The sequence below is a fragment of the Bufo gargarizans genome, chromosome 8, assembly GCF_014858855.1.
Source record: "Bufo gargarizans isolate SCDJY-AF-19 chromosome 8, ASM1485885v1, whole genome shotgun sequence".
NCBI lineage: Eukaryota > Metazoa > Chordata > Amphibia > Anura > Bufonidae > Bufo > Bufo gargarizans.
The window spans coordinates 132,166,853-132,311,031 of record NC_058087.1 but is presented as its reverse complement, the minus strand read 5'-3'; the positions used below and the strand labels follow the sequence as shown (position 1 = coordinate 132,311,031).

Genomic DNA, 144,179 nt, shown 5'->3' with positions numbered 1-144,179 from the left:
TTTTATATACAAAGTGTTTGCCAAAGCATATGAACAGGCAGCAACGCAATAAATTTATTAACATTAACTTTATATAACATTTGAAACAGAACATTAACTTTTATAAACTTTATTGAACTTTTGGAACATTAACTTTTTTGCTTACCTGTGATTTTTTATTTATTTTTACCTTTAGAGGACAAACCTCTCCTTCCCCATGGGACAATGTGCAAAGCTCAAATCGCCCAGAGATGTGGCGAAGTACATTATGCACTTTGTCCCAGGAGGTGAAAGTAGAGGTTTGCAGCAACTCTGTGTGAAAGGGCCCTAAGACCCCTGTGTGCCTGTCCTCTGTCACGCAATCCCTATACTAAGTGTACCAGTGTGCTACTTCCGGAAACACTCCCCTAAGCATAGGGCAGGGTGGTCAGGGCAGTCAGGACAGTAATAGCATGTGTCACACCTTATTCCACTCCTGCTACAGACACAACATCTTTTTCGGGGTGATGCTTGGTTTGAGGTACCAGCAACGACATTGGGGAAATGTCGCTCGTGTAGACTAGGGATGAGCGAACCCGAACTGTATAGTTCGGGTTCGTACCGAATTTTGGGGTGTCCGCGACACGAACCCGAACATTTTCGTAAAAGTCTGGGTTCGGGTTCGGTGTTTGGCGCTTTCTTGGCGCTTTTTGAAAGGCTGCAAAGCAGCCAATCAACAAGCGTCATACTACTTGCCCCAAGAGGCCATCACAGCCATGCCTACTATTGTCATGGCTGTGATTGGCCAGTGCAGCATGTGACCCAGCCTCTATTTAAGCTGGAGTCACGTAGCGCCGCACGTCACTCTGCTCTGATCAGTGTAGGGAGAGGATGCAGCTGCTGCTGTTAGGGCGAGATTAGGCAGGGATTTACTCAGCAAAAACACTTAATGAAGTGATCGATCTACAGCTGTGAATCATTCAACTTCTGCTATTTAATTGCTCACTGTTTTTAGGCTGCCCAGAGCGTTTTTCTGTCATTTTTTTCTGGGGTGATCGGCGGCCATTTTGTGTCTTGTGGTGCGCCAGCACAAGCTGCCACCAAATACAATTAACCATCAATAGTGTGTTGTTTTTTTTGCTATATCCTACATCAGGTGCTTGGCTGTGCTTGCTATTTTATTGAGGGGTGAAATACAATTGCCAAAATAGCAGTACCCTAAATCTGATGTTTCAGCTGTGGCTAGCCAATTGTAATACTGTCTGCTGTCTGGCAAAGGATATATTTTTGTTCTGGGTTGAAATACAATTCCCAACTTAGCAATTCCCTAAATCAGTGGTTTCTGCTGTATCAGGCCAAGTTTAAATCTATCCATAAAAGGATATATTACATTGAAGGTGCTGATAGGGTCATCCTCAATAACTTCACACGCTACCGTGCATTTCCAAGTCTAATTCTGTCCGTAAACGTATACCTGTCATCCAGCGCCTAAATAATAGGCCTACAATTTATATTCAGCTAAATCTGTTGTTACTGCTGTGGCTGGTCAATTTATTTAGTGTCCGCCAAAGCACAGTTTTTGTTCTGGGTTGAAATACAATTCCCAACTTAGCAATTCCCTAAATCAGTGGTTTCTGCTGTATCAGGCCAAGTTTAAATCTATCCATAAAAGGGTATATTAGATTGAAGGTGCTGATAGGGTCATCCTCAATAACTTCACACGCTACCGTGCATTTCCGAGTCTAATTCTGTCCGTAAATGTATACATGTCATCCAGCGCCTAAATACTAGGCCACAAGCGGCTCTTTAGACACTTCTATGCGGCTCTTTGGTGCGCAATAATCGAATTGCGAAAAATCTAATTGCAAAAAAACGAATTGCAAAAAATCGATAAACGTGATTTTGCGGAGCCGAAAATTATATATGAAGGGGCACATAACTGGCTTTGTGTGTGAAGTTTACTACTGTCTGAACTCTGAAACAACCTCTCTCCTATTGATAATATGGCCAGCCTCTGTACTCACTGTCACTATGAATGCACTGCAGCAAGCGGCTTCCGGTGCAGCTACATCACTTCCGGGTATAGACTTTTGTCTGGGTATAGAAAAGTGGCAGAACACCGGCCCTTTACACACAAAGAACACACTTTACACACAAAGCCATTATGTGCGCAGTTTAGGACACATGAGGGGACACATAGGGCCATGAGGGGGACCAGCATAAGATGCTATATATGTGTCTTATGCTGGCCCCCCTCATGGCCCTATGTGTCATAGCACACATCCCTGGCCCTGCCTATAACAGTGCCATCCACAGATCCACCCCATAACAGTGCCATCCACAGATCCACCCCATAACAGTGCCATACACAGATCCACCCCATAACAGTGCCATCCACAGATCCACCCCATAACAGTGCCATCCACAGATCCACCCCATAACATTGCGATCTACAGATCCCCCACATAACAGCGTCCTCCACAGATCCCCCACATAACAGCGTCCTCCACAGATCCTTCACATAACAGCGTCCTCCACAGATCCTTCACATAACAGCGTCATCCACAGATCCTTCACATAACAGCGTCCTCCACAGATCCTTCACATAACAGCGTCCTCCACAGATCCTTCACATAACAGCGTCCTCCACAGATCATTCACATAACAGCGTCCTCCACAGATCCTTCACATAACAGCGTCATCCACAGATCCTTCACATAACAGCGTCATCCACAGATCCTTCACATAACAGCGTCATCCACAGATCCTTCACATAACAGCGTCCTCCACAGATCCTTCACATAACAGCGTCATCCACAGATCCTTCACATAACAGCGTCCTCCACAGATCCTTCACATAACAGCGTCATACACAGATCCTTCACATAACAGCGTCATCCACAGATCCTTCACATAACAGCGTCATCCACAGATCCTTCACATAACAGCGTCATCCACAGATCCTTCACATAACAGCGTCCTCCACAGATCCTTCACATAACAGCGTCATCCACAGATCCTTCACATAACAGCGTCCTACACAGATCCTTCACATAACAGCGCCATCCACAGATCCTTCACATAACAGCGCCATCCACAGATCCTTCACATAACAGCGCCATCCACAGATCCCCCATAACAGTGGGTCATCCACAGATGCTTAACAGTGCATCATCCACAAAAGCTGAACAGTGCTCCATCCACAGATTCATAACAGTGCGTTATCCACAGAAGCTTAACAGTGCGTCATCCACAGATGCTTAACAGTGCGTCATCCACAGATGCTTAACAGTGCGTCATCCACAGATGCTTAACAGTGCGTCATCCACAGATGCTTAACAGTGCGTCATCCACAGATGCTTAACAGTGCGTCATCCACAGATGCTTAACCGTGCGTCATCCACAGATGCTTAACAGTGCGTCATCCACAGATGCTTAACAGTGCGTCATCCACAGATGCTTAACAGTGCGTCATCCACAGATGCTTAACAGTGCGTCATCCACAGATGCTTAACAGTGCATCATCCACAAAAGCTGAACAGTGCTCCATCCACAGATTCATAACAGTGCGTTATCCACAGATGCTTAACAGTGCGTCATCCACAGATGCTTAACAGTGCGTCATCCACAGATGCTTAACAGTGCGTCATCCACAGATGCTTAACCGTGCGTCATCCACAGATGCTTAACAGTGCGTCATCCACAGATGCTTAACAGTGCGTCATCCACAGATGCTTAACAGTGCGTCATCCACAGATGCTTAACAGTGCGTCATCCACAGATGCTTAACAGTGCATCATCCACAGATACATAACAGTGCGTCATCCACAGATGCTAAACAGTGCATCATCCACAGAAGCTGAACAGTGCTCCATCCACAGATACATAACAGTGGGTCATCCACAGATACATAACAGTGCATCATCCACAGAAGCTTATCAGTGCGTCATCCACAGAAGCTTAACAGTGCGTCATCCACAGATACATAACAGTGCGTCATCCACAAAAGAGTAACGGTGCGTCATCCACAGATACATAACAGTGCGTCATCCACAGAAGCTTAACAGTGCATCATCCACAGATACATAACAGTGCGTCATCCACAAAAGAGTAACAGTGCGTCATCCACAGATACATAACAGTGCATCATCCACAGAAGCTTAACAGTGCGTCATCCACAGAAGCTTAACAGTACATCATCCACAGAAGCTGAATAGTGCTCCATCCACAGATACATAACAGTGGGTCATCCAGAGAAGCTTAACAGTGAGTCATCCACAGAAGCTTAACAGTGGGTTATCCACAGATGCTTAACAGTGCGTCATCCACAGAAGCTTAACAGTGGGTCATCCACAGATGCTTAACAGTGCATCATCCACAGAAGCTTAACAGTGGGTCATCCACAGATGCTTAACAGTGCATCATCCACAGAAGCTAAACAGTGCTCCATCCACAGATACATAACAGTGGGTCATCCACAGAAGCTTAACAGTGGGTCATCCACAGATACATAACAGTGCGTCATCCAATATTATTGTTTTATGTGAGTAAGGGTGCTGGTGGCTTTTTTTTTTTTAATGAAACATTTTTATAGGTGCCCTGTTTGACATGGCTACAAAGAAAAAACAACGAAAAACGGAAGATGAAAACCATGAATTTAAAGCGGAATGGACTGAGACTTTCGTGTTTATTCAAAACGTAAATGGCCTTCCGATCTGTCTTATTTGTAAGGAAAAATTGGCGCATAACAAGAAATCAAATTTGGAGAGAAACTTTACAACTAAACACTTGTCATTTAGTAATAAATATCCTGTCGGTGATGCAAGGAAGAAAGCAGTTGAGGAACTTCTGAAGAGTCAAGAAAAATCAAGTTCTGTGTTTAATCACTGGGTGCAATCTTCCAACTATGTTAATTTAGCAAGTTTTGCGGTTAGTCAAGAGATTGCTAAGAGAGGCAAACCATATACAGATGGCGAATACATAAAATGTTGTTTTATAAATGCATCGGAAGAGTTATTTAGGGATTTTAAGAACAAAGAAGAAATTCAAAAAAAAATTAAAGAGTTGCCATTGTCTGCTAAAACTGTGAAAGATAGAACAGCCAAAATGTCTTCCAATATAACCAACCAACAAGTGTCACTACCAGAGCTTTGAGACTTTCTCACAGCTCTGTTTCTCCGCCCCTGTGATGAGGTCTTTATTTTCTGTTTCCTTCCTCCCAGCTGTCCCTCCTGTGTTTGATTTCGCTGCCTTTAAATCACCCCTCCTCCTTTGTAGAGGTGCGGATTATACTTTTCATTTGAGCTGTATCTCTCGCTTGAGTATCTTCACCTGTGTGATATCTTTTCACTGGATCTGTGCTCTGCTGAAGCAAGTACTTCGGATATTGCCTGCTGACTTTGGATCTGTTTTCACTGAAGCTGCAGCTCCTTCAGTTAAGTGTTCAGACATTTGTACATTCATTTGTGTGTCTAGTGTAGGGAGCCGGTGGTCGCGTCCCCTCACTATTATAGGGTGTTCAGGTGTTATACAGTCGAGGTACGAGGATATGCGATCATCTACCATTGGGATTTTCACATAGGCTGAGCAGCTTAGGGAGAGCTTTTAGGGTCTGACAGGGGTCACCCTTTATCCTCCCTAGTTTGGGTCCAGTCAGTTGCTATTCACTGTGTAGGCTCTTGTTGCTCACTTACAGCCGTGACATTATAATCCGCCAAACCATCCTTTTTTTTACATGGATCCGCTTTCTGACCTGGTTGACCGCATGCAGGGTCTTTCTTTGGATGTAGCGGATCTCCGTCAATCTGTGACTCAGCTTCAAGCATTGGGCTCTGCTCCGGCCCATGGAGTCTGTTGCGAGCCAAAGGTCTCACTTCCGGAAATGTTCTCCGGGGGCAGTGAGAATTTTGTTCGTTTCAGAGAGGCATGCAAACTCCATTTTTGCTTGTGTCCCCATTCCTCTGGTAATGAGGAACAGAGGGTGAGGATTGTCATCTCCCTGCTCAGGGGTAATGCTCAGACTTGGGCTTTTTCGTTGCCATCGGGGGATCCCTCCCTTCGATCCGTGGAATGATTTTTTGTGGCCCTAGGGCAGATATATGATGACCCGGATCGTGTTGCTCTGGCCGAATCTAACTTACGTTTTTTATGCCAGAACAAACTGTCTGCGGAGCTTTATTGTTCTGAATTTCGGAGATGGGCAGCTGATTCAGGTTGGAATGATGCTGCACTCCGGAGTCAGTTCTCTCATGGTCTCTCAGAGAGATTGAAAGATGCGTTTGCTTTCCATGAGAGACCAACGTCCTTAGAGTCTGCCATGTCACTGGCGGTACGCCTTGACAGGCGTCTAAGAGAAAGAAACGAGACCTTTCTGTCCAGCCATTGTTAGTCTAGGGGCAGTGGTGCAGACTCATTCAGGGTGCAGGGGCCTCATCCTCTCTCGGTTCCCTCTGTGGAGGAGCCCATGCAGCTAGGTCGACTTGCCCCTGATAAAAGAGGATTTAGTCCTCAGAGAATGGTGTGTTTTTGTTGTGTACTAAGTGTTATAATAAGAGAAAAACCTCAAAAGGTAAATCATCAAACTCTGCTTCATCTGCTACTGCTGATGTAGGAATTGATGCTTTTCCTCTGACCTGCAGTTCCCGTTTTCTCCTTTCTGCCAGGGTAGCGCTAGGGAGCAAAGTCATTTCTTGTGAAATTTTTGTCGATAGTGGAGCGGCCGTCAATCTTATTGGTTTTCAGGTTTGCACATTAGAAAAGGATATACCTGTTTTTGCTATTGACTCTGCTCCACTCTCACAGAGATCCCTGAAGGGCATTGTTCACAATATCCGGTTAGCGGTAGGTGACACTCATGTGGAGGATATATCTTGTTTTGTCCTTAACGGATTGCCTTCTCCTCTAGTTTTGGGGTTACCCTGGCTCACTAGACATAACCCCACTATTGATTGGCAAGGAAGGCAAATAAATGAGTGGAGTGAGTTTTGTAGAGAGAATTGTCTCACAGCGATTATTGCAGAGGTGTCTACTAAAACGGTGCCATCATTTCTCTCTGATTTCTCGGACGTGTTTTCCGAGAGCGGTGTTCAGGAGCTACCTCCTCACCGGGAGTTTGACTGTCCCATTAACCTCATTCCCGGCGCCAAGCTGCCAAAAGCACGCCTCTACAATCTCTCACAACCGGAAAGAATCGCAATGCGAACTTATATCTCTGAGAGTCTCGATAAGGGGCATATTCGTCCCTCAAAATCACCTGTTGCCAAGGTTGGGGCCAAGGTTTTTTCCAAATTGGATTTGAGAGGCGCGTACAACCTGGTCAGGGTCAGAGAGGGGGATGACTGGAAAAAAACGGCCTTTAATACCCCTAACGGGCATTTTGAGAATCTCGTTATGCCTTTCGGCCTGATGAATGCTCCGGACGTCTTTCAGCATTTTGTTATCAGTATTTTCTACCATTTAATGGGGAAATTTGTATTGGTGTATATTGATGATATTTTGATTTTTTCCCCTGATGTTCAGACCCATCAGGATCATCTTTTTCAGGTTCTGCGGATTCTGCAGGAGAATAAATTGTACGCCAAGCTGGAGAAATGTGTTTTTATGGTATCGGAGATTCAATTTCTGGGTTTTCTCCTCTCTGCTTCTGGTTTTCGAATGGATCCGGAGAAGGTCCGTGATGTGATGGAGTGGGAGCTTCCTGAGAATCAGAAGGCATTGATGTGCTTTCTGGGTTTTGCGAACTATTACAGAAAGTTCATTTTGAATTATTCCTCTGTTGTCAAACCCCTCACTGACATGACAAAAAAGGGGGCGGATTTTTCCTCTTGGTCGGAGGAGGCGCTTGCAGCTTTTTCTAAGATTAAAGAGAGTTTTGCGTCTGCTCCCGTCTTGGTGCATCCCGATGTTTCCTTACCTTTTATTGTTGAGGTGGATGCTTCCGAGGTGGGTGTGGGTGGGGTTTTGTACCAGGGCCCTTCTCCTGCCAAGTGGCGACCCTGTGCCCTTTTCTCTAAAAAACTCTCCCCGGCAGAGAGAAACTATGATGTGGGAGATAGGGAGTTGTTGGCCATCAAGTTGGCTTTCGAGGAATGGCGCCATTGGTTGGAGGGGGCCAGGCACCCTATCGCCGTTTTTACCGACCATAAGAATCTGGCATACTTGGAGTCGGCCAGGCGTATGAATCCGAGACAGGCCAGATGGTCTCTGTTCTTCTCCAGATTCAATTTTGTCGTTACATTCCGCCCTGGGATCAAAAATGTGAAGGCTGATGCTCTCTCTCGCTGTTTTCCGGGAGGAGGAAACTCCGAGGACCCGGGTCCCATTTTGGCGAAGGGGGTGGTTGTTTCTGCTCTGTATTCTGATTTGGAGGCCGAGGTCCAGGCTGCCCAGACTGAGGTACCTGCCCGTTGTCCTCCTGGGAAGTTGTTTGTGCCTCCTGAGTTACGTCACAAACTCTTCAAGGAGCATCATGATACTGTTCTTGCTGGTCACCCCGGGATTAGAGCCACGGTAGATCTCATTGCTCTGAGAATTTGGTGGCCAGCTCTTCATAAGTCGGTGGAGGGTTTTGTTGCTGCTTGTGAGACATGCGCTCGTGCTAAGGTCCCTCTTTCACGGCCTTCAGGTCCCCTTCTCCCGTTACCCATACCTTCCCTCCTTGGACACACCTCTCCATGGACTTTATCACAGATCTTCCTCGTTCCTCAGGGAAGTCGGTGATCCTGGTGGTGGTGGACCGTTTTAGCAAGATAGCTCATTTCGTACCCTTCCCTGGTTTACCCAGTGCTAAAACGTTGGCGCAAGCTCATTTCGTACCCTTCCCTGGTTTACCCAGTGCTAAAACGTTCCGGGAGGAGGAAACTCCGAGGACCCGGGTCCCATTTTGGCGAAGGGGGTGGTTGTTTCTGCTCTGTATTCTGATTTGGAGGCCGAGGTCCAGGCTGCCCAGACTGAGGTACCTGCCCGTTGTCCTCCTGGGAAGTTGTTTGTGCCTCCTGAGTTACGTCACAAACTCTTCAAGGAGCATCATGATACTGTTCTTGCTGGTCACCCCGGGATTAGAGCCACGGTAGATCTCATTGCTCTGAGAATTTGGTGGCCAGCTCTTCATAAGTCGGTGGAGGGTTTTGTTGCTGCTTGTGAGACATGCGCTCGTGCTAAGGTCCCTCTTTCACGGCCTTCAGGTCCCCTTCTCCCGTTACCCATACCTTCCCTCCTTGGACACACCTCTCCATGGACTTTATCACAGATCTTCCTCGTTCCTCAGGGAAGTCGGTGATCCTGGTGGTGGTGGACCGTTTTAGCAAGATAGCTCATTTTGTACCCTTCCCTGGTTTACCCAGTGCTAAAACGTTGGCGCAAGCTTTTGTCGACCATATTGTTAAATTGCATGGCATTCCCTCGGATATTGTTTTCGATAGAGGCACGCAGTTTGTCTCCAGATTCTGGAAGGCTTTCTGTTCTCACTGGGGGTTCGGCTGTCCTTCTCTTCTGCTTTTCACCCGCAGTCGAATGGTCAGACTGAACGCGTCAACCAGAATCTGGAGACATATTTGCGCTGTTTTGTGGCAGAGAACCAGGAGGATTGGTGTTCATTTCTCCCTCTTGCTGAGTTTGCTCTGAACAACCGTCGTCAGGAATCTTCTGATAAGTCACCATTCTTTGGTGCATATGGGTTCCATCCGCAGTTTGGGACATTCTCGGGAGGGGCTCCCTCTGGTTTGCCTGAGGAGGAGAGATTTTCCTCGTCTTTGTCTACCATTTGGCAAAAGATTCAGAGTAATCTTAGAAAGATGAGTGAGAAATATAAGCGTGTGGCTGATAAGAGACGTATGCCTGGTCCGGACCTGAATGTGGGTGATCTGGTGTGGTTGTCTACAAGAAATATTAAACTGAAGGTTCCCTCCTGGAAATTGGGTCCCAAGTTTATTGGGCCTTATAAAATCTTGTCAGTCGTCAATCCTGTTGCTTTCCGTCTTTATCTTCCACGGGTTTGGAAGATACATAATGTATTTCACAGGGCTCTTTTAAAACCATATGTCCAGCCCACGGTACCCTCCTCTTTGCCTCCTCCTCCGATTTTAGTTGATGGCAATCTGGAGTTTGAGGTTTCCAGAATTGTGGACTCTCGCATTGTCCGCGGTTCTCTTCAGTACCTCGTTCATTGGAAGGGTTATGGTCCTGAGGAAAGGATGTGGGTTCCGGTGTCGGACATTAAAGCCACTCGCCTCATCAGGGCATTTCATAGGGCTCATCCTGAGAAGGTGGGTCCTGGGTGTCCGGAGTCCACCCGTAGAGGGGGGGTACTGTCACTACCAGAGCTTTGAGACATTCTCACAGCTGTTTCTCCACCCCTGTGATGATGTCACTACTAGAGCTTGGAGGAGTTCCCTCTGCCCTGTTTCTCCGCCCCTGTGATGAGATCTTTGCTTTCTGTTTCCTTCCTCCCAGCTGTCGCTCCTGTGTTTGATTTCGCTGCCTTTAAATCACCCCTCCTCCTTTGTAGAGGTGCGGATTATACTTTTCATTTGAGCTGTATCTCTCGATTGAGTATCTTCACCTGTGTGATATCTTGTCACTGGATCTGTGCTCTGCTGAAGCAAGTACTTCGGATATTGTCTGCTGACTTTGGATCTGTTTTCACTGCAGCTGCAGCTCCTTCAGTTAAGTGTTCAGACATTTGTACATTCATTTGTGATATTTCTGTTTGCTGGATCCCAGGTGACCCTGACTCCCTCCGTGTCTAGTGTAGGGAGCCGGTGGTCGCGTCCCCTCACTATTATAGGGTGTTCAGATATTATACAGTCGAGGTACGAGGATATGCGATCATCTACCATTGGGATTTTTGCATAGGCTGAGCAGCTTAGGGAGAGCTTTTAGAGAGCTTTTAGGGTCTGACAGGGGTCACCCTTTATCCTCCCTAGTTTGGGTCCAGTCAGTTGCTATTCACTGTGTAGGCTTTTGTTGCTCACTTACAGCCGTGACAACAAGTTGATGATCTTAAAGGCGTTTCAGCTTTATCAATAGCAGTTGACGAGTCTTGTGACATAAATGATACAGCGCAAGTTTCACTTTTTGTAAGATTTATCTCAACTACAGGTCCTAAAGAAGAACCTTTAGGATTATTGCCACTGAAAGGTCAAACACGTGGAGAGGATATAGCAAATGCTGTAATTGATTGCGTTGAAAAACATCATATTCCACTTGATAAAATCGTCTCAATTGCAACAGATGGGGCAAAAAGTATGACCGGCGTAAGAAAAGGTTTTGTTGCTATTATAAAAGAAAAAATTAGTCACGAGATACTTACTGTCACAACCAGACATCTGAGAAGCTCTGACAGATGCCCTTTAGAACCTCCTCCTTGAGCTTTCTTTGTTTTGGTTTTCAGTTCCTTATCTCGTTAGCCTCTCTCAGCTGTCATGTAGTTGGACTGATTGCATCCCTTTAAATTCCTCCCCATAATGCATTAGTGTGCGGTTTATACAACTTCCTGGAGTGTGTGTGCATGCTGATCCTATTTCCCAGTCTTCTACAAGATAAGTGTTGTACATTCTTTTGTGATTTTCTGTTTGCTGGATCCCAGGTGACCCTGACTCCCTCCGTGTCTAGTGTAGGGAGCCGGTGGTAATGTCCCCTCACTATTGTAGGGTGTTCAGGAGTTATACAGTTGAGGTACAAGGATATGCGATCATCCACCATTGGGATGTTCACATAGGCTAAGCAGTCAGGGAGAGTGCCAGGTCTTATGCAGGGGTCTCCCTTTTGTTCCTTAGTTTTGGATCCAGTGAGTCATATATTCATTTTGTATTGTCTTGTTTCCTTTCCTTTGTATTTTCTTGTTTGTATTGTCTTGTTTCCCGCCAAAACCGTCTCAAGCATGGATCCGGTTTCACTTTTGACTGAACGCTTCCTGGGTCTTTCATTGGAGGTAGCTGATTTCCATAAGACTCTTTCTCAGTTTCTAGTGACCGGTTCAGCTTGCGTTCATGGAGTTTGTTCTGAGCCTAAGATCTCGCTCCCGGATACGTTCTCCGGGGGTAGTGAAAATTTTGTGCGTTTCAGAGAGGCTTGCAAACTCCATTTTTGCCTTCTTCCCCATTCCTCTGGTGATGAGGAATGGAGGGTGGGGATCATTATATCGCTGCTCAGGGGTAACGCTCAGTCATGGGCCTTTTCGCTGCCGGTGAGGGCACGGCCCCTCCGTTCAGTGGATGAATTCTTTTTAGCCCTGGGTCAGATATATGATGATCCGGATCGTGTTGCTTTGGCTGAGTCTAGACTACGTCTGTCAGAATTTCAGAGATGGGAAGCCGATACTGGTTGGAATGATGCTGCACTCCGAAGTCAATTTTGCCATGGTCTTTCAGAGGGATTGAAAGATGCATTTGCCTTTTATGAGAGGCCTATCTCCTTGGACTCTGCTATGTCTCAGGCCGTTCGTATTGACAGGCGTCTTAGAGAGAGAGGAGAGATCTCTCCTTCCTGTCATACTCAATGTCAGGACAATGCAGCGGTCTCATTCTGTGCGCAGGGGTCTCAGTCGCTGTCAGCCCCTTCTGAGCAGGAGCCCATGCAGCTGGGGTTGATTGCCTCTGACAATAGAAGATTCAGCCCGCATGGGAAGGTTTGTTTTTGTTGTGGAGGTATAAATCATTTGGCAAATGTTTGTCCCTCTAGGAGATTCAGGCAGTTTTTTGGGAGTAATAAAGAAACAAAAAGGAAAAAATCTTTTAAAAATGTTCCATCTGTTACTATTGGCAGGGTTGAGGCAGAAATTGAAGGTTTTCCGTTTGCTTGTAGTTCCCGTTTTGTCCTGCCTATCAGGGTGGAGCTAGAGAGCAAGAACATTTTTTGTGAGATTTTTGTAGATAGTGGAGCAGCTGTCAATCTCATTGATAATCAATTTGCGATAACTCATGGTTTCCAGGTATGCACTTTGGGAAAGGATATTCCTGTTTTTGCTATTGATTCCGCTCCACTTTCTCAGAAATCATTAAAGGGCATAGTTCACAATATCCATTTAATTGTGAGTGATGCTCATGTTGAGGATGTGTCATGTTTCTTCCTTAGCGGATTACCTACTCCTCTTGTGTTGGGGCTACCCTGGCTCACTAAACATAACCCCACCATTGATTGGCAAGCGAGGCAAATAAATGGTTGGAGTGACTTTTGCAGAGAGAATTGCCTCACGACATCTGTTTCTGAGGTTTCTACTAAGACTGTACCACCTTTTCTCTCAGAATTTTCGGATGTCTTCTCTGAGAGTGGAGTTCAGGATTTGCCCCCGCACAGGGAGTACGATTGCCCTATTAATCTCATCCCAGGCGCCAAGCTGCCTAAATCTCGTTTATACAACCTTTCCCAACCTGAAAGGGTCGCTATGCGTGCTTATATCTCTGAGAGTCTGAGAAAAGGACACATACAACCCTCAAAGTCACCTGTTGCCGCTGTTTTTTTCTTTGTTAAGAAGAAAGATGGTTCTTTAAGACCTTGTCTGGATTTCAGGGAGCTGAACAGTATCACTATTCGTGACCCGTATCCGCTTCCTCTGATCCCGGACCTGTTTAACCAGATTGTTGGGGCTAAAGTCTTTTCCAAATTAGATATAAGAGGGGCATACAACCTGGTAAGGGTCAGAGAAGGAGACGAATGGAAGACGGCCTTCAATACCCCTGAGGGCCATTTTGAGAATTTGGTTATGCCTTTTGGTTTGATGAATGCCCCAGCCGTTTTTCAGCATTTCGTGAACAGCATTTTTTATCATTTAATGGGAAAACTTGTATTAGTGTATTTGGATGACATTTTGATTTTTTCTCCTGATTTCAAAACTCATAAGGAACACTTACGTCAGGTCTTGCTCATCCTGCGGGAGAATAAATTATACGCAAAACTGGAAAAATGTGTGTTTGCGGTTCCAGAAATTCAATTTCTGGGGTTTCTTCTCTCCACTTCTGATTTTCGCATGGACCCCAAGAAGGTCAGCGCTGTGCTTGAGTGGGAGCTTCCTGAGAATCAGAAGGCGCTGATGCGTTTTTTGGGCTTTGCCAATTATTACAGGAAGTTTATTTTGAATTATTCATCTATTGTTAAAACCACTCACTGATATGACCAGAAAGGGGGTAGATTTTTCTTCTTGGTCGGTAGAGGCGCGTAAGGCTTTTTCTAATATCAAGGATAGTTTTGCTTTCGCTCCCATCTTGGTGCAACCTGATATTTCTTTACCCTTCATAGTTGAGGTTGATGCTTCTGAGGTGGGTGTGGGTGCGGTCTTGTCTTAGGGTTCCTCTCCTGCCAAATGGCGACCGTGTGCCTTTTTCTCGAAAAAACTCTCCTCCGCAGAGAGAAATTACGATGTGGGAGATAGGGAATTGTTGGCCATCAAGTTGGCTTTTGAGGAATGGCGCTATTGGCTAGAGGGAGCCAGACACCCTATTACCGTGTTTACTGACCATAAAAATCTGGCCTACTTGGAGTCAGCCAAGCGTCTGAACCCGAGACAGGCCAGATGGTCTTTGTTCTTTTCAAGATTTAATTTTGTTGTCACGTTCCGCCCTGGGGTTAAGAATGTGAAGGCAGATGCCCTGTCACGTTGTTTTCCGGGAGGCGGGAATTTTGAAGACCCGGGTCCCATTTTGGCCGAAGGTGTGGTGGTCTCTGCTCTTTTTTCTGAATTGGAGGCAGAGGTGCAGGCAGCCCAGTCAGAGGCTCCTGATCTTTGTCCTCCTGGGAGGTTGTTTGTGCCTCTCGCTTTAAGACACAAGATTTTTAAGGAACACCACGATACGGTCCTTGCTCGGCACCCGGGGGCAAGAGCCACACTGGATCTCATCGCTCTGAGATTCTGGTGGCCTGCGCTTCGTAAGTCGGTTGAGGGTTTTGTGGCAGCCTGCGAGACTTGCGCTCGTGCCAAAGTCCCTCATTCACGGCCATCAGGTCCTCTCCTTCCCTTACCCATTCCTTCCCGTCCTTGGACACATCTGTCCATGGACTTCATAACGGACCTGCCTCGTTCCTCGGGGAAGACTGTGATTCTGGTGGTGGTGGAACGTTTTAGCAAAATGGTGCATTTCATCCCTTTTCCTGGTTTGCCCAATGCTAAGATGCTGGCCCAGGCATTTATTGATCACATTGTCAAATTGCACGGTATTCCTTCAGACATAGTCTCTGATAGGGGCACGCAGTTTGTTTCCAGATTCTGGAAGGTTTTCTGTTCTCACTTGGGGGTTCGGTTGTCATTCTCTTCTGCTTTCCACCCGCAGTCGAATGGCCAGACGGAGCGCATCAATCAGAATCTGGAGACATATCTGCGCTGTTTTGTGGTGGAGAATCAGGAGGATTGGTGTTCTTTTTTGTCCCTTGCTGAGTTTGCTTTAAATAACCGTCATCAGGAGTCCTCTGATAAGTCACCATTTTTTGGTGCATATGGGTTTCATCCGCAGTTTGGGACTTTCTCGGGAGAGGGGTCTTCTGATTTACCTGATGAGGACAGATTCTCCTCGTCTTTGTCATCTATTTGGCAAAAGATTCAGGATAATCTAAAGAGCATGAGTGAGAGATATAAGCGTGTGGCAGATAAGAGACGTGTGCTTGGTCCGGACCTGAATGTTGGTGATCTGGTGTGGTTGTCTACCAAGAATATCAAATTGAAGGTTCCCTCCTGGAAGTTGGGTCCTAGGTTTATTGGGCCTTACAAAATCCTGTCTGTCATAAATCCTGTTGCCTACCGTCTTGATCTTCCTCAGACTTGGAAGATCCATAATGTTTTTCATAAGTCCTTATTGAAACCTTATGTTCAACCCATTGTACCCTCGCCTTTGCCTCCTCCTCCGATTATGGTTGATGGGGTATTATGTGGTGTGGTGATGTCTGGGGTTGTGGGTTGTCAAGGGGTGTGTGGTATTGGCAATGGTGATGGGTGATGTGAATGGTTGGGGTGGTGCATTCCGTGATGGGTGTTAGTTGGGGGGGGGCTTCAGTCTGATTTTGGTGGTGTGTGTGTAGGTGCTAGTGGAAGGGCTTCAGTCTGATTTTGGCGGTGTATGTGTTGTTCCCCCTTGGTTTCCTGCTCAATCTTGATCTTACTATTTTTGGGACCCGCACTTGGGTTCGGTTATTTGGTCCAGACCTTGGATCTAATTTTGGGATCCCATTTTGGGTGTTCTTCATTGTATGATTGTATCATGGTTTGGCATTTTGTATGAGTTCTCATTTGTGGTTTGGTTTTTTGGTTATTTGGGGTCTGGTGTGTCCTATTTGCTGTTTTGGTGGTGGTGTGGTGGCGGCCCCGTATCGAGTGGCGGTAGAGGTGCTGGTAAGCAGCCGGATGCCCACCGCGAGTCGAACGGGGGCAGCCACTCATGGGGGGGGGTTTATAGGAACCCGAATAGTTTGAAATCGGCGTTTAGGCCTCCCGGTATGATTGTATTGAACTCAAATATGAATTTTGATTCGATTCGGGACATCTTGGCTGTGTGGTTTCCTCCTCTCCAATCTGGTTTTACTTTTTCCAATGCTGCAAACGATAATCCTGATGGGTCTTGATTGTGGTGTGTTTTGAAGTGTTTGGATAGTGAGTGGGTTTCGAAACCTTTTTTGATATTGTTTATATGCTCTGATATTCGTTTTTTAGGGTTCTTTTTGTTCTGCCGATGTATTGTTTTTTACAGGGACAGGTGATGATGTAGATTAAGTTTGTGCTGCTGCAAGTGATGAATTCCTTTATTTCATGTTCTAGTGTTGTGGTGGTGGCCTGTACTTTCTCAGTTTTTTTCTTGAATGAAGTGATTTTGCAGTTGGGGCATTGGTTGCACCTATAGAATCCTTTGAGTTTTTGCCATGTGTTTATTGTGAAGTTTTGTTTTTTATGTTGTGTTTTGACAGAGGGCGCAATTTTTAGACCTAAATTTGGGGCTCTTGTGTATATGATGTGTGGTTTTATGGAGATGGAGGGGCCTATCATTTTATCTTTTTGAATGTGATGCCAATGGGTATTGATAATTTTTTCAATGTTTTTATGTTGTGTACTGAAAGGTAATATCAGTTTTGGGGTTTCGTTTGTTTGTGTTTTCATTATGTTAGCGGGGTTCTCGTTAAAGAAGGAGGTTCTATTTAGTTTTCTTACCTTTGTGAGTGATGTCTCAATGTTGGTTGGGGGGTATTCTTTTTCGATAAATTGTGCCTTTAGGGTCTGGGCCTCTTTCTCAAATGTCATCTTTACAGGACGGCCACTCCTAGGGAGAGTAGCAGCAGTGATTAACTTTTTCCATTTATAGACAATTTGTCTTACCGTGGACTGATGAACAGCAAGGCTTTTGGAGATACTTTTATAACCCATTCTAGCTTTATGCAAGTCAACAATTCTAAATCGTAGGTCTTCCGAAAGCCCTTTTGTGCGAGGCATCATTAACATCAGGCAATGCTTCTTGTGAAAAGCAAACCCAGAACTGGTGTGTGTTTTTTATAGGGCAGGGCATCTGTAACAAACACCTCCAACCTCATCTCATTGATTGGACTCCAGTCTGACACCTCACTCCAATTATCTCTTGGAGATGTCATTAGTCTAGGGGTTCACATACTTTTTCCACTTGCACCGTAAATGTTTACATGGTGTGTAAAATAAAAACATAGTAACATTTAATTATTTGTGTGTTATTAGTTTAAGCAGACTGTGATTGTCTATTGTTGTGACTTAGAAGATCAGATCACATTTTATGACCAATTTGTGCAGAAATCCAGATAATTCCAAAGGGTTCACATACTTTTTCTTGCAACTGTATATTTATTTATTTCAAATTTTTTATTAATTTTTTTAGGGGGGAGGGGTGGCAGTGGATCTTGGGTGCGTTCCCACACTTTTTTTCCCAGGACTTGACCCCTGATAGACTCTGTACTACAGACACTAGGGTGCAATGCTTTGCACATACCCCCATGTGTATAGCAATGTGCAAAGGCCTGGGACACTGTGGCAATGCAGCAGTAACAGTGGCAGCATGAGCCCTGAGCAGGGCACATTTTACAGCGGGCAATTGGCCTACCGACGGCAGGTGGGCTTAGCGTGGTACAGGTGAGGTCCTCCAGAGCAGGCTAAGGCTCTATAAACTTAAACACGACGTAGAATTACGCACGACGTAGCGCGTCAGGTGGAGTGGGGGGGCATTGAGGAGAGCAGCAGCGCCTGATTGGTGAGCGGAGGGTCAGAGGAGGGTGGGACTGAGAGTCAGGGGTCAGGTACTTAACCATAGGCGTGCGCAGCCTATTGCATTAGGGTGTGCACCCTAAAGCACAAACACACACGCCGTGCGCACATGTATGTATATATATATATATATAATATACTGTATAACACTATATACAAGATGATTATATAATGTATAACATCTTCTTGTATATAGTGATTGTGATGAATACCACCCCTCGTGCCCGCTGACGTCAACCACGTCAGGCTCACGAGACCTGGTATGATCACAGGGTTTACCAAAACGTGAAGTTACGCCCTCCAGAGGAGCACGTAAGGTCAGGCTGGTATAGTTTACACACACACCTCCTGTCCACACGGGCACAGAGAGGCCACAAGCTGGGAGAGCCTTTTCACTGCCGCAGTGAAAACAGCACGCCCTCAGCTCGGGTAACTGCCACCAGTTTCTCGTTTGATATAAGCCCGGTCCGCTAACGGGATTATATAGGGTCAGAAACCAACCCGCGGTAGCTTATAACTAGGCCAAAACACGGACGTGGGGATTCGTGATCGAGATACAAGATAGCACAAGATTAAATTATAGATTTAATCGCTGTAAGAGCACACTAGATATGACACAATATACACAGACAATATATACAGTGGTCTGAGGTTACAGATACAGATTATATGTGTACAACAGGGTGAAGCAGTGTAAAAGTAAGTTACCAAGTATGTAAAAGTCCAGCAATACAGATAGCGAGCTTATACTAAGACGGGGTATCAATGTGTATCAATAGTTAGTCCAGCAAGAGTACCCTGTTTATTCATTAAGTAACTAAATTTAATAGGTAATTTCAGAATTTACATATACACAGACAAAACAGTTCTATGCAAATGATCCATGTAGAGGCCAGAATATGAATACCTAAGATACAGGTATACACAGCGGGAGGCCGGGGAAGATTATCCCTAGCACTGATTCCCTGATCTGGTCCTCTGCCCAGGGACGTCTCCTGATGGTGGGGGCGCCCTGTCCCCGTACCTAAACTCCAACTCCTAACTATCCCTGGTGAGGTGAGTGGTGGAGTGGGACGATATACGTGGTGTCTAACATGGAAAACAAGCACAGATAGAAAGGATTAGTTACAAAGGTGTCCACTGTATACTGCCCTCGTGGCGTAAACAGGAGGTACAGGGCACACCTAGAAGATAAAATATACAAACAAAACGCACAATTAGGTATAGGTATATTAAGATAAGTATAGATGACCTACAAACCCCGACGTGTTTCACCCATACGGAGGGTTCATCAGGGGGTTACGTGTAGTAGGTATGCAAAGATACCGGGACCATTGCCAATGGTTATGGCCGCCCCAGTTCAGTGATGCGTGTGTGCATATATAACAGGAATAAACAATCCTTTATGACACTGCAGACCCACAGTAATGAAACGATTGCCAAATGGCAGTTTACATACGTTTTTGGCAGCGTGGTGAGTGAACTCGACTGCCAACATGCACACTGAGGTAGGCAATAAGATATTGCAAACAAGGTCGTTCCTGAGGAGGCTCATAGATAAGAGCATATATAACTGGCTGAAGTGCAGCACGAAAGGTATGCGTGCCCCAGTTTAGTCACCCAGGATGCCGGGCTAACCACCCAGAGGATACATGGTGTGGTCAGTGGTGTGGAATAATGGGTCTGAGGTGCCTCCGTATAGGTGAAACACGTCGGGGTTTGTAGGTCATCTATACTTATCTTAATATACCTATACCTAATTGTGCGTTTTGTTTGTATATTTTATCTTCTAGGTGTGCCCTGTACCTCCTGTTTACGCCACGAGGGCAGTATACAGTGGACACCTTTGTAACTAATCCTTTCTATCTGTGCTTGTTTTCCATGTTAGACACCACGTATATCGTCCCACTCCACCACTCACCTCACCAGGGATAGTTAGGAGTTGGAGTTTAGGTACGGGGACAGGGCGCCCCCACCATCAGGAGACGTCCCTGGGCAGAGGACCAGATCAGGGAATCAGTGCTAGGGATAATCTTCCCCGGCCTCCCGCTGTGTATACCTGTATCTTAGGTATTCATATTCTGGCCTCTACATGGATCATTTGCATAGAACTGTTTTGTCTGTGTATATGTAAATTCTGAAATTACCTATTAAATTTAGTTACTTAATGAATAAACAGGGTACTCTTGCTGGACTAACTAAGTTACCAAGTATGATGAAAGTTCCTTGTGATGTCCTGAGCTGGAGTCCACACGAAGGGCTGTGATCTCCTGCTATTTCCTGGGTCCCTCTAAACACATGTGTAGGATGTGACCCCTCTTCAGAGAAAGACCGCGCCTACTTGCTGGCACCAGGCTTTTAACCTGTAGCCGGCCCATCCCCTCCCTGCCTCAGGGAGGGGTCAACTCCCCCTCTTCTGGGCTGACGGTGAATGACCCACAAAACCCTTTAGGGTTCATAGCTTCAGACCAGAGGGTCACAGGGAGATGGTTCTGGGACTAATGGACCTGCCTGGGTTCCGGCTACAAGTAGAGCCCAAACTTGGTACCGGTAGGTGGTTTCTATGGGGAGATATGGGTATCTCCCTACCCCGACTGGGTACGAGTAAACAAAGACCATGGGACCGTACCTCGTGGCCACCTGGACACAAATTTGTATCCGGTTTGCGCCTGCGATGGCCGGGCGCTTCATAATTCCTTATGAGAGGTAGGTGCCAATATGTCTGGGAAGCCTCATTGATTCGGGCAAGAGCAGATACCCCCTGCTGAGAGTTTTCCTGCCGGATTCAGGTGGCTCCAAACCGGTGCCTGGAGGTGTGAACTTCTCCTTGAAGCTTGGACCCCCTGGGGCGTCTTCCTGGCCCACTGACACTCAGATGGCTGGGGGGGGGGGGTGGAAACTTATTTTGCATGTACACTGAATCATGCCAAGAGGTGCATCAAATTACAATCAGGGCTGGGGGCTTTGAAGCAGGGAAATCCTCTGGATTTCCCTACCTCTGCTGTCTGTCAGCAAATGGGGGGTGTGAGGACATGGCTGACAGTGATATAGTGGACCACGCTGATAATATAACCTGGGTATCGTCTGTATATAATTATATATGCACAGCTTGTACAAGTTATATATTTTGTATATAGTGATATGGACCATGCTGGTATAACCTGGGTATCTCCTGTATATAATTATATATGTATAGCTGGTATAAATTATACATCTTCTTATATATAGTGATATGGACCATGCTGGTATAACCTGGATATCTCCTGTATATAATTACATATGTACAGCTTGTATAAGTTATACATCTTGTATATAGTGATATGGACCATGCTGGTATAACCTGGGTATTTCCTGTATATAATTATATATGTACAGCTGGTATAAATTATACATCTTCTTATATATAGTGATATGGACCATGCAGGTATAACCTGTATATAATTATATATGTACAGCTTGTATAAGTTATACATCTTATAAATAGTAAAAGTAGATACTCGCGCTGCCGTCTGAATGGGGGAAGTGAGCCAACACAATATAGGACTATATGCTGGTCCGTCGCTGCAGGGTTCTAATGTAGGTTTAATTGCCAAAAAGACCCCACAAAGTAGGAAAATACCTAATATTAAAAGCAGAGGAAAAGAACCCGCGCTAACTTGTTTGCTACCTATAAAAAATTGGATATTGCCATAATGAGTAAGGCCTCTTTCACACTTGCGTTGTCCGGATCCGGCGTGTACTCCACTTGCCGGAATTACACGCCGGATCCGGAAAAACGCAAGTGTACTGAAAGCATTTGAAGACGGATCCGTCTTCAAAATGCTTTCAGTGTTACTATGGCACCCAGGACGCTATTAAAGTCCTGGTTGCCATAGTAGGAGCGGGGAGCGGGGGAGCGGTATACTTGCCATCCGTGCGGCTCCCGGGGCGCTCCAGAATGACGTCAGAGCGCCCCATGCGCATGGATGACGTGCCATGCGAGCACGTCATCCATGCGCCTGGGGCGCCCTGACGTCACTCTGGAGCGCCCCGGGAGCCGCACGGATGGTAAGTATGCTGCTTCCCGCTCCCCGCTACACTTTACCATGGCTGCCAGGAGTTTAGCGTCCCGGCAGCCATGGTAACCATTGAGAAAAAGCTAAACGTCGGATCCGGCAATGCGCCGAAACGACGTTTAGCTTAAGGCCGGATCCGGATCAATGCCTTTCAATGGGCATTCATTCCGGATCCGGCCTTGCGGCAAGTCTTCAGTTTTTTGGGCCGGAGCAGAATGCTGTGGTATTTTCTCCGGCCAAAAAACGTTCCGTTCCGGAACTGAAGACATCCTGATGCATCCTGAACGGATTTCACTCCATTCAGAATGCATTAGGATAATCCTGATCAGGATTCTTCCGGCATAGAGCCCTGACGACGGAACTCTATGCCGGAAGACAATAACGCAGGTGTGAAAGAGCCCTAAAGTGTATGTTCCTACTTAGTATTTGCTCCTTATATAATTACAAGCTCCTTTGTCTAAAAACTGTAGGATTTGTATCTAGATGGTCTGTGGCAAGCTGAAGTCTATTATTTTCAAGTGCAATCTATGCCTAGGAACAAGTACTAAACACTTACTAGTATGTGCATTGTCTGGCACATTTGGTGCTGTAGATCGATTCAAATGTCCACTGACAGCAGTTCTCCTATTGGTGTCTCGTCTGGTCCTGTCTTCTGCTTACCTCGTGGTACGCGCGTAGCTCCGGCCGGTAGTTATACATCTTGTATATAGTGATATGGACCATGCTGGCATAACCTGGGTATCTCCTGTATATAATTCTATATGTACAGCAGGTATAAATTATACAATCTTCTTATATATAGTGATATGGACCATGCTGGTATAACCTGGGTATCTCCGTATATGATTATATATGTACAACTGGTATAAGTTATACATCTTAATATACCAGAAGATGTATAACTTATACCAGGCCAGCTCACATATAATAATATACAGAACATACCAAGGCCAGATAGTAACTCTTACCTGAGCTGGCTCTGTCTGAAAGCTGCTGAATCGACCCGCTGAAAGTCAGTGGCAACTGGCAAGGCCAGTGGCGTAGCTGGGTTGCCAGCACCCAGAGCAAACAAAGTATTGCTCTGAGTACAGATAATGTAGTAGATGGGTGTGAGCCCCCAGAATTCAGAACACACAAGCGTGACCTGAAGTCTGGGGCTGGGCTGAGATAGTGTGGGCCAAATTCTATATACCCCCCCCCCCCCACCCTACCGTGAAACAGATATTTGGATGGACATAACATACATTGCTATAAAATATACAGGAGAATACCGCACTATACCTGTTACATCCAGTGATATCTCCTGTGATGTAGACTTTCCTCAGCGTCTTCATTCGGAGATAGGACCGTCATGACAGCGTCTCGTTTCTGCAAAGTTTCGCTGACTTTTTTTAGATTCCTCACTTTACTATCATCCTCAGATACCAGACCTCCCCTCCCCATGTAGTGCCCAAAGGTATAATGCCCTCTGTATAATTATAATATATAATGGCTCCCTGTTGTTTTATTATTATTATTATAATGACCACCTCTGTAATATTATTGTAATAAATATGGCCCCCTCTGTATTATAGTAATAATTATGGCCCCCTTCAGCATACAGTCCTGTGTAAGATAAATCACTCCCCTGCCTTCTGTTCCTCCAGCATACAGTCCCATGTAAGATACATCACTCTCCTGCCTTCAGCCCCTCCAGCATACAGTCCTATGCAAAATACATCACTCCCCCTGCCTTCATACCCTACAGCATACAGTCCCATGTAGGAGAAATCACTCCCCTGCCTTCAGCCCCTCCAGCATACAGTCCCATGTAAGATACAACCTTCCCCTGCCTTCAGCCCCTCCAGCATATAGTACCATGTAAGATACAACCCCCAGAGGATGCCATCTGCCCATCTCTGCTGTCCATATACCAGGCCTACCAGTATTACCGCTTCATATACCGTCTGGTCACCCCACATCTAACAGTCTGAGTTAGTTGTCTCCCTGAGTGTTAGGTGGGGTGACCATCCGGGCAGGCGGTATATCAAGGGGTAATGCTGGTAGGCCTGGCCTGGTATATGGACAGCAGAGATGGGCAGATGGCATCCTCTGGGCAGTACTGTCTCTCTGGTCATCCTTCACCAGCGCCCTTACTGCCACCTGTTTGACCTGGCTCTCATGGCACTTCACTGCCTGGTGCTTGGCTATTAGCACTGAGTGACTCAGTCACACTGTGACACTGACTGTCACTCAGTGCTGATAGCCAAGCACCAAGCAGGACCGTGGCAGTCAGGGTGCTGGTGAAGGATGACCAGAGACAGTACTGCCTCTGGGATGCCATCTGCCCATCTCTGCTGTCCATATACCAGGGTAGGCCTGGTATATGGACAGCAGAGATGGGCAGATGGCATCCCAAAGAGGCATACTGTCTCAGTGTCCCTGGTCTGGTCATCCTTTTTCCAGCACCCAGGCCTTGGCCTGGCACTCGTGGCACTGGCACTTCACTCATATATTACCCCTGCCCATGCCAACACACTCAGGGTGGGAGGGACACTGACTGTCACTCACTGTCAGTGTCGCTTTCAGGCTGCCTGTGTCTCTGGATAAATTCTCTGGACTAGTCCTGAAGCAACAGTGCGGCAGCCATCTTCTTCTTCTTGCTCCGGCTCCACACTGTCTTTCTCGCCTGGAAGGTGGGCAGAGACTATCAGTGTGAATTTCCGTCCTGCCGTGCGTGCCCAGCGAGCTCCTCACTCTGCTCTGCGGCTCTGTAAGTTGGGGGGAGGGGGGAACTGTGTCAGCGATTTAAGATTTTCTTGTGCCAGTGGCCAGCGCCCCCCTGCAGCGTGGCACCCGGGGAAACACCCCCCAGCTACGTCCCTGGGCAAGGCTGAATGCTGGAGACTGGCTGGGCTCAGTGTGGGCTGTGGCTGGCTGAATGAGTGCTTCTCGTGGGCCTGGCTCAGGCTGGCATAAATGTCTGGCAAAAAGAGAGAGAACGAGGTGGGGTGAGTGACTGTAGTATAAACTCAGACTACTGGGCAAGTGGCAGACTAGCAGTGGCTCCCATGCTCCTCTGTTCCCAACTTCCTGCCGGACCTGCAGCGCTGATAACTTTGTGACATCACGTAAGCGCGCAGTGTGATCCATACATGCTGCCAGGCCCTGCCCCCTGCCACTGGTACTTAAAGTGACCATGCCTGAGCCGAACCCACCGCCCAATCATCCATAACAACTAAAAAGGGGGACTTCTGGCCGTTCGTCGTGGCCTTGCGCCGGACCAGGAGTCAAACAACCGGATGTCTGGCCACCCTAAGAGCAGCAGTAGGAGAGAGACTGAGGCCAGCAGCAGCCATTTCAGTCAGATTAGAGCCAAAGCTGCAGAGTGGCTATAATCTGACTAAGGCCTCTTTCACACTACCGTTTTTTTTTTTTTTTTCGTTTTGCGCGTTCCGTATACGGTCCGTATAGGAAACCATTAATTTCAATGGTTCCGCAAAAAAAACTGAATGTGTTCTGTATGCATTCCGTTTCCGTATTTCCGTTCCGTTGAAAGATAGAACATGTCCTATATTTGGCCGCAAATCACGGTCTGTGGCTCCATTCAAGTCAATGGGTCCGCAAAAAAAACGGAACACATACGGAAATGCATCCGTATGTCTTCCGTTTCCGTTCCGTTTTTTCTGAACCATCTATTGAAAATGTTATGCCCAGCCCAATTTTTTTCTATGTAATTACTGTATACTGTATATGCCATACGGAAAAACGGAACGGAAAAACGGAACGGAACAACGGAACGGAAACGGAACCACAACGGAAGCAAAAAAAAACGGAACAACGGATCCGTGAAAAACGGACCGCAAAACACTGAAATGGACATACTGTAGTGTGAAAGAGGCCTAAAATGGTTGCTGCCGGCCTCAGTGAGTCTCTCTGCCACTGCAGATGCAGCGTCCCACTCAGGACACGTGGGAACTGCAAAATTGCTGTAAAACTGCATTACTGTGTTGCATGTCATTTTGCATTACATCACCTGTTGTATCCCTGTTCATAGGCTGGTTAGGTGTAATTTATACATCCCACCACTAGAGGGGGGTAGCACTTAGTTTATATAAATACTTTAGTTAGGCCTAGTGTGGGAGGTTGTTGAGAGGTTGTTGAGAGGAGTGGAGTCAGTTGTTAAAGGGAACCTGTCACCGGGATTTTGTGTATAGAGCTGAGGACATGGGTAGCTAGATGGCCACTAGCACATCCGCAATACCCAGTCCCCATAGCTCTGTGTGCTTTTATTGCTTTAAAAAAACGATTTGATACGTATGCAAATTAACCTGAGATGAGTCAGGGTCAGTCCTGTATGTGAGATGAGTCAGGGACAGGACTCATCTCAGGTTAATTTGCATATGTATCAAATAGTTTTTTTTTCCACAATAAAAGCACACAGAGCTATGGGAACTGGGTATTGCAGATGTGCTAGCGGCCATCTAGCAACCCATGTCCTCAGCTCTATACACAAAATCCTGGTGACAGGTTCTCTTTAAGCTAAGACTACACACCACGGAGTAGTGGGTGAAGTCAGAAGCAGCAATGAGGTAGTGCCAAGGTATGAGGGGCAGGAGAGCATTTTCCTCCAGTGATCCTCTTGGTTCTTTACATCTTACAACCAGAGGATAGTGTTGCGTCCCTGGAAGAAATCCAAGCAAAGAGAGACATCGGTGATAACAGCCACTACCTAAGGCTTAATGGGCAGCTTTGCACATGGTGGAGGACAATCTAGCTACAGGCAGCCTCACCATAAATAATAGAAGACAGATTAGCTACCTGTTCAAGGCCTTGGAAGATACAGAAATAATAGGATTAAGCATACCCAAAAAGAGTACTACAGAACCACAGCCTGAGTCAGAACCTAGCCAAACCTATTAACAGTGGATCAACAGAATTCTTCTAAAGATCAAAAGACTGTATTCTGTCTGGATGTATATGCCGCAACTAAAACCAGCTACAGTAAAAGTTGTGACTTGTATCCTACCACTGTCTACTTGATTCTTCAATATTACTACAACTGGTTGTACCACCATAAACGGTACTGGCATCACGACAAATACCAGCAAGGGACCCAGCCGCCACAAGCACCCTAAAAACACCACTGTCATCAAGGGTACCTCAACCTCCATCTAGGCTGGTGCTTCCCTACCACAGAGTGTTCCCCGGAGGATTTCGTGCTGTCTTCCTCATCACTGTGCTGCTGGCCTAGGGAGGCTTTCTGCTAACCGTGAATAAACCGATGAACTGTATTATTACTGGCCCCTCATCGGCCCACCGTGCACCTCACGTGTCGCCCCTGCGGTTCTGGCACACCACACAGAGAGATGTCATATCAGCCAACTCAGCCCTGATCAGACCTCAGATCAGCCCAAAGACCCCCATGACACCCCCAGTCAGCCATCAGACCTCAGATAAGCCGAAAGAGCCCCAATCAGCCCCCATCAGACCTCAGATAAGCCCAAAGACCCCAAAGCATCCCCATCAGACCTCAGATCAGCCCAAAGACCCCCACTCAGCCCCCATCAAACCTCAGATCAGCCCAAAGACCCCCATGATGAGACCCCCACTTAGCCCCCATCAGACCTCAGATCAGCCCAAAGACCCCCAGTCAGCCCCCATCAGACCTCAGATCAGCCCAAAGACCCCCAGTCAGCCCCCATCAGACCTCAAAACAGCCCAAAGACCCCCATGATGAGACCCCCCAGTAAGCCCCCATCAGACCTCAGACCCCCATGATGAGACCCCCACTCCCCATGATGAGCCCCGTTAAACCTCAGATCAGCCCAAAGACCCACATCGGACCCCCACTCAGCCCCCATCAGACCTCAGATCAGCCCAAAGACCCCCATGATGAGACCCCCACTCAGCACCCATCAGACCTCAGATCAGCCCAAAGACCCCCACTCAGCCCTCATCAGACTTCAGATCAGCCCAAAGACCCCCATGATAAGACCCCCACTTAGCCCCATCAGACCTCAGATCAGCCCAAAGACCCCCATGATGATACCCCCACTCCGCCCCATCAGACCTCAGATCAGCCCAAAGGCCCCCATCAGACCTCAGATCAGCACAAAGACCCCCACTCAGCCCGCATCAGACCTCAGATCAGCCCAAAGACCCCCATGATGAGACCCCCACTCAGCCCCCATCAGACCTCAGATCAGCTCAGACCCCCACTCAGCCCCCATCAGATCTCAGATCAGCCCAAAGACCCCCACTCAGCCCCCATCAGACCTCAGATCAGCCCAAAGACCCCCATGATGAGACCCACTGTGACGAATGCCACACCTCGTGCCCGCTTGACGTCGCCTACGTCGAGCTCACGAGACGTGGTATAGTCACGGGTTACTAAAAACATGACGTTACGCCCGCCAGAGGAGCAAGTAAGGTCAGGTTGGTACCGTTTACACATACACCTCCTGTCCACGCGGGCACAGAGAGGCAACAAGCTGAGAGATCCTTCTCACTGCCACAGTGAAAACAGCGCTGACTCAGCCCAGGTATCTGCCACCTGCTCTCGTTTGATATAAGCCCGGTCCGCTAATGGGATTATACAGGGTGAGAAACCAAACCGCAGTAGCTTATAGCTAGGCCAAAACACGGACGTGGGGATTCGTGATCGAGATACAAGACAGCACAAGATTAAATTATATATTTAATCGCCGTAGGGGCACACTAGATATAACACAATATACACAGAGAATATATACAGTGGTCTGAGGTTACAGATACGGGTTATATGGGTACAACAGGGTTAAGCAGAGTAAAAGTCAGCTATCGGGTAGATGAAAGTTCCTTTGGGTCATAAGGGTGGAATAGCCCTTGGCTGAAGTCACGTGGGGGCAGTGAGGTCATCTGGTTCCTGGTCTCTCCAAACACATTGGCACGATGTGACCCCCTTCAGAAAAGACACCGCCCGCTGGCTTGCATGGGCCGGCCGTGCCCCTCCCCGCCTATATGGGTAGGGTACACCCCTCCTTCTCTGGTGCTGGGAGCAAATGACCCATAAAACCCCTTAGGGCTCATAGCCCCAGACCAGAATGTCGCAGGAAGATGGTTCCGGGCCCAATTGATCCGCCCGGGTTCCAGCTAACACTAGAGTCCAAACATGGTACCGTTATTTGGTTTCTGTGGTGAGATATGGATATCTCCCTTCCCTGACATCGCTCCATCAAACAAAGACCATGGGCACGTACATCGTGGCCAACAGGACACAAATATGTATCCACTTTGCGCCTGCGGTGGCTGGGCGATTCATAATTGCTTATGAAATGTAGGTGCCAACATGTCTGGAAGGTATCCTTGATCCTGGCAAGGGCTGATACCTCCTGCTGAGGGGTTTTCCTGCAGGAATTAGCTTGCCTCCAAACTGGCTGATTGAGGTGTGACCTTCTCCACCTGGGGCCTCCTTGAAGCCTGGACCCCTTGGGCTTTCTTCCTTGCCAGCTGACACTCAGATGGCTGGGGGGTGGGAACTTATTTTGCATGTACACTGATGAACATGCCAAAAGGTGAATCAAATGACAATCAGGGCTGGAACTCACCATAAATCTGTGAGAAATCAAGACCTTTTTCCTTTTCTTCCGGCTTCTTTGCGCTCTCCGCTCCTCTCCGTCGCCTTCTCCCTAGTGGAAAGTTCCCTACCCCCCTCTCGGCGTCGTTGTGCCCCCTACCCTCCAGGGGGTAGGGTGGGCAGCGCGGAAACGGAACACTGGGCGGCGGGCCCCGGCCGACCGGGTTATACTACGCTACACAAACAGCACTACAGCAGGGCAGTGGTCCACAGGCTACCTGGCCCCCTGGGGAGCCGGCCCCGGTCTCAACTGCGACTCCTGCGACCCCCTGTATGTACGCCCTTGCTTCACATACACTTCTGAACAAAGCTTTCTCAGGGACTGAAGCACATGGCTCTCAGACGGCAGGCCTTATTTTTCAGGACAGAGATCTGCAATTGCGGATGACATACAGATGTCTTTCGTATGTCATCTGTATTTTGCGGACCTCTTGACTATAATGGGATCACGGACCGCAATTTCTAATGTTCCAGTATAAAAAGCCCCTATATAGCGCCACAGACGATGTCCCCATAGTACTTCTCCACTTCTCCTCCCCTTCCCCATAGTGCCCCCATAATGTGCCAGTATAAAATGCCCCTATACAGTGTCCCCAGTAGATGCTGTCATAGTGTCCCTCATAATGTGTGTCAGTGTAAAATTCCCTTATATAGTGCACACAGTAGATTCCCCCCATAGTGCTCCCCTTCCCTTCTTCCCCACAGTAACCCCTATAATGTGCTAGTATAAAAGGTCCCTATACAGTGCCCCCAGTAAATGCTCTCATAATGTCCCCCATGCCAAATAAATAAATAAACACTAATACTTACCTCCATGCTTCTAGCAGCAATGCGATGCAGGCCTCTTCCGGCCTGTGTCTCGCGTTATACTCTGCCCAGCTCAGGCGGCACAATCATGATGACATCATTGTACCACCCTCTAATAGGCTTCAGCAGGGTCGGCTAAAGGTTCATGTGGGCCCTTGGGCGCTAAAATCTCAGTGGGCCCCCTTGTGGCATTTTGCATGGCGCTTACAGCAATGAAACTGCATGTATTATAGTTGAAATACCTTACACAGTGCATGCTACAGAAAGGATATATGTGAATCAGTCCTTATGTGCCTACTTTTATTTTCTACCCAGTGGTTCAGTCCCTCAGGTCTACTCACATATATGTGCCCCATCACAGTAGATATGCCAACATATGTGCCCCCCTCACAGTAGATATTCCAAGATATATGCCCCCTTCACAGTAGATATCCCAAAATATGTGCCCCCTCACAGTTGATATGCCAAGATATGTGCCCCCTTCACAGTAGATATGTAAGAAACAGTCATGTAATGTGTCTAAGTTTTGTTATCCTGGTAAACTGTGTTAAAATTTAATGTATAATGCTATTCTAGTAATACAGATAAATGTAAATGCCTGCAGTATTCGTTTGGTCAGTAGATGGCAGCTTAGGACCAATTTGCATTGAAGTTTGCCATAGAGAAAGTGTATTAATGTGGTAGTGGCTCTTTAAAACAGCAGTTAAGTGTTGAAGTGACACGCCCCTTATGATGTCAGCCTGCCTCAGTGTGAGCAGGAAGAATGAGGAAGAGGGACTGAAACTATAACGGCTGCCATCTTGGCTAGATAGAAAGCAAGTTCTGTGCTGTGTAAGACGTGTGTGGAGATACTAAAGGACGTTCCTGTGCAGCCAAGCTGTGTGAACTTCAGTCTAGAGACGGATGGAGTATAAAGAGACCGTGCATTTAGTGAAGCCAAGTTAAAAAAGACTGTGTGCAGCAGCTAACCTGTGGAGCCGACATTGGGCTGAGTGGATTGCCCCAAACAGTAAAGAGACTCACAGTGCTGTCGAGGTACCGGACAGTCACTGTAAAATTCTGGATTATATCCATCTGGTTTTCCGGCCTGCTGAGGAGGACTTCTTTGTTGCGGATCCTGCGCTGATTATAAAGGAAAAGGACGACATCGGGCCCCACCGTGCACTTCCACAAACTGTAAGAGGTCCACTTGGACCACTGGGATAAGGGGGGTGCGCACCCGCTTGGAAGTTAGGGTCAGTTAGGGATAGTTCCTGGGACTGCTATTCCTTAGTGTCCGCACCGCGAACACGGACACAGCAAAGGTGGAAATTGTTGTAGTATTTGACTTGAATTGTTCATACTGTTTTATTGTTAACCTGCTTTTATTAATTGATAGTAAATGCAATTTTCTTAATCTTGACTTCTGCGTACGCACTCTTTTCTGGTTGCGGAGTCATACCACCTGCCTTGCTCTCGGTTCACAAATTGGCGTAGTCGGCAGGATCCGCCTACCAGAATGGACGGCGACGCACCCGTTAGGAGGGATGGTGCTGGAGGAAGAATGCCAGCAGGGGCTGTAATGAGTCAGTTAGCAAAGTTTGATGGCAATAATATGTCTGTGAGTGTGTGGGCAGAGCAGATACGAATGGTACAGCGCATGTACCAGACCGCCCCAGAAGTACTAGTAGAGCTAGCTATATTGACGTTACAAGGAGATGCTAAGACTACAGTGATATTGCGGCCATTTGAACAAAGACAGACATTTGAGCAAGTTGTCCAGATTCTAGAAACTATTTATGGAGAAACCGCATTGCTGGGGTCCCTGCAGGCACGGTTCTTCCAGAGGGTACAAAAGGAGAATGAAAGTCTCCCTCAGTATGCAAATGCCCTACAAGAACTGCTGCGAGATATTCAAGGGAAGGAAAGAGGGGGCTCACCAGCCTTCTGTAACCCTGATCGGACACTCCGTGACCAGTTTGTTCTGGGGATCCGTGATGGCAGCTTGACTGTTGCTATGCAGGACTTTATACGACGGGAGACTGATGCTAAATTTCATGACGTACAGGTGGAGGCCATCTCACGTGCCAATAGTATGGTTCAGAAGCCTCAGACCGCAGTTGGAGTTACATTGTCGCAGGGGGCTAGCTCTGGCCCAGAAACAGTGGAAAAAGGGACAGTTAAAGAGATACTTACAGTAATGCAGAAATTGCAAGAGCAAATGGAACACCTACAAACCAATTGTAATGAGAATTCTATGAGAATTGCAGGCCTCCAGAAAACTAGAGACGAAGGGGTGGGCCGTTCATACCAAGAAGGTCAGCATCACCCACAACCCTACTGGAGGGATGAGGATAGGACCTACCGAAGGGGTCCCAATAATGTAGTACAACTCTCAGGAGAGAACGATGGGGCTTACCGAAGGGGCCCAAACCGATGGCCAGAGCGACGGGAAATACGCTGCTGGGATTGTGGACGCGTGGGCCACATTGCTGCTAGATGTCCAGAGCAGCGACAAGCTTATGAGAGACCGCCGTTAAACTGAAATCCCCTGCTGCAGTAGGGCGGGCAGCAGGGGAAACTGAGGAGACTATGAGAAGAGAATGCCCTGAAGAGGATCTGATCGCTGCAAGTCCCATCATACAGATGGAATTGGAAGGTATTCCGGTTACCGGGATGATTGACACGGGTTCCCAAGTAACAACCCTGAGTAGAGACTGTTACGAACGGTATTTTCAGCGACATGTGAAATATGATCCCCGTACATTTATACGAGTGGTCGCAGCTAATCAGTTACCAGTACCGGTGGTGGGAGTGGCCTGGATGAATGTCAGATTATGTGGCCAAGATCTAGGCAAGAAAGGCATTGTGGTAGTACAGGAGTCACATGAAGTAAAGGTCCCTGTCATCTTGGGGATGAATGTGTTAAAATAATTGGATCAGATTCTCTTTGAAAAGAAAGGTCACGGTTATTGGAGAGAAACCACTAGCCATCGGCCTACTCAAACGGCCTTCCAGCGGCTGGTCCGAACATGTGGCTTACAGAAAAGTTCAGATGCACAGTGTCCTCTTGCTCGAATTTCGGTCCCTCTGCATACAAAAGTTACGTTGCCACCCAGACGGGAGATGATAGTGTCCATGCCTGTAGGCACCTGTAGGAAACTAGAGGGCATAGCTGTGTTGATAGAACCACTGCCGACAGCCGGAAGAAGTGTTGATCCGCTAGTAGCCCGTTCCTTGGCAGTAGTCCGCAATGGGAGAGTACCCCTCCGATGTGTGAACACTCAGGATCAGAGTGTAGACCTAGCCCCAGGAAGGCTGCTGGCTAACCTCTATGTGACTCCGGAGGAAGTGAGGAAAGCGACCCCGATGCAGTTGAGGCCGGCTGAACGAGGTGAATGGGCCGTAACCGTGTCTATGGGGGAAGGCGAGAACCTCACCCCTAAATGGAATGGCGGTGCAATTCGAGAACAGATGAAGATAGAGACTTCTTTGTGTTCTCTGGAACAGATCCGGAAGGTAGATGAACTGTTATGGGAAAACCGCACAACCTTTGCACGTCATGCTGAAGATTTTGGATGTACGACAGGGATCTACCATGAGATTCCCACAGGAGACACCCCTCCAATCAGAGAGCGCTACCTACAAATTCCTCCACAGATGTATCAGGAGGTGAAAGAACTGTTGACCCGGATGCTGCAGAATGGGATCATTCAAGAAAGCCAAAGTCCCTGGGCAGCTCCAGTGGTACTAGTAAGGAAGAAACATGGGTCCATTCGGTTTTGCGTAGACTATCGAAAGTTGAATACCTGCACCGTACGAGATTCCTACCCCTTACCTCGGATTGAGGAGTCCCTTTCAGCACTAGGAAGAGCCCGCTACTTCTCCTCACTAGACCTGGCTAGTGGGTATTGGCAGGTGCCAATGGCCGAGAAAGATAAGGAAAAGACAGCCTTTATCTTGCCCATGGGACTATACGAATTTAACCGGATGCCCTTTGGATTGACAAATGCACCTGGAACGTTTCAACGATTGATGGAGAAATGTCTTGGTGACTTCAACTTTGAATTCACTCTCATCTACTTGGATGACATTATAGTGTACTCTGCAACCTTTGAGGACCATCTCCGCCAGTTGGGACAAGTATTTCAACGATTGCGGGAACATGGGCTCAAACTGAAACCCAGTAAATGTCGGTTGTTTCAATCTGAAATTGATTACTTGGGTCATTGTGTATCAGGAGAAGGGGTGAGGCCGTCAAGGGACAAGATAGCGGCTGTTCAAGACTGGCCGACACCGACTACCCTGCGAGAAGTGAGGGCGTTCCTGGGAGTAGCCGGCTACTATCGACGGTTTATTAAGGACTTTGCTAGAGTAGCAGCGCCACTTAATGCTCTCCTACGAGGCACCGCCGGGGGTCCGAAGAACCGGTCCGTGAAATGGGGCCCTGAACAGGAACATGCCTTCCAGGCATTGAAGGATGCTCTTACAACGGCCCCAATCTTAGCGTATGCTGATTACCACTTGCCCTTCCAGCTATATACCGATGCAAGCCTGTATGGTCTCGGAGCGGTGCTATCTCAGTTCCAAGGATGGCCAAGAGCGTGTCATAGCGTATGCCAGCCGATCCTTGCGAGATTCTGAGAGAAACCCTGACAATTATAGTTCATTCAAGTTAGAACTGTTGGCACTGGTATGGGCCATGACTGAGAAATTCTCTGAGTATTTGACCGGAGCTGAAGTCTTAGTACTGACTGACAACAACCCATTGGCTCACCTGGAAAATGCCAAGCTCGGGGCTTTGGAGCAGAGGTGGATAGCCCGAATGTCTAAGTTCAATTACCGCATTAAGTATCGGTCCAAGACGGAGAACCAAAATGCCGATGGACTTTCTAGGGTAACTACCCAGGCCCCCAGCGGAGACGTGGATCATGAGTTGGAGCATGTGGAGATGCCTGACTTTAGCAGATTTTCACAAGCCTTGGTCACTGCTATGCAGTGTGCAGTGGAAGGGACCGAAACGGCTCCTTTCTTTGGCCCCTCACTACAGGAATGGGTGCAAATACAGCAGGCCCATGAGGGGCTGGCGAAAATGATCAAGTGTGTTGAGAAAGGCAAGAAGCCCTGTAAAGAGGAAAGAGAACGGCTGACCCGTGAAATGCTACTAGTCCTGAGTCAGTGGGAAAAGTTAGAGATGAAAAATGGAGTGCTATGCCGAAAGGTATATCTGCCTTCTGAAATCGACATTTGTTACCAAATCGTAGTGCCTAGTGAACTGGCTCAATCATTGGCTCTTGAGGCTCATAATAAGAATGGACATTTTGGTCATGAGAAGACCTTTCGTTGGCTACAGCGACTGATTTACTGTCCAGCTCTCCGTCAAATGGTCGAAGAAGTATGTCATAGATGTCGAACTTGTGAGATCCATAAGGCAATAGAACAAAGAGCTCCCCTGCAAACCATAGTGACCCAGGAACCTTTGGAGATCGTCATGATAGACTACCTAATGGTGGGCCCATCCAACAGTGGGCACCAGTACTGCCTCGTAATGGTGGACCACTTCACCAAATTTGCGGTGGTGACCGCCACCAAGGACCAGACCGCTGAGTCAGCAGCTCGGGCCCTATGCCAAGATTTCATCCGAGTGTACGGGTGTCCACAACGCATCCACTCTGACCAAGGGGCTTGCTTTGAGGGACATGTAATGAAAGAAGTTCAACGTATCTACGGGATAAAGAAGTCGCACACGACTCCATACCATCCCCAAGGAAACGGAGCCTGCGAACGATTTAATAGAACTCTGCTACAGATGGTGCGGACTTTGTAGGAGGACAAGAAGCTACAGTGGCCTCAGTTCTTGTCTGAGATGGTGTGGGCCTATAACAATCAGGTCCATTCTACAACGGGGTATTCTCCTTATACTCTCCTCTTTGGACGGTCTGGGCGAAGTGTCGGAGAGTTACAGTTAAATGATGTGGATGGGTTCCCTCCAAGGGATCCAGCCTCCTGGGTGCGAGCACACCGGCAGAGACTTGAGACAGTTCATCGATTGGTGCGACAGCGTCTGCAAGAAAATTCTCATCCTGATAAGACCCCGGTGCAAAGGGCACCATTACAACCAGGTGACCTGGTGCTGGTACGTGTCAAGAAGCCTCAAGGAAAATTGGAAAGCAGGTGGGAGGCTGTACCATATCGTGTAGTTGCCCGCAAGTATGCAAATGGGCCTGTGTACGAAGTTCAGAAGGAAGGAACTGATTGTGTCCGAGTACTTCACAGAAATATGTTGCGCCTGTGTCAATCTAAAGAAGCAAATTGTGATGGAACTGATAATGTCAACTAGCTCCCACAGTCCGAGACTGGTGGTGTGGAATGGGCTTACGATGATGAGGATGATTGTTGGCCAATCCCCGCTCCTGAGGATGTTCCACCTGTGACTAGTGTACCCCCAGCCTGTGCCCCCTCTGGTGCGGAGTCTGCTGGTCCTTCTCAGCCTATGGCTACAGTACCCCAGAGTATACCAGTGGTTCTCAGACGCACCACTAGACCAAATGCTGGCATTCCCCCTGTTCGGTATGCGCAGGACGAGTTTATTTGGCCTGCCATACAACGGTACATTACCACTCTACATATAAGAGTACAGCCCTCTGGATATTCAGTCATTGGCAGGGACTGCCAATCTTAAAGTGGGGGGGAATATGTAAGAAACAGTCATGTAATGTGTCTAAGTTTCGTTATCCTGGTAAACTGTGTTAAAATTTAATGTATAATGCTATTCTAGTAATACAGATAAATGTAAATGCCTGCAGTATTCGTTTGGTCAGTAGATGGCAGCATAGGACCAATTTGCATTGAAGTTTGCCATAGAGAAAGTGTATTAATGTGGTAGTGGCTCTTTAAAACAGCAGTTAAGTGTTGAAGTGACTCGCCCTTTATGATGTCAGCCTGCCTCAGTGTGAGCAGGAAGAATGAGGAAGAGGGACTGAAACTATAACGGCTGCCATCTTGGCTAGATAGAAAGCAAGTTCTGTGCTGTGTAAGACGTGTGTGGAGATACTAAAGGACGTTCCTGTGCAGCCAAGCTGTGTGAACTTCAGTCTAGAGACGGATGGAGTATAAAGAGACCGTGCATTTAGTGAAGCCAAGTTAAAAAGGACTGTGTGCAGCAGCTAACCTGTGGAGCCGACATTGGGCTGAGTGGATTGCCCCAAACAGTAAAGAGACTCACAGTGCTGTCGAGGTACCGGACAGTCACTGTAAAATTCTGGATTATATCCATCTGGTTTTCCGGCCTGCTGAGGAGGACTTCTTTGTTGCGGATCCTGCGCTGGTTATAAAGGAAAAGGACGACATCGGGCCCCACCGTGCACTTCCACAAACTGTAAGAGGTCCACTTGGACCACTGGGATAAGGGGGGTGCGCACCCGCTTGGAAGTTAGGGTCAGTTAGGGATAGTTCCTGGGACTGCTATTCCTTAGTGTCCGCACCGCGAACACGGACACAGCAAAGGTGGAAATTGTTGTAGTATTTGACTTGAATTGTTCATACTGTTTTATTGTTAACCTGCTTTTATTAATTGATAGTAAATGCAATTTTCTTAATCTTGACTTCTGCGTACGCACTCTTTTCTGGTTGCGGAGTCATACCACCTGCCTTGCTCTCGGTTCACAGATATATACAACTGAAATAGTTCCCTGCTTCAGTGGTGTGCCTACGGTGTTTGACACCCAGGGTGGTCCCCCCCTCCCCCCAAATCTTAAAAAATATATATATTGCACCACCTCACAGTAGCATTGCCCTCATTGTACAACCTTCACATTAGTTTTGTAGAGAAGTGTGCCCCCTCACAGTAGTTATGCCCACTTTGTGCCCTCCCACAATAGTTATGCTCTCTGTGCCCCTTTCACAATTGTAATCCCCATTGTGCCCTTTTCACAATTGTAATCCTCATTGTGCCCCCTTCACAGTAATAATCCCCATTGTGCCCCCTTCATTGTAGTAATGCCCTCTGGCTCTGTGCCCCATAATAGAAATGTATGAGAGAAGAAAAATAAAAAAGAGGTTAGGAAAAGTCAGGATATATATTAGGGGTAGGTGCACCCTAAGTATATCAGACAGACACCAAGAGGGTGGATATAGAGCACAAATGTAAGAATTGAGAAGCCTGTGTGGAAGAAGTGTGATAATGACACTTAAAAGAAAGGCAGCTGAATGGTCAATATATAGCCGATGCTAACCTACAGAAACTAAATAGACATTTCGGTCTGGAAATGCTCAATTGGAGCACACTAAGGGCTGTTTCACACGAGCGAGTCCATTGCGGGAATTGCGCTCCGTGTGGGAGTCTGATCCTCCGCTCTGGACTTGCAGGAGCGCACGGCATTATCATGATTTATAATGCTAGGAGTCTCTGCATTGCCTTTTTTCCACAGAATCATAGTGACATAAAGCTGTCAGTATGATTCTGTAGAAATAAGGTCAAGCAGAGGCACCTAGCATTATAAATCATGATAATGCCGTGCGCTCCTGCAAGTCCAGAGCGGAGGATCACACTCACACACGGAGCGTGATTCTCGCAATGAACTTGCTCGTGTGAAACAGCCCTAAGGAGCAAAAAGAGACCCTAAAATGACTCATTCAACGGCGCCACTCCTTAGTCAAAGTGGTAAATTCCTGAAAGGAGGGATGATGGGAGTAGGGGCTGTGTCAGCAGGGGTTGTGTACAGAAAAAATGCCTAAAGCTGCAAATAACCAATGGAGAATAGGTTATGTGTAGATGGTGGTTGTGAACAGGAGAATGCCTGAAGCGGCAATTGAAAACCAGTTATTAGGTGTGAGGTATAGCCAGTATAGGAACGGTCAATGGTAGATGATAGACAAATTAAAAGTGTATTAAAAACTTATAGTTGAAATTATAGCTGAAAAGGAAATTTTAATATGTCACTTTACCGGGGAGGATGTCTGTCAGATACAATTCAAGACACCTTCAGACATAGCCCCCCGGCCGGGTTCGCTTCCAAGATGGTAACAATGATGGCAGCCAGGGATCCAGCATGTGATCAATATTTGTTTATTAAATAACTCACAGCACTCAACGCGTTTCGGGGTTCTAGGTTCAGAATAGCCCCCTTCTTCAAGAGTAATATCAGTATAAAACATACATAAAATAGCTTTTTATACATAGGTTGGTGTGTTTCTAAAAATGCGGGACCGCTATACCGGAAGTGACGTATTCCGGTATTTTGCGTTTCACAGTGGAACGCATATTCTAAATATTTGAAAAATGGCTAACAAGTGTTTCAACAATGAGTATAAATGTATATCTCTCCCTTAGATCGATAACAGAAGTCAATAGGAGAAAACCTGGCTCTTGAATGAGGCAGCAGAGTGAGGTTTTTCGAGGAGAGGTGCGGAGGACTGGAAGTGACGTTGGTACGGATGTCACTTCCGGTTTGCGCTCCAAAGTGAAACGCACACCGGAGCTAGGAAGTTGGTTGCGATGGATGTGCGTTCCACGATGGAACGCAACAGATAGTGATTGCTGGGGACACGTGTAGCGTCGGCGGTGCGTTCCACTGTGGAACGCAGTCCTCTTCAGCGTAATCTAATATGTTATATTGGGGAGAAGAGGATACAATGCAGTATTAGGGATAAAAAATAATAATAATATAGAGAGAGTATTTTTTAAATGGAATTACATAATGGTTATTTGAAGAAGTACTATGTGATCTAATATAATTAATAAGGTATAAAAGGGACAATACTAAATAAAAAGGAGGATGCTGAATAAAAAGGATGATACTGAATAAAAATCTCCGCCAAGTCCTTAGATGTCAAGGAATAATCTGTCATATAAAAAAAACTTTTAAAAATACAGTGTGAGAGATATTCCTACATATATGAAATATATATTATTATTTTTTTATATATGCACATAGATGTATAAATATATATAACACAAAAAATATATAACACACAAAAATATAACAAATATATAAGACTGCAATGAGCAGTTAATACGTTGCACAGGGAATAAAGTCGTTTTTCACCTTTTATCTGGGAGTGCTGCCTCTTCTTTGGAAGCTGTATAAATATATAGATATATCAATTATAAGGGATAATTCTCCCTCAAGCCCACACCATTATTTGTCGTAGAGCCAAGACACTATAAAACCTGTTAGCCCCCTCCTGTCCTAAATTGAAGACTGACATCAAACACATCCCAAAACAGCAAGACATAGGGCCTACAAGTGCAAAATTAGGAGGTGCAAATGTTTCACCATTATCACACATAATGCCAAAGAGGTCTCAGTTCCACCTAATGAAGTGACCATAAACATCCGTCACAGGAGGGATTGCGGGACCACTAACGTTTATCTATTACAATACCCCTGTAAGCTATTTTATGTAGGATGTACCACTCAGACTTTAAGGGAGAGAATGAATGAACACCGTTCAAACATCACTAGGAAAGTAATGACCCATAGCGTTTCACGTCATTTTGCATTGTCCCACAATGGAGATCCTACCTCTCTACGAGTAACCCCGATTTAATGGACACTACAATCCTACCAATAGTTATTTTGCAAAGAGATGTTTTGGATTTTTCGCCTTAATACCCTAACACCGTTTGACCTAAGTGAGTCACTTGAATACACAAATGATTGATCCAGTTAGCCTATACTCGTACCACAAATACATATTTGGCTATATAAACAGTGGATATAAAACGTCTACACACCCCTGTTGAAATGTCAGGTTTCTGTGCTGTACAAAAAAGAGACAAAGATAAATCATTTCAGAACTTTTTCCACCTTTAATGTGACCTATAAACTGTACAACTCAGTTGAAAAACAAACTGACTTTTAGGCGGAGGGAAGAAAAAAAATAAAAATAATGTGGTTGCATAAATGTGCACACCCTCTTATAACTGGGGATGTAGCTGTGTTCAGAATTAAGCAATCACATTCAAAATCATGTTAAATAGGAGTCAGCATACACCTGATATCATTTAACCCCTTCAGGACCTTGGACGAGTATACCCGTCCTGGAGCAACGGTACTTAGCGCACTAGGATGAGTATACTCGTCCTGGCATTAAACTGTCACCATGTCTGCAGACATGGTGACAGCGCTGAGTGCCAGCTGTTACACACAGCCAGGCACCCAGCCTCAATGCCGAGGGGGGTCCTGTGACCCCCCCATATCGGCGATCGCTGCAATCCGCAGGTCAATTCAGACCTGCGGTTTGCAGCGCTTTATGTAGTTTCAGATCAGAAACGTAAAAATGGCCAGTGTCTAATTTTTTTAACCCCCCCTGCACCCCTGAATGCATTTATGTCGGCGGGGTGCAGGGGGGGCGGCTTGTGGGCAGTGCGGGCTGCGGCTGACAGTTGCGGGAGGCGGGTGGTGCGGATGGCGGGATCGCGATCCCCCGCCCGCCTCCCGCTATTTTTTCATTGGTGGTCAGTGGTACCAGAGTGTCAGCACATTGCTGACACTCTGGTATAAACGGCTGACATCACTGCGATGTCAGCCGTTTAGCCGTTTCACCCTTTCCATACTGCGGTCCGTACAGACCGCGGTATGGAAAGGGTTAAGTCAGGGAGCTCCCCCCCTCTGCCATCGGGGGGCTGCAGTGCCTTTGCAACCCCCAGATGGATGGGGGGACAGAGGGAGGGAGCTCCCCTCCTTCCCCTTCCCCGTCTGCTCAGTTGTGGCAGACGGGGAAGGTTCCCATGGCAACAGGACGCCTTCTCAGGCGTATATATTGTACTGTACTGTATTATACAGACATCAGACCCACTGGATCTTCAAGAACCAAGTGGGTCTGGGTCCAAAAAATGTAAAAAAAAAAGTGAAAAAAAAGATAATAAAAACACATTTATCACTGAATAAAAAAATAAAAATTAATACACTACACATATTAGGTATCGCCGCGTCCGTAACGACCTGATCTATAAAACGGTAATGTTACTTTCCCCGCACGGTGAACGCTATAAAAAAAAAAACTATCAGGAAAATGAAGTTTTGCCCACCTTACTTCCCAAAAAAAGTGATCAAAAGAGTCGCATGTACGCAGAAATAGTACCAATCAAACCGTCACCTCATCCCGCAAAAAATTAGCCCCTACATGAGACAATGGCCCAAAAAATAAAAAACTATGGGGACACTATAACATGATTTTTTTTTTGTTTCAAAAATGATATTATTGTGTAAAACGTACATAAATGAAATAAAGTATACATATTAGGTATCGCCGCATCCGTATCAACCAGCTCTATAATAATATCACATGAGCTAACCCCACAGATGAACACCATAAAAAATAAAAACTGTGCTAAATAAACAATTTTTTGTCACCTTACATCACAAAAAGTGTAATAGCAAGTGATCAAAAAGTCATATGAACCCCAAAATAGCGCCAATCAAACCGTCATCTCATCCCGCAAAAATCATACCCTACCCAAGATAATGGCCCAAAAACTGGAAAAAACTATGGCTCTTAGACTATGGAAACACTATAACATGATTTTTTTTTGTTTAAAAAATGAAATCATTGTGTAAAACTTACATAAATAAAAAAAAGTATACATATTAGGTATCGCCGCGTCCGTATTGACCGGCTCTATAAAAATATCACATGACCTAACCCCTCAGGTGAACAACGTAAAAAAATAAAAATAAAAACGGTGTAAAAAAAGCCATTTTTTGTCATCTTATGTCACAAAAAGTGTAATAGCAAGCGATCAAAAAGTCCCCAAAATAGTGCCAATAAAACCATCATCTCATCTCAGACTATGGAGACACTAAAACATATTTTTTGGGTTTAAAAAAAGCTATTTCTTGTTACCTTGCCTCACAAAAAGTGTAATATAGAGCAACCAAAAATCATATGTACCCTAAACTAGTACCAACAAAACTTCCACCCTATCCCGTAGTTTCTAAAATGGGGTCACTTTTTTTTAGGGGGGCATCAGGGGGGCTTCAAATGGGACATGGTGTCCAACAAAACTGGCTAGCAAAATCTGCCTTCCAAAAACCGTATGGCATTCCTCTCCTTCTGCGCCCTGCCGTGTGACCGTACAGCGGTTTACGACCACATATGGGGTGTTTCTGTAAACTACAGAATCAGGGCCATAAATAATGAGTTTTGTTTGGCTGTTAACCCTTGCTTTGTAACTGGAAAAAAAATTGTAAAATGGAAAATTTGCCCAAAAATTGAAATTCTGAAATGTCATCTCTATTTGCCAATAACTCTTGTGGAACACCTAAAGGGTTAACAACGTTTGTAAAATCAGTTTTGAATACCTTGAGGGGTGTAGTTTCTAGAATGGTGTCATTTTTGGGTGGTTTCTATTATATAAGCCTCACAAAGTGACTTCAGACCTGAACTGGTCCCTAAAAATTGGGTTTTTGAAAAGTTCAGAACAATTTCAAGATTTGCTTCCAAACTTCTAAGCCTTGTAACATCCCCAAAATATAAAATATTCCCCAAATGATGCAAACATGAAGTAGACATATGGGGAATGTAAAGTAATACATATGTTTGGAGGTATTACTATGTATTATAGAAGTAGAGAAATTGAAACTTGGAAATTTGCAATTTTTTACAAATTTTGGGTAAATTTGGTATGTTTTTATAAATAAAAATGTATTTTTTTAACTTAATTTTACCAGTGTCATGAAGTACAATATGTGCCGATAAAACAATCTCAGAATGGCCTGGATAAGCTAAAGCGTTTTAAAGTTATCACCACTTAAAGTGACACTGGTCAGTTTTGCAAAAAATGGCCTGGTCCTTAAGGTGAAAAGGTGAAAATGAGCCGGGTCCTTAAGGTGTTAAAGTGACTCTGATTAACCCCAAATAAAGTTCAGCTGCTCTAGTTGGTCTTTCCTGAAATTATCTTAGTCGCATCCCACAGCAAAAGCCATGGTCCACAGAAAGCTTCCAAAGCATCAGAGGGATCTCATTATTAAAAGGTATCAGTCAGGAGCAGGGCACAAAAGAATTCCCAAGGCATTAGATATACCATGGAACACAGTGAAGACAGTCATCATCAAGTGGAGAAAATATGACACAGCAGTGACATTACCAAGAACTGGACGTCCCACCAAAATTGATTAAAAGACGACAAGAAAACTGGTCTGGGAGGCTACCAAAAGGCCTACAGCAACATTAAAGGAGCTGCAGTAATATCTGGCAAGTACTGTCTGTGTGGTACATGTGACAACAATCTCCCGTATTCTTCATATGTCTGGGCTATGGGGTAGAGTGGGGTAGAGTGGCAAGACGAAAACCTTTTCTTACGAAGAAAAACATCCAAGCCAGGCTACATTTTGCAAAAACACATCTGAAGTCTCCCATAATGCCAAAAGACATGTTTGGTGCAAAAACAACACTGCACATCACCAAAAGAACACCATACCCACAGTGAAGCATGGTGGTGGCAGCATCATACTTTGCGGATGTTTTTCTTCAGCTGGAACTGGGGCCTTAGTTAAGCTAGAGGGAATTATGAACCGTTCAAAATGCCAGTCAATATTGGCACAAAACCTTCATGCTTCTGCTAGAAAGCTGAACATGAAGAGCATACATCCAAATCAACAAAGGAATGGCTTCACCAGAAAAAGATTAAAGTTTTGAAATGGCCCAGCCAGAGCCCAGACCTGAATCCGATAGAAAATCTGTGGGGTGATGTGAAGAGGGCTGTGCACAGGAGATGCCCTCGCAATCTGACAGATTTGGAGTGTTTTTGCAATGAAGAGTGGGCAAATCTTGCCAAGTCAAAATGTGCCATGCTGATGGACTCATACCCCAAAAGATTGAGTGCTGTAATAAAATCAAAAGCTGCTTCAACAAAATATTAGTTTAAGGGTGTGCACATGTATGCAACCATATTATTTTATTTTTATATTTTTTCATCCCTCTACCTAAAAGATTTCAGTTTGTTTTTCAATTGAGTGGTAGAGTTTATAGGTCACATTAAAGGCTGACATTTTAACAGGGGTGTGTAGACTTCTGGTATCCACTGTATGTGTGTGTGTGTATATAAATATATATATATATATATATATATATATATGTATCCCCAACAAAGAAAAACAGCTGCACTATATTGTGAATCCAGATGCAATTTCCTCAGACCACGGACAAAGCAGTCATCAGTGGTTATAGTTCTCCAAAAAAGAGGCAGCACTCTAGTATATTGAAAGTGAAAGACCCGCTTTATTGTCCCTCTGCAACGTTTCAACTGCTCATTACAGTCTTTATCAAGCATACAAAATAGTGCCAAAACATCCACATTTATACCCACAATACCTTGTAAAACATTGTTGAAACGTTGCAGAGGGACAATAAAGCGGGTCTTTCACCTTCAATATACTGGAGTGCTGCCTCTTTTTTGGAGAACTATAACCACTGATGACTGCTTTGTCCGCGGTCTGAGGAAATTGCACCTGGATTCACAATATAGTGCTGCTGTTTTTCTTTGTTGGATATAGTGGAACCTATACAGCTTTGCACTGCCTTTTTAACCACTTTGTCACCTGAACCATGGACCCCCCAGATGTGTTTACATATACCAGAGCCGATGAGGAGAGAATCTTACAGGGTTTAATGAGTGATCCCATTTTTTTAATCAACTCCTACCACTGACTTGAAAAAACAATATGAAGCTGATGTCCAAAAAATTGCATCTATGGACTTACACCTTATGACACTGGGACAGTATTATAAGGAACACAGAATCCCTAAAGGGATCCGTTCACAATTGAAACCCAATTTATTTCCAAGTGGCTCAGCGTTCACACATAAGTTTGTACAAATATCAAACAAATATGCTTTTGATATTATTTTACTTAATTTAGAATATCTACAACAGGAATTGGTGGAAGTCAAAGGAATTGGTGGAAGTCAAACTAAGACAGCACTCCTGTCAGTACTCAACACAGATGAATAGAATCAATATGACACTAATTGTACTGCGTTCCTTGACAAGTTTGTGAAAGAACAAGAGGCCACAAAAAGAAAGAAATGGCTCCGATGATTCTGATGATTACTGCAAAGGGAAAGTATACACCTGGCAAGATTACCGCAGAGGAAATAACAATACCAACCACAACATCAACAACAACAACTAGATGGTACTGCTTCTACGTCTAAAGCTGATACTTCTTCACCATCACTGCCTTTTTGCCCAAGGAAGGGCAATCAATAGGGGTGGGTGAGGCTTCTGTACAAAAGCCTACTGTAGTAAATATATCCTCTGTTTCTTTATCTGATGCACAAATGTGTTTGCTATCTAAGGGGTTGTCCTTTTGTCCATCTACAAAGATTGACTGGTTTCAGTTGGAGGTGGATATGCAGCGGTTCTTTAGGAATATTAAACTCCAGATCTGGTTTGCCGGAAAACCACCTCCTTCTGACCACTCGTCTATTACAGGGAAGTCTGAACTCACTCTTGAACAATTTGATCTGGTGTCCAGGAATGATTTCATACAACAAATTAGTTCCCACACCTCGGATACATTCACTAGATGTAGCTTTTGATGTTGACAGGCTTAAATCCAGGGTCTTGGACACACCATTAAAACACCCCAATATGACTGTTGCTGATATTGGGGCTTTGGAGGAGTTGTGCCATGACAACAGCCTCACCATTAAGCCGGACGATAAGGGCAGGGCTTTTGTTGTCATGGACACATCATGGTATACGGGTGAAATAATGTGCTGGACATGGCATGCGATCAGGGCATTATTGATGAAGGATTATATTCCTTTTTATTGATAGAATGTCCATGTACGCCAGTCATTTATGTGTTACCAAAAATACATACGTCCTTGATAAACCCTCCCGGTCGACCCATTGTGTCGGGTATTGATTCTGTTTGTTCACATATATCCATTTTTCTTGACCGCATACTCCGTACGTATACTATCAACACCAAATGATATATCAGCGACACAGAGGATTTTCTGCAAAAGATCTCTACTGTTAAACTGCCCGAAAAATGTCTGGTGGCATCTTTTGATGTCACCAGCCTCTATACATCAATTGATCATTCAAGGGGGGTAAATGCGGTCATGAGATGTTTGGAATATAGTGATTTCTCAACAGAATGTTGTGATTTTATTATTGAATTGTTGTATTTGGTCCTAAGACATAATTACTTTATGTTTGGGGATAAATTTTTCTTGCAGTTACGTGGGACCACCATGGGGTCGAATGTGGCACCCACATACGCAAATGTCTTCATGGCGGCTCTTGAGGAGGATCTTGTCTATGTGTCCCACCACTTCAGCAGAGTGCTGGGGTGGTGGCGATACATAGACAACGTCTTCCTCATTTGGCAAGGAGATTTGGAGTCTTTAGAGCAATTTCACGGTTTTCTGAATCAATTGGACAGTGAAATTGTCTTTACACTTACACATTCTGACAAACAGGTACAGTTCTTGAACACAATGGTGTCTATTGTCGGTGACAAATTGTCTACATTTTCACCAAGCCAACTGACTGCAATACATTGTTGCGCTACGAAAGCTGTCACCCCAGACCCACAATCGAATCATTACCCCGTAGCCAACGCGTAAAGAGGATTGTACAGGACCCTGAACGCTTACCTATATGATATGAACAAATGATTAATAAGTTCAGTTAGAGAGGATATCCACTTGGGAATATCAATAAACATTTGAGAAGGATACAAAACTCCCAGGGAATGCAGATTAGAGAGAGGAAACTTAAACTTAGGCAGATTCTATTTGTTTCACCATACTCTGAACAGAGCAAAGATGTAGCCATCATTTTAAAGAGCAATTTCCCATTGATTGAGGCCTTCTCTTCTCCCCCGCATTTGTCATACAGGCGTCCTACTAACCTGCGTGACAAGTTGGTGAGGGCTGACGTCCCTATTAAAAGAAAGGTGCAGACTTTTTTAGGTCCTAGGGAAACAACCCGGGTTGTTTCCCTTGTTTGACATGTGTGAATTGTCCCTATATTTTCAAGGGGAACTTTTTCACACACCCAGTGACAGGAATACAATGTGACAAACGCCATTTCCTGACATGTGACAGTACTTTTGTTATACACTCACCTAAAGAATTATTAGGAACACCATACCAATACGGTGTTGGACCCCCTTTTGCCTTCAGAACTGCCTTAATTCTACGTGGCATTGATTCAACAAGGTGCTGATAGCATTCTTTAGAAATGTTGGCCCATATTGATAGGATAGCATCTTGCAGTTGATTGAGATTTGAGGGATGCACATCCAGGGCACGAAGCTCCCATTCCACCACATCCCAAAGATGCTCTATTGGGTTGAGATCTGGTGACTGTGGGGGCCATTTTAGTACAGTGAACTCATTGACATGTTCAAGAAACCAATTTGAAATGATTCGAGCTTTGTGACATGGTGCATTATCCTTATGGAAGTAGCCATCAGAGGATGGGTACATCAGAAACAATGCTCAGGTAGCCTGTGGCATTTAAACGATGGCCAATTGGCACTAAGGGGCCTAAAGTGTGCCCAGAAAACATCCCCACACCATTAGACCACCACTACCTGCCTGCACAGTGGTAACAAGGCATGATGGATACATGTTCTCATTCTGTTTACGCCAAATTTGGACTCTACCATTTGAATGTCTCAACAGAAATCGAGACTCTTAAGACCAGGCAACATTTTTCCAGTCTTCAACAGTCCAATTTTGGTGATCCCCTGCAAATTGTAGCCTCTTTTTCCTATTTGTAGTGGAGATGAGTGGTACCCGGTGGGGTCTTCTGCTGTTGTAGCCCATCCGCCTCAAGGTTGTGCATGTTGTGGCTTCATAAATGCTTTGCTGCATACCTCGGTTGTAACGAGTGGTTATTTCAGTCAATGTTGCTCTTTTATCAGCTTGAATCAGTCGGCCCATTCCCCTCTGACCTCTAGCATGAACAAGGCATTTTCACCCACAGGACTGCTGCATACTGGATGTTTTTCCCTTTTCACACGATTCTTTGTAAACCTTAGAAATGATTGTGCGTGAAAATCCCAGTAACTGAGCAGATTGTGAAATACTCAGACCGGCCCGTTTGGCACCAACAACCATGCCACGCTCAAAATTGCTTAAATCACCTTTATTTACCATTCTGACATTCAGTTTGGAGTTCAGGAGATTGTTTTGACCAGGACCACAACCCTACATGCATTGAAGCAACTGCCATTTGATTGGTTGACTAGATAATCGCATTAATGAGAAATAGAACAGGTGTTCCTAATAATTCTTTAGGTGAGTGTATATGTACTCCAATGTCCATGTGGCCTCCTCTATGTGGGGGAGACTACATGTCACATGAAAACACGATTGAATAATCACTGTTTTACAATCAGGTGGAAAAGAACGGATTTGCCAGTCCCCAAACATTTTGTTGAATGTGGCCATACTGAAAGAGAGTTAAAATGTATGATTATTGATCAAGTCCCTAGGGCCAGATGGGGCGGTGACCGTACACTGACCCTCAAACAAAGGGAATTGCAATGGATACATCGTCTTCAGACCCTCAAACCCCAGGGTCTGAATGTTGAGTTAAAATGGAATATAATCTGATGTTAATGGAATCCTTTACCCTGTGGGATTGTCTCTCTTATTATGTGCTCTGATGTTGTGATCACCTATGGCAGTGATGGTGAACCTTTTAGAGACCGAGTGCCCAAACTGAAACCCAAAGCCCACTAATTTATCGCCAAGTGCCAAGCCAGTAATTTAACCTGAATAGCAATATAGTATATTTTCTATGTATCATTTAGCTATAATAGCCTACCTACATTCAATGCACTGCCTGTGCCATTCATAGTACGCACTTCACTAATGAAGGACAGGAAAAATCAAAGGCATATTAGTACACCAAAGACTTTTTCAAGGGTGCGGGTGCCCACAGAGAGGGCTCCGAGTGCCGCCTCTGGCACCAGTGCCATAGGTTCGCCAACACTGACCTATGGTGTCAAACAATTTATGTATATTTATTATGTTCTCTTTTATTTCAGATTTTATCAGATCTGATTGATCTTTTCAAGCTCATCACAGCAGTAGAAAAGGATGGCGGCCATATATAGTGTTTAATAGGTTCATACCTGGGAGCATGTTTGGAATTGTTTTTAATACATTCATGATTAAGATAATTGTACTGTGGATAAGTCGTGGTTGGAAGGTTTTTACTTATGGTCTAAAGATGAGGGGCAATGGGGTGGACTTTGGTCCTGATGGTGTTGACCGTACTTTATACCTTGGTGCCATAATTGGTGTGCGGCGATGATCATTGCAGTGATACAACCGCATAACCCCCCCCCTGATTAATATAGTCACAGTAGTGAGTGTTCCCTAATAGCTTCTCTTTTGGGAATGCATCACTTTATTTCTTCCTACATATACGGCTTGATATCCTTTCTTTAGTAGATTCACTATTTGGTATCTTTATACCAGACAATCTTCTCATGCCCCATAGGTGATTTTTCAAATCCCCCTCTGTGATTCTGTGACTTGGTGACGCGGGTGCTGTTTCTGGCGCGTCACGTGCACCAATAGTGTAGGCCGGTTACCTGTTCACGCCTTGCGATCCGCATCACTCATCACGGGTGGTCAGGTGATGGGTCTCGTGACTTAGTGTATACTGGTGTCCTGGTTACCGGACATGCGCATTGGCAGACATGGGACGCTGGGGTTGGCGCCATCCGATTACATTGCTGTGTAAGTGGTTTTTCTATAGTCTATGCGGCCGATTGGCTATTAACTGATTGATTTTACACACAGGTGATCACTTTGATCAATTTATGCACTGTAGCACTTTATTTGAATGCACAATGAAATATGCAATGTTTAACTATTTGCAATCATGGCCTTATAAGTTGCATAGAAGGTCTCTTGATCACTGGCGTGATTATGTACTTTATATTATATGTTTTTCTACTTTATTGTATAATTATCACTAATTGGCTCACAAGGTATTGTGGGTATAAATGTGGATGTTTTGGCACTATTTTGTATGCTTGATAAAGACTGCAATGAGCATTTGAAACGTTGCAGAGGGACAATAAAGCGGGTCTTTCACCTTCAATATACTGGAGTGCTGCCTCTTTTTTGGAGAACTATATATAATGTCTTTACGTGTTGTGGGGGGTTAGCTCTTCTCCGGGGGTCATTCTCACAGATACGACTTTAGGACACCAGGTTTCAGGTCCAAACAGTGCTTTTTTTTTACACTCCAACCAATACAGGTCACCATGAAGTCGCAGCTTCACCTAACACATGTGACATCCACATAAAATAATAAACACTTGCCTGGCTAGGCTCTAACTAACACAGAGTTTCCTGACTCACCTAGGTCACAGTTCACACCCTGTGAACTCGTGCAGCTTTGTCAGCCAATGTACCACAGCCTCCTGGCTGTACAGAGCACAGTACGCCCACTGTCTATAGTTCACTGTTTCTTGTGGTGGATTGGGGCTCAGTAGTCTGCCTGACTATGGCCCTGCGACCCTCCCAGGCGTCGCTGCGTCCCCCAACTCCAGGCTATCTCCCAGCCTCGTGGTCCCTCAGCCTTGCCCAGCTGAGACCACACAGGCAGAGCCTCCAGGCCTCTGTCTACAGGTAACACCCCCCCCCCCCCCCCCGCCCCTTGCTGACACCCTGTGAGGTGCTTTATGCCAGACTTATTACCTCCAGCTTGTCTCACCTGTGGTAGAACAGGGGCGTGGACTGCACTATCCACCCCTTTCTTGCCTCTAACCTGCATGAGACCTGTCACTGTCTCACAGTGTATATAGATACCTATTGTCTATATATGCCTATGCATATGTGCCTCCCCCCCACTCTATCTATCTATATATTATTATTACACTAATGGTGGCATTATTAATTCTAGGGGGCACTAATGGAGGCATTACTATTACTCAGGGCACTAATGGTGCATTGTTAATTCTGGGGGGCACTAATGGAGGCATTGCTATTACTGGGACATTATTAATTCTGGGGGCACTAATGGAGGCATTGCTATTACTGAGGGCACTAATGGGGACATTATTAATACTGGGGGGCACTAATGGAGGCATAACTATTAATGGTGGCATTATTAATTCTGGTGGGCACTAATGGAGGCATTACTATTACTCAGGGCACTAATGGGGCATTGTTAATTATGGAGGGCACTAATGGAGGCATTGCTATTACTGGGGGCATTATTAATTCTGGGGGGCACTCATAGAGGCATTGCTATTACTGAGGGCACTAATGGGGACATTATTACCATAATTCTGGTGGGCACTAATGGAGACATTACTATTACTCAGAGCACTAATGGGGGCATAATTAATTCTGGTGGCCACTAATGGAGGCATTACTATTACTGGGGGCATTATTATTATTTTTGCAACCTAAAATTTACAAATGGCGACAAGACTTTTTCGTTTTGTCGCCATTTGCGACTAGACCCGCCGCCGCAGCTCTGCCGTTGAACAGCGCCGGGGCACAGGAGCTGATAGTTCTCTGCCCCGCCGCCAATGTTCTTCTCAGCAGCGCAGTGGAGGAGTCTCTCCCTCCCCCCTGTGCTGCTGCCGCCGCCTCCGCCAATAAGAAGTGACGGGAGGAGGGGCTGTGGCCACTGCACCACCAAAGAAGAAAACTGACCTGTTAAGGGCTCTTTCACACCTGCGTTCTTTTCTTCCATTGAAAGGCATTAATCCGGATCCAGCCTTAAGCTAAACGTCGTTTTGGCGCATTGCCGGATCCGACGTTTAGCTTTTTCTGAATGGTTACCATGGCTGCCGGGACGCTAAAGTCCCCGTCTTCAAAATGCGTTCAGTGTTACTATGGCAGCCAGGACGCTATTAAAGTCCTGGTTGCCATAGTAGTAGTGGGGAGCGGGGGAGCAGTATACCTACCGTCTGTGCGGCTCCCGGGGCGCTCCAGAGTGACGTCAGGGCGCCCCACGCGCATGGATGACGTGATCACATGGCACGTCATCCATGCGCATGGGGCGCTCTGACATTATTCTGGAGCGCCCCGGGAGCCGCACGGACTGTAAGTATACCGCTCCCCCGCTCCCCACTACTACTATGGCAACCAGGACTTTAATAGCGTCCTGGCTGCCATAGTAACACTGAACGCATTTTGAAGACGGATCCGTCTTCAAATGCTTTCAGTTCACTTGCGTTTTTCCGGATCCGGCGTGTAATTCTGGCAAGTGGAGTACACGCCGGATCCGGACAACGCAAGTGTGAAAGAGGTCTAATACAAATACAGGAGGCGGGTGCCGGAATCAAATTGCCGGCACCCGACCTTTGTGACAGGGAGCTGCGATCAGCGGCAGTTGAGTTAACCCTTCAGGTGCGGTACCTGAGGGGTTAACTGCCGCTGATCGTAGATTCCTATCACAGAGGTCGGGTGGCGGCAATTTGATTCCGGCACCCGCATCCTGTTTTTGTATTAACAGGTCAGTTTTCTTCATTGGTGGTGCAGTGCACCCCCCCCCCCCCTCCCCCAGTATAAGAAACATTGGTGGCACAGTGCGCCCCCCCAGTATAAGAAACATTGGTGGCACAGTGCGCCCACCACAACACCCCAGTATAAGAAACATTGGTGGCTCAGTGGGAAGTGCCAATGAGGGTTAAAAAAAATTAAAAAAATTAACTCACCTCCTCCAGTTGATCGCGTAGCTGCCGGTCTCCTGTTCTTTCTTCAGGACCTGTGGTGACGTCACTGAGCTCATCACATGGTCCATTACCATGGTGATGTATCATGTGATGAGCACAGTGATGTCACCACAGGTCCTTTGACAGGTCCTGAAGAAAGAACAGGAGCCGTTCAATTGGAGGAGGTGAGTTAATAATTTTTTTATTTTTTAACCCTCATTGGCACTGCCCACTGCGCCACCAATGTTTATTATATGGGGGGGGGGGGCGCACTGCGCCACCAATGTTTATTATATTGGGGGGGGCGCACGGCGCCACCAATGTTTATTATACTGGGGTGTTGGGGGGGCGCACTGCGCCACCAATGTTTATTATATTGGGGGGGCACACTGCGCCACCAATGTTTATTATACTGAGGTGTTGGGGGGGCGCACTGCTCCACCAATGTTTATTATACTGGGGTGTTGGGGGTGCGCACTGCGCCACCAATGTTTATTATATTGACCTTCTACTATGCATTCTGTATTAAAGAATGCTATTATTTTCACTTATAACCATGTTATAAGGGAAAATAATACAGTGAATAGACTTTCATCCTAGCAACCATGTGTGAAAATCGCACCGCATCCGCACTTGCTTGCGGATGCTTGCGATTTTCACGCAGCCCCATTAACTTCTATGGGGCCTGCGTTGCGTGAAAAACGCACAACATAGAGCATGCTGCGATTTTCACGCAACGCACAAGTGATGTGTGAACATCACCGCTCATGTGCACAGCCCCATAGAAGTGAATGGGTCCGGATTTAGTGCGCGTGCATTCCGGTATTTTGAATGCCGGATCTGGCACTAATACATTCCTATGGGGAAAAATGCTGGATCCGGCATTCGGGCAAATCTTCAGTTTTTTATTCGCCGGAGATAAAACCGTAGCATGCTGCGGTTTTAGCTTTTGCCTGATCAGTCAAAATGACTGAACTGAAGACATCCTGAACGGATTGCTCTCCATTCAGAATGCATGGGGATATGCCTGATCAGTTCTTTTCTGGTATAGAGCCCCTGTGATGGAACTCTATGCCGGAAAAGAAAAACACTAATGTGAAAGTACCCTAAGGCCTCTTTCACACTTGCGTTGTCCGGATCCGGCGTGTACTCCACTTGCCGGAATTACACGCCGGATCCGGAAAAACGCAAGTGTACTGAAAGCATTTGAAGACGGATCCGTCTTCAAAATGCTTTCAGTGTTACTATGGCACCCAGTCCTGGTTGCCATAGTAGTAGTGGGGAGCGGGGGAGCAGCATACTTACCGTCCGTGCGGCTCCCGGGGCGCTCCAGAATGACGTCAGAGCGCCCCATGCGCATGGATCATGTGATCCATGCGATCACGTCATCCATGCGCCTGGGGCGCCCTGACGTCACTCTGGAGCGCCCCGGGAGCCGCACGGACGGTAAGTATGCTGCTCCCCGCTCCCCACTACAGTTTACCATGGCTGCCAGGACTTTAGCGTCCCGGCAGCCATGGTAACCATTGAGAAAAAGCTAAACGTCGCATCCGGCAATGCGCCGAAACGACGTTTAGCTTAAGGCCGGATCCGGATCAATGCCTTTCAATGGGCATTAATTCCGGATCCGGCCTTGTGGCAAGTGTTCCGGATTTTTGGCCGGAGCAAAAAGCGCAGCATGCTGCGCTATTTGCTGCGGCCAAAAAAAAAACGTTCCGTTCCGGAACGGAAGACATCCTGATGCATCCTGAAGGACGGACTGTCCATTCAGAATGCATTAGGAAAATCCTGATCAGTATTCTTCCGGCATAGAGCCCCGACGACGGAACTCTATGCCGGAAGACTATAACGCAGGTGTAAAAGAGCCCTTAAATATTACGTTTAAATCCCCCCTTTCCCAATTTTACATATAAAATATATAATAAATAAACATATTACATAGCGCTGTCCAAACTATTAAATTATAAAAAAATATCTCCTATGCGGTGAGCATTCGCCATTTTTATGGGCCGAACGTTTCATAAAATGCGAAATGCACGCGGCTTTTTTTGTTGGTGTTTTTTTTTTTTTTGCGCGGTATTGAGTATCGCAATACTTTTTTATGGTAACGAAAGCGAATCAAAATTTTGGTATCAAAACAACCCTATTGGTGTAGTGTCACGATACCAAAATGTTGATTTTTTTTTTTGTCTGGAGCACTGCATAAATGGGGCACTATTAATACTGGGAGCCACATTATGACCCTGTGTTAAGCCGCATCCCCACAACCACAACCCCTTTGGGTGTGGCTTAACTTAGCCAGTACTTTTTGTTGGGAAAGGTGGCAAACCTACTGTGAAACCAACAGCATTTTTACTGCAAGGTCAAAATCATTTTATGCAGCAACTTGAATGCCTAAAATGCGTAAAGATTTTAAAAAATTAAAAAAAAACTCTTTCAGTCCAGATTTAATGCCACACTTTTTACAGTCCTTCTACCGGGTATTGGAGCTAGTTACCTTATTACTACACCTCACATAACTCATGCAGCTCGTCCCTGTCGCTGCGCATGCGCAGAAGACTGGATTGTATAGGAAACGGCCCCACCCGGCTGCACGCGTGCGCAGTGCTTCTCTCCTGTCCTCCATTCCATTGCTTGGTTCGCGTTGACTGACCAGAGTCCGCGAATCGTTTTCGCCGGGGTAAGTGGCCCACTGGGCAGCCTTACATGGGGTGATGAGTCTTATGAGCTGAATACGTGAAATAAAGCCTTTATTTCTACAAGCTCACTGCAGCTGAGGAGGAAGGGCCGCGGCTGAGCCCATTTCCGGGTTCCTTAAAAATGGACCTGTCGCTTTGTAATACATTAGTCCATTCAGACGTAGTGTGACCGCACATAGGTGTGAACGAGGAGAGAAGTAACAGCGGTTTTATATATATATCACAGGCAGTGTCCATAGGTTGTCCTGTGTACATGGGGACAGTGCCTGTATTGTATGCACCATGTGAATGCCGCAGAAGCCCCCCCATATCGACATGTACACTATGGTGGTTTATGGCAGTCATTCATACTGTATAGTAAATTGATGATGGGCAGAATCCGCTCCTATAGGCGGGTCGCTGCCCCCGCTCCTCCTATAGGCAGGTCGCTGCCCCCGCGCACCCGCTCCTATAGGCGGGTCGCTGAGCCCGCGCACCCGCTCCTATAGGTGGGTCGCTGCCCCCGCGCACCCGCTCCTATAGGTGGGTCGCTGCCCCCGCGCACCCGCTCCTATAGGCGGGTCGCTGCCCCCGCGCACCCGCTCCTCCTATAGGCGGGTCGCTGCCCCCGCTGCTCCTATAGGTGGGTCGCTGCACCCCGCTCCTATAGGCGGGTCGCTGCCCCCGCGCACCCGCTCCTATAGGCGGGTCACTGCCCCCGCGCACCCGCTCCTCCTATAGGCGGGTCGCTGCCCCCGCTCCTCCTATAGGCGGGACGCTGCCCCCGCTCCTCCTATAGGCGGGACGCTGCCCCCGCTGCTCCTATAGGCGGGACGCTGCCCCCGCTGCTCCTATAGGCGGGACGCTGCCCCCGCTGCTCCTATAGGCGGGACGCTGCCCCCGCTGCTCCTATAGGCGGGACGCTGCCCCCGCTGCTCCTATAGGCGGGACGCTGCCCCCGCTGCTCCTATAGGCGGGACGCTGCCCCCGCTGCTCCTATAGGCGGGACGCTGCCCCCGCTGCTCCTATAGGCGGGACGCTGCCCCCGCTGCTCCTATAGGCGGGACGCTGCCCCCGCTGCTCCTATAGGCGGGACGCTGCCCCCGCTGCTCCTATAGGCGGGACGCTGCCCCCGCTGCTCCTATAGGCGGGACGCTGCCCCCGCTGCTCCTATAGGCGGGACGCTGCCCCCGCTGCTCCTATAGGCGGGACGCTGCCCCCGCTGCTCCTATAGGCGGGACGCTGCCCCCACGCCCCCGCTGCTCCTATAGGCGGGACGCTGCCCCCACGCCCCCGCTGCTCCTATAGGCGGGACGCTGCCCCCGCTCCTCCTGTAGGCGGGACGCTGCCCCCGCTCCTCCTGTAGGCGGGACGCTGCCCCCGCTCCTCCTGTAGGCGGGACGCTGCCCCCGCTCCTCCTGTAGGCGGGACGCTGCCCCCGCTCCTCCTGTAGGCGGGACGCTGCCCCCGCTCCTCCTGTAGGCGGGACGCTGCCCCCGCTCCTCCTGTAGGCGGGACGCTGCCCCCGCTCCTCCTGTAGGCGGGACGCTGCCCCCACGCTCCCGCTCCTCCTATAGGCAGGACGCTGCTCCCGTACACGGTTTTCACAGCTGGGCCAAAACGATTCCATTGTGTTTAATGCATCCATTCTGTTCACATGTGGTTATGTTAATGCAAAACAAAGGAAACCGGATCCTTCACTAAAAATATTATTTCGTGTCAGAAAAAAAACGATCTTGCACTATTGACTTAGGCTACTTTCACACTAGCGTTCTGCTGTCCGCTCGTGAGCTCCGTTTGAAGGAGCTCACGAGCGGAGCAGAACGCTTCCGTCCAGCCCTGATGCAGTCTGAATGGATGCGGATCCGCTCAGACTGCATCAGTCTGGCGGCGTTCAGCCTCCGCTCCGCACGGCCAGGCGGACAGCTGAACGCTGCTTGCAGCGTTCGGGTGTCCGCCTGGCCGTGCGAAGGCATGCGGATCCGTCCAGACTTACAATGTAAGTCAATGGGAACGGATCCGCTTGAAGATGTCACCATATGGCTCAATCTTCAAGCGGATCCGTCCCCCATTGACTTTACATTGAAAGTCTGAACGGATCCGCTCAGGCTACTCTCGCACTTAGAAATTTTTCTAAGTTATTAATGCAGACGGATCCGTACTGAACGGAGCCTCCGTCTGCATTAATATGATCGGATCCGTTCAGAACGGATCCGATCAAGCGCAAGTGTGAAAGTAGCCTAACGTTGTTAGTGATGAATCCTGTTTGTTCTGTTTCGATGACCGGACACCAAACCACGGCTTGCTGCTACTTTATGTCCGGTCGTGAAACGGAATGCTACTGGAACGGAAGGCATCCTGAAGAGCATACCCCATTCACAATACATTGGCCCTAAACAAAACTGTTTGGGCCCAATTTTGAGATCCTCTGCCGGATCTCAAAAGCAGAAACTCAAAACGGTAATGTGAAAGTACCCTTAAGCCTAATTCACATGTCAGTGTTCCATGGGTGTGCGCTGTACGTGTTCTCCACAGACAGCACTCGTGCCCGTTCATTTTAATGTGTGTAGCATAAGTGTTTTAGCACTGTCCGTTTTTTTGTTTTGTTTTTTTAAGCACGGATGCTTGCTCTATTTTATCTGTGTTCACTGATCCATCACTCCCATTGTAGTCTATGGGACCGTGAAAACCACGGATGCAACACGGATGCCACCTGTGCGGATCAATAGGAAGAGATGTTTTATAAATTATTTTTCAGCTGTTCAGTGTCAGTGAAACACGGATCCTTCACGGATGCATCACTGACCACCTTCTCACGGATTTGAGCACGGACATGTGAATGAGGCTTTTAGACAGTACAGGTGTATCCCAAGTCTGTGCATTTCTGTAACCCTGGAGGGAAATGTTACAAGGGCAGAACTGGATTAGCCATGACTCTGCAGGTGGGCCTACCACTTGGCTGCATGTAGAATGAATGTGCTCCATTTATTTAAAATAATGGTGCTCCACTTTTACTGTGATTTTGGAGAACCTTCTGAAAACTTCTTCTCGGCCACAACATGAGAACGCAGCCTGAATGTCCGGGAAATCCATTGCTTATTTTTTAGAGGGATTGTCCATTGTATTTTTGCATTGGCCCCTCCTACCACCAATATGGCTACAGCTGGTGGCTTTCTGACCCCTCCTACTTGTGTAGATCCTGCCTGATGCTAAATTAGACTCCCTTAACATGAGGCCACCTTTAGGTCTTTTTTCTAGGGCTACTTTAAATTCCCAGTTTGCCTCTGGGCAGAAGACTGGGCCAACAAAGGTATGAACACCCGCCCCCTAGAAGTCCTGTGTAAATGTGCCGCAGATCTCCCAAGAAACAACAGACCACGCTGAGTAAGTGACGTGCTGCTGACCAAGGGTGACAGCTGATCAATGGGGAGGCCGGGTGTCGGACCCCACCTATCTGATATTAAAGGGAATCTGTCACCTGCTTTTACCATTTTAAGCTGTCACCATTGCCATGTTCACTAAAGTACCTTATTTCCTGCAGTCTTCTTCTTCTTACTTTATTTGGTTTTGTCCTTTTTATGCTATGCTAATGAGGCTCCAAAGTGCCCAGAGGGGTGTTTTTTTCCTCTCTGGTGCCCAGTGACTCCCCCCTGCAGTGCCCAGCCAGCCTTAATTTGAAGCCCAAGAACACCTCCTGATCCTCAAATAACCTCCCACAGCCCCGGCAAACAATTCCGCCCCCTCCCCGCGTCATCGTCTACCTTCTAGAAATGCCCCGTCCTTCTTCTTCCTGTCGGCGGTCAGAAATCTAGCGCAGGCGCAGTGCGGCCTGCGCGATCATCAACCTCCTCAGGACAACAGCACTCAGATTACGTCACTGGGCTCGGCGCATGCCCAGTGAGACTGGAGGAGGTTGATGATCGCGCAGGCCGCAGGCGGTACTGCGCTTGCGTGAGATTTCTGACCGCCGACAGGAAGAAGGACGGGGCATTTCTAGAAGGTAGACGATGACGTTGGGAGGGGGCGGAACCATTTGCCGGGGCTGTGGGAGGTTATTTGAGGATCAGGAGGCGTTCTTGGGATTCAAATTCAGGTGGGCTGGGCACTGCATGGGGGGCGTCACTGGGCACACAAGCGGTGGCTGATATTTCTTATATTTTTCTGTCTTTTAGTTTTGTAGGTTTCACTACGGAAAAACAAACCAGAATGTCTCTGCACCAGTTCTTGCTTGAGCCCATCAGCTGCCATGCTTGGAATAAAGATCGTACTCGTAAGTAGCATCCTCCAGTTTTTGTTCATTTCTAGTATGCATTTTTTTGTGCAAGAGAATCTGACTTTCTGAAATTAAAGGGGTTTTCCCATCTGCGCGGCGCTCTTCCTGTATCTGCCAGGTGTGGTACCATCAGGCTTGATTGACAGTACAGGAGAGCCCTGCTCTGGTGACATCATTGCGCCGCTTGCTTGTATGAGTGTGCTCCCAGTGCTGCGGATAGCAGTGTCAGTGAGGGAGTTTTACAGGATCCAGAGCCCGCTGCTCCTGAAAGCTACTGATCTTGCCTGAGGCTCAGTTCAGTTAGTTTAAATGAAGCTGCAGTGAGGGGTCGGAATGGGAAAGACTGCACACGCACGAATATGCGCGCTCCCAAGTACCCGGACAGCTAGCCAACAAGGAAAAAGAGGAAGACACCGCTTGCTGCGGCCTTAACCAATGACATCTATGAGTAAGCAGGTCAGGAAAAATATGGAGGCAAGAAGGAGAAATCGATTATTCCATGTATTGGGTTAGTTGAATGTTGCGGTGTAAGGAATGCGATCAGTGCTACTTGTTAAGATGGGACAACCCCTTAAACGTTGTATATTAAATCTCACAGAAAGTAAAGGGAGTCCAATTACACTTGTAGTATGGTGGAGGGGCAGTGTATGTCAGGGGTTGGCAGCCTTTTTGTATGGCGTGTTGATTGAAAAAAAATAATAATAAATGCTGACGTGCTCTGTGCTGTGCAGTACAGAAAACTCATGTATCAAACTGAGTGTGACCCTCCACAAACCATACAATTCCTGACAGTGCTGGGGAAGGATAGCCATCACTCAGTCATTGTAACATATCATTTTATGGTTGGTGGGGTGGTCCCCTTTTAGTGTCTTACAAGCACAGTAAAGATGTCCTCCTTCTCCGACAGCACAACACTGTCTCCTGCACTGCTTGGCTGAAGCAGCACCCCACCAACCAGTGTGAAAGGGAACCTTAGTGTAAGGGCAGAACCTCTGCTTTCAGCCGGCTGGCACCACCCTGATGGCAGGCAGTACTTTTAGACTTACCGAAGCCCACAGCACAGGGAGGGGAGTGCTATGCTGCCCCTGCCCTCCGCTGCCTCCAGAGAATGATTGACAGGTGTCTTTTCTATGCACAACAAGAAAAAAACTGTCAATCATTGTCTGGAGGTGAGGGCAGCAAGCAGCATCATTCCTCTCAGTGCTGGTGCATGCTGTGGGCTTCAGCAGGTCAGTACTTTAATAGTACTGACCGCCATCACAGCAGTAACAGACCTCTGAAATCTGTGGGTCTGTCACTACACTACGCTGTCCTTAGTGAGGACGGCATAGTGTAGCTGGCACTGTTTTCCTGGGTTATCCAATAACCTGGAGAGCAGTGCAGCACAGTAGTGGTCCTTTCTTCTGTTGGGTGGTGCTACAGCATCTTCTGGGTCTGACTGACTCCCAGTAGGATGCATTACAGCACCACAGCTATTGGGTACCTATGGAGGGAGGAAAGGTGTCAGCCAGTAAAACGTGGCCTGCATGCTGCAGTTTGCTGACCCGTATGCCTAAGTTGCTGTATTCTACAGTATATCTGATTCATTAGATGGGAGACTGATCCCATAGGTATAGCCACAGAGTTGCTGAGAAAGGTGGTGCTTCCAGCAGTCTGATCCCATTGCTCATAATTTTAACAGATGTTTCATTGATATGTTATTCCTGGAAAATCATCTCTAAATGTCTTCAGTGCAGTGTTAAAGGCTTTGTCTCACCAGATCTCCATTCCAGATGTCCTATTGGGGGGATATGGGTGTCATAAAACAAAGGCCCCCAGATTGTGTAGTGTACCCACCAACAAAGTGGACCCGACTAATCCTAATTATACTACTAATGTTGTATGGTCGCTTGTGGCTAGCCACAGGTTTCACAGGTTGGTTCAGCATGATGTAATACAGTGGTCCCTCAAGATACAATATTGATTGGTTCCAGGATGACCATTGTATGCTGAAACCATTGTAAGTTGGGTAATTGGTTCAGAAGCCCCAAAATGTCATCCAAGATCAGAGAAAATGAAGATTTAAGAACAATAAGCAGATAACTAAGACAAATAAAACATGTCCTCACATATAACAGTCAGGAATATCTGCTAACTATCAACTACTACAGCTATTTTACCAGAGAAGTGACCATGCTTGGTTGGATCTGAGTCTGAGGCATTGTATGTTGAGTCTGGTTTCAACTTAAAATGGTCTTTTCTGACCCATCGTATGTTGAAAATATTGTATCCTGAGGGATCACTGTATAGAGGTTGTGTTGATGAGACAATCCCCTTATTTCAGATAATTCAATACTTATGTTTTTCTTGTAATGCTGTACATGTTTGAATTGCTCATCTCCTGTGTTCATTAATCCCCACAGAAATAGCATTAAGTCCTAATAACCATGAGGTGCATATCTACAAACAAAATGGGAACCAGTGGGTGAAAGTTCATGAGTTAAAGGAGCACAACGGACACATAACAGGTAAAGTAACTAGGAGGTATCTGCTCTTTTTTTAAATGTGTAAGAAGGTTTACATGTGCTAATTTGTGCTTAAGGTATTTTTCCATGTCAAGGCTAACCATTCAAATTGTTCATATTTTGCCAAAATGAATTCTCAGCCTCATAACTTGGGAATTAAAGGGGCTTTCTGGACACAGATGTGTTCCTAATCTATGTCATAAACCCCACCCTTATTAGATGGCTCGTCTAAGGCTCTGTTCACATCACCCTTATGGCTGAGAATGATATGTTAAATGCCTGTCATCAGTCATGGTACCATTGTGTGGTATAGCTTTTTTTTTTCCTCCTCTTTAACTGGATACCATTATATGAAGTAGTGCAGTCTAGTAGGCTATTCCACACCCTGTTTTTGCCGTATACCGACATATCGGACTACAATGACTCCTAACTGACACTCATATGGCCTCTCTCTGGCTAATGTTACCACACATTTTGCGTGTATGTTGGTGGCTTTTCCAGGGGTACATGCTAACCGTCCATCACAAACACAATGTGAACATACAGGGTACCTGTACACTGCGCTGTCAGGCCATGGGATCTGCATGCAGGTCACTACTATTTGCCAGGCCATACCTGTACTTGCTGTTTGATACAAGTACATGGCATTAGCGGTAATTCTGTGGCTGGCCTGCACAGTGGACTAGTCTCATTGGGAAGTAATAAAAACAGATACATTTATCTTGAGGGGAATTTTTTTTAAGTATGTTTCGTTTGAGTCTGTACAGGAGTAAGGCTAGTTTCATACTAGCACTAGGGAGTCGCTTGCCGTATATATCTCAATTCCAGCATTGCTGGAAGCTTGAAAGTCTTCATCCGATCCCATTAACTATAATGAGGAGTGACGGAGATATGGCTGCAACCCAGCAAAGACTTTCAAGCTTCTGGCAAGCTGTTACCTGCTGGATCCCTAGCGCTAGTGTGAAACTAGCCTAATATGATCTTGTAAAAATGGCACTTTTCAAGGGGAGGGGTACATTAGGCATATTAAAAGGACAACCAGTTCTTAATGTGTTAGAAGCAAGAAAATTGGGTATCTCAAAGGATCTGAGCAACTTTGACAAGGGTCAAATTGTGATGGCTAGATGACTTGGTAAGAGCATCTTGTGGAGGGTTCCTTGTATGCAGTGGTTAGTACCTAACAAGGATGGAAAATCAGTGAACTAGTGACAGGGTTATCAGCGACTAAGGCCACATGTGTGGGGAGCAAAGGCTAGCCTGTAATGTAGCAATGGAAGAAGGTTGCCTGGTCTTCAGAATCACATTTTCTATTACATTGTGGATGTCCTTGGTTGCGGGCATATAACTTACATAGGGAAGAGATGGAACCAGGATGCTCTATGGGAAGAAGGCAAGTCGATGTCTGCTGGGAAACCTTGGGTCCTAACATTCATGTGGATGTTTGACACTTACCACCTACCTAAATATTGTACAGACCAAGTACATCCATTACAACCAGAATGGTTTGTTAAACGTGATGAAGAGTTCAAAGTGTTCATTTGGCCTCCAGTTTCCTTGTATTTGATAGATTTGTTACCAAACTTTCTGCAACTTAACATTTATTTCATAAATGTGAATGGGATTGTTTCTTCATAGTCTATTCAGGTGAATGGGGCGGTTGCAGAAATTTATGGCATAAATTTGCCATGTATAAATATACTCCTCAGAATCTCTTCTTTTGCTGCTTTATTTCTCTAGGTATTGATTGGGCTCCTAAAAGTGACCGTATAGTGACCTGTGGAGCTGATCGTAATGCTTATGTGTGGAGCCAGAAGGATGGAGTGTGGAAACCTACACTTGTAATCCTACGAATAAACCGGGCAGCAACTTTTGTCAAGTGGTCACCATCTGAAAATAAGTTTGCTGTTGGAAGTGGAGCAAGACTTATATCCGTGTGTTACTTTGAGTCAGAAAATGACTGGTAAGCATTTCATTTTGTGATTTATGTTTCTAATGTTCCCAGAATACATGAAATACCATCTTCTCTTACAGGCAACAGACTTGATAAGTGACCGCACCCTCACAATTAAGGAATCATTTATGAGAATATATGCTTATGCAATCTAATATATAAAGCTGAGTACGTGTGTATGTCCACTAAAGGAATCCGCATCGTCACAATTACAATCACAGAATTTGGCACACAGGTACATCAGGTGTCCGGGGAGGTTTTAGAGCAGCTCTCCGCTCTCTAGGACATACCGTTCTAGCCAATAGAAGCTTGGTCACATGACCCTTATCAGCCAATAGAAGCCACATACAGTTTTACTCTAGGTTTCCATAACAGCCCAGCCATTTTTCTTCACTGCTGTAGGAGAGCTTTAACCACCTCCGGACCGCCTAACGCAGATATTAGTAAATATGATCTGATATATGGCTGCCTGCTCCTCTGCTGGTTCTTTTCGTCGGTTGGATCCAGCAGAGGAGCAGGCTTCACAGTGAGTACACCAAACACTACACTTTAGCCCCTGATCACCCCCCCTGAACCCCAATTAACCCTTTGATCACCCCTTTGATCACCCCTGTCAATCACAAGTGAAAAGAAAAAAGTGATCAGTGCAAACTGCCACTTTTTTTTTTCACTGTTATTGACCGTTAGGTTTTAGGTATAGTTTAGGTCCCTTGGTTAGGTAGTTAGCGATCAGTTAGCGCCCAGCCCACCGCACCGCAGTCCGTTATTCGCTGATTAGCGTATCGCTAATCAGCATTTGTACTTTTATAGTATCTGGAAGTGATCAAAACTGATCACGGTCAGATCTATAATAGTACTAGTGTCACTTTAGTTCGCCCTCCACCCAAAACGCAGTGTTTGCCCGATCAGGCCTGATCGGTCGCCCACACGTGCGTTCGCCCACACCGCCCCACCGCAGTGACAAAAAAAAATATTTTTTTGATCACTGCACATTCACTTTACACGCACTGCGGCGATAAAAAAAATCAGTTTTGATATTTTTTATCAACCGCAGCGGCCTCCGGTACTTCGCTAGCCTCCCCTTTGTAAGACAGGCTTGCTTTTTTTTTCTTGGGTAGTCTCAGGGAATACCCCTAAATTTAGTTGCCCACATGTCTAACAGGGGGTATTCTTCTGAAGAGGCCTACAGGCTTCTGACCCAGTCGGATGAGGAGTGGGAACCCTCATCTGATGAATCCAGCGGGTCAGAATACGAACCTGTAGAAAGCAGTGGCTCTCTGACCCAAAGTTCGGACGAGGAGGCTGAGGTCCCTGATACCACCAGGCGTACCCGGCCCCGTGTCGCTAGACCGCAGGATCCGCTTCAAGAGCAGCAGAGTGGGGCTGGTGCTGTCGGATTACGTGGTGAGGCATACACCAGCAGCCCAGCCCTCCCTGGACCTAGTACCAGCACTGCCGTACAACCTGGTGAAGTAGCGAGCACCAGAAGGGCAGTTGAAGCTGGTACGGTGGCACGTGCAGTAGTGACCCCGTCGCAGCCACCGCAAAGACGTGCCCGTAGAGCCCCTAGAATCCCAGAGGTGCTGGCAAACCCTGATTGGCAGTCCCCAACTTCAGCCGCACCTGTAGTTTTCCCTTTCACTGCCCAGTCTGGAGTTCGGGTTGAGACAGCTCAGATCGGTTCGGCCCTGGGATTTTTTGAGCTGTTCTTGACTGCGGAGCTTTTAGACATAGTTGTGGCCGAAACAAACAGGTATGCCACACAATTTATCACCGCTAACCCGGGAAGCTTTTATGCCCAGCCTTTCCGGTGGAAACCAGTCCAAGTTTCCGAACTTAAAACTTTTCTGGGCCTCCTCCTCAACATGGGCCTGACAAAAAAGCATGAATTGCGGTCATATTGGTCCACGAACCCGATTCATCACATGCCCATGTTCTCTGCTGCCATGTCCAGGGCACGTTTTGAGGCCATCCTGCGGTTCCTGCACTTTAGTGACAACACCGCCTCCCGTCCCAGGGGCCACCCTGCTTTTGACCGGCTCCACAAAATTCGGCCCCTCATAGACCATTTCAACCAGAAATTTGCAGATATTTATACCCCAGAGCAAAACATCTGCATAGACGAGTCCCTGATACATTTTACCGGGCGCCTTGGCTTGAAACAATACATCCCAAGCAAGCGCGCCCGGTATGGGGTCAAATTGTATAAGCTCTGTGAAAGGGCCACAGGCTATACCCACAAATTTTGGGTCTATGAGGGAAAAGATCAGACCCTGGAGCCGGTCGGTTGCCCTGACTACCTGGGGAGCAGTGGGAAGACAGTTTGGGACTTGGTGTCACCCTTATTCGGCAAGGGGTACCATCTTTATGTGGACAATTTTTACACAAGTGTGGCCCTCTTTAGGCATTTGTTTCTAGAACGGATTGGCGCCTGTGGTACCGCGCGAACTAGTCACGCGGGCTTCCCCCAACGGCTCGTTACCACCCGTCTTGCAAGGGGGCAGAGGGCCGCACTGTGTAACGAAGAACTGCTCGCGGTGAAATGGAGAGACAAGCGTGACGTTTACATGCTCTCCTCCATTCACGCAGACACGACAATACAAATTGAGCGAGCAACCCGTGTCATTGAAAAGCCCCTCTCAGTCCACGACTATAACCTCCACATGGGAGGGGTGGACTTCAATGACCAGATGTTGTCTCCGTATTTAGTTTCCCGACGCACCAGACGCTGGTATAAGAAGGTGTCTGTATATTTAATTCAATTGGCTCTGTACAATAGTTTTGTTCTCTACAGTAAGGCTGGGAGAACTGGATCCTTCCTCAAATTTCAGGAAGAGATCATCGAGAACCTCCTGTACCCAGGAGGTTCCGTGGCCCCAACCACCAGTGTAGTTAGCCGTCTACACGAGCGACATTTCCCCAATGTCGTTCCTGGTACCTCAACCCAACAGTCACCCCGAAAAAGATGTCGTGTCTGTAGCAGGAGTGGAATAAGGCGTGACACCCGCTATTTCTGTCCTGACTGTCCGGACCACCCTGCCCTATGCTTTGGAGAGTGTTTCCGGAAGTACCACTCACAGGTACACTATTAGCATAGGGATCATCTCACCAGGACAGGCACACAGGGCTATTAGGGCCCATTCACTCACTGCTGCTGCAAACGTCTCCTTTCACATGGGACAAAGTGCATAACGCACTTCGCCACATCTTTGGGCGATTTGCGCTTTGCACATTGACCCATGGGGAAGGAGAGCTTTGTTCTATAAAGGTAAAAAAAAAAAAAAAAAAAAACACACCAGTAAGCAAACACGTTAATGTTCAGTTAAAAAAGTTAAAGTTTATATGTTCTGTTGCAAAGTTAATAAAATTATTGCGTTGCGGCCTGTTTTTTTTTTTTTTTTTTTCTTTTTTTTTTTTTTTTACCTTCCAGGTGGACCAACCGATTGACTAGCTGCAGCACCGATGTGCATTCTGACAGAAGCATTGCGCTGCTGTCAGATTACACGCAAGTCGGTGTATGCGGCGCTGCAAGACGGGATTTTCTCCTCTGCAGTGACAGATACGTTTGCCAAGGCATACGAGCTGAGGAGGAGGCGGCGTTCCTATGCTTTGGCAAACACTTTGTATATATATATATAAAAAAATAAATAAAATCCCGGCAATGATTTATTCATCCACATCGATTGATGTGAATGGAGAAATCTGGTTTGCCAGGGCATACGAGCTAAGTGGGTATGGATGTAGGGCGGAGCTCCTATGTCCTGGCAGACGCCTTTCCCCTCCATTTTTTTTTTTGGCAGAGATTTTTTCATCCACATTGATCGATGCGAATGAAGAAATCTGTGCCGTTCATTTTTTTTCTTTCAGCCCAGAGGCTGAACGGAAAAAAAAATCTCATTACCTGTATGCTCAATATAAGGAGAATAGCAGAAACTCCTAATGCTGGCCATACATGTAATGATTGCGGAGACCCTCAAATGCCAGGGCAGTACAAACACCCCACAACTGACCCCATTTTGGAAAGAAGACACCCCAAGGTATTTGCTGAGGGGCATATTGAGTCCATGAAAGATTTAAATTTTTGTCCTAAGTTAGCGGAAAGTGAGACTTTGTGAGGAAAAAAAAAAAAAAATCAATTTCCGCTAACTTATGCAAAAAAAAATAAAATTCTATGAACTTGCCAGGCCCCTCATTGGATACCTTGGGGTGTCTTCTTTCCAAAGTGGGGTCACATGTGGGGTATTTATACTGCCCTGGCTTTTTAGGGGCCCTAAAGCATGAGAAGAAGTCTGGGATCCAAATGTCTAAAAATGCCCTCCTAAAAGGAATTTGGGCCCCTTTGCGCATCTAGGCTGCAAAAAAGTGTCACACATCTGGTATCGCCGTACTCAGGAGAAGTTGGGCAATGTGTTTTGGGGTGTCATTTTACATATACAAATGAAAAAATACATATACATAAAAAAATTGGAAAAGTTGTCTTTTGCCAGGATATTTCTCTCATCCAGCATGGGTATATGTAAAATGACACCCCAAAACACATTCCCCAACTTCTCCTGAGTACGGCGATACCAGATGTGTGACACCTTTTTGCGGATTTCGCAGGCCATTTTTTACACATTTTGATTGCAAAGTACTTCTCACACATTTGGGCCCCTAAATTGCCAGGGCAGTATAACTACCCCACAAGTGACCCCATTTTGGAAAGAAGACACCCCAAGGTATTCCGTGAGGGGCATGGCGAGTTCCTAGAATTTTTTATTTTTTGTCGCAAGTTAGTGGAATATGAGACTTTGTAAGGAAAAAAGAGAAAAAAAAAAAATCATCATTTTCCGCTAACTTGTGACAAAAAAAAAAAATTCTAGGAACTCGCAGTGCCCCTCGCGGAATACCTTGGGGTGTTTTCTTTCCAAAATGGGGTCACTTGTGGCGTAGTTATACTGCCCTGGCAATTTAGGGGCCCAAATGTGTGAGAAGTACCTTGCAATCAAAATGTGTAAAAAATGGCCTGCAAAATCCGAAAGCTGCACTTTGGAATATGTGCCCCTTTGCCCACCTTGGCAGCAAAAAAGTGCGACACATCTGGTATCGCCGTACTCAGGAGAAGTTGGGGAATGTGTTTCGGGGTGTCATTTTACATATACCCATGCTGGGTGAGAAAAATATCTTGGTCAAATGCCAACTTTGTATAAAAAATGGGAAAAGTTGTCTTTTGCCAAGATATTTCTCTCACCCAGCATGGGTATATGTAAAATGACACCCCAAAACACATTCCCCAGCTTCTCCTGAGTACGGCGATACCAGATGTGTCACACTTTTTTGCTGCCAAGGTGGGCAAAGGGGCACATATTCCAAAGTGCACCTTTTGGATTTCACCGGTCATTTTTTTACACATTTTGATTGCAAAGTTCTTCTCACACATTTTGGGCCCCTAAATTGCCAGGGCAGTATAACTACCCCACAAGTGACCCCATTTTGGAAAGAAGACACCCCAAGGTATTCTGTGAGGGGCATGGTGAGTTCCTAGAATTTTTTATTTTTTGTCGCAAGTTAGTGGAATATGAGACTTTGTAAGAAAAAATAAAAAAATAAAATCATCATCATTTTCCGCTAACTTGTGACAAAAAATAAAAAGTTCTATGAACTCACTATGCCCATCAGCGAATACCTTAGGGTGTCTACTTTCCGAAATGGGGTCATTTGTGGGGGTTTTCTACTGTTTGGGCATTGTAGAACCTCAGGAATCATGACAGGTGCTCAGAAAGTCAGAGCTGTTTCAAAAAGCGGAAATTCACATTTTTGTACCATAGTTTGTAAATGCTATAACTTTTACCCAAACCATTTTTTTTTTGCCCAAACATTTTTTTTTTATCAAAGACATGTAGAACAATAAATTAGGCGAAAAATTTATATATGGATGTCGTTTTTTTTGCAAAATTTTACAGCTGAAAGTGAAAAATGTCATTTTTTTGCAAAAAAATCGTTACATTTTGATTAATAACAAAAAAAGTAAAAATGCCAGCAGCAATGAAATACCACCAAATGAAAGCTCTATTAGTGAGAAGAAAAGGAGGTAAAATTCATTTGTATGGTAAGTTGCATGACCGAGTGATAAACGGTGAAAGTAGTGTAGTGCCGCGAAGTGTAAAAAGTGCTCTGGTCATGAAGGGGGTTTCACCTAGCGGGGCTGAAGTGGTTAAAGGTAATCTGTCACCAGGATAATTGCTATTGAAGTAAAGCCATGGCCTAATAGCACTTAGTACCTTATTTTAAGATGTGCCTTTGTTCCAGCAATAGATTGTTTTTATCCTGTGAAAATCCAGTTTTTGGTATGCAAATGAGCCAGTAAGGTGCCCAGAGGGGCGTCACTCTTGCAGGAAGGAGCCCAGACATGCCTCCTGCTACAATGTGTCCACCCTCAATAGACTTAAAACCCCGCCCCAGGTCCCGCTAACGGGGATTGAAAAAATGAAGGTAAAAATCAACTTCTGTCAGATGCAGGGGTGACAGGAAGGGTGACTTTCTCCCTGCAGCTTACACTCAGACAGAACAGTGCTGCTGTCTTAGAGTGAGCTGTTCAAATGGACCCCCCCCCCCCCCCCCCCGATCCAGTAAAGGGCACTGTAAAGGGGGCGGGCCCTTGTGGAGGTCACTGTCAAGGGGGTGGTATGGTGTGAAAGGGGAAGGCTGCTGTAAAGGTCAAAGTTAAGGGGATGGGCTGCTGTCGAGGTCCAATTTTAAGGGACGGGGCACTGTGGGGGGGTCACTGTTTTGTAAGCAGGGTGCTGTAGATGTCACTGTTTATAGTGGATAGTGTTGATATCTTTTAAGGACACATACAAACATTAAATGAAATAGATTAAATATACCCGAGCAAAGCCAGGTCCTTCAGCTAGTATTGATTATAACTGACAGATGCTTTAAGTGGATCTGTTTGTATCATATGCTACCCTAGTTAAAGGGTTTCTACCACCTCATTTTGACCTAATTAGCTCTCAGACACTAGCGATCTGCTAGTGTCTGCTCTACCTAACAATGCTATTTTCAGACCGTTGTGTGGATCCGTTTCACAAAAAAACTAACTTTTATTAACCACTTCAGCCCCGCTAGCTGAAACCCCCTTCATGACCAGAGCACTTTTTACACTTCGGCACTACACTACTTTCACCGTTTATCGCTCGGTCATGCAACTTACCACCCAAATGAATTTTACCTCCTTTTCTTCTCACTAATAGAGCTTTCATTTGGTGGTATTTTATTGCTGCTGACATTTTTACTTTTTTTGTTATTAATCGAAATGTAATGATTTTTTTGCAAAAAAATGACATTTTTCACTTTCAGCTGTAAAATTTTGCAAAAAAAAACGACATCCATATATAAATTTTTCGCTAAATTTATAGTTCTACATGTCTTTGATAAAAAAAAAATGTTTGGGCAAAAAAAAAATGGTTTGGGTAAAAGTTATAGCGTTTACAAACTATGGTACAAAAATGTGAATTTCCGCTTTTTGAAGCAGCTCTGACTTTCTGAGCACCTGTCATGATTCCTGAGGTTCTACAATGCCCAGACAGTAGAAAAACCCCACAAATGACCCCATTTCGGAAAGTAGACATCCTAAGGTATTCGCTGATGGGCATAGTGAGTTCATAGAACTTTTTATTTTTTGTCACAAGTTAGCGGAAAATGATGATGATTTTTTATTTTTATTTTTTTTTCTTACAAAGTCTCATATTCCACTAACTTGCGACAAAAAATAAAAAATTCTAGGAACTCGCCGTGCCCCTCACGGAATACCTTGGGGTGTCTTCTTTCCAAAATGGGGTCACTTGTGGCGTAGTTATACTGCCCTGGCAATTTAGGGGCCCAAATGTGTAAGAAGTACCTTGCAATCAAAATCTGTAAAAAATGGCCTGCAAAACCCAAAAGGTGCACTTTGGAATATGTGCCCCTTTGCCCACCTTGGCTGCAAAAAAGTGTCACACATGTGGTATCGCCGTACTCAGGAGAAGTTGGGGAATGTGTTTTGGGGTGTCATTTTACATATAACCATGCTAGGTGAGAGAAATATCTTGGCAAAAGATAACTTTTCCCATTTTTTTTATACAAAGTTGGCATTTGACCAAGATATTTTTCTCACCCAGCATGGGTATATGTAAAATGACACCCCAAAACACATTGCCCAACTTCTCCTGAGTACGGCGATACCAGATGTGTGACACTTTTTTGCAGCCTAGATGCGCAAAGGGGCCCAAATTCCTTTTAGGAGGGCATTTTTAGACATTTGGATCCCAGACTACTTCTCACACTTTCGGGCCCCTAAAAAGCCAGGGCAGTATAAATACCCCACATGTGACCCCACTTTGGAAAGAAGACACCCCAAGGTATTCAATGAGGGGCCTGGCGAGTTCCTAGAATTTTTTTTTTTTTTGCATAAGTTAGCGGATATTGATTTTTTTTTTCTCACAAAGTCACACTTTCCGCTAACTTAGGACAAAAATTTAAATCTTTCATGGACTCGCCATGCCCCTCACGGAATACCTTGGGGTGTCTTCTTTCCGAAATGGGGTCACATGTGGGGTATTTATACTGCCCTGGCTTTTTAGGGGCCCTAAAGCGTGAGAAGAAGTCTGGAATATAAATGTCTAAAAATGTTTACGCATTTGGATTCCGTGAGGGGTATGGTGAGTTCATGTGAGATTTTATTTTTTGACACAAGTTAGTGGAATATGAGACTTAGTAAGAAAAAACAAAAACAAACAAAAAATTTCCGCTAACTTGTGCCAAAAAAATGTGTGAATGGAGCCTTACAGGGGGGTGATCAATGACAGGGGGGTGATCACCCATATAGACTCCCGGATCACCCCCCTGTCATTGATCACCCCCCTGTAAGGCTCCATTCAGACTTCCGTATGATTTTTACGGATACATGGATCGGATCCGCAAAACACATGCGGACGTCTGAATGGAGCCTTACAGGGGGGTGATCAATGACGGGGGTGATCAGGGAGTGTATATGGGTGATCACCCGCCTGTCATTGATCACCCCCCTGTAAGGCTCCATTCAGACGTCCGTATAATTTTTACGGATCCATGGATCGGATCCGCAAAACACATGCGGACGTCTGAATGGAGCCTTACAGGGGGGTGATCACCCATATAGACTCCCTGATCACCCCCCTGTCATTGATCACCCCCCTGTAAGGCTCCATTCAGACGTCCGTATGATTTTTACGGATACATGGATCGGATCCGCAAAACACATGCGGACGTCTGAATGGAGCCTTACAGGGGGGTTATCAATGACAGGGGGTGATCAGGGTGATCACCCCCCTGTCACTGATCACCCCCCCCTGTAAGGCTCCATTCAGACGTCCGTATGATTTTTACGGATCCATGGATACATGGATCGGATCCGCAAAACACATGCGGACGTCTGAATGGAGCCTTACAGGGGGGTGATCAATGACAGGCGGGTGAACAGGGAGTGTATATGGGTGATCACCCGCCTGTCATTGATCACCCCCCTGTAAGGCTCCATTCAGACGTCCGCATGTGTTTTGCGGATCCGATCCATGTATCCATGGATCCGTAAAAATCATGCGGACGTCTGAATGGAGCCTTACAGGGGGGGTGATCAATGACAGGGGGTGATCAGGGAGTGTATATGGGTGATCACCCGCCTGTCATTGATCACCCCCCTGTAAGGCTCCATTCAGACGTCCGCATGTGTTTTGCGGATCCGATCCATGTATCCATGGATCCGTAAAAATCATACGGACGTCTGAATGGAGCCTTACAGGGGGGTGATCAATGACAGGGGGGTGATCAATGACAGGGGGTGATCACCCGCCTGTCATTGATCACCCCCCTGTAAGGCTCCATTCAGACGTCCGCATGTGTTTTGCGGATCCGATCCATGTATCCGTGGATCCGTAAAAATCATACGGACGTCTGAACGGAGCCTGACAGGGGGGTGATCAATGACAGGGGGGTGATCAGGGAGTTTATATGGGGTGTTCATGGGTGATCAGGGGTTCATAAAGGGTTAATAAGTGACGGGGGGGGGGGGGGGGTGTAGTGTAGTGTTTGGTGCGACTTTACTGACCTACCTGTGTCCTCTGGTGGTCGATCCTAACAAAAGGGACCACCAGAGGACCAGGTAGGAGGTATATTAGACGCTGTTATCAAAACAGCGTCTAATATACCTGTTAGGGGTTAAAAAAATTCGGATCTCCAGCCTGCCAGCTAGCGATCGCCGCTGGCAGGTTGGAGATCCACTCGCTTACCTTCCGTTCCTGTGAGCACGCGCGCCTGTGTGCGCGCGTTCACAGGAAATCCCGGCCCTCGCGAGATGACGCATATATGCGTGACTCTGCGCAGGGCTGCCACCTCCGGACCGCACATCTGCGTTAGGCGGTCCGGAGGTGGTTAATATGCTAATGAACCTCTAGGTGCTATGGGGGTGTATTTTCAGCACCTAGAGGCTCGGTCTACTCGCACTGTATGCCGCCCCGCTCGTCCGTCAAGCCCGCCCATCTCCTCTAGAATGCCATCCTCCATCTCAGCCAGCGGACGAATGAAATGATAAAAAGGTCTATGAGATTTGCAAATTTTACACCACGTCCCAACTTTTTTGGAATTTTAATAGTTATCTACTATCCTGTGGATAAAGGATATCTTCATATAACCAGTATACCCCTTTAAATCCACTTGCTTTGTAGGTATATAGTTCTCTACCTTTACAGTCTTGCTTATTACAGAAGAGCATCTGTTTCTGAATTTATTTATTTTTTCCTGTAGGTGGGTGAGTAAACACATCAAGAAGCCCATCCGTTCCACTGTGCTGAGCCTTGACTGGCACCCCAATAATGTGCTTCTAGCAGCTGGATCCTGTGACTTCAAGACCAGGTATGGTATTCCGTGCAGTGATCAGCATGTTGGTGTAGATGCATTGCCATTCGTGAAATTTTTCAGAAAATTCATATTTTGTGTTTCTCCGGGCTATCAGTGTATACTGCTCGGAAAAAGTTTAATTTATTTATGGAAAAACAAGCTAGAATCTATAATAAAGAAGATTCCAACTTATTTCCACAAATAAAAACAAGAGCTCATTATCTGCGCTAAGTTGAAGACAAAAGGAAGACAGTTGTGTACAAAAAAAAAAAAAATATATATATATATATATATATATATATTTTCATAATAGTTCAGTGCAATAAAAATAAAAAATACGATATAAAATTGGTGACAATTATTTGCAATCAAGAAGACAAAATAACCTATATGATATAGATATAATCAATAATTAAACTGGTATCTTAGTAATAACAGAAAACAAAAGAAAACTGAAAGTTGACACTTGATTACTCCCAACGAACAATTCAATCAGTTCTTTGGAGATCACACAATTGTAGATACCGTATTTATCGGCGTATAACACGCACTTTTTCCCCCTGAAAATAGGGGGAAAATGATGTATGCGTGTTATACGCCGATATAATGTTAAGAAGCCATGTTTTTACATACCGGAGGTATAACATTAAGACGGCGCAGCGCCTGCCGCAGCTCCCTCCTCATGCGCCGCCTGTCCCAGCTCCCTCTGTCATGCGGCGCCTGCCCCAGCTCACTCTGTCATGCGCCGCCTGCCTGTTCATTCATAAAGTGAGATAAGCAGGCAGGCGGCGCATGAGGAGGGAGCTGGGGCAGGCGGCGCATGAGGAGGGAGCTGGGGCAGGCAGCGCATCAGGAGGGAGCTGAGACAGGCGGCGCATGACCGAGGGAGATGCCGGTCTGCGCCGTCTTAATGTTATAACTCCGGTACTACAGTAAGTACCGTACAGCGCGTCTACAAGAGATCAGATTAAATGTTTAACAGTTGCGGGGCCCGGTGTATTAGAGTAGAGTCACTGCACCGGGCCCCGCCATGAGTGTCCCCGCCTCCTCTCTCCACACTGATCCATCTGATGGGGGATCTGTAGATGACACTTATGGGGATCTGTGGATGACATAAGTGTCATCCACAGAGCCCCATAAGTGTCATCCTTTTACATTATTTACCTTATAAGTGGTAATAATATTAATTAAAAAAAAGTTCTGAGCTACCCTTTTTTTCTTTTTTTCCTGAAATTTCCCTCTTAAAATGAAGGTGCGTGTTATACGCCTGTGCGTGTTATACGCCGATAAATACGGTATATCAACTGTATATATTTATCTCCCTAGATTGAAAAGGCACAATTGATACTGCAGTTACAATTATTTTAAATCGGCTGTTTGAGAAGGCTGCGGCGCTCCAGGAGCGCCGCGGCCCTCTCGCTGTTTACCGCAGGCCCAGTGACGTCTCGACTAGTATCAACTGGCCTGGATGGGGCTAAGCTCTGTTCACTTGAATGGAGCTTAGCCGCATTCAGACCAGTTGATACTAGTTGAGCAGTAAACAGCCCCTGGAGCGCCGCTGCCTTCTCAAACAGCTGATCGGCGGGTGTCTCGAGTGTCAGACCCCCACCGATCAGATGATGATCTATCAGTTTAAACAAACTGCAGAACCCCTTTCAGGACCGGGCCATTTTTTTTACCTTTCTGCCCAGGCCATTTTTAGCAAATCTGTGGTAATAACTTTAAAATTACTTTACTTATCCAGGCCATTCTGAGATTGTTTTCTCGTCACAAATTGTACTTCATGGCAGTGGTAAAATTGAGTCAAAATTATTATTTTTTTATTTATATAAAAATACCAAATTTACCCAAAATTTAGAAAAATTTGCAAATTTCAATTTCTCTACTTTTATAAAAGATAGTAATACATACAAAAATAGTTAAATACTTCACATTCCCTATATGTTTACTTCATGTTTGGATTATTTTGGAAATGACACTTTAGTTTTTGGCTTAGAAGTTTAGAAGCAAATCTTAAAATTTTTAAGAACATTTCCAAACCCCAATTTTTTTTCAGGACCAGTTCAGTTATGAAGTCACTTTCTGGGGCTTACATGTTAGAAACCACCCATAAATCACCCAATTTTAGAAACTACACCCCTCAAGGTATTCAAAACTGATTTTACAAACTTTGTTAACCCTTTAGAGAATTGAATGAAAATGGGAATGAAATTTCCAAATTTCCCTTTTTTTAATTTATTTTTTTATTTTATTTTTTTTAGCAGATTTTAAAATTGTATCAATTTTTTTCTGCAACACATCAAGGGTTAGCAGCCAAACAAAACTAAAAATCTATTACCCTGAATCTGGAGTTTACAGAAACACCCATGTATGCTCAAAAACTGATGTATGGGCACACGGCAGGCTTCAGAGTGGAAGGAGCACCATATGGCTTTTGGAGAGCGGGTCTAGCTGGAATGGTAATTGGGAGCTATGTCGCATATGAAGACTCCCTGAGGTGGCCCTACAGTGGAAACTCCCAAAAAGTGACCCCATTCCGGAAACTACACCCCTCAAGGAATATTTCAAGATGTGTAGTGTGAACTTTGTCCTCAAAGGTGATTCATGGAATTGGCTGTGAAAATGGAAAAATGGACTTTAGGCCCAAACTTTTAACTTTCACAAGGGGGAACTGGAAAAATGCATCCCTTAATTTATTGCCTATTTTCTCCTAATCACAGCAATACCCCATATGTGCTTGTATACTGCTATATGGGTGTACCACAGAGGTCAGATGGAAAGGAGCACCAAATGGCTTCTGGAAGGCAGATTTCACCGGAATAATTGACGTGCGCCATCTTGCAATTGAACACACCCTGAGGTACCCCTAGAGTGTAAACCCCCAAAAAGTGACCCCATTCTGTAAACTACACCCCTTAAGGAATATTTCAAGGTGTGTAGTGAGCACTTTGACCCTTCAGGCATTTCACAGAATTGGGCTACATGCACACGAACGTTGTTTGTTTCCGTGTCCGGTCTTTTTTTTATTTTATTTTTTTGCCGATAGGATGCGGACCCATTTATTTCAATGGGTCCACAAAAAAGGAGGACACCATGTGCTGTTCGCATCAGTATGTCCATTCCGTAGCCCGCAGAAAAATAGAACATGGCCTATTCTTGTCCGTTTTAGGCATTTACAATGGATCGGCAAAAAAAAACAAAAAACGGATGGCATACTTGTGGACCGCAAAACACATACAGTCATGTGCATGTAGCCTTAGGAAACACTTAGCTGTGAAAATGAAAAATTACTATTTTTTTCCAGAAAAAGTTGCTTTACACCCACATTTTTCACTTTCACAAGGGGTAACAGGACAAAATGCACCCCACATTTTGTTACCTATTTCCCCCCGAATACGCCAACACCCCATATGTGCTCAAAAAATTATGTATGGGCACATGGCAGGGCTCTAGAGTCAAACAGCTAAATATGGATTTTGCTGACCTGAATTGGCAGACCTGTATTTTAGGTGCCATGTCGCATTAAATAAATTCCTGAGGTCCCTAGAAATAAAAAGCCCCGAGAAGTGACCCCATATCGGAAAGAGCACCCGTACGAACATTTTAAGTGGTTTAAGGGTACTTTTCAGCAAACGGGTGTCTCGCAGAAGACAGAAACACTTGTGAAAGCATTTCAAAACACACATTTGTAAAAACGACCCCAATTTTTCACTTTCACAAGGGGTTAAAGGAGAAAATGCATCCCAGTATATGTTCCCCATTTTCTCCCCTTTTTGAAAACACCCCATATGTGCTTGTAGCCTGCTGTATGGGCCCACAGCAGGGCTCTAGAGCAGTGTTTCCCAACCAGTGTGCCTCCAGCTGTTGCAAAACTACAACTCCCAGCATGCCCGCACAACCAAAGGCTGTCCGGGCATGCTTGAAGTTGTAGTTTTGCAACAGTTGGAGGCACACTGGTTGGGAAACACTGCTCTAGAGGCAAGGTGCCATGTTGCATCAAATACATTCCTGAGGTCCCCAGAAATGAAAAACCCCAAGAAGTGACCCCATTTCGGAAAGAGCACCCCCGTACGAACATTTTAAGGGGTGGAAAGGGCACAGAAAAGAATATGTAGTGGTTGTTGGAAAGTGGATATGCAAGCGAGGTGGACTAAATCAGAGATATAAAGTGGAAATCTGATGTGTGGTAGATTCTGAAACACTCCTGCATGTAGGGCAGGTTTCGCAGTGGTAAATTGTCTTTCCTTATCCCCCTTTTGGAACACACCCTGCATCTTTTTGGGTCTGTCCCTTCCTTGCTGTCTGGGGACTTAACCTGGAAAATGTTGCCCTGGTACAACACGGGAACCGTAACTTCCTGAAGTACTGGGACCCTCCCCGGCCTGCGTTTGAAAAATTAGTGCCTTGATAACAACATCTTGGAACTGAAGGAAAGTTCTTCTGTGGCCTGCAGAATGAAATGGCACTTATGCATCGCACATTGCCATCTGTACAATGTGTACAGCCAGCTTTTTGTACCACACTTTCGCTTTTCGTGTGGCACTGTAGGGCTTCAGAAGTTGATCTGAAAGATCCACCCCTCCCATGTGCCTGTTGTAGTCCATGATACAAACTGGTTTGGGGGTAGTGGTGGTTGTACCTCGTACAGGAACAGGGAGCTGGCGTTAGTGTGAATTTTGGTCAGTACAAGGACGTCCCTCTTGTCCTTATACTTAACCACCAGCATGTTATCATGGATAAGAGCCCTACTTTGACCCATTCGCAGTGGTTTCCCTACCAGAGATCTAGGGAGGTCTCTCAGATTTATGCGCACTGTGCCGCAAGCCACAGTACCGTTTGGCAGTTAGGGACCTGAATAGGGGTATGCTGGTATAATAGTTATCCACATAGAGGTGGTAACCTTTATCCAGCAGTGGGTGCAGTAAGTCTCACACAATCTTCCCACTAACTCCTAGGATGGGGGGGGGGGGGATTCTGGGGGTTCTATCCGGAATCTTTCCCTTCATAAACGTGGAACTTGTGGGTGTACCCAGAGCTACTGTCACAGATTTTGTATAACTTTATGCAATACCTTGCCCGTTTGCTAGGCAGGTAATGGCGGAATCTAATCCTCCCTTTGAACAGTAATAGGGACTCTACACATACATTTTTATTGGGGTTGTACACCTCGCCAAACTTTGTGCTGAAGTGGTCAGTGACAGGCCTAACTTTGAACAGACTGTCAAATGTTGGGTCGTTTTGGGGTGGGCACTGTGCATTGTCATTGTAGTGTAGGAATTTCCGAATTGAATCAAATCGATTCCAGGTCATGGTCTGACTGTAAATTGGAGTTTGGTAGAAAATGTCCGAACTCCAATATTACCTAATGGTTGTTTTTTTATGGCCATATGCAGCACAAGTCCCAAAAATGTTATCTCTGCTGCAGTTACTGGGGTCCAACCTTGGGGTCTAGCGTATGGCAAAATAGGGTTCTGAGCAATAAATTGTTGGGCGTACAAATTAGTTTGGGTCACCATTAAATTTACAAAATCTTCAGAGAAGAAGATTTTGAAAAAATCTAGCTCAGTGAAGCCCGCACAAACTGAATTCCTGAGTTGCCCAAAAACTCGAAATTGAGGATGATATTCATCAGGCGGTGGGGTCCATGTGAGCTCACTCTGGGGGGCTGCCTCCGCTGCTATCCTGAGGGTCCCTCATTAGCGGATGATGATGATGATGATAATGAGGGGGTGGAGGAATAGAGGAAAGTGGCATCCTCTTCTCCCTCACTGGCAGACTCTGTATCAGAGGCAAGGATGGCGTATGCCTCTTCCGCTGCGTACACTTTGGGATGGACAGGACATTTTTATTTTATTGGGGTGTGACGTGTAAAATATGTAAACCTTTATTTAGTGTGAGGGGTGTATATGTAGTGTTTTCACACGTGAAGGGGCTTGTAATAAAAACTTTTTAAATTTAGAAGAAAAGTTTGCAGTGCAAAATGAGCAGACTCGATCAGTAATGGACAGTACTGATCGGGGCTCAGTGGTTGCAAAATGCACGCATGCAGATGGTGCATTCATGCGAAAACTTAAGCTCACATTAACTGAAATTTATGTATATATCTAACTAACTACCACTAACTGCAGGTCTTTTTTTCACACCAAAAAAAAAACTAACTAAAAAATGTGCAGATGCTACTGAGCACTCTACTGATCGGTGCTCTGCAGCACGCATGCACACAGATCGTGCGTGTGTGCAAAAACTGTAGTATAAAAATTCACTACAGTGCTCTGCAAAATGCGTTCCTGCAAAAACCTAAACTCACACTAACTGAAATTTTTATATATATATATATATATATATATATATATATATATATATATATATATATATATATATATATATATACATACATACATACCGCAGCACATCCAATAGGTGAAAAACAGTGGGATCCTTTATTCACCCATGCAACGTTTCGATCCGCTTGCTGGGACCATTTTCAAGCAATACATCTTAGTGAACAGTGAATATTTATGAAGTCACATCATATTAACATACATAAGTGGCAATTGACTAAAACATGAAAAAATATGCTGCAAAAAAAAACATGTATACATGTAAAAACATCTTGCCTAGGAGAAGACATCATTTGATACAAAAATTCATATATAGATTTCATCCAAGTATAGTGATCTAAAAGAAATACTTATATTTTACATAAGTGATAATAAACAGTAAATAATCACCTGCGTGTGCGAAAAAGTGGGAGGGCCAGGCATGGAGTCAGGCGTGCTCAATGGTAGGAGGATACAATGTTATGGAACTACAGCACATGGTTACGGTGTTCCGGAACTTGAATTGCGCATGTCCGTGACGTCACTCAGGAGAATCACATGATCCCGAGTAACACATCACGTGACACGTCACTTGGTTAATCACATGAGCAAACCGTCAAGCAGAGGTAAGCACGTCATAGTAGTGTATAGAAGCCAATCATAAATCAGGATAATTCGCCCTGGATATACCATCGGATGATGTGCTATCTCTCGATGCACTACCATCCGAAAAATGCAAGTGGAAAAAGCGGGGGCCAGCGGCAGCCCACGAATAGTTAACCCATGGCAGGCGATAATATCCTAGATGGCCGTATTAAGTACTGTCTGAACAAAAACTCATTTGTAAAGCGCACATAGTATAGAGCCCAATGTGTATGCATAATGTCACGGAGTATGCCGTTACTGTCCAGAGCATCCATCCAACTGATGAGCTAAGCCCTTCCATCCATAGGTCCTGAAAGTGAAAATTAAAAAATATTTTATCAAAATATATTATATTAAAAAGAACAGATTCATCAACACATCAGCTGACAAGGATAGGAAAAATATGAGATCACATAAACAGCCAGGGTTTATATTCCACATTCAGCCCCCCCGGTTTAACGGATTGTAACTTAAAGATCCACTCAGACTCACACTTTTTGAACATTCTCATGAGATTTCCCTCCGTTCGTGCCAATGGGACGTGGTCAAGGATCATAAATCTAAGATCACTTTCGCCATGGCCCTTGTCCACAAAGTGATGGGAAACCGGCAGGTCTTTACTTTTTTGGCGGATTGAATAACGATGCTGATTAATGTGAGATTTGAAATTGCATGTACCGGTAGTCTTGCCCACGTACAGTAGCTTGCATGGGCACCATAAAACATAGATAACATAACAAGAATCACAGGTCAGATAAAATTTAAGAGGATAGGAAATTCCGCTATTTGGATGTACAAATTCTTGTCCCTTCACCATGTATTTACAATTTACACAGTGAAGGCACGGATAGCTGCCACATTTCTTGGGGGCCAGATATGACTGCTGTATACCTTTTTGTGAACCAATATAATTTTTTACCAGTGTCTTTTAGGTTACGGGCCCTTCTATACGCCATTATGGGTCTATTAGAAAATTCTGAGATGTTCTTGTGCCCAGTGTTTAAAATTGACCGTTGTTTGTTAATGATTTTATTGACATAAGGACTGGCTTCGCAGAAAGTAGATACAAAGGGTATTTTGTTAGACTGGTCCCTCCTAGTGCCCTGAAACAATTGACTTCTATCTCTCTGATCAATGCGAGTTCGTTGCTGTTGCAATATAGATACTGGATATCGCCTCTGTCTAAAACATTGTGTCATTTTTCTCCAGAGTTTTATAAAGTGTAGATATGTCACTAACTATCCTCTTCACTCTAATGAATTGGCTGTAGGGTAGTGATCGCACCATCATCCGCGGATGAGCACTGTCATACCTGAGGATGGTGTTACGATCAGTAGGTTTTGTATAAACCTCGGTGTTCAGAGTGGTGCCGGTACGCTGAATATTGACATCCAAGCGAATCAGTGGAAAATTGTAGGGTAAATTGTATGTCAGGAATCGGGCTATTTAAGTAAGTGTGGAACAATTTCAGCTCAGGTGCCGTACCTGTCCATATAACAAATATATCGTCTATGTATCTCCACCACCTCAGCACATGGCTGAAGTGGTGGGACACATAGACGTGTTGTTCCTCCAAATGAGAGACGACCATGTTGGCATAAGTTGGGGCCACATTCGTCCCCATGGCCGCCCCCCTGATTTGCTTATAATAATCATCCCCAAATAGGAAATTATTTTATAAAATCAAGCGTAGCAAAGCAAGAAAAAAAGTTTTGGCCTATATAGCGTAATCTGAATTTGCTAGGGCCGATTCAACGACTGCTATCCCAATATCATGCTGTATTGAAGTATACAGACTGACGATGTCGAAGGAGGCCAAAATGGTGCCCTCCGGCATCGACACGTCTGCTAACGTACCCAAAAATTCAGTTGTGTCTTGTATGTAAGATTTTGATCTCGCTACATAGGTGTGAAGTAGGGCTGCAGGATATATCGAAAAAAAATTATTGAATCGCGATAATCGCCAAATGCGATTTGGCCAACCCGAAAATGCCGCGATTATATATGAAGGGGCCCCGCGCACATAACTGGCTTTGTGTGTAAAATATTTAAATCAGTTAATCCATGACGTGTCGATGCCAGAGGGCGCCATTTTGGCCTCCTTCAACATAGTCAGTCTGTATACTTCAATACAGCATGATATTGGGATAGCAGTCGTTGAATCAGCCCTAGCAAATTCAGATTACACTATAGAGGCCAAAACTTTTTTTCTTGCTTTGCTACGCTTGATTTTATATAATAATTATTTCCTATTTGGGGATGATTATTATATGCAAATCAGGGGGACGGCAATGGGGACGAATGTGGCCCCAACTTATGCCAACATGGTCGTCTCTCATTTGGAGGAACAACATGTCTATGTGTCCCACCACTTCAGCCATCTGCTGAGATGGTGGAGATACATAGACAATATATTTGTTATATGGACAGATACGTCATCTGAGCTGAAACTGTTTCATACTTACTTAAATAGAATGATTCCTGACATACAATTTACCCTACAATTTTCCACTGATTCGCTGCATTTCTTGGATGTCAATATTCAGCGTACCGGCACCACTCTGAACACCGAGGTTTATACAAAACCTACTGATCGTAACACCATCCTCAGGTATGACAGTGCTCATCCGCGGATGATGGTGCGATCACTACCCTACAGCCAATTCATTAGAGCGAAGAGGATAGTAAGTGACATATCTACACTTGATAAAACTCTGGAGAAAATGACACAATGTTTTAGACAGAGGCGATATCCAGTATCTATATTGCAACAGCAACGAACTCGCATTGATCAGAGAGATAGAAGTCAATTGTTTCAGGGCACTAGGAGGGACCAGTCTAACAAAATACCCTTTGTTTCTACTTTCTGGGAAGCCAGTCCTTATGTCAATAAAATCATTAACAAACATTGGTCAAATTTAAACACTGGGCACAAGAACATCTCAGAATTTTCTAATAGACCCATAATGGCGTATAGAAGGGCCCGTAACCTAAAAGCTAAACTGGTAAAGAATGATATTGGGTCACAAAAAGGTATACAGCAGTCATATCTGGCCCCCAAGAAATGTGGCAGCTATCCGTGCCTTCACTGTGTAAATTGTAAATACATGGTGAAGGGACGAGAATTTGTACATCCAAATAGTGGAATTTCCTATCCTCCTTAAATTTCATCTGACCTGTGATTCTTGTTATTTTATCTATGTTTTATGGTGCCCATGCAAGCTACTGTATGTGGGCAAGACTACCGGTACATGCGATTTCAAATCTCACATTAATCAGCATCGTTATTCAATCCGCAAAAAACGTAAAGACCTGCCGGTTTCCCATCACTTTGTGGACAAGGGCCATTGCGAAAGTTATCTTAGATTTATGATCCTTGACCACGTCCCGTTGCCACGAACGGGGGAAATCGCATGAAAATGCTAAAAAAGTGTGCGTCTGAGTGGATCTTTAAGTTACAATCCGTTAAACCGGGGGGGGGGGGGGAGAATGAATGTGGAATATGAACCCTGGCTGTTTATATGATCTCATATTTTTCCTATCCTTGTCAGCTGATGTGTTGATGAATCTGTTCTTTTTAATATAATATATTTTGATAATATATTTTTTGATTTTCACTTTCAGGACCTATGGGTGGAAGGGCTTAGCTCATCAGTTGGTTGGATGCTCTGGACAGTAACGGCATACTCCGTGACATTATGCATACACATTGGGCTCTATACTATGTGCGTTTTACAAATGAGTTTTTGTTCTGACAGTACTTAATACGGCCATCTAGGATATTATCGCCTGCCATGGGTTAACTATTTGTGGGTGGGACAAGTGGGTAACAGCTGCCGCTGGCCCCCGCTTTTTCCACTTGCATTTTTCGGATGGTAGTGCATCAAGAGATAGCACATCATCCGATGGTATATCCAGGGCGAATTATCCTGATTTTATGATTGGCTTCTATACATTACTATGACGTGTTTACCTCTGCTTGACGCTTTGCTCATGTGATTAACCAAGTGACGTGTCACGTGATGTGTTACTCGGGATCATGTGATTCTCCTGAGTGACGTCACGGACATCACGACGCGCAATTCAAGTTCCAGAACGCCGTAACCATGTGCTGTAGTTCCATAACATTGTATCCTCCTACCATTGAGCACGCCTGACTCCTCCATGCCTGGCCCTCCCGCTCCATGAGTCTGTCACCTCCATATGGCCACATACAGTGCTTACATGGCTCTGTAACACACCTATACAGGATTGTAACGGTACCTTTTGTCTTTGTCTTTAGTCTTGCACCAGCAGGAAAAAATAAGTGTCATTCATATGCAAATGAACACTCGCAAGTGCCCAGGGGCGGCGTTCTGTGTGTAGGTGCCCAGGCTGCTCTGCCTTCTTTTCACTTTACTTCTCCCCAGCCTCTGCCTTTGCCCGCCCTCCAAGTCTCTTGCCTCATCGATAGTTCTGGACTTGGAGGGCGGGCAAAGGAAGAGGCTGGGGAGGAGTAAAGTGAACAGGAGGTGGCAGACTCCCTTTAAAATACTACCCCACCGGGCTGGTGTCTCTAACTACGGTGGCCGGTAGATGGACCCACGAGGTGGCTGTCGCCACAAATCTACATTATGAACTCATGATAGGGAGAGACTTCCCGGCACTGTGGCCTGCTATGAGAGTGACTGATGCCCATGAGACAGGGGTAACCCTAGCAGAGTGGCCCGGCTTAGTGGGGAGACCAGAACCCTGGGAATCTGAGACCAAAGGGCCTGCGGTAGGGGTGACTGCCACTTCGGTGGAAGAGGGGGAGACAACCCCACTAAGTGTGATGGTGGGAGGTGTGGAGGACCTGCCGCTGGGTCCTGAATTGGCAGACCTGAATGTCTCCGGGGATAATTATGGTACCGCCTAATGTTGGGACCCAACCCTATACCGCACCTGGGAAAATTTGTTAATAGTAGATGGTGAACCACAACAACCTGGGGCAGAGTCAGTGTTTCCCCGTTTTTGTGGTTCATCAGGATATGTTGTATCTGGTAAACCAACTATTGAACAATTGGTGGTCCCCAAGGCTTATCGCAAACTTGTGTTAGATCTTGCCCACCAACACGTTCTCGGGGGTCACCTGGGGCTGCAGAAAACTCAAGATCGTATTCTACAGCAGTTTTACTGGCCCAGCATATTCAAAGAAGTGGAAGAGTTTTGTAAGTCTTGCCCGACCTGCCAGATAACTAGCCCCCAGCCACATTTCCGTAGTCCCCGATTATCGAAGTACCGTTTAACCGAATAGCTATGGATCTCATAGGCCCAGTACTGAAGTCCGCCAGAGGGCATCAACACATCTTGGTCAGTCTAGACTACGCCACTTGGTACCGGGGGTGGAGGTGGTGACACTGCGACATACCTCGGCCAAACTCATAGCTAACGAATTAATGGAGATGTTTTCCAGAGTAGGACTACCTAAAGAGGTTCTGAGTGACCAAGGGACCCCTTTTATGTTCAAGGTGATGAGGGAACTCTTTAACTTGCTGCACATAAAACCACTACGGGCATCCGTTTACCATCCGCAAATGGACGGTCTGGTAGAAAGGTTTAACCAAACGTCAAAAAATATGTTGAAAAGGGTGGCTAAAGATGGGACTGGGACCTCCTTCTACCCTATCTCATGTTCGCACTGCGAGGGGTACCCCAGGCCTCTACTGGGTTCTCGCCCTTCGAACTGCTATATGTCAGAGACACTCGCTATCTCTTGGTAGTGGCCAAAGAGGCGTGGGAACAACAACCCACTCCACATAAGTGTCATTGAGTACGTTGCCCAAATGCAAGATCGGATACAGACAGTGTTGCCTCTTGTTAGGGAGCATATGGAGGCAGCTCAGCGAGCCCAGTCAGGTCTACTGTATAATCGGCCAGGCTCAGATCCGGATCTTTAACCCGGGTGATCGGGTTTTGGTTCTGGTGCCGACCGTGGACAGTAAGTTCCTAGCTAGGTGGCAGGGGCCCTACGAGCTACTCGGGAAAATTGGAGATGTAAACTACAAGGTACACCAGCCAGGGCGGCAAAGCCGGAGCAGGTTTACCATGTGAATTTACTCAAACCGTGAAAAGATGGGGAAACCTGTACGGCTGGGTTTTCTAGGAGAAGAGGTACCGACCCCTCTGTCTTATGCAAGAGAGAGGCGGCTGCCACAGTAAAAATTGCTGAAAGCCTCTCCTCTAAACAGACTCGGGAGGCCAGGGAGTTCATTAGTTGGAACACTGATGTGTTCTCGGACCTCCCTGGACTCACTTCTATAATCCAGCATTACATTGTCACTGAGCCAAAGACAAAAGTCTGATTCAACCATATCGGGTACCCGAGGCTCGGCGACAGGCCATATTGAAGGAGGTAAAGCTAATGTTGCAGCTAGACATCACTGATATATACATATAGGAAAATGAAGCACACTGTCGGTCAGGTGCAAAATCAGGCCATTACGAACCGGCACCAAGGTCTCATTCAATGGAAGAAATGCAAAAAAGCCAGCAGCACTCCAGTAAGATCAAGGAACAAGTGTGGTTTATTCACCCAGTGTCAAGTAGCAATGTTTTAACCGCTTGTTGTGGTCTTTCTCAAGCTATGTGCACATGTGAACACGTGTGCAAGAGCAGTATATAAAGGTGTGTCAATTCATTGTATAACATATCCAATTAACTTAAAAACAATGTTTGAATGAATACAAACTCATCGACATCAATGTGAAATTACATGTGGGTTCAAATAAATTGACAGTGCCTCGTGACAAATACATGATACATAATAACAATACTTGATCAAATATAATTGATAATTAAAAATTACAAGTGTTCCCAATACATGATGTTGATTAAAAACGTACAAAACCAGCTGGTAAACTGCGCACGCCGAGCATAGAGGTCTCGGAAGTGTCCACATTCGGTTGCTGCGCACGCGCAAGATCTATAGTTCTCGGGGTAACTCCGGCCCAAAAGAGCTCAATGAAAACCTCATCAAAGATGGCCAAATCTGAGAATGCCCACATGTGTGCATGCCCGAGCAATTGTGGCCACCCAACACAGTCATGTGATCATTGTCACTTGATCCGGATCAAAGCAGGTAAACAAAACCATAAGGATATACAGAATCACAGCGACTAGCAGCGAATCAGGAACGTATCAACAGTCAGTGATTCCTTAGTAGTAGGTGGTGGAGACGCCGCCATGGATCCCCAAAGCCAAGCGTCCCGCCAACCTACTTGACGCTTTACAGACCCACCATGACATTGATATTAAACGCAGGATAAAAAATGTCTGTCAAGACCAACCGGATCAGCAGTCAAGTCATCACTGTTATAGGGAAGCAATGGCGTTGGCACGGGTCTCCGTGTCAAACCGTCAATGCACCCAAAAAGACATTAAACAAATCCAAACATATACCCTATATAAATTAAAAACAGAGATGGTGTGACCCCTGATGAGGGGGAAAGCAACATCTCAATGTTTCCAAACAATGCAGATAATTAAGTGTACAGGTGGACAAAAATTGCAATATGTAGTGTGTCACATGTATGGCACTCCTAAAAGATGCCAACAAAATATCAATAAAACGGAATGTGGATAGCTGATAAAAGGCCGAGATGTTCGTGTCTTCACACAGGATGCCAACTGGAGTTGCAATTCGTAGCTGAATCTAAAAATAATTTGATGAGAAAAAAGAGGAGTGTTTCTCGTTATACAAACTACTTAGGTTTAAGCTTAGTTGTATTATACACATGTCCAAAAGGACTACACCAGGGGACGAGAACAACACGGTACACGAGGAGAGACACCACTAATTCAATCTAAAGTGAACATTCAGACCATTTGGTTTAAGGGTCTTCAAAGTAAATATCCAAAATAATTCTCGCCTTTTTAAGGAGAGCTTTCCTGTCACCACCGCGTCTGCCCATCTGTGTACCTGCTCCAATACACGAAACCTCAAATCTTTTTCAGACTGACCTGCCTCCTTTTAAAGGGCTTCTGTCACCCCACCAAACTCTTATTATTTTTTTTAGGGGTACTTATAATCCCTATACTGCGATATATCTATACATGATGTTGTTAATCATTTTCGTTCAGTAGATAATGCATAAAACATACTTTTATAATATGCAAATTACTTGTCTACCAGCAAGTAGGGCGGCTACTTGCTGGTAGCTGCCGCAAAAAAAAACGCCCCCTCCTTCTGTTGATTGACAGGGTCAGCAGCGATCTCCTCCTCCGGCTGGCCCTGTCTGCATTTCAAAAAGCGCCGATGACGTCATCGAAAGAGAAGACGTCATCGGCGCGCTGAGGAGGCGGGCCTCCTTCTCTCAGAGCGCCTGCGCCGAATCAAGACAGGCCCGCGATTTTTGAAATGCAGACTGGGCCAGCCGGAGGAGGAGATCGCTGCTGGCCCTGTCAATCAACAGGAGGAGGGGGCGGTTTTTTGCAGCTGCTACCAGCAAGTAGCCGCTCTACTTGCTGGTAGACCGGTAATTTGCATATTATAAAGGTACGTTTTTTGCCTTATCTACTGAACGAAAATGATTAATAACCTAATGTATAGATATATCGCAGTATAGGGATTATAAGTACCCAAAAAAAAAAGTTTTTAGTGGGGTGACAGAAGCCCTTTTTAAGGCTAGTTTCACACTAGCGTTCGGCTGTCCGCTCGTGAGCTCCGTTTGAAGGGGCTCATGAGCGGACCCGAACGCTTCCATCCAGCCCTGATGCAGTCTGAATGGATGCGGATCCGCTCAGACTGCATCAGTCTGGCGGCGTTCAGCCTCCGCTCCGCTCAGCAGGCGGACACCCGAACGCTGCTTGCAGCGTTCGGGTGTCCGCCTGGCCGTGCGGAGGCGTGCGGATCCGTCCAGACTTACAATGTAAGTCAATGGGGACGGATCCGTTTGAAGATGCCACAATATGGCTCAATCTTCAAACGGATCCGTCCCCTATTGACTTTCAATGTAAAAGTCTGGACGGATCCGCTCAGGCTAATTTCACACTAGCTTTTTTTTTTGCCAATATAATGCAGACGGATCCGTTCTGAACGGAGCCTCCGTCTGCATTAATATGATCGGATCCGTTCAGAACGGATCCGATCGAACGCTAGTGTGAAAGTAGCCTAAATAGTGTTTTTTTTTTTTTTTTTTTTTTTTTTTTTTTTTTTATATATACACACAATAGAAGCACACAGAGCTATGGAGACTAGATATTGCGGATGTGCTAGCGGCCATCTAGCAACCCATGTCCTCAGCTCTATACACAAAATCCCGGTGACAGGTTCCCTTTAAACAAACTCTCCCTAAATAATTTTTTTATCTACACATTCTTTAGACAATATAAGTTATCCCCTTCTATTTATTGGGAATAAAAAAAACCTTAGCACATTTAGTCCATTGTTCTACAAGGGTCTGCATTTTTATGGCACGTCTCAGCAACCCTCCTCAATTAACGACCTAAAGGTCATACAAAGATTCTTAAGTTTCTATGCAATTCTCTGTCTGGGAAAATAAACTCACTTTGACATCAAAAGCAGTCAGACAATGTGGCTACCATCATGTTCATATACGAATCTGTAATGTGATTTGTATATGCCTTTACCATATTGATCCCCTTACTGCTCAGTATATCTGACACTTTGTATAGATGTGTGACTGTGTACTGTCTGTATTCACAGGGTGTTTTCTGCATACATTAAGGAGGTTGATGAGAAGCCTGCTAGTACTCCATGGGGATCCAAAATGCCTTTTGGTCAACTAATGTCAGAGTTTGGAGCAGCTGGCAGTGGCGGCTGGGTTCACTGCGTCAGCTTTTCTGCTAGCGGAAATCGCTTGGCTTGGGTCAGCCATGACAGCATTGTGTCTGTAGTTGATGCATCGAAAAACATGAGGTAAGTTGCCTACTGTGGCCTGACTCTGATCTAAAGTGACTTAGGTGGTGGTTTAAAGATAATAGCATGAAGTACAATTCTCAGACTTGTTCATATATGCTATACCCTTATTAACTGGGCTGTACTCTTTGGTTCTGTGTTTGCAGTGTTTCCCAGCTGAAGACTGAATTCTTGCCTCTGCTGAGTGTCACATTTGTCTCTGAGAACAGTGTGATTGCAGCTGTAAGTACCATTTTTCACGTTGGAAAGCTTTAGATGTTGGCTGTTACCATAGGGGTTGTCTCAGGATAGACTTTTATGGTATTTTTCCCACATTTACTATTGTTGGGGGGGGGGGGGGGGGTGTTGTACAACCACCGTGAACCACCAAACATAAAAATGAATTGGGTGCAGTGTTAAGAATGTACTATGCCACTACACCTGTCCCCTCCTCACAGCTTTTCCATTTATTCAGCCATTAAAGAACACACACATCATATACAAAATAATTTTATTCTTCATGTAATAATGATTCAGGAGCATCTTTTCATATAATTCTGTTCCATTCCTCAGTTATTGCTACTAGAAATGTATTCATGAATCTACAACTGGGTGTTACCAGTTGGGAGGTGTCCCTTCACGGTCTGTCCAATCAGTGCTCTCTGTGTGAGACTCTGCAGGGACACACCCCCAACTGCAGATTTATGAATAAACTTCTGATAGTAACAGAACAGCAAAAGTAGTAAAACAGACGTGTCAGGAGAGATGACAGGTCCTCATTAACTATAATTGGCTTCACAAGCTTCTGGAGATAGCCATGTAGAGATGACTGGAAATGTGGAACGATGGCAAAGCATTGCAAGACCTCAAGAATGTATTTGGCTAACTTCGTTTTATTTTGATGTGACAATTTTATAAATGAAATAGTATCTTATTTTGTAAAGGTCTTCAATCTTTATTCTTGTCATTTAGGGGCATGATTGCTGTCCTATGCTTTTCACCTATGATGACCATGGCTCGTTGACATTTGTTTCCAAACTGGACATTCCAAAGCAGAGCACTCAGCGCAATATTTCTGCTATGGAGCGCTTTAGAAACATGGATAAGAGAGCGACTACAGAGGACCGCAATACTACCCTGGAGACCCTTCACCAAAACAGCATAACGTAGGGCATATGTGTAATGGAAAGGGCAACTCCTGGGGATTTAGTATAGGAATTACTTTAGTGTGACATTTTTATTACAGAGCGACCAATTTTAATCCCATCAATATTTCTAGAGCCATGCAATCCATTGTCTGTTCTACCATTTTACCTACAGAATTAAAGGGTTATTCCAGTTATTTCAAGTTATCCACTCCCCCCTGAAGATGATCAGAGCGACAGGTGATGCTCGCACACTCCATTCATCTCTGTAGAGCTACCTGGAAATAGCCGAGCACTTTACTCTGCTACCTCCAGCAGTCCCAGAGGGATGAGTGGAGTAGCAGTACCCATGCCCTACAGGTTAGGGGTTCCAGCAGTCGGACTCCCACCAATCTAATATTTACCTATTATCCTGTGCATAGGGGATAACTTGAAATAACTAAATTATTCCCGTAATCTTCATAAAAAGCTGAGAAGCTTTACTTGCTTTCTACTGATCCTGTATTCTCAATTCTATAGGTTTCTTGCTTGAAATTCCAGCATTTCTTGCTGGCTCAGTGACAAAACAACAATTACCCTGGTATTTTCACCACTGTACAGTATTCAAAACATAAGGCTACTTTTACACGTGCGGCAGGTTGGTCAGGCAGAGAATGTCTGGAATTGGCCGAACACAAACCGCAGCATGCAACAGTTTCTACCTGGCCAATTCTCTGCATTTTTGCCAGATTTCTGCCAGACCCCATTATAGTTAAAGGGGCCAACAGGCATTCCGGTTGGATCTGGCAGTGCCGGATCTGGAGAACTCTGGCAGAATTAGTGCTGCACATATTAAAGTAGCCTAAGGCTGAGTTCACACGGGCGTGACTGATATGTTCAGGATGCGTCCCGGGTGTACTGCAGCAAACCCACGCGAGTAGGTACCCAATTTCAGTCAGTTTTGACTGTGATTGCGTTCCATTGTTCAGTTTTTTATCGCGCGGGTGCATTGTGTTTTACACACACGTGATAAAAAACTGACAGTGGTACCCAGACCCGAACTTCTTCACTGAAGTTCAGGTTTGGGATCGGTGCTGTGTAGATGTTGTTATTTTCCCTTATAACATGGTTATAAGGGAAAATAATAGCATTCTTTAATACAGAATGCTTAGTAGGTGGTCAATTGAGGGTTACAAAATAATTTACTCACCTTCTCCTCTTGATCGCGTAGCTGACGGTCTTTTCTTACTTCTTAAATCATGAGCTGCCGGCTAAAGGACCTGTGGTGACGTCAGATCACATGGTCCAATCGCATGTGATGGACCATGTGATTGGACCATGTGATCTGACGTCACCACAGGTCCTTTAGCCAGCAGCTCATTAAAGAAGTAAGAAAAGACCGGCAGCTACGCGGTCAAGAGGAGAAGGTGAGTTAATTATTTTTTAACCCTCAATTGACCACCTACTAAGCATTCTGTATTAAAGAATGCTATTATTTTCCCTTTATAACCATGTTATAAGGGAAAATAATACAGTGAATAGACTGTCACCTAGCAACCGTGCGTGAAAATTGCACCGCATCCGCACTTGATAGCGGATGCTTGCGATTTTTACTCAGCCCCATTTACTTCTATGGAGCCTGCGTTGCGTGAAAAACGCACAATATAGAGCATGCATAAGTGATGTGTGAAAATCACCGCTCATGTGCACAGCCTCATAGGAGTGAATGGGTCCGGATTCAGTGCGGGTGCAATGCATTCACCTCACACGTTGCACCCACGCGGAAATCTCGCCCATGTGAACTCAGCCCAACTCTCGTGCTGCCTTGTTATGGGCCTGTTCTGAAGCTTGTGGACCGATTCCAATACCATCTGGAATGTGAATGCAGCTATTTGCTGTAACAGGCTGTCGCTCTTGATAAAATATTTAATACATAAAGTCACTAAGCTTTATACATAAATCATATTTTAATATAAACTGAAATGGAGGTCAGTCCCTTAGGCTACTTTCACACTTGCGAATTTTGCGGATCCGTCATGGATCTTCAAAAACGCTTCTGTTACAATAATACAACCACATGCATCCGTCATGAACGGATTCGGCTGTATTATGTCTACTATAGCCATGACGGATCCGTCTTGAACTCCATTGAAAGTCAATGGGGGACGGATCCGTTTTCTATTGTGTCAGAGAAAACGGATCCATCCCCATTGACTTGCATTGTGTGAACTGAGGCAAACTGATGCAATCTGAGCAGATCCTTTTCCATTCAGAATGCATTAGGGCAAAACTGACCAGTTTTTGACTGCTTTTGAGAGCCCTGAACAGATCTCGCAAACGGGAACCAAAACGCCAGTGTGAATATAGCCTAAGATTTATCACATTCATAAACCACAGTAGTGTGAAGGCTACACACCCTGGTATTACTTATGGAACTTTTCTTTTAATTTAATTATACAATTATATCCATTGTTGTCCAGTTTTAAAATCATTTTTGCCAGCCTCCTTAAACTCCTGCCCCACCCCCCAATCCCCTCTTTCCCTGATGGTCAGCTTCCGGAATGGAAAAAGGTGACGTGTGCCAGTGCGGCCAATGACTGGTCACTGCAGGGATGTGTCCCTCAAGCATGGAGGACATGTGAACATTGCCAGCAGTCATTGGCTGCAGTGGCACATATGACACCACCCGCCCTTGCGGCCACTCTACAGCTACTTTGAGGATGGTGGAAGCTGTACATTTAGTAAACTAAAGTCCTAATTCCAATATAATAACACGTTTCTGTTCTGTCTTACAGCCAGGTGTCCATTTATGATGGGGATAAATCTGACTGCCGTAAGTTTTGTACCACAGGTATTGATGGTGCTATGACTATTTGGGACTTTAAGGTATGTTCTAGTAATTGGTGCTTCAGTATTGTAACTGCTTTAGATACTGTCATTATTTTTTATGATGAGCCTGTGTTCAGTGTTACAGCTCATGCACACAAACTTATTTTCTTTCCATGTCCGTTCCGTGTTTTTTTTTTTTTTGTTTTTTTTTTGGGACTGTATGCGGAACCGTTCATTTCATGGGTCCGCAAAAGAAACGGAAGTTACTCCATGTGCATTTTCGTATGTCTGCACCTATGTCCGTATTACGGACAAGCATAGTACTGTTCTATTAGGGGCCAGCTGTCGTTTGCGGATCCATGTTTTGCAGAATGCAAAATACATACAGTCGTGTGCATGAGCCCTTACCTTGACTGTAAATCTTTTCCTTTATATGTTGTGTCAGAGTCCCCTGTGTTGCTTTCACATGAGGCATTGTTAATTGCAATGCTCTTCTCACACTATCATTGGGTCGCTTCAGTCATGCTTCACAGCCAGAATAATGTAGCCTGCTGAGCAATTTTTTCCCTATGTGTGTGTTTTTTTTAGTTTTTTTTTTTAGGCAATACTTGCTGCTAGAATAGTAGAACTTTGCATTGTGCTGCCCCATGGTTATTATGCCTGAAAATATAGAAAATAAATTGAACAATGGCTGCTACCATTCCTCTTATCAATAGGAGATATCTATTCCTACTTGTGTTACTGTCAGCACTGATTGGACAGTATCAAAGGGTTTAGGGAGAGGTTGACTGATAATCTTTAATGAGGTATTTGGGTTTCACATGAGGCCCCTTTGCTGATTGGGGGGGTGGGGGGGGGGGTGCCACAGTCAGACCCCCACCGCTCTAATATTGATATCCTAAGTATAGGCTATCAATAGTCTGAGTACTCCTTTAATATTATTTGGGTATTCTTTAAGTATTTAGGGGGTTTATGAAACAGAAATACATCTAAATTAGGATTGAGGTGCAAGGGTCCTGGTCTGTTTTAGGTGTAGAAAACGGTCTAAATATAAGCCAGCTAGAAAGCTGTCTTACATTTAGTAGCGGGGGTGGATCCGCCTAAGTTATGGAGAGTGCTGCGCCTCTTCATAACTCTGGCGGATCCACCACCAGGTATAGGGTTTATTAAGACCGGCATCTAAAACGCTGGTCTTAATACATTTTTATAACCCTTGTCATGTATCGTTATTATTGGTTCCTTATAGAATGTTATTAAAACTAATTGTCTTATCATCTGTTCTCAAACTTATAGACCCTGGAGTCTTACATTCAAGGCCTAAGAATTATGTAATTTAAGAACAACCTTCACTAAAGACATGAACAAGCATTGGGATCTCTAATAACATACAAGAAATGGAAGCTTGCATTGAAACTACACTGACTCATCTAACCATGAATGGGAACAGTTCATATTATTCCAAAAGTGACTGGCATACTAATTTAAATGTATTGGCAGTTGCTTTATATTTGTGACCTACAGCTTGTCACTGAAAAAAAATTGATTAAAATTAAAATTGAGGCGTGTTCTTAATTTGTTGTGACTTATTCATGTAACTTTCAGCAAATACATTTATCTCTGAACTAGCTTCGGCTTCACATGAGTATATTTCATCTATTTAATATTTGTGTGTGTGGTTAAAAGGTATTCACAATGTCCCTCATGACAGCGACCTCCACAGTGACCCATCCCCTTAACAGTGACCTCCATAGCGGCCCACTCCCTTAACAGTGATTTCCACAGAGCCCTGCCCACTTGACTGTGATCTCCATAGCGGCTCGCCCCATTAACAGTGACCCTGCACAGCACCCTGCTGCCTCAACAGTGACCTCCACAGAACACTGCCCCCTTAACAGTGACCTCCACAGCACCCCGCCCCCTTAACAGTGACCTCCACAGCACCCCGCCCCCTTAACAGTGACCTCCACAGCACCCCGCCCCCTTAACAGTGACCTCCACAGCACCCCGCCCCCTTAACAGTGACCTCCACAGCACCCCGCCCCCTTAACAGTGACCTCCACAGCACCCCGCCCCCTTAACAGTGACCTCCATAGCGGCCTGCCCCTTTTAACAGTGACCTTCACAGCATCCCATCCCCTCAAATTATGACCCCCTACAGTACCCCCACCCCCTTAAGTGTGCTTCACAGCACCCTACCCCCTTAACAATGACCTCCACAGTGGCCCTCCCCTTAACAGTAACCTCCACCGAACCCTCACCCTCTATAACAGTGAAGAAGAATGGCTGCGTTGTTGTGGAAACCTGGTGTAAAACTGTTATGTTAAGACTCAAGGACTTGCAAGCTTCTATTGGTTAATAGGGGTCATGTGACAGTGTGTATGGCAGTTAGGATATGAATGAAGAACATGTGAGCTCCTATTGGCCAATACATTTTTGGGGAATATCTCAAGAATCGTACGTCCTAGAGAGCTGAGATCTTTACAAAAACCTTCCTGGACACCCCACGTACCTATGTGCCAAATTTGGTGCAGGTCGGTTCAGTCATTTGGCTGTGCATAAACAGAAATTCACTATTATATACAGGTCCTTCTCAAAAAATTAGCATATTGTGATAAAGTTCATTATTTTCTGTAATGTACTGATAAACATTAGACTTTCATATATTTTAGATTCATTACACACCAACTGAAGTAGTTCAAGCCTTTTATTGTTTTAATATTGATGATTTTGGCATACAGCTCATGAAAACCCAAAATTCCTATCTCAAAAAATTAGCATATCATGAAAAGGTTCTCTAAACGAGCTATTAACCTAATCATCTGAATCAACTAATTAACTCTAAACACCTGCAAAAGATTCCTGAGGCTTTTAAAAACTCCCAGCCTGGTTCATTACTCAAAACCGCAATCATGGGTAAGACTGCCGACCTGACTGCTGTCCAGAAGGCCATCATTGACACCCTCAAGCAAGAGGGAAAGACACAGAAAGAAATTTCTGAACGAATAGGCTGTTCCCAGAGTGCTGTATCAAGGCACCTCTGTGGGAAAGAAAAAGTGTGGCAGAAAACGCTGCACAACGAGAAGAGGTGACCGGACCCTGAGGAAGATTGTGGAAAAGGACCGATTCCAGACCTTGGGGGACCTGCGGAAGCAGTGGACTGAGTCTGGAGTAGAAACATCCAGAGCCACCATGTACAGGCGTGTGCAGGAAATTGGCTACAGGTGCCGCATTCCCCAGGTCAAGCCATTTTTGAACCAGAAACAGCGGCAGAAGCGCCTGACCTGGGCTACAGAGAAGCAGCACTGGACTGTTGCATGTCATTCGGAAATCAAGGTGCCAGAGTCTGGAGGAAGACTGGGAAGAGGGAAATGCCAAAATGCCTGAAGTCCAGTGTCAAGTACCCAGTCAGTGATGGTCTGGGGTGCCATGTCAGCTGCTGGTGTTGGTCCACTGTGTTTTATCAAGGGCAGGGTCAATGCAGCTAGCTATCAGGAGATTTTGGAGCACTTCATGGTTCCATCTGCTGAAAAGCTTTATGGAGATGAAGATTTCATTTTTCAGCACAACCTGGCACCTGCTCACAGTGCCAAAACCACTGGTAAATGGTTTACTGACCATGGTATTACTGTGCTCAATTGGCCTGCCAACTCTCCTGACCTGAACCCCATGGAGAATCTGTGGGATGTTTGGAAGAGAAAGTTGAGACACGCAAGACCCAACACTCTGGATGAGCTTAAGGCCGCTATCGAAGCTTCCTGGGCCTCCATAACACCTCAGCAGTGCCACAGGCTGATTGCCTCCACACATTGAAGCAGTCATTTCTGCAAAAGGATTCCCGACCAAGTATTGAGGGCATAACTGAACATAATTTTTTGAAGGTTGACTTTTTTTTGTATTAAAAACACTTTTCTTTTATTGGTCGGATGAAATATGCTAATTTTTTGAGATAGGAAATTTGGGTTTTCATGAGCTGTATGCCAAAATCATCAATATTAAAACAATAAAAGGCTTGAACTACTTCAGTTGGTGTGTAATGAATCTAAAATATATGAAAGTCTAATGTTTATCAGTACATTACAGAAAATAATGAACTTTATCACAATATGCTAATTTTTTTAGAAGGACCTGTACAGTACATGAGATTAATACCTGTAAGCATTGCTAGAAATCAACGCTTCCCTTATGTCCTAACCAGCAGCATGATATGGGGAATTGGTAAATGGAACGCACGTAGAGATGGCCTCCTTGGCATGCAGAATTCAGAATAGACTGCCCAGAGGCAGTATTTTCCAAAAACCTAGAACCCAACCTTTAATGGTTAATGAAGTAAGTACTCCAGGATGTAGCATTACAAATTTGCTCAAGAGGAAAGCTGACGTCTTTCACCCAAGGTGTAGATATTGCCCTGAGAAAATGGGCATGAACAAAGGTAGGCGATTCTAAGCTCCGAGAGGAAGAAGCTAACCTAATGACCTCTGTCATCAATCTTCAAAGAGTAAGTTTAGATACCTTAAACTCATATAATAGATCAAGTAGATTTTCTGCTTTATAAAAATTAGAAGTTCCTTTTAGATACATTTTTAGAGTCCTGGACACATCCAATAGTTGAAAGTTAGAATCCTCAATCTCTTCAGAAGCAAGAACTGGAAGTGAGATTACTTGATTCAGGTCACAGAATGAAGCCACCTTAGGTATAAAGGATGGTAGGAGTCTCAATAGAACTCTTTAGGAAGAAACAGAAGAAAAAGCCTGGAGCTTCCCAATTCTCATAACTTTTCTTTTAGCCATAATGTCAGCTATCTTCAGAGAAAGAAATTTTAAATCAACTTCTAGCAGTTTAAAAGGAGCAGCACATAGTCAGACCATGGATAAATCCCACTGAGAGATGTTTCAATATAGTCGTTCTTATTCTGGTCGCCTTTTTGACAAATCTTTTAATTAAAGGCTCTAAAGATGAGGATTTTCCTAGAAAAGCTGACATGGCCACCTTCGGGGTCCGGGCACCCGAACACAGACTTTGCACCCGTGACACAGATATACAATACTTAATCTGGCTGTTAATTCTGTCGGTGAGCTATAACCATTTTTTGGGATGAAATATAAATCCTTTGCACCTGTGACCCAGAAATACAATAGTTAATCTGTCTGTTAATTCTGTGGGTGACATAAACCCATTTCTTGGTGCGCAAAACACCACATTTGCGTTCATGCCACTGAACTAGAATCGTTAATCAGTCTGTTAATTCTGACAGTGACAGAAACCCATTTTTTGGGTTGCAAAACACCTCATTTGCATCCGTGACACGGATTTAGTTAACGTACAGCGCTGGCGGGGTCTTTAAAGATGGCACCTGCTCCTGAGCGGGCGGCCGCCTGCTTCTTCTAGCAGACACCCACGGCTCTTGTTTATAACCGGCAGTAATTCTGATCGTGGGCATTCAACCCCTCAGATGCCATGGTCAATCCTGACCAAGGCACCTGAGCCCGTGAAACACTGGAAGGGCGCGTTTCCAGTGATGATCCGGCTCCCCCTTATGGCGATTGGAGGAGCCGGAGCGTGTATGCAGCAGCCCATGTCTTTGTGAATGATAGGAGGCTGCTGCATAATATTTCCTATGGAGCCCTTGCCTGTAATAGGGCTCCAAAGGAAACCAGCAATTTTATCATAGACTCCAATGCTAGTGCATTGGGGTCTATGAGAATAGCAATCTAATGATTGCATTTTATAGTTCCCTATGGGAACTATAAAAAAAAAGTGTAATAAAAAGTAAAAAAAAAAGAAATGGATACATAAAAATTCAAATCGCCCCCCTTTTCCCAAAATAAAATAACTAAAAAAATACATCATTGGTGTAGCGATGTATGAAAACACCCATAGTATGAAAATATATTCTCCATATGGCAAAAAGCAAACGAAAAAAGCGTCCAAATGGGCGATTCGCCGTTTTTGGTTGCTTCATTTTCTACAAAAAAATGTAAATAAAAAGTGATCAAAAAGTCATACACTTCCCAGAATGGTATCAATGAAAAGTTCAGATCGCCCCTCAAAAATTGCTAAAAAAGTTATAGGGGTCAAAATATGGCGACAAAAAAAAAGAAAAGATTTTTGTTCCCCTGATAAGATATTGCCGGATTCGTACTTACCTGTAGAATAAAAGTAACTGGTCCGTTTTATCGAACGTCATAAATAAAAAACCTGTAAAACTGGTGGAATTATTTTTCATTTTTTTTTTGCAATTTCACCACATTCACCACTACATCATATGCAATATTAAATGGTGGCGTTGGAAAGTACAACTTGTCCCACAAAAAAACAAGCCCTCATAGTCCTCATATGGCTATGTGAACAGAAAAATAAATAAGTTATGGCTCTGGGAAGGCAGGGAGTGCAAAACTAAAACGCCCCAAAAAAACAGCAAACCTCCGGGCCTTAAAGGGTTAATATGGCTGTGTCTTTTTGTGGGTGAATGAGGGGAGCATCATATAAGGGACATGGTCGTGGTGCTGCTGGTGGCGGAGCTCTTGCTGCAGCAGAGGACGTTGATCTGTGTTAGCTTCGCTCCCACGTGAAACACCTTCCTCTGGTGCACACAGGCGACAGGACGTTCTGCGTCATTTTGTAGGCCCAAATACCGCTGAACGAATGTTGAGGCCAGAACAATTAGATTGGATGGCTGACAGTGCCTCCAGTTCCTGCACATTGTCTTCCTCCCGGTCCCCTGCTGAAAGCGCAGAGGCGCGGCCCATGGGCATCTGTCTTCTACCTCAACCCCTTGCAAATCAGCCAAACAGTCTGAACCCCAAGTGATGCAGCAGTCCCTTATGCTTTTTGATGACTCTGCTAGCGGATGTTCGGTGGGCCAGCCACATAGCCCTGCCCCAGAAGTGGAAGAGATTGAGTGCACTGATGCCTATTCACTTTTGTTTGAGGATGAGGACATGGGGGGATCTCAGCACGTTTCTGATGATGAAACACACGTGTGAACTGCTGCTGCTGCTTTCTCCAGTGTGCAGACCGGCAAGTAGGGCAGGGGTGAGGAGGAGTGGGTGTAGGATGATGAGATCCTAGACCCACATGGAATAAAGGGCATCTGAGTGATGTGTGCAGTTCGGAAGAGGTGGTGGTCACGCATCACCAGCCGCAGAGCAAAAAAAGGGAACAGGGTGCAAAACACAGCGGCCTGCCCCTAGCAAGTATGCCTGCTACTGCCCACCACGCCAAGGGACTGAGCACGCCAAAGCCAGCTTAAAGGGGTTCCCTGGCGTGGCAGTTCTTCAGGCAATGTGCTCACGACAAGACACTGGGCCAGATTTATCATTAGCTCAGGTCAGAATAATGGAGTGAAAAAGTCCCAAAAGCTAAAACTGCGCACAAATTTGTGACTTTTTTCTGCTCTGCACTATGCTCGCCAATTTTCTGAAAGTGGGCGTGTTTTCTTATGTAAATGAATCTCTAGACAGATTTACTATTGGGACTATTTAAAAAGTCGCAATTTCACTCCAGTGAGGACCATGCTTATCTTATGAGACTTTTTAATAGAACATGAGACTTTTTCATAAAACGTGCGACTTTTTCGTAAAGGTGTGCGACTTTTGTAAAGCTGCTTACTGACGGATAAACTGCTACCGTCAAACCACATTTATTACAGTCTTAAAGGGCCGATCATAAATCTGACTTGGCTAAAACTGACTTTAGCCATATGTTAAAGTGGAGTGAGCTGTCAGTCATGATAGATCTGGCTCACAGTGTTTGCACACTGTACAGTCAGAGCCTGAAGCGAGGCATAAATGTTGTAAATGCAAGGTACAAGCTGAAGTGGAGTAGACACCTGAAGAACCACATAAAATCTGAGGCTTCTTCTGCAGTCTCGGCCTCTTCCTCCCCCTCTGGAGCGACAGGGCCACTTGGCTCCCCGCAAAGAGAGGATGTGATGGCACCACCACCACCAGCAGTGTCACAGAGTATCTCCACACTGTCCCATGAAAGCGTTCAGCTGTCCATCCCCAAACACTGGAGAGAAAGAGGAAGTACCCCCCTACACACCCGTGAGCCCTGGCCCAGCATTTCAAAATCACTGGCCTTTGAAATTCTGCCATTCCATCTGGTGGAGACGGACACTTTTAAAAACTGACGGTGGATGTCCCACAGTACGTGGTTCCCAGCCGCCACTTCTATTCCAGATGGGCCATCCCTGCACAAACAAGTGGCGGACAAAATCAGGTATGCACTGCACAACGCCATCAGTGGCAAGGTCCACATAACCACCAATACGTGGACTAGTAAGCATGGGCAGGGACGTTATATCTCCCTGACTGCCCACTGTAGTGGCAGCTGGGCCTGAGGCGGAAAGCGGTTTGGCACATATTCTACCACCACCAAGGATTGCTGGACGTTTCTGGGTTCCTCCTACTCCGCTTCCTCCTTGATTACCTCCTCATCCGGTCAGTATAACACCTGCACCACCAACTTCAACACAGCCAGGGGAAAACAACAGCAGGCTGTTCTGAAACACCTCTGGGGGAAGAAAAAAAACACACCGCACAGGAGCTGTGGACAGGCATCGAAGAAGAGACTGATCAGTGGTTGGTGTTGCTGAGCCTCAAGGCCGGCCTGGAGGTGATAATGGACGTAATCTCGTAGCAGCTCTTGGCCTAGCTAGTTTGACACACATCACTTGCCTGGCGCATGTGCTGAAATTGGTAGTGCAGAGGTTCCTGAAAAATGACCCCGAGATATCAGAGCTGCTGCAGAAAGTGTGGGCTGGCTGTGCGTGCTTTCGGCATTCTCAGCCTGCTACAGCTAGCCTGTCTGCACTGCAGCATAATTTCTGCCTTTCCGCTCACCGCCTCATTTGGGACGTGCCCACAAGGTGGAACTCCACCTTGCACATTCTGGAGAATCTGTGCGAGCAGCAACAGGTGATAGTGGAGTTTCTACTTACTTTTTACTATTTCCTGAACATGATAATGAGTGGCTCCATTTTGCCTGAGCTTTTCTGAACAGCATTTTGTAAGCATTAAGAAAATTGCTTTATGTTAGCACCATAGTCCATAGACACAATGGTCTGGAGGGGACCTCATTTACTTCTAATGAAGAGTTTTCTAGGCATAGTAAGAAAGTTTGTTAGGCTGAAAAGACATCCATCCGTTCAGCTAGTTATCCTGCAAGTTGAGCCAGAGGAAGGCAAAAAACCCCAGTGAGGTAGAAGCCAATTTTCCTCATTTAATCTCCTCAGGACCGCCGCACGCAGGGATGCGTCTTTGCGGCGGCCCTGTAATTCCTCCTGGACGCGCCGGCGCGTCATCTCGCGAGACGCGAGATTTCGGTCAGAGCAGGCCCGCGCAAGCGCATTGCGGGACGGCAAAAGTTAAAGGACTATTTCGTCACCAGCCTGCCAGCCAATGATCGTCGCTGGCAGGCTGGTGATTTTCAAAAAAACGAATCACAAGCCATATAACACCTTATATTTATAAATATAAGGTGTTAAATGGCTGCTGTGCTCCTCTGCTGGTTCTTTTTCATCGGTTGGTTCCAGCAGAGGAGCACAGTTCACAGTGAGTACACCAAACTGCACACTTAGCCCCCAGATCACCCCCCATTACCCCAATTAACCCCTTGATCACCCCTGTCAATCACCTAGTGAAAGGTAAAAAAGTGATCAGTGTAAACTGTCACTTTTTTCCCCCCACTAGTATTGACGGTTAGGTTTAGGATAGTTTAGGCCCCTTTGTTAGGCAGTTAGCGTCGGTTAGCGCCCAGCCCACCGCACCGCAGTCACTGATTCGCTGATTAGCGTATCGCTAATCAGCATTTGTACTTTTATAGTATCTGTAAGTGATCAGAACTGATCACAGTCAAATCTATAATAGTATTTGTGTCACCTTAGCTCGTCCTCCACCCAAAACGCAGTGTTTCACCCATGCCTGCCCCGTCTCAGTGACAAATTTTTTATTTTTTTTTATCACTGCACAATCACTTTGCAAGCGCTGCGGCGATAAAAAAAATCAGTTTTGATATTTTTTTTATCAATCGCAGCGGACTCCGGTACTTCGCTAGCCTCCCATTTGTAAGACAGGCTTGCTTTTTTTCTAGGGTAGTCTCAGGGAATACCCCCTAAATTTAGTAGTCCAAATGGCAAATAAGGGGTATTCTTCTGAAGAGACCTACAGGCTTCTGACCCAGTCGGATGAGGAGTGGGAACCCTCATCTGATGAATCCAGCGGGTCAGAATACGAACCTGTAGAAAGCAGTGGTAGTCTGACCCAAAGTTCGGACGAGGAGGTTGAGGTCCCTGATACCACCAGGCGTACCCGGCCCCGTGTTGCTATACCACAGATTGCCCAGGATCCGCTTCAAGAGCAGCAGAGTGGGGCTGGTGCTGCCGGATTACGTGGTGAGGCATACACCAGCAGCCCAGCCCTTCCTGGACCTAGTACCAGCACTGCCGTACAACCTGGTGAAGTAGCGAGCACCAGAAGGGCAGTTGAAGCTGGTACGGTGGCACGTGCAGTAGTGACCCCGTCGCAGCCACCGCAAAGACGTGCCCGTAGAGCCCCTAGAATCCCAGAGGTGCTGGCAAACCCTGATTGGCAGTCCCCAACTTCAGCCGCACCCGTAGTTTTCCCTTTCACCGCCCAGTCTGGAGTTCGGGTTGAGACGGCTCAGATCGGTTCGGCCCTGGGATTTTTTGAGCTGTTCTTGACTGCGGAGCTTTTAGACTTAGTCGTGGCAGAGACAAACCGGTATGCCACACAATTTATCACCGCTAACCCGGAAAGCTTTTATGCCCAGCCTTTCCGGTGGAAACCAGTCCAAGTTTCCGAATTTAAAACTTTTCTGGGCCTCCTCCTCAACATGGGCCTGACAAAAAAACATGAATTGCGGTCATATTGGTCCACGAACCCAATTCATCACATGCCCATGTTCTCTGCTGCTATGTCCAGGACACGATTTGAGGTCATCCTGCGTTTCCTGCACTTTAGCGACAACACCGCCTCCCGTCCCAGGGGCCACCCTGCTTTTGACCGGCTCCACAAAATTCGGCCCCTCATAGACCATTTCAACCAGAAATTTGCAGATATTTATACCCCTGAGCAAAACATCTGCATAGACGAGTCCCTAATACATTTTACCGGGCGCCTTGGCTTCAAGCAATACATCCCAAGCAAGCGCGCCCGGTATGGGGTCAAATTGTATAAGCTCTGTGAAAGGGCCACAGGCTATACCCACAAATTTCGGGTCTATGAGGGAAAAGATCAGACCCTGGAGCCGGTCGGTTGCCCTGACTACCTGGGGAGCAGTGGGAAGACAGTTTGGGACTTGGTGTCACCCTTATTCGGCAAGGGGTACCATCTTTATGTGGACAATTTTTACACAAGTGTGGCCCTCTTTAGGCATTTGTTTCTAGAACGGATTGGCGCCTGTGGTACCGCGCGAACTAGTCGCGCGGGCTTCCCCCAACGGCTCGTTACCACCCGTCTTGCAAGGGGGCAGAGGGCCGCACTGTGTAACGAAGAACTGCTTGCGGTGAAATGGAGAGACAAGCGTGACGTTTACATGCTCTCCTCCATTCACGCAGACACGACAATACAAATTGAGCGAGCAACCCGTGTCATTGAAAAGCCCCTCTCAGTCCACGACTATAACCTCCACATGGGAGGGGTCGACTTTAATGACCAGATGTTGTCTCCGTATTTAGTTTCCCGACGCACCAGACGCTGGTATAAGAAGGTGTCTGTATATTTAATTCAATTGGCTCTGTACAATAGTTTTGTTCTCTACAGTAAGGCTGGGAGAACTGGATCCTTCCTCAAATTTCAGGAAGAGATCATCGAGAACCTCCTGTATCCAGGAGGTTCCGTGGCCCCAACCACCAGTGTAGTTAGCCGTCTACACGAGCGACATTTCCCCAATGTCGTTCCTGGTACCTCAACCCAACAGTCACCCCGAAAAAGATGTCGTGTCTGTAGCAGGAGTGGAATAAGGCGTGACACCCGCTATTTCTGTCCTGACTGTCCGGACCACCCTGCCCTATGCTTTGGAGAGTGTTTCCGGAAGTACCACTCACAGGTACACTATTAGCATAGGGATCATCTCACCAGGACAGGCACACAGGGCTATTAGGGCCCATTCACTCACTGCTGCTGCAAACGTCTCCTTTCACATGGGACAAAGTGCATAACGCACTTCACCACATCTTTGGGCGATTTGCGCTTTGCACATTGACCCATGGGGAAGGAGAGGTTTGTTCTATAAAGGTAAAAAAACAAAACAAAAAAAAAAAAAACACACCAGTAAGCAAACACGTTAATGTTCAGTTAAAAAAGTTAAAGTTTATATGTTCTGTTGCAAAGTTAATAAAATTATTGCGTTGCGGCCTGGTTTTTTCTTTTTTTTTTTTTTTTTTCTTTTGTTACCTTCCAGGTGGACCAAACGATTGACTAGCTGCAGCACCGATGTGCATTCTGACAGAAGCATTGCGCTGCTGTCAGATTACACGCAAGTCGGTGTATGCGGCGCTGCAAGACGGGATTTTCTCCTCTGCAGTGACAGATACGTTTGCCGAGGCGTTCCTATGCTTTGGCAAGCACTTTGTATATATATATAAAAAAAAATTAAAAAAAATCCCGGCAATGATTTATTCATCCACATCGATTGATGTGAATGGAGAAATCTGGTTTGCCAGGGCATACGAGCTAAGTGGGTATGGATGTAGGGCAGAGCTCCTATGTCCTGGCAGACGCCTTTCCCCTCCATTTTTTTTTTTGGGCAGAGATTTTTTCATCCACATTGATCGATGCGAATGAAGAAATCTGTGCCGTTCATTTTTTTCTTTCAGCCCAGAGGCTGAACGGAAAAAAAAATCTCATTACCTGTATGCTCAATATAAGGAGAATAGCAGAAACTCCTAATGCTGGCCATACATGTAATGATTGCGGAGACCCTCAAATGCCAGGGCAGTACAAACACCCCACAACTGACCCCATTTTGGAAAGAAGACACCCCAAGGTATTTGCTGAGGGGCATATTGAGTCCATGAAAGATTTACATTTTTGTCCTAAGTTAGCGGAAAGTGAGACTTTGTGAGAAAAAATAATAATAATCAATTTCCGCTAACTTATGCAAAAAAAAAAAAAATTCTATGAACTTGCCAGGCCCCTCATTGGATACCTTGGGGTGTCTTCTTTCCAAAGTGGGGTCACATGTGGGGTATTTATACTGCCCTGGCTTTTTAGGGGCCCTAAAGCGTGAGAAGAAGTCTGGGATCCAAATGTCTAAAAATGCCCTCCTAAAAGGAATTTTGGCCTCTTTGCGCATCTAGGCTGCAAAAAAGTGTCACACATCTGGTATCGCCGTACTCAGGAGAAGTTGGGGAATGTGTTTCGGGGTGTCATTTTACATATACCCATGCTGGGTGAGAAAAATATCTTGGTCAAATGCCAACTTTGTATAAAAAAATGGGAAAAGTTGTCTTTTGCCAAGATATTTCTCTCACCCAGCATGGGTATATGTAAAATGACACCCCAAAACACATTCCCCAACTTCTCCTGAGTACGGCGATACCATATGTGTGACACTTTTTTGATGCCAAGGTGGGCAAAGGGGCACATATTGCAAAGTGCACCTTTCGGATTTCACCGGTCATTTTTTACAGATTTTGATTGCAAAGTACTTCTCACACATATGGGCCCCTAAATTGCCAGGGCAGTATAACTACGCCACAAGTGACCCCATTTTGGAAAGAAGACACCCCAAGGTATTCCGTGAGGGGCATGGCGAGTTCCTAGAATTTTTTATTTTTTGTCGCAAGTTAGTGGAATATGAGACTTTGTAAGGAAAAAAGAGAAAAAAAAAAAAATCATCATTTTCCGCTAACTTGTGACAAAAAAAAAAAAATTCTAGGAACTCGCAGTGCCCCTCACGGAATACCTTGGGGTGTCTTCTTTCCAAAATGGGGTCACTTGTGGCGTAGTTATACTGCCCTGGCAATTTAGGGGCCCAAATGTGTGAGAAGTACCTTGCAATCAAAATGTGTAAAAAATGGCCTGCAAAATCTGAAAGGTGCACTTTGGAATATGTGCCCCTTTGCCCACCTTGGCAGCAAAAAAGTGTGACACATCTGGTATCGCCGTACTCAGAAGAAGTTGGGGAATGTGTTTTGGGGTGTCATTTTACATATACCCATGCTGGATGAGAGAAATATCTTGGCAAAAGACAACTTTTCCCATTTTTTTTATACAAAGTTGGCATTTGACCAAGATATTTTTCTCACCCAGCATGGGTATATGTAAAATGACACCCCAAAACACATTCCCCAACTTCTCCTGAGTACGGCGATACCAGATGTGTCACACTTTTTTGCTGCCAAGGTGGGCAAAGGGGCACATATTCCAAAGTGCACCTTTCGGATTTCACCGGTCATTTTTTACAGATTTTGATTGCAAAGTACTTCTCACACATATGGGCCCCTAAATTGCCAGGGCAGTATAACTATGCCACAATTAACCCCATTTTGGAAAGAAGACACCCCAAGGTATTCCGTGAGGGGCATGGCGAGTTCCTAGAATTTTTTATTTTTTGTCGCAAGTTAGTGGAATATGAGACTTTGTAAGAAAAAAATAAAAATAAAAAAATCATCATCATTTTCCGCTAACTTGTGACAAAAAATAAAAAGTTCTATGAACTCACTATGCCCATCAGCGAATACCTTAGGGTGTCTACTTTCCGAAATGGGGTCATTTGTGGGGGTTTTCTACTGTTTGGGCATTGTAGAACCTCAGGAATCATGACAGGTGCTCAGAAAGTCAGAGCTGTTTCAAAAAGCGGAAATTCACATTTTTGTACCATAGTTTGTAAATGCTATAACTTTTACCCAAACCATTTGTTTTTTGCCCAAACATTTTTTTTTTATCAAAGACATGTAGAACAATAAATTTGGAGAAAAATTTATATATGGATGTCGTTTTTTTTTGCAAAATTTTACAGCTGAAAGTGAAAAATGTCATTTTTTTGCAAAAAAATTGTTACATTTTGATTAATAACAAAAAAAGTAAAAATGCCAGCAGCAATGAAATACCACCAAATGAAAGCTCTATTAGTGAGAAGAAAAGGAGGTAAAATTCATTTGTATGGTAAGTTGCATGACCGAGCGATAAACGGTGAAAGTAGTGTAGTGCCGAAGTGTAAAAAGTGCTCTGGTCATGAAGGGGGTTTCACCTAGCGGGGCTGAAGTGGTTAAGAGTGTTGCATCCCTCTGCAAGATATCTCACTATTTTGACTTTTCTGAGCCTGTCAAGTCCTTCTTTTGACCCATTTTGCCAAAGGAAAGGAAGTTGCCTAATAATTATGCACACCTGATATAGGGTGTTGATGTCATTAGACCACACCCCTTCTCATTACAGAGATGCACATCACCTAATATGCTTAATTGGTAGTAGGCTTTCGAGCCTATACAGCTTGGAGTAAGACAACATGCATAAAGAGGATGATGTGGTCAAAATACTCATTTGCCTAATAATTCTGCACGTAGTGTATATATATATAAAAAAAAAAAAAATAATCCCGGCAATGATTTATTCATCCACATCGATTGATGTGAATGGAGAAATCTGGTTTGCCAGGGCATACGAGCTAAGTGGGTATGGATGTAGGGCGGAGCTCCTATGTCCTGGCAGACGCCTTTCCCCTCCATCTTTTTTTTTTGGCAGAGATTTTTTCATCCACATTGATCGATGCGAATGAAGAAATCTGTGCCGTTCATTTTTTTCTTTCAGCCCAGAGGCTGAACGGAAAAAAAAAATCTCATTACCTGTATGCTCAATATAAGGAGAATAGCAGAAACTCCTAATGCTGGCCATACATGTAATGATTGCGGAGACCCTCAAATGCCAGGGCAGTACAAACACCCCACAACTGACCCCATTTTGGAAAGAAGACACCCCAAGGTATTTGCTAAGGGGCATATTGAGTCCATGAAAGATTTAAATTTTTGTCCTAAGTTAGCGGAAAGTGAGACTTTGTGAGAAAAAAACAAAAAAAAAATCTATTTCCGCTAACTTATGCGAAAAAAAAAAAAATTCTATGAACTTGCCAAGCCCCTCATTGGATACCTTGGGGTGTCTTCTTTCCAAAGTGGGGTCACATGTGGGGTATTTATACTGCCCTGGCTTTTTAGGGACCCTAAAGTGTGAGAAGAAGTCTGGGATCCAAATGTCTAAAAATGCCCTCCTAAAAGGAATTTGGGCACCTTTGCGCATCTAGGCTGCAAAAAAAGTGTCACACATCTGGTATCGCCGTACTCAGGAGAAGTTGGGGAATGTGTTTTGGGGTGTCATTTTACATATACCCATGCTGGGTGAGAAAAATATCTTGGTCAAATGCCAACTTTGTATAAAAAAATGGGAAAAGTTGTCTTTTGCCAAGATATTTCTCTCACCCAGCATGGGTATATGTAAAATGACACCCAAAAACACATTCCCCAACTTCTCCTGAGTACGGCGATACCAGATGTGTCACACTTTTTTGCTGCCAAGGTGGGCAAAGGGGTACATATTCCAAAGTGCACCTTTCAGATTTTGCAGGCCATTTTTTACACATTTTGATTGCAAGGTACTTCTCACACATTTGGGCCCCTAAATTGCCAGGGCAGTATAACTATGCCACAAGTGACCCCATTTTGGAAAGAAGACACCCCAAGGTATTCCGTGAGGGGCATGGCGAGTTCCTAGAATTTTTTTTTTTTGTCGCAAGTTAGTGGAATATGAGACTTTGTAAGAAAAAAATAAAAATAAAAAAATCATCATCATTTTCCGCTAACTTGTGACAAAAAATAAAAAGTTCTATGAACTCACTATGCCCATCAGCGAATACCTTAGGGTGTCTACTTTCCGAAATGGGGTCATTTGTGGGGGTTTTCTACTGTTTGGGCATTGTAGAACCTCAGGAATCATGACAGGTGCTCAGAAAGTCAGAGCTGTTTCAAAAAGCGGAAATTCACATTTTTGTACCATAGTTTGTAAATGCTATAACTTTTACCCAAACCATTTGTTTTTTGCCCAAACATTTTTTTTTTTATCAAAGACATGTAGAACAATAAATTTGGAGAAAAATTTATATATGGATGTCGTTTTTTTTTGCAAAATTTTACAGCTGAAAGTGAAAAATGTCATTTTTTTGCAAAAAAATTGTTACATTTTGATTAATAACAAAAAAAGTAAAAATGCCAGCAGCAATGAAATACCACCAAATGAAAGCTCTATTAGTGAGAAGAAAAGGAGGTAAAATTCATTTGTATGGTAAGTTGCATGACCGAGCGATAAACGGTGAAAGTAGTGTAGTGCCGAAGTGTAAAAAGTGCTCTGGTCATGAAGGGGGTTTCACCTAGCGGGGCTGAAGTGGTTAAGAGTGTTGCATCCCTCTGCAAGATATCTCACTATTTTTGACTTTTCTGAGCCTGTCAAGTCCTTCTTTTGACCCATTTTGCCAAAGGAAAGGAAGTTGCCTAATAATTATGCACACCTGATATAGGGTGTTGATGTCATTAGACCACACCCCTTCTCATTACAGAGATGCACATCACCTAATATGCTTAATTGGTAGTAGGCTTTCGAGCCTATACAGCTTGGAGTAAGACAACATGCATAAAGAGGATGATGTGGTCAAAATACTCATTTGCCTAATAATTCTGCACGTAGTGTATATATATATAAAAAAAAAAAAAATAATCCCGGCAATGATTTATTCATCCACATCGATTGATGTGAATGGAGAAATCTGGTTTGCCAGGGCATACGAGCTAAGTGGGTATGGATGTAGGGCGGAGCTCCTATGTCCTGGCAGACGCCTTTCCCCTCCATCTTTTTTTTTTGGCAGAGATTTTTTCATCCACATTGATCGATGCGAATAGGGCTGCAACGATTAATCGATGTAATCGATTATATTCGATAACTGGATTCGTTGTCGACGAATCCAGTTATCGAATAATCGCCGATTCGTTGCTATTCGGGCGGGCGGGCGGTCGCTGCATCTTTATTTTACCATTTTACAATGACGCTCCAGCTCCTGTAACAGCCAGGCAGAGCGGACGGCGGCGTAACGTCACTCACTCACGTGACACGCCTGCTCCGCCTCCTTCATTCATGAAGTGGGCGGAGCAGGCGCGTCACGTGATTGAGTGACGTTACGCCGCCGTCCGCTCTGCCTGGCTGTTACAGGAGCGGGAGCGTCATTGTAAAAAGGTAAAATAAAGATGCAGGCATCGGGGCCGGGGCTGTTAGGGGGTAGGGGGAAGGGGGGATCTGTCTATGGCACTGCTATGGGAAGGGGGGTCTGTGTATAGCACTGCTATGGGGAGGGGGGAGGATCTGTCTATGGCACTGCTATGGGGAGGGGGGTCTGTGTATAGCACTGCTATGGGGAGGAGGGGGGGTCTGTGTATAGCACTGCTATGGGGAGGATCTGTCTATGGCACTGCTATGGGAAGGGGGGTCTGTGCACTGTTATGAGGAAAGGGATCTGTGCACTGTTATGAGGAAAGGGATCTGTGCACTGTTATGAGGAAAGGGATCTGTGCACTGTTATGAGGAAAGGGATCTGTGCACTGTTATGAGGAAAGGGATCTGTGCACTGTTATGAGGAAAGGGATCTGTGCACTGTTATGAGGGAAGGGATCTGTGCACTGTTATGCCCATAACAGTGCACAGATCCCCCTCTCCATAACTACGCCGTCCACAGATCCCCCATAACTACGCCGTCCACAGATCCCCCATAACTACGCCGTCCACAGATCCCCCATAACTACGCCGTCCACAGATCCCCCATAACTACGCCGTCCACAGATCCCCCATAACTACGCCGTCCACAGATCCCCCATAACTACGCCGTCCACAGATCCCCCATAACTACGCCGTCCACAGATCCCCCATAACTACGCCGTCCACAGATCCCCCATAACTACGCCGTCCACAGATCCCCCATAACTACGCCGTCCACAGATCCCCCATAATAGTGTCGTCCACAGATCCCCCATAATAGTGTCGTCCACAGATCCCCCATAATAGTGTCGTCCACAGATCCCCCATAATAGTGTCGTCCACAGATCCCCCATAATAGTGTCGTCCACAGATCCCCCATAATAGTGTCGTCCACAGATCCCCCATAATAGTGTCGTCCACAGATCCCCCATAATAGTGTCGTCCACAGATCCCCCATAATAGTGTCGTCCACAGATCCCCCATAATAGTGTCGTCCACAGATCCCCCATAATAGTGTCGTCCACAGATCCCCCATAATAGTGTCGTCCACAGATCCCCCATAATAGTGTCGTCCACAGATCCCCCATAAGTGTCGTCCACAGATCCCCCATAAGTGTCGTCCACAGATCCCCCATAAGTGTCGTCCACAGATCCCCCATAAGTGTCGTCCACAGATCCCCCATAAGTGTCGTCCACAGATCCCCCATAATAGTGTCGTCCACAGATCCCCCATAATAGTGTCGTCCACAATTTGTTTTAATATGGCCTTTGAACATAATTTTTCAAGTAAGATCATATAAACCTCTCTGTTTGGTAATTTTGTCGTTTTTTCCGATTAATCGATTAATCGTAGAAATTAATCGGCAACTAATCGATTATTCAAATAATCGTTAGCTGCAGCCCTAGATGCGAATGAAGAAATCTGTGCCGTTCATTTTTTTCTTTCAGCCCAGAGGCTGAACGGAAAAAAAAATCTCATTACCTGTATGCTCAATATAAGGAGAATAGCAGAAACTCCTAATGCTGGCCATACATGTAATGATTGCGGAGACCCTCAAATGCCAGGGCAGTACAAACACCCCACAACTGACCCCATTTTGGAAAGAAGACACCCCAAGGTATTTGCTAAGGGGCATATTGAGTCCATGAAAGATTTAAATTTTTGTCCTAAGTTAGCGGAAAGTGAGACTTTGTGAGAAAAAAACAAAAAAAAAATCTATTTCCGCTAACTTATGCGAAAAAAAAAAAATTCTATGAACTTGCCAAGCCCCTCATTGGATACCTTGGGGTGTCTTCTTTCCAAAGTGGGGTCACATGTGGGGTATTTATACTGCCCTGGCTTTTTAGGGACCCTAAAGTGTGAGAAGAAGTCTGGGATCCAAATGTCTAAAAATGCCCTCCTAAAAGGAATTTGGGCACCTTTGCGCATCTAGGCTGCAAAAAAAGTGTCACACATCTGGTATCGCCGTACTCAGGAGAAGTTGGGGAATGTGTTTTGGGGTGTCATTTTACATATACCCATGCTGGGTGAGAAAAATATCTTGGTCAAATGCCAACTTTGTATAAAAAAATGGGAAAAGTTGTCTTTTGCCAAGATATTTCTCTCACCCAGCATGGGTATATGTAAAATGACACCCAAAAACACATTCCCCAACTTCTCCTGAGTACGGCGATACCAGATGTGTCACACTTTTTTGCTGCCAAGGTGGGCAAAGGGGTACATATTCCAAAGTGCACCTTTCAGATTTTGCAGGCCATTTTTTACACATTTTGATTGCAAGGTACTTCTCACACATTTGGGCCCCTAAATTGCCAGGGCAGTATAACTATGCCACAAGTGACCCCATTTTGGAAAGAAGACACCCCAAGGTATTCCGTGAGGGGCATGGCGAGTTCCTAGAATTTTTTTTTTTTGTCACAAGTTAGCGGAAAATGATGATTTTTTTTTTTTTCTCTTTTTTCCTTACAAAGTCTCATATTCCACTAACTTGCGACAAAAAATAAAAAATTCTAGGAACTCGCCATGCCCCTCACGGAATACCTTGGGGTGTCTTCTTTCCAAAATGGGGTCACTTGTGGCGTAGTTATACTGCCCTGGCAATTTAGGGGCCCAAATGTGTGAGAAGAACTTTGCAATCAAAATGTGTAAAAAATGCCCTGCAAAATCCGAAAGGTGCACTTTGGAATATGTGCCCCTTTGCCCACCTTGGCAGCAAAAAAGTGTGACACATCTGGTATCGCCGTACTCAGGAGAAGTTGGGGAATGTGTTTTGGGGTGTCATTTTACATATACCCATGCTGGGTGAGAAAAATATCTTGGTCAAATGCCAACTTTGTATAAAAAAATGGGAAAAGTTGTCTTTTGCCAAGATATTTCTTGGGTTAGGATTTTTATGACCGGAAGGGTGGCCCTTACCGGAAGATGGTATTCACAGGAGGCTGCTCCAGCTAAGCATGGCTGAAGCAACCCACTGAGCCATGCCAAACACAGAGGCTATATAGGCCTAAGTGGCCACACCCACACAGACACACCCTGTGACTCACACACACAGAAAGGGAGTTAACCCTTCCAATACCAAAGAAGGGAAAAACAAACTTAAAGGGAAAGTGTCCAACTCAAGAACACACTGTGGCTGTTGCCGCAGGCAACGACATGGGTGGCAACCATGTCCTGGGAGTCAGCCCGAAGGCCGGGACACTGCCACCACATGTACACATGCAACCAAACGTTGCCACGTGCAACCACAGTGAAGGGAAGATGTCAGTGCACACCACACATAAAACAGAGTGCACACAGACATACAAAAGTGCATACAAACACGCACACAAACTCCAAGGCAGCCGCACACATAACTGTTGTCCACGGCAACCGCACCTGAGGCAAACAGCAAAGTGCCTCCAGCTGCGGTTGACACAACAACCCAAAACCGCGGGCAACTGTATGCGGCTCCCAAGGAGTCACGGCAATAAACATGGTCGTGACAATCTTATATGAAGGATGGCCTTATGCCTTTCCCATGCATGCTTAAACTCCTTCACTGTATTTGCAGCTACCACTTCTGCAGGAAGGCTATTCCATGCATCCACCTCTCTCTCAGTAAAATAATACTTTCTGATATTACTTTTAACCACTTGCCATCTGGGCCATTTGCCCCCTTCCTGACCAGGCCTAATTTTGCAAAACTGTCATATCTCACTTCATGTGGTAATAACTTTGGAACGCCTTTATTTATCCAAGTCATTCAGAGATTGTTTTCTCGTGACACATTGTACTTCATGATAGTCATAAATTTGAGTCAAAATATTTCACCTTTATTTATGAAAACATCCCAAATTTACCCAAAAATTTGAAAAATTCGCAATTTTCTAAATTTCAATTTCTCTGCTTTTAAAACAGAAAGTGATACCTCATAAAATATTTATTATTTAACATTCCCCATATGTCTACTTTATGTTGGCATCATTTTGGAAATGTCATTTTATTTTTTTAGGACGTTAGAAGGCTTAGAAGTTTAGAAGAAATTCTTCCAATTTTTAAGAAAATTGCCAAAACCCACTTTATAAGGACCAGTTCAGGTCTGAAGTCACTTTGTGGGGCCTACATAGTGGATACCCCCATAAATTACCCCATTGTAGAAACTACACCCCTCAAGTTACTCAAAACTGATTTTACAAACTTTGTTAACCCTTTATGCGTTCCACAAGAATTAAAGGAAAATGGAGATCAAATTTTTAAATTTCACTTTTTGGGCAGATTTTCCATTTTAATCCAATTTTTTCTTTAACACATCGATGGTTAACTGCCAAACAAAACTCAATATTTATTACCCAGATTCTGCGGTTTACAGAAACACCCCACATGTGGTCATAAACTGCTGTATGGGCACACGGCAGGGCGCAGAAGAAAAGGAACTCCACATGGTTTTTAGATGCCATGTCCCATTTGAAGCCCCCTGATGCACCCTTACAGTAGAAACTCCCAAGAAGTGACCCCATTTTGGAAATTAGGGGATAAGGTGCCAGTTTTATTAGTACTATTTTTGGGTACATATGATTTTTTGATCATTCATTATAACACTTTATGGGGCAAGGTGACCAAAAAATTGGTTGTTTTAGCACAGTTTCTATTTATTTATTTTTACAGCATTCACCTGAGGGGTTCAGTCAAGTGACATTTTTATAGAGCAGATTGTTACGGACGTGGCGATACCTAATATGTATACTTTTTCTCATTTATTAAAGTTTTACACAATAATAGCATTTTTGAAACAAAAAAATTATGTTTTAATGTGTCCATGTTCTGATAGCTATAGTTTTTTTTATTTTTTGAGAGATTTTCTTATGTAGGGGCTCATTTTTTGCGGGATGAGGTGACTGTTTTATTGGTACCATTTTTTGGGACATACGCATTTTTGATCACTTGGTGTTGCACCTTTTGTGATGCAAGGTGACAAAAATTGCTTGTTTTGACACAGTTTTTTTTTTTTTTTTTTTACGGTGTTCACCCGAGGGGTTAGCTCATGTGATATTTTTATAGAGCTGGTTTTTACGGACGTGGCAATACCAAATATGTCTATTTTATTTTATTTTTTTTTATTTTTAATTTTTTTTTTTTATTCCTTACTTGGGGACCTTTTTTTTTTACATGTGAAACTTTTTTTATTTTATTTTTTTCAACCCTTTATTTTTTTTATTTTTTTTTACACTTTTCGTCCCCCATAAGGTCATACAAGACCTCTGGGGGACATTTGCTTCACTTTTTCTTTTTTTTTTCACTGTTGATTTCTCCTGTAACTGGGGCTGACATAGTAGCCCCAGTTACAGAAGAAATGCACCCCCCAGAGAGGCTGTACAGCATGATTCTGCGCTGTACAGCCTCAGAGCAGGGCTGATCGAGGTCTCTGTAAGACCTCACACAGCTCCTGCTCTCTCCGGTCCCGGCGGTCACATGACCGCCGGGCCGGAACAGGAAGCGCACAGCGCTTCCTGCTCTGCAGACACAGCGCTCGGTGAGCGCTGTGTCTGCAGCGATCTAGAAGGCAGGGACACCTGGGAACTGTCCCTGCCTTATCTCTGGGTTGCCCTGCTGTCACTGACAGCGGGCAACCCGATCAGCAGCTGCACGATTAGCGTGCAGCTGCTGTTTCTGAAAGGACGTTTTAGAACGTGCTTTCAGAAATAGAGGTCCACCCATAGGACGTTTATATCCTATGGGCGGACCTAAAGCGGTTAAACCTTTGCCCCTCGAATTTTAAACCATGTCCTGTTGTAGCAGTTTTTCTTCTTTTAAATATTCTCTCCTCTTTTACCTTGTTGATTCCCTTTATGTATTTAAAAGTTTCTATCATATCCCCTCTGTCTCCTCTTTCTTCCAAGCTATACATGTTAAGGTCCTTTAATCTTTCCTGGTAAGTTTTATCCTGCAATCCATGTACTAGTTTAGTAGCTCTTCTCTGAACTCTCTCCAAAGTATCAATATCCTTCTGGAGATATGGTCTCCAGTACTGCGCACAATACTCCAAATGAGGTCTCACTAGTGCTCTGTAGAGCGGCATGAGCACCTCTCTCTTTCTACTGGTAATGCCTCTCCCTATACACCCAAGCATTCTGCTAGCATTTCCTGCTGCTCTATGACATTGTCTGCCTACATTTAAGTCTTCTGAAATAATGACCCCTAAATCCCTTTCCTCAGATACTGAGGTTAGGACTGTATCACTGATTTTATATTCTGCTCTTGGGTTTTTACGCCCCAGGTGCATTATCTTGCACTTATCAACATTACATTTTAGTTGCCAGATTTTTGACCATTCCGCTAGTTTTCCGAAATCCTCATCAACTCTGTTACAAATCTTTGTGTCATCAGCAAAAAGACACACCTTACCATCGAGGCCTTCTGCAATTTTGCTGATAAAGATTTTAAACAATATGGGTTCCAGAACAGATCCCTGAGGTACCCTACTGGTAACAAGACCACGGTCTGAATATACTCCATTGACTACAACCCTCTGTTGTCTGTCCCTCAGCCACTGCCTAATCCATTCAACAATATGGGAGTCCACACACAAAGACTGCACTTTATTGATAAGCCTTCTATGTGGGACAGTAACAAAAGCCTTACTAAAGTCCAGATAAGCGATGTCTACTGCACCTCCGCCATCTATTATTTTAGTCACCCAATCAAAAAAATCTATAAGATTAGTTTGACATGATCTCCCTGAAGTAAACCCATGCTGTTTTTCATCTTTCAATCAATGGGATTTTAGATGTTCCACAATCCTCTCCTTAAGTATGGTTTCCATTAATTTCCCCACTATTGATGTCAGGCTTACTGACCTATAGTTGCCCGATTCCTCCCTACTACTTTTCTTGTGAATGGGCACAACATTTGCCAATTTCCAATCTTCTGGGACGACTCCTGTTGCCAGTGCTAAATTATTCAGGTTAAATAAATCTGCTAATGGTTTTGCTAGTTCGCCGCTGAGCTCTTTTAACCCCTTTAGGACACAGCCTTATTTCACCTTAAGGACCAGGCCATTTTTTGCAAATCTGACCAGTGTCACTTTAAGTGGTGATAACTTTAAAATGCTTCGACTTATCCAGGCCAATTTTCCATTTTAATCCATTTTTTCCAGTAACAAAGCATGGGTTAACAGCCAAACAAAACTCAATATTTATTGCCCCGATTCTGTAGTTTGCAGAAACACTCCATATGTGGCCTTAAACTACTGTACGGGCACACAGTAGGGCGTAGAGGGAAAGGTGTGCCATATGGTTTTTGGAAGGCTGATTTTTATGGACCGGTTTATTTACACCATGTCCCATTTGAAGCCCCCCTGATACACCCCTAGAGTAGAAACTCCATAAAAAACTATCTAAGAAACTACACCCCTCAAGGTATTCAAAACTGATTTTATGAACTTTGTTAACCCTTTAGGTGTTGCACAAGAGTTATTGGCAAATGGGGATGAAATCTCAGAATTTATTTTTTTTTGCCAAATTTTCCATTTTAACCCATTTTTTCCACTAACAAAGCAAGGGTTAATTATTGTGCTACAAAGGGTTATTGCCCTGACTCTGCCGTTTACAGAAACACCCCATATGTGGTCGTACACTACTGTACGGCCACACGTCGAGGCATAGAGGGAAATGAGCGCCGTGTGGTTTTTGGAGGGCTGATTTTTATGGACCGGTTTAATTACACTGTGTCCTGTTTCAACTCCCCTGATGCACCCCTGGAGTAGAAACTCCCTAAAAGTGACCCCATTTTGGAAACTACAGGATAAGGTGGCGGTTTTGTTGGGACTATTTTTAGGGTACATATGATTTTTGGTTGCTCTATATTACATTTTTGAGGAACACCTAAAGGGTTAATAACGTTTGTAAAATCAGTTTTGAATACCTTTAGGGTGTAGTTTCTTAGATGGGGTCACTTTTAGGGAGTTTCTACTCTAGAGGTGCATCAGGGGGGCTTCAAAAGTGACATGGTGTTAATAAAAAAGGCCATCAAAATCGGCCTTCCAGAAACCATGTCGGTCATTTCCTTTTGCGGCCTGCCTTTTAGTGATACAGCAGTTTACGACCACGAATGTGGCATTTCTGTAAACTGCAGTATCAGGGTAATAAATATAAAGTTTTGTTTGGGTTTAACCTCTGCATTGTTACCGGAAAAAACGGATTGAAATGGAAAAGTGCCAAAAATAGCTGTTTTGGCACCGTTTTTTTTTTACCGTGTTAATCGGGGGGATTAGGTCATGGGGTATTTTTATAGAGGAGATTCTTACGGACGTGGCGATACCTAATAAGTCTACTTTTTTACAATTATTTAGGTTTTAGACTATATTATTCTTTTTGATACAATTTTTTTTTATATCTCTAAAGTCATTTTAAAAAAAAGTATTTTAGCCGATTATCTTATGTAGGAGCTCATTTTTTGCGAGATGAGAGGACGGTTTTATTGGCACTATTTTGGGGGCTATATGACTTTTTGATCACTTGCTATTAAGTAATCTTGGGGGTGAGGTTATGGGGTATTTTTATAGAGGAGATTATTACTGACGCGGAGATACCTAATTTGTATACTTTTTTTAAATTATTTTAGTATTTACAATTTTTTGGGGTGTCTCAAGTCTGAGAACCATAGTTTTTTTTATCCGATTGTCAGTGGTAGCCACTGGTAACTATTGGGATATAAATTTAGTACTCCCTGGACGTGTGGTACTCCCTGAAGCAACCAATAATGCAGAGGCCCGGATGATCGGGGCACATATCACATTGAGTAGTGTTGTCCTTCCGTATCCCCCTCCTGTGACACACTCTGCACCTTTTTGGGGTCCGTCCCTTCTTTCCAGTATGGGGGACCACACCTGGAAAGTGTTGGCCAGGGACAATCCGGGCCCCTCCAGTTCCCGAGGTACTCCGGCCTGCTCTTTCCCAGTCTGAAAAAATCAGGGCCTTGAGGACTGCCTCATAGAACTGTGTTGCCAGTGCTTCGGGACAGCACAAAAGAGTTGTACAAGGCAACCTGTACCAAGTAGACCGCAACTTTTTTTGTACCATACCCGGGTTTTGCGCATGGCATTATATGGCTTGAGGACTTGATCAGAGAGATCAACTCCTCCCATATACCGATTGTAGTCGACGATACAATTGGGCTTGAGGACCGTTGCCGCAGTACCTCGCAGAGGGACAGGGGTGATTCAGTTACCATGAATTGTGGACAGTACAAGGACATCCCTCTTGTCCTTATATCTGACCAGCAACAAGTTTCCAGTGGTAAGGGCACGGGTCTCACCCCTGGGTATAGGTACCTGGAGGGGGTGGGCAGAGAGGCCGCATTGATTTTTCCGCACGGTCCCACAAGCGGGCGTGGATCTGGCGGCGAGGGACTGGAACAAGGGCATACTAGTATAAAAGTTATCCACGTAAAGGTGGTAACCCTTATCTAGCAGTGGGTGCATAAGGTCCCACACAAGTTTCCCACTAACACCCAGAGTGGAATCTCACTCCTTGTACACACGAAACTTGTAAGTGTACCCTGAGGTACTCTCACAAAGTTTGTGCAGCTTCACGCCATACCTCGTCCACTTTGAGGGAACATACTGGCGGAAAATGAGTCTCCCCTTAAACGCAATGAGAGACTCATCAACCGCGACCTCCCTTCCAGATACATAGGCCTGTACAAATTTGGCCCCAAAGTGATCGATGACCGGCCTGATTTTGTGCAGGCGGTCATAGGCAGGATCACCTCAGGGGAGGACATGCTGCATTATCTGAATGATGGCCTCAAACCTGGAGCATGTCATGACCGTACTATAAAGTGGGGTCTGGTAGAGGATGTCCCCACTCCAGTAATGCCTAACACTAGGTTTCTTGATTAGGCCCACATGCAGCACGAGACCCCAAAATGTCCTCATCTTGGCTGCACTGACCGGCGTCCAGCCACCGGGCCTAGCCAAAAAGGAGCCCGGGTGTTGAGCAACAAACTGTTGGCGTACAGGTTTGTCTGCTCCACCATTAGATTTACCAGTTGGTCACTGAAAAAATGACTAAAAAAGTCATATTCAGTGAAGCCCACTGTGGAAATCTGGATTCCTGGTTGGCCTACAAAATCAGGAATCACAGGCTCAAATCTCTCTGGGGTATACCAGACAAGTTCACCGGCAGGGGGCTCCGGTGGAATTAACTGGTGGGCCGGAAAACTAGTACGAGCCCCAGATCTGCTCGTACTAAGGTGGGCCACAGGGTCCCTAACATGGCGGTCCCCTTGCTCCGCCTGGCGGCATCTCCACCGCCTTGGGGGCTCATCATCATCGCTAGATGATAAGGAGGACGCGGATGACAACAGGAAAGTGGGGTCATCCTCGTCCTCACTGGGACTCTCGGACTTGGAGGCAAGCTGGGCGTATACCTCCTCGAAAACGTCCGGCGGGCCATAGGGGAGTGTGTGTCTGCGTGTGTATGTGCGTGTATATCTTTATTTGGTGTGCGTGTGTGTGGGGACACGGGTGTTCGCGGACTTATCCCTAAAACTAACAGAAAAAAAAAACTAACTAAAAAAAGAGAAAAAAAATTGTTTTGTTTTTTAAAAAATTCAAAACCGCTGATCAACAGTCCGAAGCTGATCAGCGGTGGGGTGTGCGATGCGCTAACAGTGGCCGGACGCTAAGAGTTGTGGGGGGGGGGCAGGGGGGCAAGCGGCAGCACCCCTGGGGGTCTAGGGTAACATAGCTGTACGGTACCTTAAGTACCAGGACAACATGCCGTACCTGTATGTCATGTGTCCTGAAGAGGTTAATAGCTTTGGGTGCATCCCATCAGGCCCCTGTGACTTATTTTTATTAATTTTAGACAGCTGACCTCTTCCTCTGTAAAGACACATGCATCAAAAGATTCATTAGTCTTTTTTTCTAACTGAGGTCCTTTTCCTTCATTTTCCTTTGTAAAAACTGAACAGAAGTATTCATTGAGGCAGTCAGCTAGTTCTTTATCTTCTTCCATATACCTTCCTTCTTTTGTTTTTAATTTGGTAATTCCTTGTTTTTGTTTCCTTTTTTTATTTATGTATCTGAAGAATGTCTTATCGCCTTTTTTTATGACTGAGCTCATTTCTCTTCTGCCTGTGCTTTAGAAGCTCTTATAACTTGTTTGGCCTCTCTCTGCCTAATCTTATAAATTTGCCTGTCATCCTCATTTTTTTGTTTTTTGTTTTATAATTACTAAATGCTATCTTTTTGTTTTTCATGATTTTGGCCACTTTTGCTGAGTACCACAGTGGTCTCTTCCTTTTTTTGCTTTTATTGACAAGCCTAATCTGTTGCCTTCAATAGTGCCACTTTTAAGTAGTCGCATTTGACCTGGACTCCATTGAAACTGTTCCAATCTGATAGGGACTTGTATACCACTAATCTAATTTTAGAAAAGTCAGTTTCTCTAAAATCTAAAACTTTTGTTTTTGTGTGGTGTGACTCAGTCACTGTACTTGTTGATCACACACCAGTTCTGGGTTTGCTTGCCTGATGTGAATGATGCCTCGCACAAAAGAGCTCTCAGAAGATTAAGAATTGTTGACTTGAATAAAGCCGGAAAGCGTTATAAAAGTATCTCCAAAAGCCTTGCTGTTCATCAGTCCACGGTAAGACAAATTGTCTATAAATGGAAAAAGTTTAGCACTGCTGCTACTCTCCCTAGGAGTGGCCGTCCTGTAAAGATGACTGCAAGAGCACAGTGCAGACTGCTCAATGAGGTAAAGAAGAATCCTAGAGTGTTAGCTAAAGACTTACAAAAGTCTCTGGCATATGCTAACATCCCTGTTAGTGAATCTACGATACATAAAGCACTAAGCAAGAATGGATTTCATGGGAGGATACCACAGAGGAAGCCACTGCTGTCCAAAAAAAACATTGCTGCACGTTTACAGTTTGCACAAGAGCACTTGGATGTTCCACAGCAGTACGGGCAAAATATTCTGTGGACAGATGAACCCAAAGTTGAGTTGTTTGAAGAAACACACAACACTATGTGTGGAGAAAAAGAGGCACAGCACACCAACATCAAAACCTCATCCCAACTGTGAAGTATGGTGGTGGGGGCATCATTGTTTGGGGCTGCTTTGATGAGTCAGGGCCTGGACAGATTGCTATCATCAAAGGAAAAATCAATTCCCAAGTTTATCAAGACATTTTGCAGGAGATCTTAAGGCCATCTGTTCAACAGCTGAAGCTCAACAGAAGATGGGTGTTGCAACAGGACAGCGACCCAAAGCATAGAAGTAAATCAACAACAGAATGGCTTAAACAGAATAAAATACGCCTTCTGGAGTGGCCAAGTCAGAGTCCTGACCTCAAACCGATTGAGATGCTATGCTATGGCATGACCTCAAGAAAGTGATTCACACCAGACATCCCAAGAATATTGGTGAACTGAAATAGTTCTGTAAAGAGGAATGGTCAAGAATTACTCCTGACCGTTGTGCACGTCTGATCTGCAACTACAGGAAACGTTTGGTTGAAGTTATTGCTGCCAAAGGAGGTTCAACCAGTTATTAACCACTACAGGACCGCTGCACACAGGGATGCGTCTTTGCGGCAGCCCTGTAATTCCTCCTGGACGCGCCGGCGCGTCATCTCGCGAGACGTGAGGTTTCGGTCAGAGCCGGCCCGCGCATGTGCATTAAAGAAGTATTTCGTCACCAGCCTGCCAGGCAATGATCGTCGCTGGCAGGCTGGTGATTTTCAAAAAAAATAATCACAAGCCATATAACACCTTATATTTATAAATAAAAGGTGTTAAATGGCTTCTGTGCTCCTCTGCTGGTCCTTTTCGTCGGTTGGTTCCAGCAGAGGAGCACAGTTCACAGTGAGTGCACCAAACAGCACACGTAGCCCCCAGATCACCCCCATCACCCCCAATTAACCCCTTGATCGCCCCTGTCAATCACCTAGTGAAAGGGGAAAAAGTGATCAGTGTAAACTGTCACTTTTTTTTTCACTAGTATTGACGGTTAGATTTAGGATAGTTTAGGCCCCTTTGTTAGGCAGTTAGCGTCGGTTAGCGCCCACAGTCACCACAGTCACTGATTCACTGATTAGCGTCTCGCTAATCAGCATTTGTACTTTTATAGTATCTGTAAGTGATCAGAAATGATCACAGTCAGATCTATAATAGTATTAGTGTCACCTTAGCTCGCCCTCCACCCAAAACGCAGTGTTTGCCCGATCAGGCATGATCGGTCGCCCACACGTGCGTTCACCCATGCCCGCTGCGGCAATAAAAAAAAATCAGTTTTGATATTTTTTATCAATCGCAGCTGCCTACGGTACTTTGCTAGCCTCCCATTTGTAAGACAGGCTTGCTTTTTTTCTTTGGTAGTCTCAGGGAATACCCCCTAAATTTAGTAGTCCAAATGGCAAATAAGGGGTATTCTTCTGAAGAGGCCTACAGGCTTCTGACCCAGTCGGATGAGGAATGGGAACCCTCATCTGACGAATCCAGCGGGTCAGAATACGAACCTGTAGAAAGCAGTGGCTGTCTGACCCAAAGTTCGGACGAGGAGGTTGAGGTCCCTGATACCACCAGGCGTACCGGCCCCGTGTTGCTAGACCACAGGTTGCGCAGGATCCGCTTCAAGGGAAGCAGAGTGGGGCTGGCGCTGTTGGATTACGTGGTGAGGCATGCACCAGCAGCGCAGCCCATCCTGGACCTAGTAGCAGCACTGCCGTACAACATGGTGAAGTGGCGAGCACCAGAAGGGCAGTTGAAGCTGGTACGGTGGCACGTGCATTAGTTCCCCCATCGCAGCCACCGCACAGACAGGCCCGTAGAGCCCCTAGAGTCCCTGAGGTGCTGGCAAACCCTGATTAGCAGCCCCCAACTTCAGCCGCACCAGTAGTTCCCGCTTTCACTGCCCAGTCTGGAGTTCGGGTTGAGACAGCTCAGATCGGTTTGGCACTGGGGTTTTTTGAGCTGTTCTTGATTGCGGAGCTGTTGGACTTAGTTGTGGCAGAAACCAATTGATATGCCACTCAATTTATAGCTGCCAACCCGAGAAGCTTTTATGCCCAGTCTTTCCGGTGGAAACCCATTCAAGTTTCCAAAATTTAAACTTTTCTGGGCCTTCTACTCAACATGGGCCTAACAAAAAAGCATGAACAGATTGGCTGCTGTGGCACCGTGCGACCTAGTCGCCGGGGCTTCCCCCAATGGCTCGTTACCACCCGTCTTGCAAGGGGGGAGAGGGCTGCCTTGTGTAACCAAGAACTGCTCGTGGTGAAATGGAGAGACAAGTGTGATGTTTACATGCTCTCCTCCATTCACGCAGACACGACAATCCAAATTGAACGAGCAACCAGTGTCATTGAAAAGCCCCTCTGTGTCCACGACTATAATTCGCTCATGGGAGGGGTGGACTTCCATGACCAGATGTTGGCTCCCTATTTACTTCCCCGCAGAACCAGACGCTGGTATAAGAAGGTGTCTGTATATTTGATTTAATTGGCTGTATATAATAGGTTTTTTTCTCTACAGTAAGGCTGGGAGAACAAGATCCTTCCTCAAATTTCAGGAAGAGATCATCGAGAACCTCCTGTATCCAGAAGGTTCCATGGCCCCAACCACCAGTGTAGTGAGCCGTCTACACGAGCGGCATTTCCCCAGTGTCGTTGCCGGTACCTCAAACCAACCGCCACCCTGAAAAAAATGTTGTGTCTGTAGCAGGAGTGGAATAAGGCATGACACCCACTATTTCTGTCCTGACTGCCCTGACCACCCTGCCCTATGCTTAGGGGAATGTTTCCGGAAGTACCACACACAGGTACACTTAGCATACGGATTGCATCTCACAGGACAGGCACACAGGGCTATTAGGGCCCATTCACACAGAGCTGCTGCAAACCTCTCCTTTCACCTGTGACAAAGTGCATAATGTACTTTGCCACATCTCTGGGCGATTTGCGCTTTGCACATTGTCCCATGGGGAAGGAGTGGTTTGTCCTATAAAAGGTTAAAAAAAAAGCAAATCAAAAAAAAAATCACTGGTAAGCAAAAAAGTTAATGTTCTGTTTCCAAAGTTCATAAAAGTTAATGTTCTGTTCAAATGTTATTATAAAGTTCATGTTAATAAATTTATTGCGCTGCGGTCTGTTTTTTTCTTCTTTGTTTAGTTTTTTTTTACCTTCTAGGTGGACCAACCGATCGACCAGCTGCAGCACTGATGTGCATTCTGACAGAAGCATTGCGCTGCTGTCAGATTACACAAAAGTCGGTGTATGCGGCGCTGCAAGACGAGATTTCTCCTGTGCAGTATAAAAGATATGTTTGCCGAGGCTTATGAGCTGAGGGGGCGGTGGTGTTCATATGCTTTGGCAAACACTTTGTATATAAAAAACAAACAAAAAAAAACAGGCAATGATTTATTCATCCACATCGATTGATGTGAATGGAGAAATCGGGTTTGCCAGGGCATACGAGTATGGATGTTGGGCGGAGCTCCTATGTCCTGGCAGACGCCTTTCCCCTCCTTTTTTTTTTTTTTTTTGGCAGAGATTTTTTCATGCGATGCGAATGAAGAAATCTGTGTCGTTCAGTTTTTCTTTCAGCCCAGAGGCTGAATGGAAAAAAAAATCTTATTACCTGTATGCTCAATATAAGGAGAATAGCAGAAACTCCTAATGCTGACCATACATGTAATGATTGCGGAGACCCTCAAATGCCAGGGCAGTACAAACACCCCACAAATGACACCATTTTGGAAAGAAGACACCCTAAGGTCTTCGCTGATGGGCATAGTGAGTTCATAGAAGTTTTTATTTTTTGTCACAAGTTAGCAGAAAATGATGGGTTTTTTTTTGTTTTTTTCTTACAAAGTCTCATATTCCACTAACTTGTGACAAAAAATAAAAACTTCCATGAACTCACTATGCCTATCACAAAATACCTTGGGGTGTCTTCTTTCCAAAATGGGGTCACATGTAGGGTATTTATACTGCCCTGGCATTTTAGGGGCCCTAATGCGTGAGAAGAAGTCTGGAATCCAAATGTCTAAATATGCCCTCCTAAAAGGAATTTGTGCACCTTTGCACACCTAGGCTGCAAAAAAATGTCACACATGTGGTATCGCTGTACTCAGGAGAAGTTGGGCAATGTGTTGTGGCATGTCTTTTTACATATACCCATGCTGGGTGAGAGAAATATCTCTCCAAAATGACAACTTTGTATAAAAAATGTGAAAAGTTGACTTTTAGAGAGATATTTCTCTCACCCAGCATGGGTATATGTAAAAATACACCCCAAAACACGTTGCCCTACTTCTTCTGAGTACGGCGATACCACATGTGTGACACTTTTTTGCAGCCTAGGTGGGCAAAGGGGCACAAATTCTAAAGAGCACCTTTAGGATTTCACAGGGCATTTTTTACACATTTGGATTTCAAACTACTTCTCACGCATTAGGGCCCCTAAAATGCCAAGGCAGTATAAATACCCCACAAGTGACCCCATTTTGGAAAGAAGACACCCCAAGGTATTTCGTGATGGGCATAGTGAGTTCATGGAAGTTTTTATTTTTTGTCACAAGTTAGTGGACTATGAGACTTTATAAGAAAAAAAAAAAAATCATTTTCCGCTAACTTGTGACAAAAAATAAAAACTTCTATGAACTCACTATGCCCATCAGCGAATACCTTAGGGCAGTGATGGCTAACCTTGGCACTCCAGCTGTGGTAAAACCACAACTCCCAAGATGCCCCCCTTGCTTGGCTGCTCTCAGAACTCTATAGAAAAAAAATGGAGCATGCTGGGAGTCGTAGTTTCACCACAGCTGGAGTGCCAAGGTTAGCCATCACTGCCTTAGGGTGTCTTCTTTCCAAAATGGGGTCACTTGTGGGGTAGTTATACTGCCCTGGCATTTTAGGGGCCCTAATGCGTGAGAAGTAGTTTGAAATCCAAATGTGTACAAAATGTCCTGTGAAATCCTAAAGGTGCTCTTTAGAATTTGTGCCCCTTTGCCCACCTAGGCTGCAAAAAAGTGTCACACATGTGGTATCGCCGTACTCAGGAAAAGTTGGGCAATGTGTTTTGAGGTGTCTTTTTACATATACCCATGCTGGGTGAGAGAAATATCTCTCTAAAATGACAACCTTGTATACATTTTTTTTTTTAAAGTTGACTATATTTTCGGACCCCGGACCCGAACCCGAACATTTCAGTAAAAGTTCGGGTTCGGTGTTCGGCGATTTCTTGGCGCTTTTTGGAAGGCTGCAGAGTATCCAATCAACAAGCGTTTAACTGTGTGCCCTTAGAAGCCATCACAGCCATGCCTACTAATGGCATTACTGTGATTGGCCAGTGCAGCATGTGACCCAGACTCTATATAAGCTGGAGTCACATAGCGCTGCATGTCACTCTGCTGTGCTTAGTGTAGGGATAGGATGCTGCTGCTGTGAGGGAGAGAATAGGACAGAATCTTTAATTAGAACTCCAATTGAACTCAGCGATCTACATAGATTTTGTTGTATGGGTGCAGTGCACAATCTTTTTACCCTGCCCTGAGCCCAGTGACAGAGAAAAATAACTTTTATCCATCTGTTAGTTAGGTGGGCGGCGGCTGCCATTTTATGCAAGCTCAGTGCACCAGCACTGCATATGTGCTTTTGTGACATTCAAATCCAAGCTTGAAATACTGCAATAATAATCTGGTTTTAAAAAACACCCATTTTTGGCAATAACCTTCATCTTGGGCCTCTGCCGCATTAGTCAGTGCTGCATCTGCACGTGTGAAATTCAAGCGTTATATACAGTTGTCATATTCTGTTACTAAAAAAGCACCCTTTTTGGGCAAAATACTTCATATTGCAGCCTTTGCTGCATCTGTGATTGTTAGAAAATAAGCTTTAAATACTTCAATAATTTTATAGCTTTGAAAAAACACCAGTTTTTGGCAATACCCTCCATCTGCGGTCTCTTCCGCATTAGTCAGTGTGCAATTTAAGCTAGAAATACAGCTATGATTTTCTGGGTTTAAAAAAACACCCTTTTTAGGCAAAATATACAATTTTACAGCCCTTACTGCATCTGCACGTGTGAGTTATATACTGCTGTCATATTCTGTGAGTAAAAAAAACACCCTTTTTGGGCAAAATACTTAATATTGAAGCCTTTGCTGCATCTGTCATTGTGAGAAACACCCTTTACATACTGTTGTTCTATTCTGCTATTAAACAAAAACACCCATTTTGGGCAAAAATCTTAATTTGCAGCCTAGTCTGCATCTGTACGTGTGAAATACACCCTGTTCTATTCTGCTATTAATAAAACACCCATTTAGGGCAAAAAACTAAATTTTTCAGCCTTTGCTGCATATGTCATTGTGAGATACACCCTTTAGATACTGCTGTTCTATTCTGCTATTTAAAAAACACCCATTTTGGGCAAAAATCTTAAATTGCGGCCTAGTCTGCATCTGTACGTGTGAGATACACCATTTAGAAACTGTGGTTCTATTCTGCTATAAAAACCCCATTTAGATCCTAAATTTGAGAAATATGAGGAGAGGTTCAAATAAGGGATGTGGTCCCGGTCGTGGTGCTGCTGGTGGAGCTCCTTTTGCAGGGAGAGGACATGGTCGATCTGTGCCAGCTACACGCACAAGTGAAACACCTTCCTCAGGTACAAGTAGGCGACATAACTTGCAGCGGTATTTGGTCGGGCCTAATGCGGCTCTACGAATGGTGAGGCAAGAACAAGTATAGGCAATAGTAGATTGGGTTGCTGACAGTGCCTCCAGTTCCTTCACATTGTCTCCCACCCAGTCTCCTGCTGAAAGATCAGAGTTGGCACCTGCAGCCGATGTCCATCAGTCTTTTACCTCGCCCCCTTGCAAATCAGCCAAGCAGTCTTAACCCCAAGTCATGCAGCGGTCTCTTCTGCTTTTTGATGACTCTGTTGGCAGGGTTTCCTAGGGCCATCCACCTAGCCCTACCCCAGAAGTGGAAGAGATTGAGTGCACCGATGCCCAAACACTTATGTTTCAACAAGTCTCGGATGATGACGAAACACAGGTGCCAACTGCTGGGGCTTTTGAAAGTGTGCAGACTGACAAGGAGAGCAGGGGTGAAGAATGGGTGGAAGATGATGTGGAGGACGATGAGGTCCTCGACCCCACATGGAATCAAGGTCATGCGAGTGATCTGTGTCGTTCGGAGCAAGAGACAGTGGTCGCACAGAGCCACCAGCACAGCAGAAGAGGGAGCAGGGTGCAAATAGCGGAGCGGCCGTCCCCTAGACAGTACACCTGCTACTGCCCACTGCAGCAAGGGACCGAGCACACCAAAGCCAGCTCCCTGGCGTGGCAGTTCTTCAGACAATGTGCTGACGACAAGACATGAGTGGTTTGTATGCTGTGCAATCAGAACCTGAAGCAAGGCATAAACATTCTCAACCTGAGCACAACCTGCATGACAAGGCATTTAAATGCAAAGCACGAGCTGCAGTGGAGTAGACACCTCAAAAACCAAGAAAGGTCTCTGGCGCCTCCTGCTTCCTCTTCTGCTGCAGTCTCGGCCTCTTCATCTACCTCTGGAGTGACAGTGCCACCTGCCACCCCGCAAACAGAGGATCTGCCAGCAACACCATCATCTAGGTCACCAAGCACCTCCACAATGTCCCACGGAAGCGTTCTGTTCTCCATCTCCCAAACACTGGAGGGAAGAGGAAGTACCCCCCCTACCCACCCGCGATCCCTGGCCCTGAATGACAGCATTTCAAAATTACTGGCCTTTGAAATGCTGTCATTCCATCTGGTGGAGACGGAGAGTTATAAAAGCCTTAGGCCCCTTTCACACGGGCGAGTATTCTGCGCGGATGCGATGCGTGAGTTGAACGCATTGCACCCGCACTGAATCCCGACCCATTAATTTCTATGGGGCTGTTCACATGGGCGGTGATTTTCACGCATCACTTATGTGTTGCGTGAAAATCGCAGCATGCTCTATTTTGTGCGTTTTTCACGTAACGCAGGCCCCATAGAAATGAATGGGGTTGCGTGAAAATTGCAAGCATCCGCAAGCAAGTGCGGATGTGGTGCGATTTTCACGCACGGTTGCTAGGAGACGATCGGGGTGGAGAACATGGTTATAAGGGAAAATAATAGCATTCTTAATACAGAATGCATAGTATAATAGCGCTGTAGGGGTTAAAAAATAATAATAATAATTTAACTCACCTTAATCCACTTGATTGCACATCCCGGCATCTCTTCTGTCTGTTTTCTGTGCTGTGGGGAGGAACAGGACCTGTGGTGACGTCACTCCGGTCATCACATGATCCATCACCATGGTAAAAGATCATGTGATGACCGGAGTGACGTCACCACAGGTCCTGTTCCTCCACACAGCTAAGATGAAGACAGAAGGAGATGCCGGCTTTGCGATCAAGTGGACTAAGGTGAGTAAAATTTATTATTATTATTTTTAACCCCTCCAGCGCTATTTTACTATGCATTTTGTATTCAGAATGCTATTATTTTCCCTTATAACCATGTTACAAGGGAAAATAATACAATCTATAAAACACCGATCCCAAGCCCGAACTTATGTGAAAAAGTTCGGGTTTGGGTACCAAACATGCGCGATTTTTCTCATGTGCGTGCAAAACGCATTACAATGTTTTGCACTCGTGCAGAAATATCGCTCGTGTTCACGCAAAGCACCCTCACATTTTCCCGCAACACCCGTGTGAAAGAGGCCTTATGGCGGTGGCTGTCCCACAGTATGTCGTGCCCAGCCGCCACTACTTTTCCAGGTGTGCCATCCCTTCCCTGAACAACCAAGTGGGGGGACAAAATCAGGTGTGTGCTGTGCAATGCCATCTGTGGAAATGTGCACCTCACTACGGATACGTGGACCAGTAAGCATGGTCAGGAACGTTATATCTCCATAACAGCACACTGGGTAAATGCAGTGGCGGCTGGGCCTGAGGCGGATAGCAGTTTGGCGCATGTCCTTCCACCACTGAGGATTGCAGGGTGCTTCAGTTTGCCTCCTGTTGCTTCCTCCTCCTACTCCGCTTCCTCATCCTCTCCCGGTTCCTCATCCGGTCAGCGTAACACCTTCACCACCAACTTCAGCACAGCCAGGGGTAAACGACAGCAGGCAGTTTTAAAATGTATCTGTTTGGGGGACAAACCCCACACCGCGCAGGAGCTGTGGACGGGCCTTGAACAACAGACTGATGAGTGGTCGGTGCCAGTGAGCCTCAAGCCCGACCTGGTGGTGTGCGATAATGGGCAAAATCTCGTAGCAGCTCTGGGACTAGACGGTTTGACGCACATCCCTTGCTGGCACATGTGCTGAATTTGGTGGTGCAGAGATAACTTAAAAATTACCCCGATATGTCAGAGCTGCTGCATAAAGTGCGGGCCATCTGTGCGCGCTTTTGGCATTCTCACTCTGCTGCTGCTCGCCTGTCAGCGCTGCAGCATAACTTCGGCCTTCCCGCTCACCACCTCATATGCGACGTGCCCACAAGGTGGAACTCCGCCTTGCACATGCTGGCCAGACTGTGCAAGCAGCAGCAAGCGATAGTGGAGTTTTAGCTGCAGCACGCATCGGTGAGTCGCTCTGCGGAACAGCACCACTTCACCACCAATGACTGGGCCTCCATGCGAGACCTGTGTTCCTTGTTGCGCTGTTTCGAGTACTCCACCAACATGGCCAGTGCCGATAACGCAGTTCTCAGCATTACTATCCCACTTCTATGCCTCCTTGAAAAAACACTCCTAGCGATGATGGAAGAGGATGTGGCACAGGAGGAGGAAGAGGGATCATTTCGTAGGGTTTCCGGCCAGTCATTCCCAAGTGGCTCCGAGGGTGGGTTCCTGCACCCACAAACGCCAGGTACACAATTGTCCAGCCAGGGCACAGTTGTGGAGGGTAACGAGGGGGATGATGAGGAGGAGAAGGAACCATGTTCACAGCAGGGTGGCACCCAGACCAGCTCATGGCCATTACTGGTGCATGGCTAGGGGGATACAGAGGACACAGACGATACACCTCCCACAGAGGACAGCTTTTCATTGCCTCTGGGCAGCCTAGCACACATGAGCGATTACATGCTGCAGTGTCTCCGCAACGACCACCGAGTTGCCCACATTTTAACTTGTGCTGATTACTGGGTGGCCATGCTGCTGGATCCCTGTTACAAGGACAACGTACCGTCCTTAATTCCCTCACTGGACCGTGATCATAAGATGTGCGAGTACAAGCGCACGCTGGTAGACGCGCTGCTGGTGGCATTCCCACCTGACAGCAGGGGCACAGTGGAAGCACAAGGCAAAGGCAGAGGAGGAGGAAGAGGTCGCCAACGCAGCTGGGGCACCGCCAGCACCTCAGAAGGCAGGGTTAGCATGGCCAAAATGTGTAAAAGCTTTGTCAGCGACGCCACAACAACCAGCACCACCAGCTGATATGGAACGTCTTCGCAGGAGGCAGCATTTCACCAACATGGTGAAGCAGTATCACAGACAAGCGCAGCCAATGTGGACAAGCTCACGTTCATTAAAAAGAAACCAGGCATGGATCCCACAGGACTTGTCCGTACCGTGTGCAGAATAGACATGTATACCGGCCTTAATAAGCCATTGTTATACTACAGCGCAATTGCTCATTCTTGTATTTTGGATATTTCACACTCTTTTGCAATCTACCCTAATAAAAAAAAAAATTTTTACTAAAATCCAGTGTTGGCTACCTCGTCAAGTTTTTTTATTTTATTTGTACGTATTTTATTTTGTCATTTCATTAATTTGTCTGTTACAGTTTCTGGTTAAATTCACCAATTTTTGGGTGTGATATACCACTGCTATACCTAGTAGAGAGGTTAAAAAAAATCCCTAAGTTGTTACATTTTCTGGTGAAATTCACAAATTTTTGGGTGTGATATACCACTGCTATACCTAGTAGACAGGTTAAAAAAAAATCACTAATTTGTCGGTTACATTTTGCGGGTGAAATTCAGCAATTTTTGTGTGTGATATACCACTGCTATACCTAATAGACAGGTAAAAAAAAATTCACAAATTTGTCTGTTACATTTTAGGTTGAAATTCAGCAATTTTTGTGTGTGATATACCACTGCTATACCTAGTAGACAGGTTAAAAAAAATTCACTAATTTGTCTGTTACATTTTTGGTTGAAATTCAGCAATGTTTGTGTGTGATATACCACTGCTATACCTAATAGACAGGTACAAAAATTCACTAATTTGTCTGTAAAATTTTCGGTGGAAATTCAGCAATTTTGGCTGTGATATACCCATGCTCTACCTAGTAGACAGGTAAAAAAAAAAATCACAAATTTGCTACATTTTTAGGTAAATTCACAAATTTTTGGCTGTGATATACCACTGCTCTACCTAGTAGACAGGTTAAAAAAAAAATCACTAATTTGTCTGTTACATTTTCGGTTGAAATTCAGCAATTTTTGTGTGTGATATACCACTGCTATACCTAGTAGACAGGTAAAAATTATTCTCTAATTTGTCTGTTACATTTTCGGGTGAAATTCACAAATTTTTGGCTGTGATATACCCCTACTCTACCTAGTAGACAGGTTAATAAATTTCACTAATTTTTCTGTCACATTCTTTTTTTGAAGTCAGAGTTTTGGACTGCAGCGGTGAGCGGGCCTCCAGAGGCCTGCAGCCACACAGCTTAAAGGGAATACTGACAGTGACCCAATCCGCGTGTGCACCATTAATAACTGCCCTCTGTTTTCTACCACTGAACCAGTTACTTTCCCACATACAGACATTTTCTCCCAGTCCAAGCATTCTCATTTTATATACTAGCCTTTTATGTGGCACAGTGTCAAATGCTTTGGAGCAGGGGCATTCATAGAAATCATTGGGCCCCCATAACTGCCCACTACCCACCCCTGGACCATCCTACCACCTGCCCTGGCTCCTCTGCTGCCACCCCCTGTTGTATCCCTACTGACCCAGAAAATTAAAGGCACAGGTCAGTTTTGCCACAAAGGGAATACCGTAGGAACAAAACCTGTAAAACGGTGGAGGAATTATTATTATTTTTTTTCAATTCATAGTAACATAGTACATAAGGCCGAAAAAAGACATTTGTCCATCCAGTTCGGCCTGTTATCCTGCAAGTTGATCCAGAGGAAGGCAAAAAACCCCTGTGAGGTAGAAGCCAATTTTCCTCACTTTAGGGGAATAAAAATTCCTTCCCGACTCCAATCAGGCAATCAGAATAAATCCCTGGATCAACGATCTCTCTCTAGTAGCTATAGCCTGTAATATTATTACACTCCAGAAATACATCCAGGCCCCTCTTGAATTCCTTTATTGTACTCACCATCACCACCTCCTCAGGCAGAGAGTTCCATAGTCTCACTGCTCTTACCGTAAAGAATCCTCTTCTATGTTTGTGTACAAACCTTCTTTCCTCCAGACGCAGAGGATGTCCCCTCGTCACAGTCACCGTCCTGGGAATGAATAGATGATGGGATAGATCTCTGTACTGACCCCTGATATATTTATACATATTAATTAGATCTCCTCTCAGTCGTCTTTTTTCTAAAGTGAATAACCCTAATTTTGATAATCTTTCAGGGTACTGTAGTTGCCCCATTCCAGTTATTACTTTAGTTGCCCTCCTCTGGACCCTCTCCAGCTCTGCTATGTCTGCTTTGTTCACTGGAACCCAGAACTGTACACAGTACTCCATGTGTGGTCTGACTAATGATTTGTAAAGTGGTAGGACTATGTTCTCATCACGGGCATCTATGCCCCTTTTGATGCAACCCATTATCTTATTGGCCTTGGCAGCAGCTGCCTGACACTGTTTTTTGCAACTTAGTTTGTTGTTTATTAAAATTCCTAGATCTTTTTCCATGTCAGTGTTACCGAGTGTTTTACCATTTAATAAGTACGGGTGACTTGCATTATTCCTTCCCATGTGCATAACTTTACATTTGTCAGTGTTAAACCTCATCTGCCACTTATCTGCCCAAGCCTCCAATCTATCCAGATCCCTCTGTAGTAGTATACTGTCCTCATCAGTGTTAATTACCTTACACAGTTTAGTGTCATCTGCGAAAATTGATATTTTACTATGCATTCTCATTTTATATACTAACCTTTTATGTGGTACAGTGTCAAATGCTTTGGAGAAGTCCAGATACACGACATCCATTGATTCGCCGCTGTCAAGTCTAGAACTTACCTCCTCATAGAAACTGATTAAATTTGTTTGACATGACCGATCCCTCACAAAGCCATGCTGATATGGCGTTATTTGCTTATTTCCGTTAAGATGCTCTAACATAGCATCTCTCAGAAAACCCACAACAGATGTTAAACTTACCGGCCTATAGTTTCCAGGCTCTGTTTTTGGACCCTTTTTGAATATTGGTACCACATTTGCCATGCGCCAATCCTGTGGGACATTCCCTGTCAATATGGAATCTGCAAATATTAGAAATAAGGGTCTGGCTATGACATTACTTAATTCCCTTAGGATACGGGGGTGTATGCCATCCGGTCCTGGCGATTTGTCTATTCTAATCTTTTTAAGTCGCTGTTGCACTTCTTCCTGGGTCAGACAGGACACTTTTAATGGGGAATTTATTTCAACATTCGGCATGTCATCTGACAGTTTATTTTCCTCAGTGAATACATTGGAGAAAAAAATATTTAACAGCTTTGCTTTCTCCTCGTCGCTCTCTGCGACTCCCCTCTCATTACTCTTTAACGGGCCGACACCTTCAGATTTATACTTTTTAACATTTATATAATTGAAGAACATTTTAGGGTTAGTTTTACTCTCTTTGGCAATTAATCTCTCGGTCTCTAGTTTGGCCGCTTTTATTTGTTTTTTACATGTTCTATTTTTATCCTTGTAGTTTTTCAGTCCTTCCGTGCTATCTTCCTGTTTTAGTGTTTTATATGCTTTCTTTTTGTCATTTATTGCTTTCTTTACAGTTCTGTTTATCCACATTGGTTTCTTTTTGTTCCTTAACCTTTTATTCCCATACGGTATGTACCTCTCACAATGAGATTTTAGGATGCTTTTAAAGATATCCCATTTTGTGGCTGTATTTTTATTTATGAGGATTTTATCCCATTTAGTTAGGCCTATGGCCTCTCTTAGTTGGCTAAATTTAGCTTTTTTGAAGTTTGGTATTTTTGTTCCTCCCTGTAGAAACGCTCTTTTGAATGATAATTGGAAGGTTATTACTTTGTGGTCACTATTTCCCAGGTGTCCCCCAACCTGCACGTCTGTTGTTCTGTCAGGCCTATTGGTTAATACTAAGTCCAGTATGGCCGTCCCTCTAGTCGGGTCCTGAACCAGTTGGGAGAGGTAATTGTCTTTGGTTATTGCCAAGAACCTGTTTCCTTTATGAGATATACAAGTTTCAGTTTCCCAGTCTATATCTGGGTAGTTGAAGTCCCCCATAATAACCACCTCATTATGATTTGCCGCCTCGTCTATCTCGTTTAGTAGTAGATTTTCTGTGGACTCTGGAATATTAGGTGGTTTATAGTAAACTCCTATTAGTAATTTATTATTGTTTTTAGCGCCATGTATCTCTACCCACAGTGACTCCACATGTTCATGTCCCTCACTTATATCTTCCCGGAGTGTGGGCTTTAGACAGGACTTTACATAAAGGCAGACCCCTCCCCCTCTCCGGTTTTGACGATCCTTTCTAAACAGGCTGTAGCCCTGTACATTAACTGCCCAGTCATAGCTATCATCCAGCCATGTCTCAGTTATTCCCACTATGTCATAGTCCTCCTCACACATCACTAATTCCAGTTCACCAGTTTTATTAGTCAGGCTTCTGGCATTAGTATACATACATTTGAGAGGTTTATGTATATTTTTTACTCTACACCTTTCCTTCTGAACTGTTCTAGTCCCTCCTTCCGTTCCTCCCCCAGTCTCACTACCTTGCCCCCGGTCTCTATCTGCACTATCTTCCCATTCTCTAACATAATTACCCTCCCCCCCCAGTCCCTAGTTTAAACACTCCTCCAACCTTCTAGCCATCTTCTTCCCCAACACAGCTGCCCCTTCCCCATTGAGGTGCAGCCCGTCCCTACGATAGAGCCTGTAGCCGATAGAGAAGTCAGCCCAGTTCTCCAGGAACCCAAACCCCTCCTTCCTACACCAGTTCTTGAGCCACTTGTTAATTTCCCTAATCTCCCGCTGCCTCTCTTGTGTGGCCCGTGGTACAGGTAGTATTTCGGAAAATACTACCTTTGAGGTCCTTGCCCTCAGCTTTTGACCTAAATCCCTGAAATCATTTTTAAGGACTCTCCACCTACCCCTAACTTTGTCATTGGTTCCGATATGGACCATGACCGCTGGATCTTCTCCAGCCCCTCCCAGTAATCTGTCAACCCGATCCGCGATGTGTCGAACTCTAGCGCCAGGAAGACAGCACACTGTTCGGCGATCACGGTCTTTGTGACAGATTTCCCTATCTGTTCCCCTAATAATTGAGTCTCCCACTACCAGCACCTGTCTGGCCTGCCCTGCTCTCCTGGTCCCCTGCTTACCGGAGCTGGCATTCCCCTGACTGGCAGAGGAAGTGTCTGGCTGCGGCAGTGCCATCCCTGGACTGACATCCCCCTCATCTGCCAAACGTGCAAACTTGTTGGGGTGTGTCAGATCAGGGCTAGCCTCCCTGACACTCTTCCCTCTACCCCGCTTTCTAACTGTTACCCAGCTAGCTACCTCACTTTCCTCAGCCTCCTCTCTGTCACCCTCTCCCTCATCTACCCCCAAAGAGTGCTTGCTCGGTGAGAAGCAAACTCTTTTGCAAATTGTCAATGCCTCTCAGTGTTGCAACTTGCCCATTTAGAGACTCGATTAGCGATTCCAAACAGGTAATTTGCTCACATCTTGAACAAAGATATGCACCCTTGAACTCCTGTTCCAGGACTGCATACATCATGCAAGATGTGCACTGGACTGCGTTGTCAATTGTGCAACACATACTAAATGGGGATTACACCAGCAAAGTAAAAAATACAATATAATGTAGTACTAAGAAACTGGCTAATTACAGTCCCCCACTGAAGTCCCTGAATCTAAAGTCACTTAATCTTAAGTCACACACTTACGCAACCACACTTAAATCAACCACGTGTCGCGGTCAAACTCGCGTTATATATCTCCTTATATAAATAAATATAGATACAGCTCACTACACCAGCCTGGTTTGTCTCCCCTCTGGATTCAAAGAGGCTGTGCTGCTCACACTGCTGAGTTTTTATAGTCTCCTAATTAGACAACCACACCCAAATTAGACAGCCACACCCTAATTACTCACCTGTGCAACCCCTGGAGAAGGAAAAAAAAAGTGTTATCACAGCATACAATACAGTCAAATACAGCCACTCAATGTCCACAAATAATTTAGCTCTCAGATACTCCCTCACTTAATCTTAAGTCACACACTTACGCAACCACACTTAAATCAACCACGCGTCGCGGTCAAACTCGCGTTATATATCTCCTTATATAAATAAATATAGATACAGCTCACTACACCAGCCTG

General features: G+C 45.2%; 1 protein-coding gene across 1 annotated transcript; it reads left to right on the top strand.

The window, feature by feature from the left end:
* The first annotated feature begins 56,817 nt into the window (after positions 1-56,817).
* Positions 56,818-98,921, top strand: ARPC1A (actin related protein 2/3 complex subunit 1A). Its single transcript, XM_044303762.1, has 10 exons — positions 56,818-56,938; positions 61,109-61,206; positions 63,612-63,716; positions 65,451-65,673; positions 76,462-76,569; positions 93,205-93,417; positions 93,564-93,639; positions 94,369-94,562; positions 97,316-97,406; positions 98,643-98,921. Exons 2-10 carry the CDS (start codon positions 61,143-61,145, stop codon positions 98,679-98,681), a joined length of 1,113 nt encoding a protein of 370 aa, XP_044159697.1. The 5' UTR covers positions 56,818-56,938; positions 61,109-61,142; the 3' UTR covers positions 98,682-98,921.
* Positions 98,922-144,179: the final 45,258 nt, after the last annotated feature.

Excerpts from the sequence above, each read along its gene's own strand:
- ARPC1A (XM_044303762.1), top strand. The coding sequence starts at position 61,143 with ATGTCTCTGCACCAGTTCTTGCTTGAGCCCATCAGCTGCCATGCTTGG. Across the intron at positions 65,674-76,461 it reads TTTGAGTCAGAAAATGACTG|GTGGGTGAGTAAACACATCA; the intron begins GTAAGCATTTCA and ends TTTTTCCTGTAG. Across the intron at positions 94,563-97,315 it reads CTTCACCAAAACAGCATAAC|CCAGGTGTCCATTTATGATG; the intron begins GTAGGGCATATG and ends TCTGTCTTACAG.